At 41.9% G+C, this 123,291-nt stretch overlaps 1 protein-coding gene and 1 pseudogene across 1 annotated transcript; both read left to right on the plus strand.

Annotated features, from left to right (window-relative positions):
* The first annotated feature begins 35,989 nt into the window (after window positions 1-35,989).
* On the plus strand, window positions 35,990-37,695 carry LOC118010802 (annotated as a pseudogene).
* Window positions 37,696-58,022: 20,327 nt separating this feature from the next.
* Window positions 58,023-100,125, plus strand: LUZP4 (leucine zipper protein 4). Its single transcript, XM_035005496.1, is given in 11 exon segments — window positions 58,023-58,283; window positions 83,870-83,974; window positions 85,680-86,015; window positions 86,017-86,187; window positions 86,262-86,583; window positions 86,672-86,856; window positions 87,144-87,232; window positions 92,870-92,951; window positions 94,214-94,266; window positions 98,745-98,865; window positions 100,024-100,125. Coding segments are annotated over 11 exon segments (1,827 nt in total).
* The last annotated feature ends 23,166 nt before the right edge of the window (window positions 100,126-123,291 follow it).

The raw sequence follows: 123,291 nt of genomic DNA on the forward strand, positions 1-123,291 counted from the left end.
AAATAACAAGAAGAAGAAGATTTAAAATAGTGCTTACTAAAAAAATAAAATAAAATAGTGTTTACTGTTTACCAGGGACTGTTGTAATTGCTTTGCATATACTAAGTCATTCAATCCTCATAACAACCCTGTAAAATAAGTACTATTATTCTTCCATTTTATAGATGAGGAAAAATAGTATATAGTTCACATAGGATTGTTCTAAGAATAAATAAGATCACATATGAGCTATTACTTTGTGCCAAGAAACTATTCTCTGCAAGGAATTGTATAGCATTAGGTACTCAATAAATGTTAATCTCTTTATTATACCCTTGCCCCTCTCATAAAAGAAAACTAAATAATAAGAAATATACAAATAGAGGAAGAAGTCAAGGGAAAAATCAGTTAATTTCTTGATAATTGTGCACAAAAAGAGATTTGACATATTGCATGAATTTTTTTGCATCAGTCTACACTAGAGAATATTTTACAGTGATTATCACTTCGATGTTATTTCTGATCTGGATATGTTGGTAATTGGTTAAATCACAGTCAATACTCAGCATTATCCAAGCCAAACTTAGAAAACGAATGTTGATAAATCACCAAGACTACATGACATATATCAAAGAGTACAGAAGGAAAACAAGGGGTTTTGAACAAAACATGCACCCTCTATTAAATAAAGTGCTGGCAAATGACAAAGGTTATTTGTATTCAAAAGAACTCTAAAGGGGACTTTTGAAATTCCAGGCCAGTTTATAATCACGGCTATCCCAAGCAAATAGTTAGATACCCAACATCTCTAAATAACATAAAGGAGGAAAAGCACAGTCCAAAACTCCAAATTCTTCTATTAGGAGAGCAAGATTATTGGAATAGACTACACGATGTTCTTACCAGTCTGTAAATAAATCAAAAGTGAGATATGTTTTATCTCAGGCTCTAGAGCAAGTCAACGAACCAGGGGAATAAATAGATCAAACTATAGTGTGAACTTTTTTTTTTCCGTCCTGGTTAGAATCCAGGAAAGAGCCATGGGAGTCTCTGCAGTTTGTTCCCTTAAAACATCAGCTCAATTAAATGCTAAATTCAGGGAGGGAGGTGGCTGGCTGTCTGGTTCAGTCCATAGAGCATGCTACTCTTGATCTCAGGGTCGTGAGTTCAAGCCCGTGTTGCGCATAGAGCTTACTTAAAATAAATAAATAAATTCAGGTGGGTGGGGGGGCGCCTGGGTGGCTCAGTGGGTTGGGTGTCTGTCTTCGGCTCAGGTCATGATCCCAGGGTCCTGGGATCAAGCCCCTCATCAGGCTCCCTGCTCAGCCAGGAGCCTGCTTCTCCCTCTCTCGCTCCCCCTGCTGTGTTCCCTCTCTAGCTGTCTCTCTCTCTGTGTCAAATAAATAAATAAAATCTTAAAAAAAAAAAATTTAGGGGGAAAAATAAGAAATGGTGGGTATATCAAAATATATATCAGAAACCCTAAAAAAACTATTTTTTAAATCAACTAGGATATATATATATATATTTTTAAAGATTTTATTTTTAAGTAATCTCTATACCTAATGTGGGGCTCGAACTTATAGCCCCAAGATCAAGAGTCACGTGCTCTACTGACTAAGCCAGCCAGGTGCCCCTGCAAAAGCTATTAATATACCCCATGCTGAACTATTTCACAGCTGTTGCTAGAATGAGATGTGCAGTTCTGCTCACTCCAATCTCAGCACAACTCCTGAATTAGAGAAAACCCTGAGAAGTACACCTAAAATGATTAAAGAAACTCACTTGGCCTTCCTCTCTCTAGTAACTTGATCTTCAGTCCCTTCCAAAATCCCTGTTCTGGTATGGGACCTTCAGCGGACTATACATTAACTTATTTTATCATAATTTATAGCACACTATTGACAACATCCCTGATCCTCCTATGCCTGTCTGTCTTCGCTTCTACCCTTGCAGATAAACCCCTTGCATTGCTTTAACCAGTCTTAACAAACTCACTAATCGCAAAGTTAATATTTATTAACTCAGAAGAAATTATCACTGATGTATCAACTGTATCAACGATCACTGTTACTTAAAAGAAGCTATTACGTACCTAGTTTTCAGTGCTGACATCAGCAAGCACTATTACAGTCTATCTTGGTTAGAATCCCTGCTATGACACTTACAAGATATGAGATAGGCAAGTCTTACCTCTCAAAGTTTCGATTCCTCATCTATAGATCAGAAATCATAACACTATTAGCTATTTCATAGGATTGTACTGAGGATTACATGAGATAATTATATAAAACACCTACCATATTATAAAGGTTACTATTATCTCTTTTCTAGGTTCACTTTGTCAATAGAACACTGAGCTGAGTGAACCATGAATTATCAGCGTGGCACTTCTTAAATTCTTTTGTATTACTGTGCCACTTCTTAAATTCTTTTGTATTACTGTGCCAACATTTTCCTCTGTGTTGCTGTTGAGGTTCCATCCTTGTTAACTCCTCCCACACGTCCGCCTCTCCTAACTTTTGTGTTATCACTATGAGCCCATCACCTGATTCAAATTCCTGTTTAATGTCTCTAATGCAATTCCAGATTTTGACCTCTGTGTTTCTAGTATGTTAACCTGATATCATGAAATCCATTTAAATATCTGTTCCAAATCCTCCATAAAAATATATCTTAAAATAGGGCACCGGGCTGGCTCAGTGAGTAGAGCATGTGACTCTTGATCTTGATCCTGGGGTCCTGAGTTCGAGCCCCACCTTGGGGGTAGAGTTTACTTAAAAACAAAACAAAAGGGGCGCCTGGGTGGCTCAGTCGTTAAGCGTCTGCCTTTGGCTCGGGTCATGATTCCAGGGTCCTGGGATCGAGCTCCGCTTGGCAGGGAGCCTGCTTCTCCCTCTCCCTCTGCCTGCTGCTTCCCCTGCTTGTACACTCTGTGTCAAATAAATAAATAAAATCTTTAAAAAAAATAGAATAGAAGGGTGTAATGAAATGATGAAGAATCAAGTTGGGCATCTACCAAAGTCTAATTATAGCTGTTCGCCTTAAAATTTGGTTCAAATCTTCATTAGTACATGTAGCATTTAATGCATGTGAAGTATGCCTGGTTTACAGGTTTATGTTTTTTGTTTCTCTCTCTCAATAAAATAAACATATGACGTAGATCTCCTGGGACTGCGACTGAGGTTTCACCTGGTGGCAGTGTACTCAAATTATGAGTATTTTGTTGTTGTTGTTTGGGTTTTTTTTTTTGTTTTATTTGTTTTTGGCTTGATAATAAAATTCCTTTTAAAGACTGTATCTATAAACCTAAAGCTCCAGGGGCCCCTGGCTGGCTTGGTTGGTGGAGCATGTGACACTTGACCTCAGGATTGTGAGTTCGAGCACCACACTGGGTATAGAGATTACTTGAAGAAAAATAAAAGTCTTATAAACCTAAAGCTCTAAAGTGGTAACTGGGTCACACATGACTCTAAAATCCAGTTTTTCCTCTCTATGTGGCAACAAGACTATTTCTTCTTGACTACAGTCATAATCATGACCCCAATTAGCCTATTTGCAGGTTGTCAGAAGGAAGGGTCAGAGCTGTGTTCCATAAACAAGGGAGTGTGTGATCAATTGTTGCAGGATATTTTAAATGTGTTTTGTTTTGGTGAGGAGGTCAGAAATGTCACTTTTCACTTACCTTATAGGTTTAGGTTGGGCATTGTTAACCCTTAAGAGCTATTTATTTCTGCTTAAGTACTTTATCTACAATTATGATATGATTCCACAAAGTAAGAGAAAATATATTGGCTGTGATGACCTCATGTTTTACACTTCCTGGCTTTAACACGTGCAGTTAATGTAGGAAACTAACATGCTTTCCCACTCTTTTGTGGTTTTAAAAGTCTCTTTATTGAAATAGCTAGACATAGTCATTCATTAATGGAGTAGATAATTCTAAGGTACTAATTACTAAACAACTAGGTTATCCTTGATGACTTAATCGACTTCTTCCATTTTGTACATCCTAAATACTCCTTAATAAAATCTTCCCCTTAAATACCTCTACCTAGATTAAAATCTTTTTCTCCAGGACACATACATAGAGTACCAGAGGACTTTAAAATTTTCTTAATTGGCAATGGCTTCTCCTACTGGCCATAAGCAATAGGCTTTTGTTTTGTTTTGTTTTTATTTTTTATTTTTTTTTTAAGATTTTATTTATTTATTTGACAGAGAGACACAGCGAGAGAGGGAACACAAGCAGGGGGAGTGGGAGAGGGAGAAGCAGGCTTCCCGCCAAGCAGGAGCTTGATGCGAGGCTCGATCCCAGGACCCTGGGATCATGACCTGAGCCGAAAGCAGATGCTTAACGACTGAGCCACCCAGGCGCCCCTTGTTTTGTTTTTAAAAGATTTATGGATTTATTTGAGAGAGAGAGAGTGAGCACATGTGCTTGACTGCAAGTGGGGACAGGAGTTAGAGGGAGAGAATCTCAAGCGGACTCCCTCCCTGTTGAGCACAGAGCCCTGAGCACAGAGCCCAACCCAGGGCTCGATCTCATAACCCCAAGATCATGACCTGAGATGAAACCAAGAGTCAGACGCTTAAACCGATTGAGCCACCCAGGCACCCCAAGCAATAGCTTTTTGATAGGTTGGCAAAACTAAAGACATGAACGCACCATACTGTCTGACTAGTAACATCATCTCTACCACGAAAACCTTAATTCAAGTCACTATTTTCTCTGGACTACTACAGTAGCCTACTAACTGGCCTTTCCACTTCTACTCCTCTACAGCTTAATAATTATGTGGCCTTGGGCAAGCACCTTAGCCTCTTTGTGCCTCTTTTGTCTCATCTGAAAAATAGGTATGGTAATCCTACCTACCTTACAGGGATATTGTGAGGGTTCGAATTATTTAATATACGTAGAGCACCTAGAAGAGTATCTAGCACATGGTAAGTACTCAAAGAACATTTGCTAGTATAATTGTCATTATCATTAACATACTCTGCTTGCTAGTACTATCTAGTAAATTATCTCTTTTAATTACACAAGAGTCCTGTGGAGTGGGCATTATCATTATCCCCATTTTGTAAGTGAGGAAACTGGTTCCGAGAAATTAAGGAACTTATCCAAGGTCTCAGTTGAAATACGGCAAAGTAAAAATTTGAACAGAAGCGTGGTTGACTCCTAACCGTAGGCTTTTAACCACTGTAACTTCTGGCAGTAATATATCTGGATTAGTGTCCTTTCTTAGTCCAAAAAATCTTGGCTGCTTAACTCCTTCCAAGTTATCTCCATATAACAGTGATTACCAGTTGTTAAGTACTGCCTGGTTAACTTACATAAAATCATTAAGTTTATTCATTAACAACTTCCATCGTGTTTTAAATCAACTACTTTCTTATATGGACTTATAGTGACTGTTTTCTTTTTTGAAATACCATAAACCCAAGATTATCACATGGCCTTTTTAAAGGTTTTGTTGTTATTATTATTATTATTATTGTGAAAATTTACCCATAGCCACAGTTCACAAAGACAACCAAAGGTGTATATTTGGTGATAATATTTTTATAGATTTGTTTCCAGGTTTTCCTGTGGCATAAATTTTTATTTTATTTATTAGTTATGATATATACAAATATTTATAATAATTTATTTTAGAAATTCATATAAGATTTTTTTCTTTATTATTACATACTCTTTATAGATATTACTTTCAAAGTTTACTTATTTATTTATTTAAGCAATCTCCACATCCAACGTGGGGCTCAAACTCATAACCCTGAGATCAAGAGCTGCTTGCTCTTCTGACTGATCCAGCCAGAGATTGATCCTCTTTACAGATATTATAACTATATACTGCATATTATCTATTTCTCTATATTACATAACCATGTATTACTTGATCTGTACATCTGTTATTGCATATTTAGGTTCTTACCAATAATCCTTTATTATGCATAACCTTGCTTTTAAGATTATTATTAATAAAGCACTTTTCTTATTTATTGTTTCCTTACCCTAAATTTCAAGAAACTCAGTTACTCAATTGTAGGGTAAAAATATTTTAAGTCTCTTAATAAATGTTGCCAAGTTCTTTCCCAAAAGGTTTGAACCTATTGACATTGTCAGTGGCAACATAAGTAAGAATATTTTCCCAGTATTGGGAATGTTCAGTCTTTAAGTATCTTTACTATATTATATATGGCAAAAAAAAAAAAGAGTGTGGTTCTTATGCTTTAGGCCAACATAGCTTAAAGGGACCAGATTTATTGTCTTATCTGAAATAATCAAAAACTCGGACAAAGTATATGAAACTATAGTTTTCAAGACACTGAATATCAGTCAACAAAAACAGTAATCCATGAGGTAGGAGACACAAATGAAATGAGACCTGCAAATGCTCAATTTTATTGCTCTGAGAGAATTTCCAGAAACTTCCTCAACTGGAATAAAGAATATCTATGAAACACCTACAACTAATAAACTTGATGATGAAAGACTGCTTTCTCTCTAAGATCAAGAAGAAGACAAGGAGGTCCACTCTCACCAACTCATTGAACATTGTACTAAAGTTTCCAGACACAGTAAGAAGGCAATGAAAGAAGGAAAGAAAGAGAGAAAGAAAGAAAGAAAGAAAGAAAGAAAGAAAGAAAGAAAGAAAGAAAAGAAAGAAAGAAAGAAAGAAAGAAAGAAAGAAAGAAAGAAAGAAAGAAAGGAAAAAAAGCAAGAAAGCAAGCAAGAAAGAAAGAGAGAGAGAAAGAGAGAAAGGAAGGAGAGATCAAAGGGGGAAAGGAAGATAAGAGGGTAGGGGGCATGGGGAGAGGGAAGAAAGGAGGGAGGGAGGGAGTGAGGGTGAGAGGGAGAGATTGAGGCAAGAGGAAGGGAGTGAGGGTGAGAGGGAGAGTTTGAGGCAGGCAAGCATCTAGATTGGAAAGGAGTCTTTATTCACAGATGATATGATCATCCATGCAGAAAATCCAATGGAATCTACAAAAGAGCTACAAAAACGAATAAATGAGTTTGACACAGTTGCAGAATAGAAAATCTGACAAAGATGTGAAATACCTGTACACTGAAAGCTACAAACCATTGCTAAAAGAGATGAAGTAAGTCATAAATGGAGATGATATATAGATAGATAGATAGATATAGAGAGATAGATATCATCTTCAAGGGTAGGAAGACAATATTTTTATGATGTCAGTTCTCCCCAAAGCCTCAGAAGGCATTTTTGTAGAAAATGGCAAGCTAATTGTCAAATTCATATGAAAATGCAAAGGATCTAGAATAGTGAACACAATTTGCAAAAAGAAGAACAAAGTCGGAAGACTAAGAATACCAAAATTCAAGACGAAGCTACACTAATCAAAACAGTGAGGTACTGGTTTAAAAATATAGAAATAGGGGCACCTGGGTGGCACCTGGAAGCGTCTGCCTTCGGCTCAAGTCATGATCTCAGGGTCCTGGGATTGAGCCCAACTTCGGACTCCCTGCTCAGCAGGGAGTCTGCTTCTCCCTGTCACTCTCCTTCTATGCTTTCCTTTTCTGTCTCTCAAATAAATAAATAAAATCTTTAAAAAATAAAAATAAGGGGCGCCTGGGTGGCTCAGTTGGTTAAGCGACTGCCTTCGGCTCCGGTCGTGATCCTGGGGTCCTGGGATCGAGCCCCGCATCAGGCTCCCTGCTCGGCGGGAAGCCTGCTTCTCCCTCTCCCACTCCCCCTACTTGTGTTCCCCCTCACGCTGTCTCTCTCTCTCTCTCTCTCTGTCAATTAAATAAATAAATAAAATCTTTTAAAAATAAAAATAGAGAAATTGATTAATGGCACAGAATAGGAAGTCCAGAAATAAACCCATACATATGGACAAATGACATTTGACAGAGGTATAAAGGCAAATAAGGGGCGCCTGGGTGGCTTAGTCGGTTAAGCGTCCGACTCTTGATTTCAGCTCAGGTTATGATCTCAGGGTCATGAGACTGAGCCCTGTGTCTGGCTCCACACTCAGCAGAGAGTCTGCTCTAGATTCTTTCTCTCTCCCTCTACCCCTCCGCCCCACCTGCTCACATTCTCAAGCGCGCGCGCTCTATCTCTCTGTAAAACAAATAAATCTTTTTTAAAAAGTAAAAATAGGGGCGCCTGGGTGGCTCAGTCGTTAAGCGTCTGCCTTCGGCTAGGGTCATGATCCCAGGGTCCTGGGATCGAGCCCCACATCAGGCTCCCTGCTCAGCAGGAAGCCTGCTTCTCCCTCTCCCACTCCCCCTGCTTGTGTCCCCTCTCTTGCTGTGTCTCTCTCTGTCAAATAAATAAATCAAATCTTTAAAAAAATAAAAAATAAAAAAATAAAAAGTAAAAATAAAGGCAAATAAGTGGAAAAAAGATAGTTACAACAAATGCTGCTAGCACAATTAAATATTCATATGCAAAAAGGACAAACATAGATCCATACCTCACATCACATGCAAACACAAACCAACAGTGCATCATAGACTTAAACGTAAAACATAAAACCTAAAATAAAACATAGGAGGAAATATTTGTGGCCTTGATTTTAGGCAAAGATTTCTTAAATATGACACTAATAACACAATCCATAAAAAATTGACAGATTTGACTTTATCAAAATTACAAATATCTGCTCTTTGAAAGACAAAAATTCTTGTTAAGGGAATGAAAAGGCAAAGGACAGAATGAGAGATTGTTATATTCACTATGTTAATCATGAGTGATGGTTGCATGCGTGTATACCATATGTCCAAACTTATCAAACTGTACACTTTCAATATGTGTAGTTCATTGTATGTCAATAATACCTCTATAAAAAGGTTAAAATTGGTCAATATTCATTGTAAAATGAACATGGAAAAGATTGTTTAAGATTAAAAGCTCAGTAAAATAAAAATACAAAAAATAGTAAAATGTTTTAATAGCATTTAATAGAAAATTGATCGAAGAATTAAACTGGGTTAGTTGAATTCACTCTTAATATGCTTTCTCAACAAAAACAGTCAGTGAAATGTAATTCTGAATCAAATGTTTGTACCTATAAGCAAGAAATCAACATGTTCAGGGCACCTGGGCTGGCTCAGTCGGTGGAGCATGCAACTCTTTTTTTTTTTTTTTTTAAAGATTTTTATTTATTTATTTGACAGAGAGAGACACAGCGAGAGAGGGAACACAAGCAGGGGGAGTGGGAGACAGAGAAGCAGGCTTCCCGCAGAGCAGGGAGCCCGATGCCAGACTCGATCCCAGGACCCTGGAACCATGACCTGAGCCGAAGGCAGACGCTTAACGACTGAGCCACCCAGGTGCCCCGGAGCATGCAATTCTTGATCTCAGGGTTGTGAGTTGAAGCCCCATGTTGGGCATGGAGCCTACTTAAAAAGAAAGAAAGAAAGAAATCAACATGCTCTTAGAGTTCAAATATATACTGTATCAAAATGGGTCAAAATATTAGAATACAAATGGCCTAGACCCAATTGGGACAATTGAAGTAATATTGAATCATATCCCATTGATGAATTTATAAGGTAGTTGAAGAAATAAGACTTGCACATAATACACAGTTAAATAATAGTTAAATTATCTATATGGTATATGTTTCCATTTATAATTGTAATGGGAAATCAAAGAACTAAGAAAGTTAAGGAAATCTTCATGGCAGGGCTGGAATTTTATTTGAGCCTCAAAGGACAATGGGACAGACAGAGCAGATAGAATATGACACCTCAGGAAGTGACAGAGACAGAAATGAACATGTAATATTTTAGGGACAGTATGCAGCATGGCCTGACCAGAGAATAGGGGGCATGTTAGAAGGAATGAAAGATAAGCTTGCACAGGTAGGATGGAACTGGACTATAAAAGGTCTTCCTGTCAGAAAGAAATGTTTTGATTGGATTCATGAGGCAGATCTCTCCAAGAGGACATGATATCGTTATACTTGATGAGTTTAAGCAGGGAAAAACTGGAGTGGAAGAGATTCACTGTTATGGAAGACTAAGGTAGTAGTATTAGAAATGTTTAGGAGACAAATTTAAGAGATTTTATAGGAGGGCTCAACAAGACTTGGAGGCAGATTAGACATTTATTTCCACCACATCATTAGTTCTATTCCTTGTTTCCTTGATATTTGATTGATATCTAGTGGGGTTTTTTTAAAGATTTTATTTATTTATTTGACAGAGAGAGAGCACAAGCAGCGGGAGTGGCAGGCAAGGGAAAAAGAGAAACCAGTCCAACATGGGGCTGGATCCCAGGACCCCGAGATCATGACCTGAGACAAAGGCAGATGCTTACCTGACTGAGCCACCTAGGTGCCCCCCCATCTCCTGGACTATTACAGCATGCTCCTAACTAGTCTCTCTCCTTCTGGTCTTGCCTCTCTCTGGTCCTTTCTATTCTCCACACTGCTGCCAGAGTGACTTAAAAAAATGGTCACTTACCAGCTCCCCTATTGCTTACAGAAGAAAGTTCAGCGGCCTTAGCATAGCATACAGGGCCTTTCATGATTTGGCTCCTGCCTATTTCTCCAGTTTCATCTCTCATCCCTATTTCTCCAGTTTCATCTCTCATCCCTATCTCTCCAGGTTCATCTCTCATCCCCCACTTGCTTTGTACTTTATGCTCTAGTCTAGTCATACTAAATTACTTACATTTCCCACCACATACCATGCTATTCCTCTTGACTGAAATGAACTCCCCAAACTCTTTCCTCTGGGTAACTCCTACTCATCTTTCAGGATTCAGTTTAGGCATCGCTTTTCCACAAAGCCTTTCTTTAACTTCTCATCACCTGGCTTCCCTCCAGTTCACTTTGTTCTCAGAACACTCTGGGCTTATCTCTATTATATTAGTTGTTACAATATATTATCACCTTTTTGTCTTGTTACCTCCCCCTCAGATGTGAACTCCTAAAAGGCAGGGACCATGTCAAATCCATATTTGTGTTCTGGCACATAGATGCTCAAAAATATTTGTTCTATGAATAGAGGAATGCAAAGGTGACTATCACAGAAGTCTCATGATCAACACCTTATATTTGGCTCTTGGCTACCACTTAAAAGAGTCTGATTCCACCCCCTTTTGAGGTATACATATAGGCCTGTGAGAATTGAAATAATTTAATCCTAACATCTGCAATAGAATGATCCTTTTTTTTTTTTTTTTTTTTTTTAGACTCACATTCTGAACTTGCCTCTTTCCATGTCACCGTTAGGATCGTCTCTCTATCCTTGCATTCACCACAAAGCAGCCATGTTTCAAAGTTTTGTTACTTGCAATCCTAAATCCCTTTCAGGTTTACCATTCCACCTGAATACACTAACAACTAATTTCACTCAATGTGACTCAATGTGACTGTTCCCCCCTGATTTCTGGGAGCCTCAGACTCCGGCCTTGTGAGCAACTAAATTCCACTGCTTACTGCCCTATGGCCAAATCCAAGAAAGGTTTTCTGGCTCATAAATTTTCCCTGCTGTTTGTAGTAGAGGGCACAGAGCCTGGGTGTCATAACAGAAAGTGCTAATCTGTACACCGGGTGTACTGAAGCATGTAAAGCCAATTCATAACATTCTATGACACTTTTATGAGCTTAAAAGCATCTTGCCAGACCTATTCAAATTGTACGCATGTGGGAGAATAGTGCTCATAGCTATTTTTAGAGTTTTAGATCATCTTTTACAAATATGCCAAGGTACCCTCGTTAGAGGGTAGTCTGTTAGAGATCAAAAATGTTTCCAAAGACATGTGCCAAGGTTCCAACTCATTCTGATGTGGCAGGGCTGATTACAGAAGGCTGATTCTTATTGTGGGTTAAGAGGATGGACAGCAGGTCTACCACCTTTCTAATAAGAGGCAAAGCAGATTGTTAATCGGCTGACTCTGGAGAGAGGATCAGTAGGTGACAGGGAGCAGCAGTTCTTGCAAATAGCTGGCAGTGGGAAATCTCAGGAGCTGTGGGAGAGAGGAACTGGAGTTACTGAGAAGTCTGTGTGCCACCTTTAATGCAAATACTATATATTGCTACCCCTCTTCAGGATATGCGTTTATCTACTGTCATCTCATCCTATTCCCTCTTTCTTTCTTATCTGTGACCTCTGGCCATCCATTCCCTGTAATTCATTCCTGCCCTAAAAGGTTTTAGTTAAAAACAAAATCACAGTCAATAATGTGACACATCTACTAAAATTGGTGACACAATTGTGTACAGTTTCAATAGAAGTACATAAATCAGGTTAAAGGAGATAATATCTTCACTCTCTTAAAAGTTTTTTTAATTTTTATTTTATTTTATTTTTTAAAGATTTTATTTATTTATTTGTCAGAAAGAGAGAGAGAGCTCAAGCAGGGGAAGCTACAGGTAGAGGGAGAAGCAGGCTTCCCGCAGAGCAGGGAGCCTGATGTGGGACTCGATCCCAGGACCCTGGGATCATGACCTGAACCGAAGGCAGCCCCTTAACTGACTGAGCCACACAGGTGTCCTCTACTTTTTTTTTTAAAGATTAGAAAAGATTAATTTTGAGTTGCTCAAGAGAGGAAAAGATTAATTTTGTGCTGCTCAAGAAGGCAGACCTTAAACTATGGATGAAAGCTATAACAGATAAGTGTTCAAAATGAGGAAGATTTTTTTTTTAAAGATTTTATTTATTTATTTGACAGAGAGAGACAGCGAGAGAGGGAACACAAGCAGGGGGAGTGGGACTTTTTTTTTTTTTTTTTTTTGAGAATGAGGGACAGAGAGCACGAGAGGGAAGAGGGCAGAGGGAGAAGCAGACTCCCCGCTGAGCAGGGAGCCCGATGCGGGACTTGGGGGAGTGGGAGAGGAAGAAGCAGGCTTCCCGCGGAGCAGGGAGCCCGTTGCGGGGCTCGATGCGGGGCTCGATGCGGGGCTCGATGCGGGGCTCGATGCGGGGCTCGATCCCAGGACCCTGGGATCATGACCTGAGCTGAAGGCAGACGCTTAACGACTGAGCCACCCAGGCGCCCCCATGAGGAAGATTTTTAAAAAAACAATTAGACATAGGGACGCCTGGGTGGCTCAGTCAGTTAAGCCTCTGACTCTTGGTTTCAGCTCAGGTCATGATCTCAGGGTCGTGGTATCCAGCCCCAAGTTGGGCTCCATGCTTGGTGGGCAGTCAGCTTGGGATTCTCTCTGTCCCTTTCCCTCTGCCCGTCCCCCTGCTTGTGCTCTCTCTCTATCTCTCAAATAAATAAATAAACAAAATCTTAAAAAAAAAAAAAAAACAATTAGACTCTTGCACATCAGTGTATTCTCCACCTCGGGAAGTGTTCATATAGAGAGGATACAGGGCTGTCTTTAAAGCATGATGGAAGGGCGCCTAGGTGGCTCAGTCGTTAGGCATCTGCCTTTGGCTCAGGCTGTGATCCCAGGGTCCTGGGATCGAGCCCCGCGTCGGGCTCCTGCCCAGCAGGAAGCCTGCTTCTCCCTCTCCCACTCCCCCTGCTTGTGTTCCCTCTCTTGCTGTGTCTCTCTCTGTCAAATAAATAAGTAAAATCTTTAAAAAATAAATAAATAAATCATGATGGAGTAGGGCTTTTACATTGAGTGGGAAGTTGAACAAAGTGATTTCTTGAATCCCTTCTAGCTCATACATTTGATGAGTTTATGCAAAAAGCTTCAAACTAGTAAGAATATGCCATGGCCTCCAAAGTTGGTCATTCTGATTTCTTTGATCTTTCCTTTATTTAACATTTGCTTGTGAGCAACTACTATGTACTGAACTGCTGTGTTAGTTCGTAGAGATACAATGACCATTAGGCAACGATGTTCCTGTCTTCATGGATTGTATAGTGTAGTGAGAGAAAAGGGTAGAGGTATAATTATAGAATGTTAAGTGCTCTGGTGAGGGAAAGATAGGGTGCTAAGGGAACATAAAGTAGGTGCACCTAACTGGATTTGGGAGTCAGGAAATGTTTTTTGGAAGAGATAATATCTAAGCTGAGAACTCAACAATTGGCTGGAGTTAACAAGGCAAAGAAACAGAGAAGCGCTTGTGCAAAGAGCAGGTGGCAAGAGATAGCATGCCCATTCAAGGAAATGAAGGCAGTTCAAAAATGGCTAGAGCAGAAGTGCCAGGAGACCCAAAGTGAGACTGAAATGGTATATGGGGTCCAAGTCTCTCTGGGCCATAGATCCTAATAAAGACTTTTGTATTTTATCCGGAAGGCAATGTGGAACCATTGAAGGGTTTTAAGAAGGAAAATAAGATGGTCAAATTTTCGGTATACAAAAAAACATCTTTTAGTGCACAGAAAATATTGGAAAGGAGGCAAGACTTAAGCCTGGAGACCAATTACAAAAGACTTCCTTCAGTAGCTCAGAAGAAAGACAACATTGCTTAGACCAGTGAAAGGGTATTGAAGATGAAAAGAAATAAATTATTTGAGAAATAATTATGTTATCATTGATAGGAGTTGGTGATAGATTAGATAAAAGGGTTAAGGAGGGGCAGAAATCGGGACCCTGAGATCAATGACCTGAGCTGAAATCAAAAGTCCAGGCTTAACCAACTGAGCCACCCTGGTGCCCCCTTCCTTTTATTTTTAATTGTATCATACAACTTCAATTTAAAAGATTATTATTATGGGGATGCTTGGGTGGCTTGGTTGAGCATTGGACTCTTGGTGGTGGGACTGAGCCCGGCATCGGGCTCCTTGCTTGGTGGGCAGGGATCTGCTTGAAGATTCACTCCTTCTGTCCCTCCCCCCACTCACAGGGTGCAAGCACACTCTCTCTCATTCTCTCAATAAAATAAACAAATAAGGACACCTGGGTGGCTCAGTCAGTTAAGGTTAAGCATCTGCTTTCAGCTCAGGTCATGATCCCAGGGTCTTGGGATGGAGCTGGGCATTGGGCTCCCTGCTGAGCCTGCTTCTCTCTCTGCCTGCCACTCCCCCTGTTTGTGCTCTCTCTGACAAATTTATTTGTCAGCACAAGCAGGGGGAGCAGCAGAGGGAGAGGAAAAGCAGACTCCCCGCTGAGCAAGGAGTCCGATGTGGGACTCTATCACCAGACCCTTGGATCATGACCTGAGCTGAAGGCAGATGCTCAACCGACTGAGCCACCCAGGCGCCCCAATAAATAAATCTTCAATAAAAGATTGTTATTATGAAGACTGTAAACAATGTATTTCCTAATATGCTCAATTTTGAATTTTCAGCATTAATCTTTTTTTTTTTTTAAAGATTTTATTTATTTATTTGACAGAGAGAGAGACAGAGAGAGATACAGCAAGAGAGGGAACACAAGCAGGGGGAATGGGAGAGGGAGAAGCAGGCTTCCTATGGAGCAGGGAGCCCGATGTGGGGCTCGGTCCCAGGACCCTGAGATCATGACCTGAGCCGAAGGCAGACACTTAACGACTGAGCCACCCAGGCGCCCCTCAGCATTAATCTTAATACAATATTAGAATTTTAAAAATAAAATTTTTACTAATATTTTTGGTTCAGATGAAATCAATCACAGTTATGGGAATACAGAGAATGTTGAATTCCTTACAAAGTGTTGAGGCCACTGGCAATCTCATGCAAAGGAGGATAAAAGCCAGGGTCAGTGGTGTCTAGCCATGACTGTAAGTTATTTTAGACTAGGATGATAAGGTGATGATGCAGAGTCAAGAACAACAAGGCATCGTGATAATGACAGCTACTATTCCTAGACCCTCAGTATGTTTCAGGCTTTACGCTTGTAACATAGTTATCCCTTTTAAAACTAACAACGACAGTGGGGTAGGTATGCGCCAAAATCCACATTTTATGGATTTGTTATTTAATCAACAAATATTAACTGAGTAATAATAATGTACCAGGCCCTAGGGATATCATAGTAAACAAGACTCTTGTCCTCATGGAGCTTAGGACCTAGTGGCCATACGCCACTTAACTGAGTCTTAGAAAGGTTGTATAAGTAGCTCAAGATCAGTCTGTGTGGCTCCACATATTTACCTTCTACTTCATATTAATGATGGCTGTGAGGTAGTAATCAGAAAGCACTTAATAGTCACAGGAAGCATTGTGCTGGAGATCAAAGCCAGGCCTTCAGCCTTGCTTCCTCTCTACCCTGGGAGTGGAGCCTGCTTAAGGGTCTTCCCTCTTCTTCTACTCCTCCCCCCTTCTCTCTCCCTCTCTAAAAAATAAATAAAATTGGGGCGCCTGAGTGGCTCAGTCTGCTAAGTGTCTGCCTTCTGCTTGGGTCATGATCTCAGGGCCCTGGGATGGAGCCCCGTGTCTGGCTCCCTGCTTAGCAGGGAGTCTGCTTCTCTGTTTCCACTTGTGCTCTCTCTCTGTCTCAAATAAATAAATAAAATAATATATTTATTATTTTAAATAAATAACATTAGAAATTAATTAATTAAATTCATAATTTAAATAAATAAAATTAAAATTAAATAATTTTAATAAAATTAAAAATTAATTAATTAATTAATTAAAATGAAAGGAAGATGCACCAACCAAAACCAAGAATGCATGCTACAGAATTTAGTAAAAAAACAAAACAAAACAAAAACCTGTCACTAATATCAAAACTGGTGAAGTACAAGTTTGGTTTCAGCTACTGTGTATATACTAGACAGTGCTCATATCCTTATAGAACAAAAGCAGAACATTTGGAAACAGTGATGATGTGAAACAAACTAGGGAAAGATGGATTTGGCACATTGCTTTGTCAGCCCTGAGGCAGGGAATTGGTCTGTTTACCAGCTGTCTGCCTATTTTCCTAATGTATCTGTTGGGCATTTGCTATAGAGATAAAAACAAACAAAAGTCTTGCCAATATAGGTGAGATTCTGAACAAGTGGCCTAAATAAAGGTAATTGGTATCGTAAGACAAAGAATAATGTTGTATAACACTTTGCTGAATTATGTATATTTAATGGCTTAATCTCCAAAAAGAGACATAGAGCAGTTTACAGAAATGGATTTAAATTTCTGTAGGCCTAATAGTAATAAAAATTTAGAAAAAAAATTTAGTCTAAGGGTAAAAATAATTAAATGACTAGAATGAGGGAAACAAAGTTTTGACAGCACCTTGGTTAACTCAACATCATAGATGAGATTTAGAACACTACTAAAGAAGCAAAATTGTAATACATGAATATAAATTTATGTAAATATTTGAGAAATATTTGATGATACATAAAAATGTCTAATTATTGCATAAGAAGGAGAGAACCAACCCTATTTTGCCCCAAACTCATTCTATAACATTTAATTAAAAGAGATTTTAGAAAGCAAAATACGTGTTATTGTAAAAATAATTGCATAATGATATTTCCCTCAATATATCAAACCTTTTCCTAGTAGAATAGGCTTCATAAGTGTATCAACTAAATTACATAATAAATCCCTATCAAAGGAGATCCTCCCAAGAAGGTAAATAGATTTTAAATTCATTGTTTTAGGGCATGTTTAGCAACAACCACAAAAATACAACAACAAGAATGCATGCAGGATTACACTTACCAAATGAAAGGTTATAGGCAGAAATAATTCTCCCCAAGATTTGGTGCATGTCCTTGTGAAGGAGACACACTAAGCAAATCTCTCTTTTTCTTATCTGCTGGTCCAACCCTAAACACGGGCCTTATTGTCAAAGCCAAATAACATTTAGGAAATTATCTTGTGTCTTCACTGTAAGGTCTTTCACAAAGATAAAATACAGACTGAGGCAGAGGGCAGAAGAGAATGAGACAAAAATGTGTAGCTGAAATGCTGTCAGAAAATCTCTAATAAATTAAGGCAAAATCCCATTTGTTTGTGACAGAACCAGTTCTGGAAGTCTACAGATACCTGAAATGTATTAAAAAACCATTTTCCTATCCATCTGATTTGGCAGTGGAGTGCCTCTTAGTGTCCATGGTAACTCCCATAGAGTGGTTTGGAAATTCATCATTAAAGGCTTGTACATTAAAATATAATGGGTCAGCAACAGTACGTAGGCAATGTTCAGTGTCTGAGCTTCAAAACAAGTTTAAACCGTTCAAAAGCTTTAGGAACATATTACCAGAGAAATCCACATGTAAAAACTAGCCAATTTGTGATCCACAGCAGTATGATTTTTCAAGTATTACAAAATATATAGTTTGTGGTTATAGTGTAGAAAGGGTAAAAACATGAGAATATTTGAAAATCTAAAGTAGTCTCACAAAATATAAGTTGTATATATAAGTTGTAATCATAGAAGTGTTAATAAATGAATATGAGAACTTCTATTGATGTCTTCAATTGGCTTTTTTGTTTTGTGTTCTTTATTTTATTTTTTTTTAAGATTTTATTTATTTATTTGACAGAGAAAGACACAGCGAGAGAGGGAACACAAACGGGGAGTGGGAGAGGGAGAAGCAGACTCCCTGCCGAGCAGGGAGCCCGATGCGGGACTCGATCCTGGGACTCCAGGATCATGACCTGAGCCGAAGGCAGTCGCTTAACCAACTGAGCCACCCAGGCGCCCCTTGTGTTCTTTATTTTAGAGGAATATAAAGTGGCTGTATTCTTTTAAAACTTTTTATTTTTTTTAAAGTGATCTGTACGCCCAAGGTGGAGCTTGAACTCACCACCCCGAGATCAAGAGTTGCATGCTTTACCGACTGAACCAGCCAGTCACCCCTAAAGTGGCTGTATTTTTAACTTCAAAACTTCTAACATTTTTGGTTATCCTTTCAGCATTAAGAAGCTAACCAAATTGAGGTAAGGCAAAATTTAGTGGGTTGAGGGGCACCTAAGTGGCTCAGTTGGTTAAGTATCTGCCCTGGGCTCAGGTCAGGATCCCAGGGTCCTGGGATTGAGCCCCGCATCGGGCTCCCTGCTCAGTGGGGGGGGCTGCTTCTCCCTCTCCCTCTGCCCTTCCTCCCCTCCCTGCTTGTGTTCTCTCTCTCTCTCAAGTAAATGGATAAGTCATAAAAAAAAAAAAAAAAAATGTAGTGGGTGGAAACTAAAGAAATCTGTCTCGGTTCCCACTTATAATCCTTCCTTGACAGGTTTCATATTACAATTTGAGAAATTGGGTAAATGCATGGAAATACTTCATTGGCCTGCTTGAAAGCAACTGAACTTTACTTGGCCTGTTAATCAGTGAGTGAAGTCAGTGAGATGTGACTAATCCCAGAAGAACAGCTTTTGACTATACTTTAATGTGGGGAAGACCTGGCAGAAACTTGGGATGTATTCGGCTAAAATTAAGAATATAAAAATGTTGGGCGCCTGGGTGGCTCAGATGGTTAGGCGTCTGCCTTCGGCTCAGGCCATGATCCCAGGGTCCTGGGATCGAGCCTCGCATCAGGCTCTCTGCTCTGCAGGAAGCCTGCTTCTCCCTCTCCCACTCCCCCTGCTTGTGTTCCCTCTCTCGCTGTGTCTCTCTCTGTTAAATAAATAAATAAAATCTTTAAAAAAAAAAGAATATAAAAGTGTTAATCTTTTAGTGGTTTGAAATGCATTATATATATTTTTTTTAAATAGATCTCTCCATGTGAATTGTACTCAGTCAACAAAACTATAGGCTCCAGATACAATATACCTCCAGAATTTTTAGATGAGGTCAGGAATGTTATGGTTTGAGTGGAAAAATTAAAAGATCAAAACCGAATGGATAAAATGAATCACCTGGGGGGCACCTGGGTGGCTCAGTTGTTAAGCATCTGCCTTCAGCTCAGGTCATGGTCCCAGGGTCCCAGGGTCCTGGGATCGAGCCCCACATCGGGCTCCCTGCTCCGCGGGAAGCCTGCTTCTCCCTCTCCCACTCCCCCTGCTTGTGTTCCCTCTCTCACTGTGTCTCTCTCTGTCAAATAAATAAATAAAATCTTTAAAAAAAATTAATCACCTGGGAAAATATTTTCAGGAAAATAACCCATGTAAGAGGTGATTTCTGAGTATGTTGACAATGAGACTAGTGGTTTTTTAAGTCAGAAGCACCCCCTTTATTTTTTTTAAGTTTGTTTATTTATTTGTTTGTTTGTTTATTTATCTATCAGAGAGGGAGAGAGCACAACCAGCGGAGCAACAGGCAGAGGGAGAAGCAGGCTCCCCACTGAGCAAGGAGCCTGATGCGGGACTCGATCCTAGGACCCTAGGATCATGACCTAAGCCGAAGGCAGACGCTCAACCAACTGAGCCACCCAGGAATGCCAGAAGTACCCCCACTTAAAAGAAGGTGTAGATTTAAAATATAACAGGGATGCCTCGGTGACTCAGTTGGTTGAGCATCTTGATTTCAGCTCAGGTCATGATCTCAGGGTCATTATGTTAGGGAACCTGGACTGGATCGCCGGACAGAAGAACGAAGCAGCACTCGGATATCTTGGAAGATAGGAGGTTTATTTAACGCCAGCAGGCTCAGAGGAGAGTGGTCTCCAAAGGTCTGAGCCCCGAGCACAAACAAAAGGGGCAATTTATACACTTCTACTTCCGCATACTGGGCACTTTTGGCACGTGCTCGAAGCTGGGCAGTGAGAAGAACCCGGAAGAGCCCCGGGGCAAGGACTGGGACTCTCGCTGGCTCGGTGGGCCATCTTAGGACACAGATTTTCCTTATCATTCTCCCCTTTGATGGCCCTTTAAACACCTAGTTTAGAGGGCATCATTCTGTTTGACTCTGAGGGTTGACTGCAAGGCTTGGGGCGAACACGGACTTAATCATAAACTTAACAGCACACCAGGTAGCAGAAGACCAGGACTGACTGGAAAACCATGGTGAAATATGCTCAGGAGTATCTACTCCTGAGCAGAGGGCCAGTAAAAGTGGGATCTATGACCTTAGGTAGAAGCCTCTGGGGGAAAGTCCAGTCAGGAGGGGCAATCGTGTAGAGTGCAACTCCCAAGATGAGGGAAATCATGCCAATGAGAGCCAGTGACCACGGTGAGCAGGTGTCCATCAGTCAGTGGGGTCTCATTGAAGGTGAAGCCAGAGTGGGTTCGTGAAGTCTGGCTGGACTCTCCACTGGCACAGCTCCTCATCCGAATGATGAGCTTTCTTCTTTCTTCCAATCTCTGACCCCAACTGAGTCCCCTGTCTGGAAGGAGTGTACCTGAGATCCAAGGAGATTGGGGCCCTCTCAATGGTGTACTTTTGTAATTTATTTACGGTGGCCCCCAGGGCCTGAAGCTGCTCCTTTATCCCTTTATCTCCAACCTGATGCAAGTTTCCTGGAAGGCTTCCCAAGCATGGGGTAGGCTGTCCATATATTAATTCAAATGGGGAGAAACCTGATGTCCCGGGTGTGCAGCGAGCACGCAGGAGAGCTAGGGGTAGCAGATCCGGCCATGGGAGGTTAGTCTCCTGACAAAACTTTGCTAAGGTTCCCTTGAGGGTGCGATTCATTCTCTCTACTTTTCTGAACTTTGGGGCCAGTAAGGGGTGTGGATCTCCAGGTGATGTTGAGAGATTTGGTCAAGACCTGTTCAATGTCTGCCACAAATGCGGGTCCATTGTCACTATGGATTGTTAATGGCAGGCCGAACTGGGACACGATCTCCCGCAAGAGGACTTTAGCTACTTCCCAGGTTTGCTCTGTCCTGGTCGGGAAGGCTTTGACCCACCCAGAGTATGTGCATACTATTACTAGGAGATATCTGAACCCCCCCATTCGGCTGCACATCTGTGAAGTCTACCTCTAGATCTTCGAAGGGGGTTGCTCCCATCCTCTGGACACCTGGCGGGGACCGTGGTGCAGACTGAGCATTATTTTTAGCACACATTATGCACCGTTCACTCGTTGCCCTGCACAGTGCTGGCAGCTGACTGATGTAGTAGTGCTTCTTGAGAAGGGCCTCTAATGCAGTTTTCCCCAGATGAGTGAGTCAGTGGTGCTCCTTGACCAGATGCTCTCCAGTTGCTGTTGGAACAAAGATGCGCCCATCTGGCATCATCCACCATCCCTTTTCAGTCAGGGTGGCTCCCTCAGCCATGGCCCATTCCTTTTCCTTTTTAGTGTAACTTGGTGGAAGGACTTCTTCCAGGGGTGTCAGGGCCATGGTGAGGGAAGGGGCTCTGTCCATGTCCTCACTGGCTGTGGTCTTGGCTGCCTTATCTGCCAGATGATTTCCCTGCACTATGGGGTCATCTCCTTTCTGGTGTCCCTTACAGTGCAGGATTGCTACTTCCTCTGGAAGCCAGATGGCTTCGAGGAGTCTCAGTATCTCCTCCTTGTTTTTGATAGCCTTTTATGCAGCGGTTAGGAGGCCCCTTTCCTTGTAGATGGCCCCATGTATGTGCACAGTAGCAAAGACGTGCCGAGAGTCAGTATAGATGTTGACTCACTTGCCTTCACTGAGGGTGAGGGCTCGGACTAAGGCATATAGTTCAGCCAGTTGAGCTGACCATCCAGCTGGTAATGCCTTAGCTTCTAGGACTTCAGTGGTTGTGGTTACTGCATAACCCACTTTCCGGGCACCCTCTTGTTGGTAACTGCTGCCATCGCTGGACAGCGTGAGCTCTGGACTCTTTATGGCTTGAGCCCGCAGATTTGGGCGGCTCGCGTAGACTTCATCAGTCACCTCGGAGCAGTCATGGTCCAGTTCCCCCTCTTCCATGGGGAATGTTGAGAGATTTAATGTCCTTACTGTTTCGAGTGTGAGCCATGGGTTTTCACAGAGGAGCCCTTGGTATTGTGCTAGCTGAGAGTTGGAAAGGAAGCTGTGTCCCTGTGCGTTCATGAGGGACACAACTGCATGAGGGAACTTGACGTTAAGTTCTTGCCCCAATGTAAGTTTGTCCACCTCCTTATTGAGTAGGACTGTGGCTGCCAGCACCCTGAGGCATGATGGCCATCCCGCTGCCATGGGGTCCAGCTTCTTTGACAGGTAAACAACTGGCCGTTGCCAAGGCCCAACAGTCTGGGTGAGTACCCTGAGCACTATTTTTTCCTTTTCATGCACAAAGAGATTGAAGGGTTTTTCTACATCTGGTAGGCCCAGGGCTGGAGCCAACCCCAGAGCGGTCTTAATCTCTGTGAAAGTGGCTTCTGCTTCCTCAGTCCAGGTAGGGGGTTCTCAATCTGGTCCCCCTAAGAGATCATAAAGGGATCTTGCTATTGCCCAGAACCCATGGATCCAAATGCAGCAGAATCCTGCAGCCCCCAGGAATTCTCATAGGCCCCTTTTTGTCTGGGGCTGTGGCAGGGAGATAATGGTCCTTTTCCTCTCTGGCCCTAGTTCTCTTTTCCCTTGGGTGAGGAGAAAACCAAGGTATCGGACTTGTTGACAGATTTGTGCCTTAGGAGGGCCTTGGTGCCTCTTGTGCAGTCTTCTTGTGTGTCACTGGCGAGGAGGAGGTCATCCACATACCGGAGGAGGGTGCATCATGTGGCCTCTCTTGGGAAGCTGGCAAGGTCCACAGCCAGCACTTCCCCAAAGAGGGTTGGTGAGTTTTTAAACCCCTGTGGGAGGCGCATCCAAGTCAGTTGCATCTGGTGCCCTGTATCAGGTTCAAACCATTCAAAGACAAACAGTGGCTGGCTCTGGGGAGCTAAGCGGAGGCAGAAGACATCCTTCAAATCTAGGCAAGTGAACCATCTGGCCGACCCTGGGATTTGGCTGAGGAGGGTGTATGGATTCGGGACCACTGGATACAGAGAGATGGTCACCTTGTTGATGGCCCACAGGTCTTGAACTGGTCAGTATCCCCCTCCTGGCTTCTTGACTGGCAGGAGTTGGGTATTCCAGGCCAAATGGAACTTGACTAGAATACCTGCTTCTTTGAGTTTGGTCAGATGTTCTTTGATGCTGATCTTAGCTTCTTGTGGAAGCGGGTATTGCCTTTGCCTCTGAAGTTGGGCTCCTGGGATCAGTTCAACAAAGATAGGGGCCCAATTCTGGGCTAGTCCAGGTGGGTTGTTTTCAGCCCATACTGAAGGGAAGGTGAGTCTGAACTCCAGTGGGCTGCTCAGTTGGGCCTGGGCACAGAACAGCCTCCATTCTTCTTCCCTTGGTGTGGTAATTGCTAGTATTTAGAGATCCCATCTCCTCTTGCCTTGGGTTCAATTGGAGGCTAGTGTGTCCAGTGGGCTCAAAGGTTATCTGAGCCCTAAGCTTGGAGAGTATGTCTCGGCCCAGGACAGGGATTGGGCAATCAGGCAGATAAAGGAATTCATGTCGGACCTTGTGGCCCCTGAGTTCGCACTGGCGAGCCTGGTGAAAGGGCTGTTGTATCGCCCGCGCTCTGGTGGCCCCAAGGATGGTTGCAGTCCTTTTGCTGAAAGGGGCCACTGGGGAGGTGACAACAGAGTGCTCGGCTCCAGTATCAACCAAAAAGTCACTGGTTGGCCCCCCACCTTCATTCTGACCATGGGCTCATGGGGGCCAAGGAGGAAAGAGCCCGGTCCCCCTCAGTCTGAGTCCATTCCCGCAGGCCTATGAAGTCCTCCTATCGGGGTTCTTCCTTGTAGCAGCTGGGCTTTTGAGCCTTTCCCCAGTTGGGACATTCATTTCTCTGATGCCCTTTCTCTTTACAGTAGGCACATTGATCCCTTGCCAAGGGGGTTCTGGGCTTCCCCCCTTTCGGTGGTTGGGGTTTCCCCATCTTTGTGTTGTCCTTTTCTTTCAGGGCAGCGGCGAGAAGCCTGACTTTCTTTTTCATCTTTTTGTTGGCTTACCGTCAGCTGCAACCTCCCTGTTCATGTAGACCTTATTGGCAATCTCTATTAGTTGGGTGATGTTCATCCTGGGAAAACCCTCTAGTTTCTGAAGTTTTTTTCTGATGTCTGGGGTGGCCTGAGCCATGAAGGAGGTGTTTACCAGCTGTTGGCTTTCCTGTGCCTCGGAGTCAAATGGAGTGTATATCCTGTAAGCTTCACATAGTCTTTCGTAGTAGTCCTCGGGGGACTCCCCTGGTTGTTGAGTGACCGAGGATACCTTAGGCATGTTCATGGGTTTCTTAGCTCCTACCAGATTCCTCAGAGGAGGGCCTCCTGGTATCGGCAGATGTGGGCCTATCCCTCAGTTGTGATGAAGTCCCATGCTGGGCGCTCTTCGGGTGTGGCTGTATTAGCCCAGGCAGCAGAGTCAATGACTCCCACTGGTGCGTGCTCTTCCAGGTACTGCCGTGCACCTTTCATTATTCTCCTCCTTTCCTCTCTGTTAAACAGGGTGCGGAGTAACTGTTGGCTGTCTTCCCAGGTTGGCCAATGAGTCTGGAAGAGGGATTAACTACCGGTTTCTCCATTTACTTGACTTTTCCCTCTTACTTGAGATAACTGTTTGTTAGGCTTTTCTCTTACTCTTGGTAAGACAGGAGAAAATATGGTCCCCAACAATGTAGTCCTTGGAGGACTGCCAGAGGAAGGATTATCTAAACTATTTCTTCTGCTTCTTCTAAACCATTATTTATTGATGGCCTTACTTGAACTGCTTGATTTGAGTAAGCTGCTCCATTCGTTGACGTAGTAGTACTCGTAGTGATTTCATCCACCTGTTCCATATCAAGTTGTTTTACTATCTCTTCAGCTTCCACAGCCTGTCCTGGGGAATTGGATCTCCCCCTGAAGGCAGGCTATCATCAATCTTTGAGCATTTCCTCTTTGCCCTAGCAGTACGTTGTGTTTGGATTTCTGGAGCTGAAGGGCCAGGTGTAGATGGTCTTGGGGGTATGTACGGTGGGGGCAGGATAGGTTCATCCTCAGGATCTCCAGCTAGGATATGTGGAGATAGGGGCTTTTGCTGATTTTCTTTAGGTCGCTTGGATAAGGCGATTAAGACCCTGGCCTGTCCCTGCCTATTGCAAGCGAATCGCCCCCAAGGGGGAAGGGTCTGAGCAATTCTTAGCCAGGAGTCAATGTACAGAAACTGGTCAGGGTGTCCTGGTTCTCCTGTTACGACTCGCCATACTCGACAAATCGTTGGAGTATCCAATGTCCTGTCTGAAGGCCACCTGACATCAAAGGTGGGCCATTCCAATTCACATAGGGTTCTCAATTTGCCCGGGTTCATCTTCACTCCATAGTCTCCCAAAAACCCCTTCTTGAAATTTTTGATCATGGTGTCTAGAACCATAGGTTTACTCTGCCCTGACCCCATGGTGATGTCCCCGTGTGTGGTGACACTGAGACAGACAAAAGGGGGGAGTGCCTGCTGAGATGAGGAGACCAATCAGATGCCTGTCTGGCCGTGTTCCGAAGGAGCTTAGGTGAGCCTTAGCCGTAGTGGTCTCAGTGTTGTGACTTACAATCGGAAACTATTCCGATGCCCCCATAGATTGTATACCATTCACCACAGAATCACAGACAGGCCCACTCAGACTCTGTAGGCTTCTGGGGACCTTAAGGGTGCCTGCCTATGGAGTCACAGAATCAGTCCTCTTGAGCAAGCCAGGTCGGACTGCACATTCACTCACATATTCACACTCCAGAAGTTATTACATTCCCTCCCTGGGAATCCCTACCTGTGATACCTCTAAGAGGTCTCTGGGAGGTGATCAGGCTCCCCTTCCACCCCAGTAGGGGTGGGCCTGTCTGGGTCCTGGGGCACCAGGCCTAACCGGAATCTGACGTCGGGACCAGGTCCTCACCTGCCAAGTCTCATTGAGTCCTGTGGGAACAGTGGAGCGGGGCTGGCCCGAGGAGACCAGGGCAGGAGACTGCCGAAAATTAGGCAGGGCGCTCCTTCTCTGTTACGATGCCTCATTCCGTCACCACCCCACTGTTGCCCCCAAACCCATGGCAACAATGGGCCAGCGTGGTTGGGTTTCCTCGTCAGGGAACCAAATGTTAACAGAACCTGGACTGAATCACCCGACGGAAGAACCAAGCGACACTCGGATATCTTGGAAGATAGGAGGTTTATTTAACGCCGACAGGCTCAGAGGAGAGTGGTCTCCAAAGGTCTGAGCCCTGAGCACAAACAAAGGGGGCAATTTATACACTTCTACTTCCATATACTTGGCACTTTTGGCGCATGAGCGAAGCTGGGCAGGGAGAAGAACCTGGAAGAGCCCCGGGGCAAGGACTGGGACTCTCTCGCTGGCTCGGTGGGCCATCTTAGGACACAGATTTTCCTTACCAATTAGACATCTGAGCCCCACATCGAGCACCACGCTCAGTGGGGAGTATGCTTCTCTCCCTCTCTCTCTCCCTCACCCTCTGCCCCTCCCCCTGCTCCTTCTCTCTTTCTAATATAAATAAATAAATCTTTTTAAAATATTAAAATACAGGTTCCTGGGTGGCTCAGTCAGTTAGGCGTCTGCCTTCGGCTCAGGCCATGATGCTAGGGTCCTGGGATCGAGCCCCGCATCGAACTCCTAGCTCAGTGGGGAGCCTGCTTCTCCTTCTCCCTCAGCCTGCCGCTCCCCCTGCTTGTGCTCTCTCTCTCTCTGTTAAATAAATTAATTAAATTAAATCTTTTAAAAATTAATTAATTAATTAAAATAAAATATAACAATGAACTATAATCAAGGCCATGTAAACACATCTTTCATGAGGAAAACTGAAATGGAAAAAAAGTTTTGATGATTGATAAAGAGATATAATAAAGTAAGGGACTCAGAGTATAGCAATTTGTCCATTTCTCCAGTGCCAGAGGATTCGATTTTTCTTTACAGCTCTATTCCTATAAAAGCAAAGGATGCATCTGATTATTATAACTGGATTACACTAGCCATTAAGATAATTCAGTCCTTTATGCTTCCTTTATACCAAAAGAGACTTTTATCTACCATATATTTCACTGTGAACCTTACCTCTCAAGCCCCTGATAAGTAGCTTCTGTCATGCACTGTGACTCTCCCTTCTTCCCCCACCATGTATAGACATGCTGTAAGACACAGCCTAAGCAGCCAGCTAGACTCTTTCTGTGCCATCTTATGTAAAACATGATATCTTGAATTCATGCTCTGCTGGTTTTTTTCTAAATTTAAAAATTATTATTATTTTTATTAACATATAATGTATTATCTGTTTCAGGGGTACAGGTCTGTGGTTCATCAGTCTGATGCTCTGCTGTTGAGAATGGACTTCTATTAGCCCCATTCAAGAAAAATATTCCTTATTTTCAAAAAGTATTGAAGAAATTAAAAGTATCTTACATTGGTACAGCCATTATGAAAGCAGTGAGGAAGTTCCTCAAAAACTAAAAAGTAGAACGACCATATGATCCAGCAATCCCCTGACTTAATATACAAAGGAAATGAGGGGCACCTGGGTGGCTCAGTTGGTTGAGCGTCCAGCTCTTGGTTTTGGCTCAGGTCATGATCTTAGGGTCCTGGGAGTGAGCCCCCACATCAGGCTCTGAGCTCAGCAGGGAGTCTGCTTGAGGATTCTCCCACTCCCCTTTTGCTCCTCCCATCCCCCCCACCCTGCTCATGCTCTCTCTCTCATAAATAAATAAATAAATCTTGTTTTTTGTTTTTTGTTTTTTTTTTAAAGATTTGATTTATTTATTTGAGAGAGAGAGAGAGAATGAGAGACAAAGAGCACGAGAGGGAAGAGGGCAGAGGGGGAAGCAGACCCCCCGCTGAGCAGGGAGCCCGACGCAGGACTCGATCCCAGGACTCCAGGATCATGACCTGAGCCGAAGGCAGTCGCTTAACCAACTGAGCCACCCAGGCGCCCTAAATCTTGTTTTTTTAAAAAAGGAAATGAAATCACCATCTAGATATCTACACACCCATGTTCACTGAAGAAATAGTCACAATAGCCAAGACATGGAAAGAACCTAAATGTCTGTCAATGGATGAATACATAAAGAAAATGTGAGAAAATAATGTCAACAATAAAATATGTCAACCATAAAAAAGGAAATTCTGACATTTGTGAAAACATGGATGAACATGCAGGACATTATGCTAAGTGAAATAAGGGACACAGAAAGACAAATACTGTATGATCTTACTTATATGTGGAATTCTAAAAAATTGAACTCATAGAACCAGAGATTAGAACAGTGGTTGTCAGAGTCTGGGCACTGAGGGCTATAGGAAGCTCTTAGTCAAAGGGTACAAATTTCCAGTTATAAGATGAATAATCAAGATCTAATGTACAGTATGGTGACTATAGTTAACAATATTACATTGTATCCTGGAAATTTGATAAGCATATAGATCTTAAATAAGTATTCTTACCATACAGACAAAAAAAAAAAAGATAACCATATGAGGTGATGGATGTATCAATTAACATCATTGTGGTAATCATATGTATATTTATATTCAATCGTCGTGTTGTATAGCTTTTAAAAAATCACATTGTACAACCTAAATACACACAATTTTTGTCAATCATACCTCAGTAAAGCTAGAAAAAATAAAATAAGTAAATGGAGCTTACACTTTATGAAAAATCAGGTGTATCCTGATTTCAGAAGACTTAATGACATATATATATATATGAAATCAAGACCCTGAGATCAAGAACCACATGCTCCACGGACTGAGCCAGCCAGGCTCCCCCTCAGTGACATATATAAACAATGACACCAAAAACAGAAATTAAGGAATGAATAAATTATTTAAAGTCTTTTTCTGGGGTGCCTGGGTGGCATAGTCTGTTAAGCATCTGACTCTTGGTTTCTGCTCAGGTAGTGATCTCAGGGTCCTGAGATTGAGCCCCTAGTCCGGGTCCAGGCTCAGTGTGGGGTCTGCTTAAGATATTCCAAATTCAAACACTTTGCACTATCCTGTTCCAAATTATCATCATCTCTCACCTGGATTATTGCAATAGCATGCCACTAATCTCCTTGTTTTCTGCCTCCGTTCTTGCCCCCTACGATCTTTTCTCAACACAGCAGCACATCATATTTAAAACATAAGTCAAATCCCCACCTCAGTCTTCTGTTCAAGACCCTACGAATGGTTCCCCATCTTAGTCACATAAAACAAAAATGTTATGGTGGCTCCTTCATAGCCATACACAACCCCCCACTTACTACTCCACATTCTCCCACACAAACTGAAGTAACGTAGTGAAGCCTAGCAGAATATATCACCCCAAAATATGCCTCTTTTTGACATAAGAATTATTTTGACCTGATTATTTTGAGAAAAAGCAGACACTGGAGAATCTCTAAAAACAGAGTAGAAGTTACCCTTTTGTAAGGGAAATTTACATTTACAAAGGAAATCTCCATTTGCAAGGGTGTCTTCTTCTCTGTACCAGGAAGTGAAGAATGACTAAATCACAAGAGAATCTAGTAGGGGAGAAGGCTCTCACTCAAATCTGCATAAACCTTTGTTTACTGGCTTTTTCTGGGGTAACCTCTCATAACTGGTTTCCCCCCACCCCAACATCTTTCTTTTGTCTTTAGCTGACAATGGTATTTAAGGTGGTGACTTGAGCCATTTTAAGGAGTTATTCAGTTTTTCTGGGTATATCCATGTGTACATGAAGTATACATGTTGATAAAGTTCTGTTTGTTTTTCTCATGTTTATCTGTCTTTCATTGTAGGAGATTTCTGTCAAGAACTTAAAAGGGTGAAGAAAAAATTATGTTTGCTCCCCCTACAGTAGCTGTGAATAATCCACCAGTTTTTAGGGAAAAGGGGAAGCCTGTTGGAAGTCTTAGCAGGTGAGAGGAGTTGCTAATATTTTGCTATGTGCTAGTGACAATATCCTCATTTACGAGCTGGGAAGGATTGTTATCAGAGCATGTGCCCAAATAGCATTATACCTGCTCCACAGAACAATGAGTCACAAAAGTTAAGCAATTAGCTACATCTGAAAAGCAAGCATTGACTATTACCCAAACCAAAGAATAAGCCCAAGGGACCTTAAAGCTAAATACAAAAGCTGGAGTTGAAGGTGTTGATTTAATATTTTTTAAGGGCATTGCAGTTCCTTTATGTTTTGCTTATTTCCGTGTTCTGAAATATGAAAACCAGAAGATGCTGCATCTTTTAAAAACATGAGTTTGGTACACAAGCCTGCAATTATGGCAAACCCTTTTTGTATTAAAAATGAGAACAAATGGTGAATGTTACTTAACAAAAGTACTTGAACATGAATAGATTTTCAGTGGAATGTTTAATGAAAGAAAGAAGATAATTGTGATTATTATTCTGTGGTATTTTGTATAATGGTAGAGAGACTACAAAATGTTCTATTCACTTGCAGAAGGTTCTTAACAAACAAAGAGCTCATGTATTGCTAAGAAAACTTCAGAGTTTTTAATTATGCCTAAGTATATAGCTAGTAATGCTTCAGTGAAAGTAGATAATTTATCTGAATATCTGAATGCAGGGGAGCAACAAACAGGATTCAGGCCAGAAAATGAAGCAGTCATTAATGAGGGGTGTAGATCTCTTACAGAATGCATTATTTTATCCAAAAAACATAAGGTATTTGATATCACAGTAAAAAAATATGGCAGAATTGAAAAATGTTTTCCCTATTAAAAAAAATATGTTTCTTTGAATTTTGGGGGAACGAAATTTTTAAAATACAATGTCTCAAAGGTGGTTTCAGGGATAGATACTAAATTATGAAGCCTGAACCAAAATGCTCAGGAAATAGGATGTCTTGACCAAATCAATTTTCTGATAAAAATGCAGCTAAATTTATTTTTGTTCAAGTTTTTGCTGAATAAAAATACTCTAAAGACTATTGCTTCTCTTTGTTGAATTAGTAAAACCAAATTCAGTTGAATTATATTAATAAAAAGCAAAAAGAGCTTTTTCCATGTTTGAACATAAGGTACATTTTTGGATTATCATTTTGAACAACAATCGCTCTCCAGTAGTCTAGATACAGAAGGTGAATTTGTGTGTTTTTCTACCTGCGTTGTTAACAAATGGAAATAAAAATCTCTGATAACAGGTTTGTTGTGATGTTTCATTTTTTACTCCAACTGGAAGACAGTAAAATATCCTGATTAATCCATTGGAAGTTGTCCTTAAGCAGATAAAGGGAATGTAAGATTTTCCACATATAAAGTGGACTGACTGAAAAGAGTTTGAATATTTGATATTTAGACATTTTTATCCTTTTTCTCACTTTCCAAACTCAGCTTTGTGCATTTTCTGCATGCAGCTATGACAGAAGCTATGTGCCTGGCCCCAACTCTGGTTGTTGGTGCAGGTCAGGCTACATGCCGAGCGCTAAACAATCCACCAGCTGTGTATCAGAGTGTGTGAGCACAAGGGGGTCTGCCACAAACTATTCTTATTCATTGCATGGGAAAGATGAGGGTCCAAAAGAAAAAGGGAATCACACATTTTTCTGGGCTCTACTCTAGGAAGGACCTCAATTACATCTCTTCTCTCTGTCTGAGCTTAAATAATGGAACTCACGAACCTGCAAACCTAATGAGAAAAAAAGGCTGGGGGTGGGGGAGGAGAGGCACCATGTCCAACGTAGTGGAAAGAGAAAAGAAGCAAAGATAATAAGAGCTTTAAACAGATGAGAACATGGGAAGCATGTTGCTTGTGGAAAACCTTATCAGGACTTTGTGAATTGATCCAGCAAATGTAATTATGAAAAGTATATTTTTAATGTTGCAGAATAAAATACAAGGGATAAGAAAAACAACAAGCTTAGTTGATTGTTTGCCCAATTTCATTTTTTGGATACATTTCCTTCAACCTCCCATTTATTTGAGGGTAGGTATTTCAAAATGGTAGCAGAATTATCTCCAATTTAAACTTCTTAACTAAGTTTCTAAATTTTAAGATGCTCTAGGTGTGTCTAGGTGTGTCTTGACAATTAAAAAATAAAAATATAATATCCCACCACCTTCCTCTGCCATGGTTTCCCTGATTGGCAATATAATGTGACTCAGAAAACTAATCTCTAGTTTTCCTCTGCCAACTCCTAGCTGAGTGTTGCAAAACGAAAAACTAACCTCACTTGAGCTAGGTGTCTTGATCTCTAAAATAACAGGGTTGGACTGAACCAGGGTTGGCCTGCACACATGGACCATGGAGTGACTTCCAGAACTGATAGGGTTTTGAAATATAGGTGAGGTTCAGTGGGGTGGAATCCGGAGCCAACAACCAAGAGTATTCTTGAGAGGTCTTTGGTGTAAAATGGTGGCTTATTAAAGCACGGGGACAGGGACTGTGGGCACAAAGAGCTGCTGCCCCGGGGTTGTGAGGGGTGGCTGGTTATATACTATGGGGTTGGGGGAGGGAAGGAAAAGGGAGGTTTCAAAAGGATTTTCATATGTTAAAGAAGATTCACAGGATACCAGAGGCCTGGCTATTGTCAAGTTAAGGTTGTTTTTCCCTCTAACAAGGCACTGACATTAGGATAGTTGGGAGCTTCTTGGAGGAACATTACGTTCTGCCCGTTTCAAATATATACATTCAACATTACATTCTGCCCGCTATCTGTCAATAGCTGCAGGTTACAAGGACATTTAATTGTATCTACATTTCCTTCTGGAAGCTAGGTTACTGATAGAAATGCTTTGTTCTTGGGGCGCCTGGGTGGCTCAGTTGGTTGGGCGACTGCCTTCGGCTCAGGTCATGATCCTGGAGTCCTGGGATCGAGTCCCGCATCAGGCTCCCTGCTCGGCGGGGAGTCTGCTTCTCCCTCTGACCCTCCCCCCTCTCATGTGCTCTCTGTCTCTCTCATTCTCTCTGTCTCAAATAAATAAATAAAATCTTTAAAAAAAAAAAAAGAAATGCTTTGTTCTTATAGATTGCTAAGACTGGTAAACTGAGGGAGACTCATGTCTTGTAGGATTGTGATCTCTGTAAGTTTAACTATTTTTTTTTCCTTTCCTTAGCTTTAGGGCAGCCAGGAGTGCCTGAGGAATGTCACATATATCCCATGGGGGGGGCGCGTCGTGGGGTGTCAGCTTCTGCTTTGTCCTCAGCTTGCCTTCTGTTCCCTCATCAGAACGACTGACAATTACCTTTACATCATTATAATACTAAAATCTGCACCCAAGGAGGAACACACGCTTCATTTACATAACATGCAATGTATGCATAGGCATGTTTCCTTAAGGTACATGCATGACCTTATGCCCACCTCTACATATGATGATGACGATCCTATTTTTTCAGGTAAGCTCTACACCCAATGTGCGGCTTGAACTTATGACCCCAAGATCAAGAGTTGCATGCTCTACCAACTGAGCCAGCCAGATGCCCCCCAGGATCACTTTTTAAAAAATATTCATCCTGGGGCACCTGGGGTGGCTCGGTTGGTTAAGCATTTGCCTTCAGCTCGGGTCATGATCCTGGGATTGAGCCCCACATTGGGTTCCCTGTTCCATGGGGAGTCTCCCTCTCCCTCTGCCCCTTCCCCCTGCTCATTCTCTCTCTCTCTGTCTCAAATAAATATATAAAATCTTTTCTTTTTTTTAAGATTTTATTTATTTATTTGACAGAGAGAGAGACAGCGAGAGAGGGAATACAAGCAGGGGGAATGGGAGAGGGAGAAGCAGGCTTCCTGCTGAGCAGGGAGCCTGTTGCAAGGCTCAATCCTAGGACCCTGGGATCATGACCTGAGCCGAAGGCAGATGCTTAATGACTGAGCCACCCAGGTGCCCCTAAATAAAATCTTAAAAAAAAAAAAAAAAATTCATCCTAACCCTAAATAAAAAGAACCTATCCACCCTTGCTTAGGAAGTCACAGCTTTGCAAGTTATTCCCTGAGATCTCCTTATTTGCTGCAAATAAAGTTTCCTTTGTGCTACAACTCACCTGGTGTAATATCTGTGACTCATCAAAGAGTGAAGTCAACCTTAGTTCAGTTACACTAGCAAAAGGGCATTTTTGAGGTCACATGCTAAGAAAGTTTTATACTCTTGGGGCACCTGGGTGGTGCAGTAGGTTAAGCATTGGACTCTTGACTTTGGCTCAGGTCCTGATCTCAGGGTCATGAGATCCAGCCCTGAGTAGGCTCCATCCAAGCTCAGCGCACTCTGCTTAAGACTCTCTCCCTTTCCCTCTGTCCCTCCCCACATATGCGTGCATTTGTGTGCTGCCTGTGTGCGCTCTCTCTCTCTCAAATAAATAGTCTTTAAAAAGAAAAGAAAGCTTCATATTCTTCAGGGCACCTGGATGGCTTAGTCAGTTAAGCCTCTGCCTTCGGCTCAGGTCGTGATCCTAGGGTCCTGGGATCCAGTCTGGAATCCGGCTCCCTGCTTCTCCCTCTGCCTCCCACCCCCACTTGCGCAAGTGTGCTCTCTCTCTCTCACAAAAATAAAATCTTAAAAAAAAAAGGAAAAAAAGAAAGCTTTATACTCTCCTGTTGTGATAACCTAGTTATTATCATGGGATATATTTTTTTAGTGTCTCAGTATAAAAGCCATTATGACATCTAAAGGCAAGTTGATGCTTTACGTCACTTGAATTCCAGAGTTTAAAAGTAAACACTCCTTTACATTCATAAAAATGAGTAATGTCAAAAGGAATTAATTGAATAAATTATTTTTTCTAACCTGAGATTGAAGATAATAAAAGTAACACATCTGATCGAAATAATGGTAACTTTATTAAATTGTCTTCAAGATTTTAATGAATTTTTAAATAAAGACAAACAACTTATACTGGGGCACCTGGGTGGCTCAGTCGTTAAGAGTCTGCCCTTGGCTCAGGTCATGATCCCAGGGCCCTGGAATCGAGCCCCACATCGGGCTCCCTGCTCGGCAGGAAGCCTGCTTCTCCCTCTCCCACTCCCCTGGCTTGTGTTCCCTCTCTCGCTGTGTCTCTCTCTGTCAAATAAATAAATAAAATCTTTAAAGAAAAAAAAGAAGAGAAAAAGAAAAACAACTTATAAATAGCTCCCTAGGGAGTATCATTCTCTAAAATTTAAACTTTAACAAATAAATAAAAAATAGAAATTAAACTTAAATTTTTTTTTACTTTTTAATTGAAGTATACTTGACATATTATATTAGTTTCAGAAGTACAACATAGTGATTTGACAATTATGCACATTATGATATGTATACCATCATAAGTATAGTTACCATCTGTCACCACCCATTTATTAAAATATTATTTTTTTAAAATTTTATTTATTTATTTGAGAGAGGGTGGGGAGGGGCAGAGGAAGAAGGAGAGACTCTCAAGCAGACTCTGCACTTAACATGGAGCTGGTGGGGGTGGGGGAGGGCAGCCTCTTGACAGCTCAGTGGGTCCCAGCCCAGATGCGGAGGACTAAGGACTATTGAAAGCACAGAGTTCAAACCCTGGACCCTCTACACCCAAGAGCCCCATGCAGGTGCCACAGGATGGAGAGGAGTTTGCCAGCCAACCCTGGGACCACGGCCTCCTGTCAGCAAGATGGGGACTTTTTAGTTCCTGTCCCTGGTCCCATGGGGGCCCCCCAGTGATCTCCTGCTGCTGGCAGGGCTCAGCCCTATACTTCGAGGGGCTCCATGTGGCCCTGCATCCCCAACCAGGCCAGCACACAGCCCTCTTTCAGCTGGAGGATGAGTGTTTCCCAAGCCTGCCCTCCCTGGCTCTTAGCTATGCGACGAGGCAGCGTCCCCTGTCCCGGGCCATAGGGGCTGTGGCCTCCAGGCCTGTGATACAGCAAGGACCTATTTGACGCAGCTTTAGTGAGGACTCCCTCCCAGACAGGCCAGCTCGGATAGAGTGGCCCAGGGCTAGGAAGTGGAGTGGCAGTCAACCCAGAGGTTTGGAGCCCATGGGGCCGTCAAGAGAAGACCAGTCTGGACCAGGAGCCTCAGGTGTGCCCACATGTGCCCTCCCTCGAACAGGTAGTGATCCCGTATTGCTGAAAACCCCAGCTCTGCCGGGGTCCATTGCTAACAGCCTCAGGGCCTCTGATGGGCAGCTTTATGCCAAGGCACCCACCAAGCCACCTTGAACACCCTCAGTGATGCTCCAGGATGATGTGGATGCCTCCTAACAAACGGTGCGCCCAGCGCCCAAGGAACACCCCCTGGCCATGGCGGCCCAGAAGCAGAGGCCCCATGGTGGGAAGTTGATGAGGAAGAGGAGAAAGAGAACCGAAATTTTGCAAGACCCCAGGCTGCGGTCTCTTTCTGACCCCCTAACAAGCCCTCTTGCCTGCTGGGCCCCCAGAATCGGCCCCCAGAAGCCAAAGGCCTGTTCCTGGCCCACCATCCTGGGAGCGCCGCCCTCTACCTATTATTAGTGGGCTGCCGGACTACAGTCCTTCTAGGAGGGAACCAAGGCTCAGCGGGGTGCCAAGGGGGTCGCCTCTGGCCTGGAGCTGTTCACACTTCCCCAGGGGCATTGCTTGAGGTTGGAACTTCTGGAGAGACACGAGGTGCTGGCGCTGGCCTTGCTGGGCTGCGCGCCGCCGCTGGAGGAGCGCGGGGCCCCCCTGAGGTGGATGGTGGAGCTGGTGCTGGCGTCGCAGCCAGGGGCAGCAGGGGATCCGCCCGGACTGGCCGCAGACAAGGGCGCCCTGCTCAGGTCCCAGGGGTCCCAGCTGGATCGCACGTGGCGCCAGCTCCAAAGGAGACGCACAGAGGCTGCGCTGGCCTCCGAGCCGGAAGTGAAGCTGCTGATGTGGGTGCTCAACGAGGGTGGCTGACCCTGCGCCCCGGGCGAGGTGGCACTGCCACACGTGGCACCCACGGTGCTCCTGCTGGGGAGCGGGGAACTCTGGGGGCCACGAGAGGAGGCCAGCGAGCAGCTGCTGCACAACCAGCACCCGGCACGTCAGATGGCCCTGCATTTGCCCGAGTTCCACGAGGCGGCAGCCAGGCTCCGGAGAGAGAGAGGCTGCTCTGGGGAAGCCGCGGCGTGGGGGCGCCACAGGCTGCATCTCTTGAGAAGTTCCAGCGCAGCCTCAGCGTCCTTTCGCAGCGCCTGGAGCCGGATGATTGAAAGCACAGGCCCCCTTTTTCACACTGGGACACCCAGGCTTTGGCAAACCCCGGCTGACACCAAGGAAGTCGCCCCGAGCCGCTCACACAGCCAGTCACGGGGGGGGGGGGGGGGGGACCCACATTCTGTCTCACAAAATGGAGGGGCAGATTTGCAAAAACCCATCCTGCTCCCTAAAAATGTACATGGATCATAGGGTAAGGGACAGCCTCCTCCCCCACACTAGAAGATCCAGGTGTCCGGAGGCTCTGGATGCCCTATCCCACCCCCTCACCCCACACAAGTATCCTACAAATGGTGACTCTAAGGCTTCTAATGAAAAGGGAACTTACTCGGGGCGCCTGGGTGGCTCAGTTGTTGAACGTCTGCCTTCGGCTCAGGTCATGATCTCAGGGTCCTGGGATCGAGTCCCGCATCGGGCTCCCTGCTCGGCGGGAGTCCTGCTTCTCCCCCTCCCACTCCTCCTGCTTGTTCCCGCTCTTGCTGTCTCTCTCTCTCTCCTGTCAATTAAATAAATAAATAAAATCTTTAAAAAAAAAAGAAAAGAAAAGAGAACTTACAGATCTCTTACTCAGAAGCCAGAGTTCAAATGCTTTTTTAAAGTCTGTGTGACTTCTAGGGACACCTGTGTGGCTCAGGTGTTGGGCGTCTGCCTTCTGCTTGGGTCGTGATCCCAGGGTTCTGGAATCGAGCCCCGCATCGGGCTCCCTGCTCAGCGGGAAGCCTGCTTCTCCCTCTCCCACTCCCCCTGCCTGTGTTCCCTCTCTTGCTGTGTATCTTTCTGTCAAATAAATAAATAAAATATTAAAAAACAAAAAACAAAAAACAGTTTCTGTGACTTCTGGCAAATGGCTCAACCTCTCTGTGCCTACCTTCAACATAAAAGTAAGGCTGTGGGAGCGCCTGGGTGGCTCAGTCAGTTGAGCGTGGGTCTCTTGATTTGGCTGAGATCATGATCTCGGGGTCCTGAGACCCAGCCCTGCCTGGGGCTCCCCGCTCAGCAGGGAGTCCACTTGAGATTCTTTCCCTCTGCCCCTCCTTTCCCTCGAGTGCCTGAGTGCGTGAGTGCGCACTCTCTCTCTCTCAAATAAATAAATAAATCATTAAAAAAAAAAAGTGAGGCTGTGTTCTTTCTAGGGGTTCTCATGGGGATTAAAGCTCAGTATTTAAATATCATGGGTGGAGAATGCCTGGCCCAGAGTAGGTGCTCAACACTTCCTTTTCTCAGTAAAAGCTGTGGTGAACATGAAAAAAAAAAAAAGAGAGAGAGAATCTTTCTTTTTCTAACTGTTTTAAGTTTTCAACCATGGAAGAAATTCATTGGTAAATTATATTTTTAAATATCTTCTAAGAATAATAGAAATGTTTGAATACTAATTAGTAGGAAATAATTTTTTTATTTTTTTTAATTTTTATTATGTTAATCACCATACATCATTAGTTTTAGATGTAGTGTTCCATGATTCATTGTTTGTGTATAACACCCAGTGCTCCATGCAGAATGTGCCCTCTTTAATACCCATCACCAGGCTAACCCATCCTCCCACCCCCCCCTCCCCTCTAGAACCCTCAGTTTGTTTTTCGGAAATAATGTTTTTTAATTTATTTATTTGAGATAGCACAAGAAAGCACGAGCAGGGGCTTGGGCAGAGGGAGAGAGAGAATCTTTTTTTTTTTTTAATTTTAATTTTTTTTTTTAAATTCCAGACTCGCTGGCCTGGAATCACAACCAGAGCTGAAGGCAGAAGCTCAACCAACTGAGCCACGCAGGTGCCCCAAGAAATACTTTTTATTGCATTTCTTTTATACGCTAGACAATATGCCATATATTTTACATGTATTTTCTAGTGTGAAAGATGGCTCACTTGTAAAGGATTTATATCAGATAACAATAAAAATTTTTACAGTTAAACAAAATAAATTTTAGGGGTGCCTGTGTGGCTCAGCCTTCTGCTTGGGTCGTGATCCCGGGGTCCTGGGATTGAGCCCCACATCAGGCTCCCTGCTCCATGGGAAGCCTGCTTCTCGCACTCCCCCTGCTTGTGTTCCCTCTCTCACTGTGTCTCTCTCTGTTAAATAAATAAATAAAATCTTTAAAAATAAATAAATTTTAAAATTAGATATGCAAAAAATACTCCATCTTTAAATGAACTACTGAAAGCTGCATACCAGTAAAGAATCTTGCAGTTCAGACGCCTGGGTGGCTCAGTCGTTGGGCGTCTGCCTTCAGCTCAGGTCATGATCCCAGAGTCCCGGGATCGAGTCCCGCATTGGGGTCCCTGCTCGGTGGGAAGCCTGCTTCTCCCTCTCCCGCTCCCCCTGCTTGTGTTCCTGCTCTCGCTAGGTCTCTCTCTGTCAAATAAATAAATAAAAAATCTTAAAAAAAAAAAAAGAATCTTGCAGTTCTATTACATACCAGTATAAAAAAAACAATGCCGTTAATAATTCTTTTGCCAAAGTCATTAATGTAAAATAATTCTAGGACACCTGGGTGGCTCAGTCGGTTGGGTGTCTGCCTTTGGCTCAGGTCTCAGTCCCAGGCTTCTGGGCTTGAGTCCTGCATCGGGCTCCCTGCTCAGCGGGGAGTCTGCTTCTCCCTCTGCCCACAGCTCCCCCTGCTTGTGCTCATTCTCTAACAAATAAATAAATAAACCCTTAAAAAAAGTAAAAATAAAAATAAAGGGGCTGATTAACAAATGGCCAAGAAGCACAGAAAATGCTCGACATCACTAATCCTCATAGAAATGCAAATCAAAACCACAATGAGATATCATCTCACACCCATTAGGATTGCTACTATTATAAAAAAGAACAGGTATTGGTAAGGTTGTGGAGAAATTAGAAACTTTATGCACCATTGGCAGGAAATATGGTGCAATTGCTGTGGAAAACAATGGAGTTTCTGCAAAGAATTAGAAATAGAACGACCATATGAACTAGCAATCCTACTTCTGGGTATATATCCAAAAGAATTAAAAATGATGTCTCAAAGAAATATTTGCATGCCCATGTTCCTAGCAGCATGATTTGTAAGAGCCAAGAGGTGAAAGCAACCCAAATCTCAGTCAATGGATAAATGGATTTTAAAAATGTAGTATGTACATGCAATGGAATATCATTCTGTCTTAAATAGAAAGGAAATCCAGCCACATGCTACAACATGGATGAAACGTAAGGACATTATACTAAGGGAAATAAACCAATCACAAAAAGACAAATACTGTGTGATTCCACTTATATGAGTCAAATTCATAGAGACAGAAAGTGGAATGGTGATAACCATGGAAGGGGAGAGGGAAAAGAGGAGTCTTTACATAGGCATAGTGTTTCAGATTTCCAATGTGAAAAACTTACACGGAGATGGAGATTTTTTTGCACAACAATGTGAATATACTTAACACTACTGAACTGTGTACTTAAAAATGATTAAGATGGTAAATTTTATGTTAAATATTTTTTACTAGATAGTTTACATTTCTAAATCAATTAATGTTTTTACAACCTTCTCTTTTATTAAAAAAGTGAAACATAAGATGATCTCTAAAATCTTATTGTTTTTCTATATAAAGAATATGCCATTATGTCAATCTTTAAACAATTATTCTACTTAAGAAGAAAAGCATTGCACATTTAAATTGATGAGTATATTCCCTGAAAACATATAAACAGAATAATATTGCCTTTTTAGAAGGTAAACAGGGTGCCTGTGTGCCTCAGTTGGTTAAGCGACTGCCTTCGGTTCAGGTCATGATCCCGGGGTCCTGCTATCAAGTACCACATCGGACTCCCCCTGATCTGTGGGGGGTCTGCTTCTCCCTCTCCCCCTGCCTGCCACTCCCCCAGCTTGTGCTCTCTCTCAGTCAAATGAATAAATAAAATCTTAAAAAAAAAAAAGGTAAACAAGGTAAAATTGATAAAGATCTGATGATTTGGTAGGAGAACAGTTGTGATTTTCAATTTGGGTATTGTATAAAGTCTATGTAATAAGGGTAAAAATTAGTTCAAATCCAAATAATTTCTAATGTGTATCAGAAAAATCACAGATTATTCATCTTTTCACCACTTCACAGATAAACTGGTGTTTATGTAAGAAGGGAATACTGAAGGAAGTGGATAAGGAATAGCAAACATAACATATTAGTTTCCAGCGTTTTAGAGGCAATTAAATGAATATAAGAGGACTCCAGTAATATGATAGACCAAATGTCAATATCCATAACATTTAGAGAGCTCCTCAGTCAAAAAATTATAAATATCCCCATTGAAAAACAGGCATGGCACATGAAATGTACTTTGCAAAGAAGTAGCAAATAAGCAGTAGACATGAACTAAAAAATCAGCCTCAATAGCAATTAAAAGATAAAATATGATTTTTTTCTTTTTTTTTTTTTTAAGTAGGCCCCATGCCCAATGTGGTGCTTGAGCTCACAACCCTGAGATCAAGAGTCCCATGCTTTACCGAATGAGCCAGCCAGGTGCCTCAAAAATAAAATATTATTTTAATGCAAATATTATTTCAGCTTTGTCTGTCATGTTGACAGAAATTTGTTGTAAAATTCTTACTCATGGGGCACATGAAAAAGTATATATATGAGAGAAGTGTATTACATATAATTGTTTAAAACCATCCCTTCTATCACCCAATGATATCTAATTTTTTTTAGCACTTGCTAACATTTAACATTCCATGCACATATTATATTTTTGTTGTAAAATAGATAATGCTGGGGCACTTGGATGGCTCAGTCGGTTAAGGATCTGCCTTAGGCTCAGGTCATGATCCCAGGGTCAGGCTCCAGCCCCGAGTGTGGCTCAGTCAGTTAAGGGGTTGACTTGATTTAGGGTCAGGTCCCATGGTCCTGCTCCAACTGTGGGGGGAGGGGGAGTGCTTAGTTGAGATTCTCTCTGCTTCTCCCTCTGCCCCTCCCCTACTCATGCTCACTCATGTTCTCTCTCTCAAATAAATAAATAAAATCTTTTTTAATTCTTTTTTTTTAAATATTTTATTTATTTATTGACACAGAGAGAGAGAGAGAGAGAGCACACAAGCAGGGGGAGTGGCAGACAGAGGGAGAAGGAGAAGCAGGCTTCCCAGGAAGCAGGAAGCCCAACTCGGGGCTGGAGCCTGACCCTGGGATCATGACCTGAGCCTAAGGCAGATCCTTAACCGGCTGAGCCATCCAAGTGCCCCAGCATTATCTATTTTACAACAAAAATATAATATGTGCATGGAATGTTAAATGTTAGCAAGTGCTAAAAAAAATTAGATATCATTGGGTGATAGAAGGGATGGTTTTAAGCAATTATATGTAATACACTTCTCTCATATATATACTTTTTCATTTTTAAAATGTATATGATAATATTCCTTTAGGAAATCAGAAAAGCTGAGTTATTTTTAGATGCCCATTTACCATATGAAGTCCTTATTACCAAAGCCCTTCTATATCTTTAAAAAAAAAAACCCTAGGTATGTTAAGATATAATTCACAAACCTTACAATTAATTCATCTAAAGTGTACATTATATTGATTATTGAAAGTGTGGTCTTGGTCTCCCAACTATTATTTTTGAATTGTCTATTTCTCACTTCAATTTTGACAGGCTTTGTTTTCATGTATTCGGGGGCTCTGTTGTTACAAGCATATGTTTCTTTACACCTTTACACCATAATACCATTTTTCACAATTCACCATCATTTTTATGATTTTGTACCTGTCTCTCTCCCTACTGTGTCTCAGCTATCTTTGCACGACAGAATCTACTCAAGTACAAGGGACATAACAATAGTCAGTAAATGTTAAATGAATGAATGAATGAATCCCTTGTTTTGTATTTAGCCTCAAAGACATTCCTGCCATGCTTAATATTTTGACTTCAAGATAGTGATACACAACATTCTCAAAGGCAGTTCCAAAAAGTGCAACTGACATTTGAAAATGTCAAGCTGAATTTGGATAACATCCCCCTTCCCAATTTCCTTTGCAAATTTCAGTATATGTTATATTCAACTTTATTGTGTGAAAAAATCAGCAAAGCTGCAAAGGGTGAGTTCTGTACCTTTGTAACTTTTACTTGTACATATTTACAACACTTATATATAAATTATTTCATTTCTCTTGTATTTTATTTTATTATTTTATTTTTTTATTTTTTTAAATATTTTATGTATTTGTCAGAGAAATAGAGAAAGAACACAAGCAGGGGGAGCGGCAAGCAGAGGGAGAAGCAGGCTCCCTGCTGAGCAAGGAGCCTGACCTTGGGATGACCTGAGTCAAAGGCAGACGTTTAACCAACTGAGCCACCCAGGTGTCTAGTCTGTCTCTTGTATTTTAGAGTTTAAATTTCCCCACCATTAATGCTTTCGTGGGATGTTAGAAAAAGAAACTGGAACAGAAACAAACAAACAAACAATAGGGTATTATATGTTTTCCTCAATTATTTCTATTCTATTTGCAATCTTCCATTAACCTGGTTTATAACCTAGCATAGCAGGAAATAACAGATTATTTACTTTCTAGGAAAATACTCATGGAGCAATCTTGAAAAATGTGAACAAAAGCTTCAATAAAAGTTCCGAGTTTACTGTAAAAATTCTATTATTTTTTTTAAAAGTTAATTAATCCGCTCCTTAATATGATTGTATACTCATACTGCTAAATACTTGGAAATGTATTTGGCTACCTCTTACACAGCAAAAAAGAGTACTTAAAAGAAAGTGTTTTTAAAATAGTCTAACAATATAATTAGTAATCATGTTAGAAATATTAACCTTTAACAAAAGTCTCAGAGGGGCGCCTGGCTGGCTCAGTCAGTAGAGCATGCAACTCTTTTTTTTTTTTTTTTAAAGATTTTATTTACTTATTTGACAGAGAGAGTTAGCGAGAGCAGGAACACAAGCGGGGGAGTGGGAGAGGGAGAAGCAGGCTTCCTGCCAAGCAGGGAGCCCGATGCGGGGCTCAATTCCAGGACCCTGGGATCATGACCTGAGCCGAAGGCAGATGCTTAACAACTGAGCCACCCAGGCGCCCCGAGCATGCAACTCTTGATCTCAGGGTTGTGAGTTCAAGGCTACACTGGGCATAGAGCTTACTTAAAAAAAATAAACAATTTTAAAAGAGAAAGTCCTCTCAGAAATCTTATATTTGAAACATATGTACATGATAAAATATAATAAAGATATATAATAATTGTACATGTAACTATATAATAATCATATGCACCTAATAATTATATATATATATAAATAACTATATATATTATATAGAGAGATATACCTATTGTCAGGGAGGAAAAATTTTCTCTGTCCTTCAAGGTCCTTGTAGCTGGAGTAAGAATTAAACTGACATGAAACAGATTAACAGGAAAAAATCAAATTTTGTTTTGTAAGTACAGGAAATCCATACAAATATGAAATTCCAAAGACAGTCAGGCAATATGAGATTTATATGACATCCTGAGCTGAGGTGAGGGGTAGGGGTCTGGAGATAGAAAGGGGAAGAAGACCTTAGTAGGAAGGTGAGAGAAGATGTTTGGAAAACAAAGGGTGCTCCTTTATGCAAATAAGTGTCTTAAGTAAAGAGGAATCTCTTTTAATAGCTCCCTTCCTGGTACAGGCTCTCCTTTCCAATGTAAATTTAGTCAGTTGAGGGGGTGGTAAAGAGCTTTTCCTTAATCTGCTGGCTTTTGATTGCTTTTAACTCAGAATAATCTTCATACCAAAGTACCACATTTTTGGTTGGCCTGCCCCTTGGCCCCTACACTATATATACATATATATGTACATATAGTACACACACACACATATGTATGTATGTATGTATATTTTTAACCACCCTTTTAACTACATAAAACATTTAAATTCATAAAAATTATTACACAGAAAATAAAGCTAGAAAGAAATATACAAAATGTTTAGAGTGATTTTTTAATATTTGATTATTTTTCTTTTCTTTCCTTTTTTGTGTTTTCCAAATTGTGTACAAATATATGAATGAAACTGATAATTTAAATGAACAATTTTTTTTAAGATTTTATTTTTTTAAGTAATTTCTACACTCAACGTGGGGCTTGAACTCACAACCCTGAGATCAAGAGTCTCATGCTCTACCAACTGAGCCAGCCAGGTGCCCTTAAATGAACAATTTTTAAACTTTGTTTTTTTTTCAAAAAGAAGAAACTTAAGTTTGCCTTAAATATTTCTGGAACATAAATTCATTTACTCAAGGATCAACTAATTACCTACAAAACAATAAATTACACTCTGTTCAAAAAGCTATAATCTAGGGGTGCCTGGGTGGCTCAGTCGGTTAAGCATCTGCCTTCAGCTCAGGTCATGATCTCAGGGTCCTGGGATGGAGCCCCACATTGGGGCTCCCTGCTCAGCAGGGAGCCTGCTTCTCCCTCTCCCTCTGCCTGTCGCTCCCCTGCTTATGCTCTCTCTCTCTGTCAAATAAATAAATAAAACCTTAAAAAAAAAAAGATATAATCTAGTGTTAAAAAGGGATTGACAGAGGACTACCGCCATTTCATCCTCAAACTTCTAATTGATTTAAGTTCTTCTTTCTGGATTATCTCTAACTTATACAAAAGACCCGGCGGGCAAAGCATCCCATGATGGGAAGCAGAACTACCCCCTCAAGCAATAAGGACAGCCCTGAGACAGCAAGACCCCAGCCATGATTGACCCCAATACAACGACTGACCTGACCTTTACTGCCCACCTGCATGTACCCACCAACCTTTGTCCCACATTTTCTTTATATAAACCTAGAAGTATTTTCAGCACTTAGGAGACAGTCTTTGAGAGATTAGTCCACTATCTTCCCAGTGTTGGCCTCTCTGAAATAAATGCCTTTCTTGCTTCACCACCACTTGTCTTTCTGCCTCTGGATTTTGTCAGTGGTAAGTGGCCAAAGTCAATCTGTTTAGGGTCCCCAAAGCCAGGTGCTCTTGCACCCCTGTGTCCTGGCTACAAGATAACCAATCCAAAACAGAGTCACTGATGCTGAGCCCCATGTCAGCAAACCAAAACTTAATACTTAATCTAATTGCAGTTTCAGCTTCTCCTGAGAATGTAATTTTTTTTTTTTTCCTCAGAGAGAGAGAGCGAGAGAGCACAAGCAGGAGGAGCGGCAGGCAGAGGGAGAAGCAGGCTCCCTGCTGAGCAAGGAGCCCAATTTGGGACTCGATCCCAGGACCCTGGGAACATGGCCCAAACTGAAGGCAGACACTTAACCAACTGAGCCACCCAGGGGTCCCTGGAAATGTAACCTTTAACCAATCAATCTGGAATTACTTGGTCAGTGGCTAGTGAATAAATCTGCCTGATAGAACCTTTCTATCACTCTTTGGAAGGCAACCTTGCCTGAAACAATGCACTCTTTGCTGATAACTTCCATTTCTTTTCCCCTTTCTGCCTTTAGAAACCTTTCTTTTTCTACAGCTCTTCAGAGCTCCTTTCTCTTTGCTAGATGGGATACTGCCTGATTCATGAGTTGTTGAATAAAGCCAATTGTATCTTTTAATTTACTTAATTGAATTTTGTTGTTTAACAGATTTGGTGGCAGTGCAGGGCTGAAGGAGACTTCCAACAGCTTCAGGGACAATGAGAATCACGGGTATGGTACCCAAAAACCCTTTTGAGTACTCTTTCTTGCTATTTCTGAGGGCCATGGGTAAGTTCCTCTAAGTTCTGAGCTCATCTCTCTTTGCATGGAGCTCCTAATCTAAGTGACTTTCCACAGTTCCTCATTTGATTGGAATCCCTCCCTGAATTCTCTCTCCCCACTCTCCCAAATTTCATGCTGGGAACTGATGATGGTTACCAGATTGGATCCTGAGTTGAACTGGGCCCTTTGTAAAACTTGGATTTAGTCCAGAATCAGACTCGGTCCAACTTAAAAACCAGAATGGATTTGGATCCAGACTGGGTTTAATTTAAACTGGACAAGGTCCAGTGAGAGGCCTAAGGTGAATAACATTTTTTTTTTTTTTTTTAAGTAAAGGCTATTGCTAATGGGAATCTTGGAGGCAAAGAGAAAAAAAAAGCCACAAAATTGGTGAACCTGGGTGGAGCACTTAGAAGCTGACAGAGTATTTGTGTGCCACCTAGCTTGAAGACTCCTATGTTAGGATAAGTTGATTACAAAACAGGTTAGATGGACACTAGGTCACCTGCCAACCTCAAAAGAATTTCCGTACAACAAGGTACATCGTAAAATACCATAAAATCCCCAACCCAGTGGCACATCCCTCTTGGGTGTTAGTTGGGCTCCAGGAGACCCAAAAGCTTAGTCAAAAAAATGAGATTGCTGAAAGAGTTAAGTACACCACCTTCCAGCATGCCTCCCGAAGGCCATGAGCATAGTTCTTAGACATAAAATATATCCAAGAGCTATGGTTCCAGAAGCTATAGATATCTACAAAAATGGCAAAATGGGGCGCCTGGGTGGCTCAGTTGGTTAAGCATCTGCCTTCAACTCTGGTCATGATCCCAGGGTCCTGGGATCAAGCTTTGTGTTGGGCTTCTGCTCCGCGGGGAGCCTGCTTCTCCCTCTCCCTCTGCCTCCTGCTCTCCCTGCTTGTGCTCTCTCTGTCAGAGAAATAAATAAAATCTTTAAAAAAAAAAAGAAAAAAGGCAAAATTATGCTAAGCTTTTGTGTCCTGAGAACTGGGCTTGGTAACTGTGCAGTTGAAGGCTCTAAAATCCGGCTAGACAGAAATGTGCGCTATACCCCATTTGTGGCTAGATATGACCAGACCAAAATGTAGGTTAAATTCTACTTGTGGCTAGGTTCCTACCTAACTGCTGCCAGCCTTTAAGAGAATTACAATGGCCATTTTGAGGAATGTTCGAATTAGGTAAGTTCGTTTTTAAAAGTGCACTTAAAAGCATGGGTTTCCAAGTCAAACAAATGGAATGCGAAACCTATTTTAATTGGCATACAGAAACCTCCAAAGTGCTTCAAAATTCCAAAATACCTATAATGAAAGTTCTGTTGTGAAAGGCTACTGAAAAATTAAAAATATCAGAGGTACCTAAAAAAATAGACCGTAAGACTGATATAACCCCTACCACTTCCCTCTATCTTCCTTTATCTGAGTACTTACTCAAGTAATCCTCTGTCTCAATAGCTTTTTTCACTTTGAAAAGGCTCTTAAACAGTTTTACCTTTTACAGTAAGACCACCTAAGGCTACAGATCCTGTTCAACTATCTTTTACTCCTTGGTCAAAGGCCAAACCAAGGGCCATATTTAAAAATTTCCAAAACCCACAGAAAACCCTCAAAAATTTTTGTAAATGTAATACCTCCTAAGATTAATAGATTGATAAAATGGCAGAAACTAGGATGAGAGGCCACTGGTCTGACCAAGCATTATGAGCACTAAGCACTTTGCTCTTTGGGAAAGGACTTTGGGACAAGACTATAAACAAAATCCACCAAATTAGTGGCCTTACAGACAATCCCAAATCTATGCTCCAAGAAGGGACCTCATATGGGCCCCTCCCAGAGTTGATGAAACTCTGAGACATTTTCTAGTAAAATGCTACATAATTCCCTTAAACAAAATAAGGGAAAACTAAAAATGAATGAAAAACCTTGGTGAATTCTAGTAGATACTGGAGCTTCACTCTACTTTAAACCCTACTTGGAGCTTATAGATGGGATCCTGGGGAAGCTAACTAAAGCTGGCTAAGGGTGAGAATTCTTATCAGACTTGACTCTCCCAAATCTCAATAGAGAAAGGAAAACAAAATATCTTTTGCGTGCTCTTTCTAAATGTCTCTTGAATCCAAGGGGTTGTTAAATACTGCCAGAAGTATTTACTGTTCGTCTCAGCTGAAAACTGATGAGCTATATAAAGAGATTTTTTTTTAGCAGTTGGCTAAATTGCAAGCTGATATTCAAAATCTGATAGGAATTTTTTTAGGCCCTCTCCCCTAAACTACAATAAAACTATATACCCAGGCAGGGGGTGGGGAGTGGAATCTTCTAAAGCCTTTGTGGAAGGATTCCTAGAGCTCTTAAAAATAGGAAAACTAACCCAAATGTTTTTGGTCTTTTTTTTTGTTTCAAATTCATATGTTCTAAGATAATCTTCAGTGAATAAAAGCTAGTTTAAATTTGTTGGTTTAATTAAAATAGACATGCCGAGGCACCTGGGTGTCTCAGTCGGTTGAGCATCTGCCTTCGGCTCAGGTCATGATCCCGGAGTCCTGGAATTGAGCCCCGTGTCTGGCTCCCTGCTCAGTGGGGAGTCTGCTTCTCCCTCTCCCTCTGTACCCGCCCCCCTACCCCACTCATGCTCTCACTCTTGCTCACTCTCTGTCTCAAATTAACAAATAAAATCTTAAAAAAAAAAAAAATAGACATGTCCAGGGGCACCTGGCTGGCTCAGTTGGTGGAGCGTGTGACTCTTGATTTTGGGGTTGTGAGTTCAAGCCTCACACTGGGTGTGGAGATTACTTAAAAATAAATAAAATCTTTAGAAAAAAATAGACATGTCTGTGCAGTTATCAACGTAGAATGAATGTAATATAGACATACAACTTTTATTCTACTTGGGTTTACTAATCTATAAAGTAAATGTTTTCTGTGTTACAAAATTAGTCAGCCAGAAAAATAACGTGGGATAATGCGTAACTTTGTCTAATGTCTAATACAGTTTTCATAAGTAATCTAAACATAATTTTAAGAACAAATGCTTTACATAGATGTAAATGGGATAAGAGTTTCTAGGTGAATTTTCAAACAAATAGTTTCCAAAACCTTTTGGTTACCCAAAAACTTAGTTTTGGTAAGTTAAGTTAAATGATGAATTAAGGCAAGTTTATTGAATATCTAGATCATCTCCAAATAAAATAAAATACTGAAACATCACTAAAAATAGGTTTATCCACGTTTGGCTGCTTTTACAAAGGAACTAATGATATTTGGGTCCGTTAATAAACATGTCTTGTGTCATACTGAAAACTTTACTATGAGAAAGCATATGTTTTGGAAAATTGCAAAAGTATTTCTATATTTGCCAAGCCATAGAATGCTAGCGTAAGAGACAGTCCACAATTGTTCACTTCTTAATTTTCAGTAGAAAATAAAGTTCTTAAAGATTAAAAATTCTAATATAATTAGAGTAATTAAAGCTACTAGAAATTATAAGGGAAACATCTCTGTGTGCAAGGAAAGTAGAATCTATATTTTCAGTAAGAAAAAGCATAAGGAATGGAGATGCATTTTGTTGAAGGAAAAGAAATTAATTTTGTCCTAAACCGAAGCTGGCTATTTCAGAATGGGAAAGAGTAAAAACAAGACAAAATCCGAATGTAAAAAAGAAATTCATACAGGGGCGCCTGGTTGGCTCAGTCAGTAGGGCATCCTATTCTTGATCTCAGGGTTGTGAGTTTAAACCCCACATTGGGTGTAGTGATTACCTATATGTGTGTATGTGTATTTATTTATTTATTTATTTATTTATTTATTTATTTATTTATTTAAAATAGATTTTAAAAAAAGAAATTCAGGGCACCTCGGCTCAGGTCATGACCCCAGGGTCCGGGGATCAAGTCCCGCATTGGGTTCCCTGCTCCGTGGGGAGCCTGCTTCTCCCTTTCCCTCTGCTTCTCCCCCTGCTTGTGCTCTCTTTCTCTCTATCAAATGAATAAATAAAATCTTAAAAAAAAAAAAATTCAGTGGCGCCTGGGTGGCTCAGTCAGTTAAGAGTCTGCCTTCGGCTCCAGTCATGATCCCAGGGTTCTGGGATCGAGTCCCACATCGGGCTCCCTGCTCAGTGGGGAGTCTGCTTCTCCCTCTCCCTCTATCCCTCCCCCTGCTCGTGCCCCCTCTCTCTCTCTCAAATAAATAAAAAAAAGAAAAAGAAAATCAGAGAAAGCTTATGGGAAAAAAATCTTGGTAGGGGAAAGGTGCAAGATGGCAGCAAAGGAAGACCCTGAACACACTTCGTCCCACAAACACACCAAATACCTACATATAGAACAATTCCTTCTGAAGAAGAACTGAGGGTTGATTGAATAGCTTCTGCACAACAAGGGATATAGGGACCACACAAAGAATGGCAGGATAGATGGAGACACAGTAACACAAAAATCTCTCTCCAGATGCTGTGAACTGTAGTGGAGAATGATAGCACTGAGGGATCCATGTGCAAATTCACATGTTCTAGGGCACAGAAAAAAAGCTGCAGTTTAAAGGGCAACTAGATTACAAGTAAACTAACCTTAGAGTGTCCTCCAAATAGCAAAGAAACTCCTGGAACTCTCTCTGGGGTCAGATGTACTCTTGAGCATGATTGTTTACATTCCACCTCTTTCTTTCTTTTTTTAATTTTCTAATTTTTATTTTTAAGTAATCTCTATACCTAACATGGGACTTGAACCTACATCCCCAAATCAAGAGTCACATGCTCTACCAACTGAGCCAGCCAGCCTCTCCATCTATCTTTTTTCCTTAAAGATTTTATTTATTTATTTCTTCTTATTTTTTAAAGATTTTACTTATTTATTTGAAAGAGAGTGCACGTGCACGTATTCGAGCAGGGTGAGGGGCAGAGGGAGAAGCAGACTCCCTGCTGAGCAGGGAGCCTGATGCAGGGCTTGAATCCAGGACCCTGAGATGATGACCCAAGCCGATGACAGACGCTCAACTGACTGAGCCACCCAGGCACCCCGCCCTATCTATCTTAATAGCAAAAATGGGAGTAGGATCTGGGCACTGTAGATGACCTGCCACCTCAGTAAGCATTTGCCCCTAGCCCACACCAGCCCCAGCCATTTCCCTAATGTGGCTCCCACACCAGTACCTGCCTGAGTTCCAGTCATCCCGCTCAAGTGACCCAGGTGAGTTGAAAACTGAGACACTCCTAAACTGTGCTTGCTACAGCTCCAGCTGTCCCACCAAAGTGGCGCAAATGCAAAGCAACCAGAGACACCGTAGGCCCTCACCTACTTCAGCTCCAGCTGACATTCCAAAGTAACCTCTGCACCCAAAGATCACTCACCCATGCCCACTTCTGCTCCAGGCTCCTCGCCAAAGGAGCCCCAATGTGGAGTGCCTTGGGACCTTCAGCCTGCATACTCCAGCTTCAGCCAAAGCCACCAGACACATGCAGTCTACACAAGGATGTTCCTACCCAAGGCTACTCCTTCAAGACTGGGAGAGGTAGCTGTTTGGCCTCATTGATAGAAAAAAACCCAAAAAGTCAAAAAAATGAGAGAGAGAAATACAGTCCAAATGAAACCAGAAGACAAAACATCAGTAGAAGAACTATAAGAAATGGAGATAAGCAATCTACCTGACGAAGAGGTCTAAGTGATGGTCATAAAGATGCTCATTGAACTCGACAGAAGAGTGGATGAACTCAGTGAGAACTTCAGCATAGAGATAGGTAAAACAAGCAAACAAACAAAATTGAAGAATACAATAACTGAAAAATACACTAAAGGGAATCAACAGCAGATAAGAAGATGCAGAAAAATGGATCAGTTATCTGGAAGACAGGGTAGTGGAAAGCACACAAGCTGAACAGCTAAAAGAGAAAATAATTTGAAAATGTGGCTAAGTTAAGGGACCTCAAAGACAACATTAAGCATACTAACATTCTCCTTATAGGAGTCCCAGAAGGAGAAGAGAGAAAGGGGCAGAGAACTTATTTGAAAAAATAATAGTTGAAAACTCCCCTAACATGGGGAATGAAACACATCCAGGTCCAAGAAGCACAGAATGCCCCAAATAAAATGAACTCAAGGAGGTCCACACCAAGATACATAATAATTAAAAATTTAAACATTAAAGATAAAGAGAGAAACTTAAAAGCAGCAAGACAAATTAGCTATGTCCAAGGGAAATGCCATAAGGCTATCAGCTGATTTTAGGGATATTTTTAATTTTATTTTATTGTTATTATTTTTTTAAACATTTATTTATTTATTTGAGAGAGAGAGAGAAAGAGAGGAGGGAGGGGCAGAGGGAGAGAGAGAATCTCTAGCGGACGCCTCACTGAGCATGCAGCCAGACCCAGGGCTCGATCTCATGAGCCAAATGACCTGAGATCATGACCTGATCCAAAATGAAGTGTTATGTGCTTAATCAACTGAGCCACCCAGGCACCCCCATTTCATTGTTTTTTTTGTTTGTTTTTTGTTTGTTTTTTTAAAGATTTATTTATTTATTTGACACAGAGAGAGAGACTGCAAGAGAGGGAACACAAGCAGTGGGAGTGGGAGAGGGAGAAGCAGGCTTCCCACTGAGCAGGGAGCCAGATGTGGGGCTGGATCCCAGGACCCTGGGATCATGACCTGAGCCAAAGGCAGACGCTTAATGACTGAGCCACCCAGGTGCCCCTATTTCATTGTTTTTTTAAGGTAAGCTCTATGTCTAATGTGGGGCTTTAACTCATGACCCTGAGTTCAAGAGTCACGTGCTCTACTGGCTGAGTCAGCCAGGCTCCCCTATCAACTGATTTTTCAAAAAAGATTCTTTATTTGGGGGTGAGAGAGAGAGAGGGCACTAGTGGAGGGAGAGGGAGAGGGGAAGCAGACTCTGCTGAGCAGGGAGCCCAACATGGGGCCCTATCCCAGGACCCTGAGATCATGACCTGAGCCGAAAGCAGATGCTTAACTGACTGAGCCACCCAGGTACCCCTAAGCTCATTTTTAGCAGAAACTTTACAGGAGAGGGGTGCCTGGGTTGGCTCAGTTGGTTAAGCATCTGCCTTCGGCTCAGGTCATGATCTCAGGGTCCTGAGATAGAGCCCTGTGTTGGGCTCCCTGCTCAGCGGGAAGCCTGCTTCTACCTCTTGTCCCCATTCCTGCTATCTCTGTCACTATCTCTGTCTCTCTCCCTCAAATAAATAAATAAAACCTTAAGAAAAAAGAAAAAAAGAAACTTTACAGGCCAGAAAGAAGTCGCAGGAGATATTCAAAGTGCTGAAAGGAAAAAACCTGCAAGCAAGAATATTTTACCTGGCAAGGTTATCATTCAGAATTGAAGGAGAGAGAGTTTCCCATACAAACAAAAGTTAAAGAAGTTCATCACCACTAAACCAGCCCTATAAAAATGTTAAAAACTTCTTAAAGTGGAGTGGTGCCTGGGTGGCTCAGTTGGTGAAATGTCTGTCTTTAGCTCAGGTCACCATCCCAGAGTCCTGGGATTGAGTCCCACTTCGGTCTTCTTGCTCAGCAGGGAGTCTGTTTCTCCCTCTGCCTGCCGCTCCCCGTTTGTGCTCACTCTCTCTCTGACAAATAAATAAATAAAATCTTTTTAAAAAAGATTTTATTTATTTATTTTAGAAAGAGAGAGTGCACGTGAGTTGGGGGGAGGGACAGAGTGAGAGGAAGAGAGACAATCCTAAGCAGACTTGCAGAAGCCAGTGCAGGAATGGATCCCATGACCCACGAGATCATTACCTGAGCCGAAATCGTGAGTTGGATGTTTAACCAACTGAGCCACACAGGCACCCCAGAATCCAGAAATTCTTGTCTTTTTATGGCAAAGTAGTTATTTACATAAATTCAGTAAGACTCTGTTCTCCTGGGGTACCTGGGTGGCTCAGTCGGTTAAGCCTTTGACTCACGTCATGATCTCAGGGTCCTGACATCTCGCCCAGCATTAGGCTCCCTGCTCAGTGGGGAGTCTGCTTCTCCCTCTCCCTCTGTTTCACGCCCCCCCCCCCAAGCTTTTGCTTAATCTCTCAAATAAAAAAAAAAATATTAAAAAAAAAAAAGAATCTGTTCTTGTAAAGGACACAATTAAAAACATCGGTTATATTACCGAGGCTTTGACTGAAATGTCATATTTGTTTTGAAATGTCATATTTGACAGAGATGTGTGCAGACTCAAATATGAATAGCAAGTTCTAAAAAACTACGTTTCACTTTATGAAGCCAATGTGCCTTTTGGATAAATCAGCCTGGTACTTTGCTTCAGCAAAGCAGCCTTAAAAAGAGCTTAGGGGTGCCTGTGTGGCTTAGTTGGTTAAGCATCTGACTCTTGATTTCAGCTCAGGTCATGATCCCAGGGTCCTAGGATCGAGTCCCACGTTGGACTCCTTGCTCAGCAGGGAGTCTACTTGGGGTTCTCTCTCTCTCTCTCTCTCTCCTTTTGCCCCTCCTCCTACTCTCTCCATCTGTAAAATAGATAAATCTTTTTTTTTAAAGATTTTATTTTAAAAATAAAAATAAAAAAATAAAGATTTTATTTATTTATTTTTAAGAGAGAGAGGGCAGAAACAGGGGAAGCTTCAGGCAGAGGGAGAAGCAGGCTCCCTGCTGAGCAAGGACTTGATCCTAGGACCCTGGGATCATGACCTGAGCTGAAGGCAGACATTTAACCATCTGAGCCACCCAGGCATCCCAGATAAATCAATCTTTTAAAAAAAAAAAGAGCATATATGGTCAATCAGTATTCTTGTTGCATTTATGTGAATAATCATAGCAAATTTAGCATAAACAAATTATCTTTGATAAAAAAGGGGCAGCTTAATTATAGAAAGAGAAATTATGTTAGCACTTTTTAAATATTAGATTCTAATCCTATTAATTGCCTTAAGGTTTTTTTATATACCTATAACTGGACTGGGTTCTGAATTCTTCTGGTTTCCTCAAATATCTGGCTACAACTTTTCAAACTAATATTTCCAATTTTCTCCCACCCTTCCAGTTTAGAATCACTCCAGGCAAAGACTACCCTTGAATCTCCTTGTAAAGGACTAGACCAGGTCTTCCTCACTAACCAGATGGCAGCTAAATTTCAGGGACCTGAACCTTGGATATGTATTTCACAGCTAAAGAAGTCTCCACCTGATATCTACCCCTCCACACCAGTTGAAATCTTCAAAATCAAATTGGGTAGAAAAAGAAGTAGCTGACTTCAAGGTAGACTGCTTCCTCCCAAGACTCTGGATCAAGACTTCATACTTTAACTAAACATGAAACCCTTTCTTTTTCTCTTACTTTCCTTTACTCTGTCATCGGCCTGAAAAGATAATGGCATCATCTGTATCTCCTAGGCAATTGCTAAGGAGGGCAATCCAACCTCCAAACACTGTTGGACTTGCAAAAACTGCTTCAGTTTTCTTTAGAACAAACTCAGCCATCTCACTATTGTGTCATACTGCCTCACCTGGAGGTCCATTTCCCTATCCCTGGTTAACAATTCCAAACCCAGGGGCACCTGGGTGGCTCAGTCATTAAGCAATTGCCTTCTGCTCAGGTCATGATCCCAGGGTCCTGGGATCGAGCCCCAAATTGGGCTCCCTGCTCAGCGGAAGCCTGCTTCTCCCTCTCCCACTCCCCCTGCTTGTGTTCCCTCTCTTACTGTCTCTCTGTCAAATAAATAAATAAAATCTTTAAAAAAAATCAAACAAACAAAAAACAACCCCAAACCCAGGGAAGCTTTAGTCTAGGCTCTACGCAATGAAAGGGAAACAAGGGTGCCTGGGTGACTCAGACGGTTAAGTGTTGGCCTTTGGCTCAGGTCATGTTCTCAGGGTCCTGGTTCTCAGGGTCCAGAACCACATCAGGTTCCCGGCTCAGTGGGGGATCTGCTTCTCCCTCTCCATCTCCCTCTGCCTGCTCGTGCTCTCTGTCTCTCTCTCTCAAATAAATAAATAAAATCTTAAAAAAAAAAAAGAAAGGGAAACAAAGCAGGGGTAACCAGAATAAAACCACCTGTGTGGTCTATAGACCTTACATTTTCTTACTCATATGGCTGTACCAGAGGCCCTTGTGAATTAAAATTAGCTCCCTTTGACAGATCCCCACTTCCCTGTTGAGGAATAAAGGTAAATAAGGCTATGATCAGGAACATCTCCTTGATTCTTGAAAATGTTACAGAATCTGTTGCTAATGCAACAGCAATGTGACAAAAATCCTTGGGCTCTCTGGCCCAAATTCTTTTTTTTTTTTGACAGAGAGAGAGAGACAGCGAGAGAGGGAACACAAGCAGGGGGAGTGGGAGAGGGAGAAGCAGGCTTCCCTGCTGAGCAAGGAGCCCCATGCGGGGCTCGATCCCAGGACCCTGGGATCATGACCCGAGCCGAAGGCAGACACTGAATGGCTGAGCCACCCAGGCGCCCCTCTGGCCCAAATTCTTGATTGTAGGACAGCCCTTGATTATGTTTTAGCTGAACAAGGACGTGTCTGTGCTGTAGCCAATACCACATGCTGCACCTGGATTAACACTTCTGGGGAAGTTGAAACTTAGTTATTTAAGGTCACTGAGCAAAGCACTTGGCTTAAAAAGGTGACTCCTTCAATGGGGTCTTTCTTTGACTTATTTGATTTTAATTGGCTTGGGCCTCGGAGACTATGGCTTTGAAGTGCACTCCAGACATCAGTAATTATCCTGATTGTAATAATCATAGTAATCTCCCTGGTGTGCTGTGTTCTCTCAAACGTTTTAAATGCACGTTTGCAGCTGCTAACCACCAAAAAAAGGATGTCCCTAAAACTGGAATACCAGAAAAGGGTGAAGGAAATGACCAACTGCAAAATTGTGAGCCTGAAGTTGTGACCTGTGTCAGCAAAATTGTTGTGACCTCTGAGTACCACACCAAGAATCAACAGAAAGTAACAGAACTTGAGAGGTTGCTGAAAGTGGCACTAATGCCTTAAAATTTGGTCACATCTCTCAGCTTAGCTGAGAGTTTGATCAAAGGCGCCGGGGATTGTTAAGAAAGAGACAACCAAAATGGAGTCACTAATGCTATGTCCCACGTCACCAAATTGAGACTTAATACCTAATCTAATTGCGGTTTCAGACTCTTCCAGGAACATAATCGTTAACCAGTTGACCTGGAATTACTTAGTCAGCACTAGTGTGGAAATACGCCTTTAGACCCCTTCCTTAGGAAAGCAAACTTGCCTGAAACAATGCCTTCTTTGCTAATAAACTTCCTTTTCTGAATTAAAAACCTCTCCTTTCCTATAGTTCTTTGGAGGTCCTTTCTATCTGCTAGGTGGGGTTCTTCCCAATTCATGAATCAATAAATAATGCCAATTCGATCTTTAAATTTACTTGGTTGAATTTTGTTGTTTAACACAAGTAATAGGAATCATTGTATTCCCCAAAATATCTGTTAAGAGCATTATAACAGGGGTGCCTGGCTGGCTCATTCGGAAGAGCATGCAATTCTTGGTCTCAGGGTTGTGAGTTCGAGCCCTATGTTGGGTGTAGAGATTACTTAAAAAAAAAAAAAATTTTTTTTTTTAAACCATTATGATAGAACTCTTTCCTTAAAGCACTTAACTTTTAAATCAAAATAACTTGCTATGGTATTTTGCCAGAGAAATCTGCCAAGGAAAGAACAGTTAAGCATATGTAAATTTTTAAAAATCTTATTTATTTATTAGAGAGAGATGGAGAGAGAGAGTCCGTGCGTGAGCACACTGAGCTGGGAGGGAGGGAGAAGCAGGCTCCCCACTCAGCAGGGAGCCCAAAGCAGGACTCCATCCCAGAACCCTGGGACCATGACTTGAGCCGAAGGTACACACTCAACTCACTGAGCCACCTAGGCACCCCAAGTACATGTAAATTAATACCTAATTTTGCACTAGAATATCATAGTGCTTAATTTCCATTCTAGGTACATAAAATCTATGTTGGTCTCACTTCTCTACATGGGAATGATTATCTATTTTTTCTTTTATTATAATTCCTACCTATTATTTTGGAAACATGGGATGCCTGGGTGGCTCACTGGGTTAAGTGTTTGCCTTTAGCTCAGGGTATGATCCTGGGGTGTCCTGGGATTGAGCCCCACATTGGGCTCCCTGCTCAGCAGGGAGTCTGCTTCTCCCTCTCCCGACTGCTCATGATCTTTCTCTCTCTCTCTCTGCCTCTCTCTCTCTCAAATAAATAAAATCTTAAAAAAGAAAAATAAAAAAAGAAACCTGCTAGACTGATAGCGGTCTCTAAATCATATGACTGTACTCATTGGCCAAAGAAGTCACCAGGTGTTTGTTTTTCTGTAGCCTCAGATTTAGAAGGAACCTCAGAGGTCACTGAATGTAACCCATTGAAGTAGCCAGTAATTTAGTTCCTGCTTCAGGGCTTCCAGTGTCAATACCTCAGTTCAAGGCAGTTTATCTCATTGCTGTAGTTTTGTCCAATTATTGTAGTTTAACTATTGGAATGTCTCCATATAGTACAGAAATCAATTTTCCTGTAACTTGAGCTAGTGCTGCCCTCTAGCGCTGCACAAAATAACAAATTCACTCCCTCTTCCCAGGATTTTTTTTTTTTAAAACAATTTCGGTCCCCTGAGATTTCCACAGGCTTAAACATCTACAATTTCTGCAATAATGCCTCCCAGGACATGATTTAAATCTCCTCGCAAATTTAGTTGATTTCCCTTGTTTCAATCCGGTTTGTCAGTTAGTATATGGTGGCCAATACTAAAGCAAAACTCAATGTGTTTCTTCTCTTATACTGGATGTTCTATTCATACCCATAGTAACAGGGTTCTTCGTTGAATGGGACTAACTCTGGTTGCCTTATGAATGGAAGGAATTTATTGAAAGTCGCTTGGGTAGCTCAAGAAATAGCTACAGACTCTAGAGAATCAGGCTCAAGAAAAAGGACAGGAACCAAGAATGACTAGAAATTCAGAATCGTGGGGTGCCTGGGTGGCTTAGTTGGTTAAGCAACTGCCTTTGGCTTGGGTCGTGATCCCAGAGTCCTGGGATCGAGTCCCGCATCAGGCTCCCTGCTCAGCGGGGAGTCTGCTTCTCCCTCTCCCTCTGCCTCCTGTTCTGCCTGCTTGTGTGCTCTCTCTCTCTGTCAAATAAATAAATTAGAAAATCTTTACAAAAAAAAAAAAGAAATTCAGAATTGTCTCTAAAATCATACCTCAAAATTAATCTGATGAGCCCACCAGTGCCATATGCTGATGCTGGAATCATACCACTACCATTGTTGGCCCTAGGGACTGGCTGTTGTGGCCAGAATGAAATCTGTGTTGTACAAATACCAGCTTCCATGCAGGCCAAGTCTAGGTCATATGTTTTTGCTCAGTTTCTTGGAAATTTTCTTGGTTTGTAATGGGAGACAGGCTCTGCCTCTCAATAAGATTCTAATGGTGAGATGTTCACAAAAATAGGAAAGGACATCATTTGCCGAGCAGCTGACTAATGTTTTAAAAGCCTCATTTTAGCTTCTGTGTGGTGACGAGACCAAGAGCCATGGCAGAACTACGAAGACTGGTTAGGAAGCTATGTCAATAATCAGGGTAAGAAATGATGTTGGCATGAATCAAGATGGTAATGGTGGAGGTGGAGAGAAGTGGTGAGATTCTGGATATATTTTGAAGGTAGAGCTCACAGCATTTGCTGATGGAGTGGATATAGGGTGTGATAGTCAAAAATGACTTGAAATGCTTGGTCCTGAGCAAATAGAGACTAGAGTGGCCATTCAAACCATAAAACAGACTCTTAACTAATAGAGCAAAAACTGAGGGTTGCTGGAGGGGAGGCAGGAGGGGGGGGTTGGGTTAGATGGGGGATGGGGATTAAGGAGGGCACTTGTTGTGATGAGCACTTGTTGTATGTAAGTGATGAATCATGGAATTCTACACCTGAAATGATTATTGCAGTGCATGTTAACCAATTGGAATTTAAATAACTAAAAAAAAGAAAAGAATGGAATTGCCATTTATTGAAATGGGGCAGAAAGTGGCAAGAGCAGGTTTTGTGAGGGAAGATAAGAATTTGGTCTTGAAAAATTAAGTTTGTGATGACCGTTGTATATCTGAGTAGATATGTTGAGTAGGTATATCAGTCATACAAACTTTTGGTGTAGAGGTCTGAACTAGAGACTCAAGGGAAACATCTGTATAGCTGCTTTTGAAAACCATGAGACTGGATGAGATCACAAGGCAGTATACATAAATACAGAAACTGAGTATGGATTGGGCTCTCGTTCCAGTGTTTAAAGCAGTGGGTCTCAAACTGTGGTCCCTAGACCAGTAACATCACCGTCACGTGGAAACTTGTTAGAAATATACACTTTTCTTCCCTATTCCTGACCTACTGAATCAGAATCTCCGGGGGTGGAGCCCAGCTAACGGCGTTTTAATAGGCGTTTTAATAAGGTGACTCGAACGAACGTATGCTACCGTTTGAGCACCAGTGGTTTAGAGGACAGGGAGGGGCTAGAAAAGAAAACAGAAAGGGAGCAGCCAGTAAGGTACAAGGAAACCCAGGAAAGAAAGGTGTCTTAGTGATGTAGATTTGGAATGTAGGTGAGGTTTGGTAGGGTGAGGTCCGGAGCCGATGGCCAAGAAAGAATTCTTAAGACGTCTTTGGTGCAAAATGGTGGTTTTATTAAAGCACGGGGACAGGACCTGCTGGCAGAAGGAGCTGCACTGGGGTTGTGAGGAGCTATTAATTACATACTATGCAGATGGGGGAGGTAAGGAAAAAGGGAGGTGTCCAAAAGGACTTTCATATGCTAAAGAAGACCCTCAGGATACTGGAGACCTGGCTATTATCAAGCTAAGGTTGTTTTTCCCTCTAGCAAAATATTAACATTAAGATAGTTGGAAGTTTCCTGGAGGAATGTCCCACATATCCCACCCAGAGTGTGTTTTGGGGGTGTGGGGGGGAGGTTGCTTGTGCTTTGTCCTCAGCTAGACTTCTGCTCCTTCATCATTAAGAGTCAAGAGAAGAAAACATATCAAGGAGGAAAAAGTAATCAATTCTATCAAATCCTGTGGGTGTATCAAATAAATTAACCAGTTCGTCTTTTGGGAGGATAAACTATACTTCACACTCTTGACCTTCACTTGATTCTTCTAATAAATCCTCCTTTTCATTTAACCTAGTTGGAGTAGACTTCTGTTATTTCCAACCAAAAGATCCTTCACTAGAAAATACCCAATTGTTCTACAATTGATTTAGAGAAACAACATTCTGAACTGTACATTAATCTTTATGTAGCAGGGGAACTCTGTTTGAACCTAAGCCTATTTGAAGATTTATTTATTTATTTGTTTGTTTGTTTGACAGAGAGAGAGAGAGGGAACACAAGCAGGGGGAGTGGGAGAGGGAGAAGCAGGCTTCCGCTAAGCAGGGAGCCCGATGCAGGACTCGATCCCAGGACCTGATCCCAGGACCTGATCCCAGGACCCCAGGATCATGACCTGAGCCAAAGGCAGACGCTTAACAACTGCGCCATCCAGGGGCCCCAAACCTAAGCCTATTTGAATGAAGGCAAAGAATTCTTCCTAAGAAAAAGTTACGTAAGGCCAAACTCATTAAATAACAAAATGTTGTCAGAGGAGAGAAGCAATTTTATGCAAAGCAATGTTATAAGAGCTCTCTCTTGCTCGCTCGCTCTCTCTCTCAAAGTTATCTCCTGGCCCGATTTCTACTAGACTCAATTCTGAAATCTAAGGAGGAAGGGGGCTGCGAATTCAAAAACACAACAAAACAAACCCCAAATTAACAACAACAAAAATGTTCCAGTGAAACTCTTTAGGACATTGGAATCTAGAAGCATCACTTTGGTGTCCCTCTAATAGAAGTGACCCAGAAGGAGAGACAGAAGTTCTCTACGTCAGCATGTGGCTTTTGACTTCTTAGGAGCTCCAATTCCTTATTTGTAGCAGGGGCTGATGGAGCTTAAAGTATATGGTGGTACCAAAAAAAGGAGTCCAGAGGAAGGTAAAAGGAAAGGAATAGCAGGTTCGGTATGGCAGCTCACTGGATTGTTTGTGATTACATTTATGAAAGACCCCCCCACCACAACTCACTGAGGAAATATTAGGGGAAACATATTTCAGGGAGCTGGGTATACTACAAGATTACAGGGAAACAGAAATTATTGAAATTTGAGTTATTACTATTAATGTACTACTACGGATAGCCACAGACTAAAGATGAGGCTTGGGAGAACTTGTGTGATACATAGGAAATTTTTCATGTATTAAGATTCACCTTTTTAGTACATTTTTTCCCCTCCTATTCAAGACTATTTTTTTTTTTTAAAGATTTTGTTTATTTATTTGACAGAGAGAGAGAGACAGTGAGAGAGGGAACACAAGCAGGGGGAGCGGTTGAGAGAGAAGCAGGCTTCCCGCGGAGCAGGGAGCCCGATGTGGGGCTCGATGTGGGGCTCGATCTCAGGACCCTGGGATCATGACCTGAGCCGAAGGCAGATGCTTAACCATCTGAGCCACCCAGGCGCCCCTCAAGACTATTCTTCTAATTGCACTCTTAATTTCATCTTTTCTGTCATGTGTCCAGTGATTATTTCCTATTCTCTTTATTTTTAATGCCTCTTTCCCATAGCCTGTAAGTATGTTTAATTAAATCTTTTCCATTAAAAAAGCTCACTGTATAGGTACTTGGCCAACTCAGTTGGTAGAGCATGTGACTCTTGATCTTGGGGTCATGAGTTCAAGCCCCAAATTTGGAGTAGGGATTATTAAAAAAAAAAATCCAAAACCCCACTGTAGTCTACCTTGTGAAAGTAGTGGTTAAAAGCATGAATTCTAGAGCCAGACTGCCTGAGGTTGAAAACTCTACTGTTGACTAGTTTTTTGTCCCTGGGCAAATTTTAATGCTCTGTGCCTTCATTTCCTTACATGTATAAAGGAAATAATACTAGTTCTTACTTATGGGTTTATTGTGAGTATTAAGTGAATGGATATTTGTAAAACTCTTAGAACAGTGCCCAGCAGATGGTAAATGTTGTATGTGTTGATTAAATAAAAATTAACTAATTGATCAAGCCTCAACTTACGGCCTGTTAAAAGTCTGCTAAAGGTTAGAAAAACAACCAACCAACTCTTAATTACTAAATTTAAGGAATTCTGCAGTTCTTTTTTTTTTTTTTTAAGATTTATTTATTTATTTGACAGAGAGAGACACAGCGAGAGAGGGAACACAAGCAGGGTGGAGTGGGAGAGGGAGAAGCAGGCTTCCCGCAGAGCAGGGAGCAGATATGGGGCTCGATCCCAGGACCCTGAGATCATGACCTGAGCTGAAGGCAGCCACCTAACTGACTGAGCCACCCAGGCGCCCCGGAATTCTGCAGTTCTTAGCTAACTTGATCGTTCAGCAATACTTGCTTTGGGGGACCACTAAGTTCCTCTTAGAACTTTCCCTTTATTTCCTGGATGCTTCTTTCCTGGTTCTTCCCATAGCTCTCTGATATTTTCTACTCAATTTCCTTTGTAATTTCCCTGGGATTCTGTCTTTGGTCCTCTTCCCTTCTTACTCTACAATTCAATAAATCTGATATTTAAAAAAATGCTCCAAACCCACTGCATAAAAGTCCCTCCATAATCTATTCTCTGCTGATCTCTTCAGATTCATCTTTCAGTACCGCACCACATGAAATGGCTTGAACTTTTTTTTTTTTTTTTTTTTATTCATGAGAGATAGAGAGAGAGGCAGAGGCAGAGGGAGAAGCAGGCTCCCCGCGGAGCAGGGAGCCCGATGCGGGACTCCATCCCAGGACCCTGGGATCATGACCTGAGCCGAAGGCAGTCGCTTAACCGACTGAGCCACCCAGGCGTCCTGGCTTGAACTTTTCAAAGTGCTGGTAGGGCTGCTTCCCCCAAGAGGAAATCCCATTCCCACCCTTAAAATTACTCCCTAATTTTTCAAGTCTTAAATGAATTTTTTCTTGATACAGTAGGTGATTTTCTCCTGTAAGTCTCATATATATTTTATAGATAACAATATCATCAGAGCCTAACACAGTGAACAGCTCAGTATTTACTGACAGACTGAATTATAGCATCTAAATTAATATTTTACATGTATTTATTGTCTTCACCAACTGTATATGCCTTGAGAAAAAGATTTATTAATCATTAGGTTCCTTGTGCTAAGTAATGACTTAAAAACAACAAATAGTTAAATAATTTACATTTACAATCTCTTCAGATGTTTATGTTGTGATTTCTGTAACAACTTAAGTTTTCAGCTCTCAAAATTTATTAATTTGATTTTTATTTCCTCTGAAGAACCAGGGATACCCAGGAGTCTTCTAACATTTAAAAATAATGTATACTGAGCAGTGTTAAGGTGGTAAGAGGAATGATTATATTTTTTTCTTAAGAAATGTCATGGGGGCGCCTGGGTGGCTCAGTTGGTTAAGCGACTGCCTTCGGCTCAGGTCATGATCCTGGAGTCCCAGGATCGAGTCCCGCATCGGGCTCCCTGCTCGGCAGGGAGCCCGCTTCTCCCTCTGACCCTCCCCCCTCTCATGTGCTCTCTCTCTCTCTCTCATTCTCTCTCTCAAATAAATAAATAAATAAAATCTTAAAAAAAAAAAGAAAAGAAATGTCATGGACACATCTTTAGGGAAGTCCTCAAAAAGTATGTGGTGCTGCAAGCTTGTGGGTGGGCCCTAACTGCTAGATTTGTGGTAGATATTCAAATTTGAGGGAAGTAGAGAACCAGTCTATCACGTCAAGAACATAAGGTTCTACTCACCAAGGATGCCAACAGCAAAGAGGACAAATGTTTTTTTCTTTGTTATGAAAGGAGAGGGTCAAGAAGTCACAAAAGAAAAAAAAGTTGCAACTGAGTGAGCGGCAGATGCACAGAAGAGGCAGTTTCTAGAAAGCGCGGGAAAAAAATGGGCGGGTCTTTTTTTTTTTTTTTTGATGATCCAAGTTTCTGATAGGATGTCTGCGGAGGGGTAACTGCTAAGCTCCTCCCCCTGAGCCTCAGCAACAGTGAAGGGAAAGACTGTGATTGGGTGAAAAGTTTAGCCGGAACCCTAAGGAGCAGTGAGGGGGCGCAATACACCAGCTTAGCTCAGAGCGGGTGCGGCTACGCTGAGGAGATGGCTTCGCTTTCCAGCCCAACACTTTCTGGAAAGGTGGTGACAGAACCTAACAATGGGGGAAAGATGACCTATCTAGATATGTCTCTAGGTATGTAGACCCCAGACTCCAGCCCCAACTAGTTTGGGTTACTGGCTTTGAATAGTAGACCTTGGCTTGGGGCAGGCTGGAGGAGGCCCCATGAGGCATATGCTCCTGGGTGGCGAGGCTTGCGCTCTGTGCGCCGCTCCTGCCCCAACGTGGATAAAGCCCAGGCCAGCTTAGCTCCTGCCCTTCCTTTCTCCTCCCATTTTCCTATGACTCCTCTTGGGCGGGAAACTGGCGAAAGCTGACAGAAATTGCGTGAGACGTAAGGGTTGCTGAAGGTTCAGGCTGAGGGAAATAAAAAGCCAGCATTCTCCATATATTTTATTCTCCTAAGGATTGATAGCAAGCCACCCACCCACTTCACATGAGGCTCCTCGAAATCAGTCTTTGAATCTGAGAGCCTGTCACAAATGACTACTTTCCAGGGGCTAGTTTTCAAAGACTGAAAGCGAGCAGGAAGACTGGGCAAAGGGGTGGTTTATTTGCTTGCTTGCTTGTTGATTGGTGCTATACACTCTAGACCAACTTTCTTCTCCACTGGCACCTTCTAATCTCTTAACCTCAGACCTCTTCAGGACTATCACCCACTTTGGAAATGGGGAAGGGGAGGGGAAAAGGGAGGGCCGACTTCATAAATGAGCGAGAGGGAGCAGAACAAGGAGGCTGACTTTAAAAATGGCAGGAGATGGGGTGGAGTGGGGATGGGGGGCAGACGAGCAGGGAAAGAGAAAGCTTCAACAGTGGGGAAAAGAGCTGAAAAGCAAGGGCAGCTTTAGAAATGAGAAGGGGAGGAGCAAGGAGGGCTGAACCTCGAATGGGAAGAGCAGTGCAAAGAGATTTCACTTTGAGTTGAGTGTTGGAGAGCAGAGCAGGGAGGGTCGAACTTAGAAATGGCGGCAGGGCTGGTTGGGGTGGGTAGGAGGGGAGATGCAGGGGTAAGAGTGGGAAGCAGGGAGGGAAGCAGGGGAAGGAGAGTGTGCCATAAAAATGAGGTGAGTAAGGACAGGGAGGACATACTTTATTATGAGAAGGGAGAGCCATGAGGGTGGAGAAGAGCAGGAGAGGCAAATAATTAGACACGGGAGGAGCAGAGCAGATGGAGGTATTTAGAGATGAATGGGAAAGAGTAGAAGAAGAGGGAGGCAGACTTCCAAAAATAAGAGGGAAAGCAGAGCAAGCAGAGTGGACCTTAGTGGGGAGGGAGGAGTAAGGAAAGCTGACATTAGAAGTGGGGTTGAAGAGGAGCAAGGGCAAAAGACCTTAGAAATGGAAGGAGTAGAGTAGGGATGGAAGACCCTAGAAGTGGGAGGCTGCAGAGCATTGAGGGTGGAACTTTGAAATGGAAGGGCACAGAACAGGGAAAGTTGACCTTATAAGTGGGGAGGGAGGGGGGACTTCAGAAATGAGGAGGAAGGAGCAGGGTTTGAGATGTGAAATATGAGACAGGGAGCAGCTGTGAGGGCAATCAGTAGAAATGGAAAGAGGGAGGAACCGGAAGAGTGGACCTTAGGAATGAGAGTGAATGAGCAAATAGGGAGGGCAGTCCTCAGAAAGGAGCTGAGAAGTGCTGCCAGGGAGGATCTTATAAGCGGCAGGGAGCAGGCAGAGTGGATCTTACAAATGTGGTCTGAGGGAGTGGACTGCTGAAATGAAAGAGGATTATTTGCCTTTTTATTGTTGTAATAGTTTTATATATATATATTGCAGATGCTGGACCTTTCTCAGGTATACAATTTACAAATACTTTCTTCTGTATTGTGGGATGGCTTTTTACTTTCTTGATAGTGTCCTTTGATGCACAAGAGTTTTTCATTTTGATGAAGTACAATTGATTTTTTTCTTTTGTTGTTCATGATTTGGTATTCTATCTAAGACATTATGAAGATTTACCCCTATGTTTACTTCTAAGAGTTTTCTAGTTTTGGCTTTTACATTTATATCTCTGATCCATTTGAGTTAATTTTTTGCAAATGGTGTGAGTTAAGATCCAACTTCATTCTTTTGTAGGTGGATATCCAGTTGTTCCAACATCATTTGTTAAAAAAAGACTATTGTTTCCGCTATTGAATGGTCTTGGTAGAACTGCATTCTTTTTTTTTTTTTTTAAGATTTTATTTATTTATTTGAGACAGAGAGAATGAGAAAGAGAGAGAGCACATGAGAGGGGGGAGGGTCAGAGGGAGAAGCAGGCTCCCCGCCAAGCAGGGAGCCCGATGCGGGACTCGATCCCGGGACTCCAGGATCATGACCTGAGCCGAAGGCAGTCGCTTAACCGACTGAGCCACCCAGGCGCCTCTAGAACTGCATTCTTAACTTCATTTTTGGATAGTTCATTGCTAGTATATAGAAATAGGATTTATTTTTGTGTGTGGACCTTCTAGCTCACAACCTTGCCAAGCTTGTTTATTAGCTCTAACTTGTGTGTGTGTGTGTGTGTGTGTGTGTGTGTATCTTTAAGACTTCCTTTTTATAAGATCATGGCATCTGAGAATATAGATATTTTCACTTTTTTCTTTCAAATCTGGTTGCTTTTTCTTTTTCTTTTTTTTTTTCTGGACTAATTCTCTTGGCTAGAATTTCCAGTGAAACGTTAAATAGATGTGGTAAGAGTGGACATCCTTGACTTGTTTCTGATCTTAGGGGGAAGGCTTTTGTCTTCCCCATGAATCATTATTTTAGCTGTGGGTTTTTCCTAGATGCTTTTTATTTTATTTTATTTTTTATTTTTATTCTTTAAAGATTTTATTTGACAGAGAGAGAGGGAACACAAGCAGGGAAGTGGGAGAGGGAGAAGCAGGCTTCCTGCAGAGCAGGGAGCCTGATGCGGGGCTCGATCCCAGGACCCTGGGATCATGACCTGAGCTGAAGGCAGACGCCTAATGACTGAGCCACCCAGGCACCCCTTCCTAGATGCTTTTTATAAGGTTGAGGAAGTTGCCTACTTCAGGGTATGTTACCTCTGAGGGGGAATGGCCCTGAATAGTACCTAAGACATTTTCTTGTTTTTTTTCTTTAATGTGTTTTTCACAATCTATTTCACCATGGGTATCAATAGGTTTTACTCTTCTGGATTCCAGACTGTTACTTGCCCTTCACCCAGGCTCCAACATGAGTTCTGAAATATTTCGTGGCATTAAAGTGACTTTTATTTTATTTTATTTTATTTTATTTATTTATTTTTTTAAAGATTTTATTTATTTGAGAGAGAGAGCACATGGGGGGGGGAGGGTCAGAGGGAGAAGCAGACTCCCCGCTGAGCAGGGAGCCCGATGCGGGACTCGATCCAGGGACTCCAGGATCATGACCTGAGCCGAAGGCAGTCGCTCAACCAACTGAGCCACCCAGGCGCCCTAAAGTGACTTTTAAAAAGTAATATTTGGTCACTGGGCAGGACTGGGACTAAGGTGAGGCAAGTGAGGCACTTGCCAAGGGTGCAAAAATTTTTTTTAAAGATTTTATTTATTTATTTGATAGAGAGACAGCGAGAGAGGGAACACAAGCAGGGGGAGTGGGAGAGGGAGAAGCAGACTCCCTGCTGATCAGGGAGCCCGATTCAGGTCTCGATCCCAGGACCCTGGGACCATGACTTGAGCCAAAGGCAGACACTTAACATCTGAGCCACCCAGGTGCCCCAAGGGTGCAAAATTTAAGCAGGCAATAAAAATTCAATGATTGAGGGGCACCTGGGTGGCTCAGTGGGAAAGCATCCAACTCTTGGTTTCGGCTCAGCTCATGACCTCATGGGTCGTGAGATTGAGCCCCAAGTACGGGGAGTCTGCTTGAAGATTCTTTCCCTCTGCCCTTCCCCCTGCTCTTGCTTTCTCTCTCTCTAAAGTAAATAAGTAAATCATTAAAAAAAATTGATGATCAAGATAATTTTTTTTTTTTTTAAGATTTTATTTACTTGACAGAGAGAGACACAGCGAGAGAGGGAACACAAGCAGGGGGAGTGGGAGAGGGAGAAGCAGGCTCCCCGTGGAGCAGGGAGCCCGATGCGGGGCTCGATCCCAGGACCATGGGATCATGACCTGAGCCGAAGGCACCCCAGAGATAATTTTTTTTTAAGTAGGCTCTACACCCAATGTGGAGCCCAATGTGGGGCTTGAACTCACAAACCCGAGGAGTGTCTGGGTGGCTCAGTTGTTTAAGCGTCTGCCTTCAGCTCAGGTCATGATCCTGGAGTCCTGGGATCAAGCCCTCCATCGGGCTCTCTGCTCAGTGGAGAGCCTGCTTCTCCTTCTGCCCCTTACCCTGCTTGTTATCTCTCTCTCTCTCTCAAATAAATAAATAAAATCTTAAAAAAAAAAAAAAGAGTAGAATAATACTAAAAAAAAAAAAAAGGAACTCACAACCCCAAGATCAAGACCTGAGCTGAGATCAAGAGTTGGTTGCTTAGGGGCGCCTGGGTGGCTCAGTTGTTAAGCGTCTGCCTTTGGCTCGGGTCGTGATCCCAGGGTCCTGGGATCGAACCCCACATCGGGCTCCCTGCTCAGCGGTTAGCCTGCTTCTCCCTCTTACTCTGTCGTTCCCCCTGCTTGTACTCTCTCACTCTGTCTCTCAAATAAATAAATAAAATCTTAAAAAAAAATTAAAAAAAGAAGACACCTTCTTCATAACCTCATAGACTATGCTGAAAAGGTCGTTCCACACCTTACTTAGGTCCAAAAGCCATTTGTTTTCTCTTCTCTGTGGACAGGCTGAGCAGCAATTGGATTTCATCTCTAAATCGTAGCTGATAAGATCTGTGATTTCTAGATGTATACTGTATATTCTTGTGCAATTTCATTACAATGCAAGAAATCAAATGGTGGTCTCTGGAATTATGAAGTCCGGAGTTAAAATTGTGTATAATTTCACTTAAAAAAACAAAAACAAAAACCTGCAATATATTCCAAGGGTGCAAATAACGGAAACTTTAAAAAAGTAATTAAGTTTTTTCTTTTTTTTTTTAGATTTTATTTATTCATTTGAGAGAGAGAGAGAGAGACAGAGCAGGGGGAGAGGTAGAGGGAAAGGGAGAAGCAGGCTCCCCGCTGAGCAGGGAGCCTGATGTGGGACTTTATCCCAGGACTTGAAGATCATCTCCTGAGCTGAAGGCAGATGCTTAATCATCTGACCTACCCAGGTGCCCTGAAAGTAATTAAGTTTCTAAATAAGTTTGTAAATGACCATTATATTTAAAAAATCAAGACTTGTGTTTCTCAGTTTTTTTCTGCTGTGTAACCATCTATTAACCTTGGCCCACTTAACACACACCTGTATATTTAGAGGGGAAAAAAAATAGAAGAATTAAGTACTTTTTACAGGCCACATGTGTACGTATGAGAAAATTGTTTAGTGTCAGCAACTACTAAATGCCAATTCAGTTCAATTATTTATTAAACATTCACTATTATCTAAGAATTCCTATGAAACAGAAAGACTTCTTACACTACAGGGTTTTTTCTTCAATTTTATTTTATTTATTTATTTATTTATTTATTTATTTATTTATTTTATTAAAGACTATTTATTTATTTGACACAGAGAGAGATAGCAAGAGCAGGAACACAAGCAAGGGGAGTGGGAGAGGGAGAAGCAGGCCTCCCATTGAGCAGGGAGCCCGATCCGGGGCTCAATCCCAGGCCCCCAGGATCATGACCTGAGCCGAAGGCAGACACCCAACGACTGAGCCACCCAGGTGCCCCTTTTCTTCAATTTTATAATCTTCTTAATAGAATTTTAGAGCTGGAAGGGCACTATACGCTCTTGTCTCTATAGTCAAATAAAGAACCATTTAGAAAAAGAATTAAAAGAATGTCACTGTTAAATTTATTGACACTTTCACTTGGCTATACCTGAGGTTTTGTTTGTTTTTGTTTTTTTGTTTTTTTAGTCTCATCGTACATTTTTTTTTTAAAGATTTTATTTATTTTTTTGACAGAAAGAGACACAGCTAAAGAGGGAACACAAGCAGGGGGAGTGGGAGAGGGAGAAGCAGGCTCCCCACTGAGTCAGGAGCCCGATGCGGGGCTCGATCCCAGGACCCTGGGATCATGACCCCAGCTGAAGGCAGACGCTTAACAACTGAGCCACCCAGGTGCCTCTCATGGTACATTTTTATGTTGGGGCATAGATGCCTTTTCTAATACCATTTTCTCAATTATATTTCAATTTGAACATTTGTTAATTTAATATGAAATACTTAGGAATTTGTACTAGGTTTATTTGCTTATGAAATTGTACTAGGTTTATTTCTAGAAAATCCAGCATAGAATGGATGTTTAAGATTATAAAACTAAAATATATTTCTTTTCTCCATTTTGAATCTGAAGCACTTTCAAGATTAAAATTTCCTACTCGACTTTCATCACAGTTTGTATCTTAGATACTGATGTTTGTATGTTGCAATAGTTTAGACAGGTACTATGTCATACAGGCTTGTCCTGCGGTGACACCATATCGGTGTTCTAAGTGCGAAGAGAAATGGAATAGTCAGCATTTGGCGAGAGGTGAGATAAAAGATCTATATTATATAAAGCTTTTCTACTTGATTGGGAGCCATGCACAGCTGGACTTGGAATATACCAAACACATTTGCTTTTAAAGATGTAATGTTATATTTATTTATTTATTTATTTTTTAATTTTAATTTTTTTTTTTAAAGATTTTATTTATTTATTTGACAGTGAGAGAGGGAACACAAGCAGGGGGAGTGGGAGAGGGAGAAGCAGGCTTCCCGCGGAGCAGGGAGCCCGATGCGGGGCTCGATCCCAGGACCCTGGGATCATGACCCGAGCCGAAGGCAGACACTTAACGACTGAGCCACCCAGGCGCCCCAAAGATGTAATGTTATATTTAAATATGCCTAGCATTCACCTTTTCTTTGATTACCCTCCTTTTGTAGTCTAGGCAGCTTTACATTTTTTGCTAAAACAAGTTTCCTTTAAAATGTGGACTTAGTTTCTAAAGACAGTCAAATGAAATTAAAATTATTGGATCACAGAAAAGATGCAGTTTCCTTTCAAATAGCTGTGCAGTGATAATATCAATTCTCTATTTTTTTTTAAGTTTTTATTTATTTAAGTAATCTCTATTCCCATTGTGGGGCTCAAACTCATGATCCTGAGATCAAGAGTCACGCACTCCTCAGACTGAGCCATCCAGAGGCCCCTCTCTCTATTATTTAAAAAGCACTGGGGCCTCTGGGTGGCTCAGTAGGTGAAGCGTCTGCCTTCAGCTCAGGTCATGATCTCAGGGTCTTGGGATCAAGTCCCGCATTGGGCTCCTTGCTCAGCGGGGAGCCTGCTTTTCCCTCTCCCTCTGCCTGCTACTCCCCCTGCTTGTGCTCGCTCTCTCTGTCTCATAAATAAATAAAATCTTAAAAAAAAAACCTAAAAAATAAAAAGCATTGATCAATTTCCTGATTTCAGATAATACCTCGCATATTGCCAAGAACATAGAATGCTCTCAGTAAGTGCTTATTATTTGATAGTTTGAGATGGCACTGCTAGAGATAGTATGGGGTTCTCCCCTCACCCTCATCTATAACCCCCACTACTTATGCCTTAGCTCCTGTCCCTTACTGTACATTGAGATACTGACACCCAAGGCTTTTCTTTTTTTTTTTTTTTTTTAAGATTTTATTTATTTTTTTACAGGGAGAGAGACAGCGACAGAGGGAACACAAGCAGGGGGAGTGGGAGAGGGAGAAGCAGGCCTCCCGCCGAGCAGGGAGCCCGAAGCGGGGCTCGATCCCAGAATCCTGGGGTTATGACCTGAGCCGAAGGCAGACACTTAACAACTGAGCCACCCAGGCACCCCTCCTTTTTATTCAAAAAAAGTTTATTTATTTACTTTAGAGAGAGAGAGAAAGAAAGAGCATGAGTGGGGAGGAGGGACAGAGGGAGAGAGAGAGAGAGAATTTTCAGCAGACTCCCTGCTGAGCGCAGAACCGGACACTGGGCTTCATCCTGGGCTCCATCCCACAACCCTGAGATCATGACCTGAGCCAAAGTCGGATGCTTAACTGACTGAGCCACCCAGGTGTCCTGACACTCAAGGCTTTTCATCATCTACCTTGTCAGTCTAACCTTTCCCCTAGAACTCTCCAGCACTAATCTTCCATTCTAGCCAAGCTGATCTTCTCCCTGAACACACTGTATTAATTCGTGGCTCCAAGCCTTTTCTTGTGTTGCTTCTCTTTCTTCAAGTGCCGGGATCTTTCCCCTCATTCACATCCTACCCATCTTACCCAGCTCCGCCACAAAGATGTTGCAGCTGTTCCAGTATTCAGTAGTTTGTCTTTTCTCTGCAGTCTTGGCGTAGTTCGTCTCTGCATTATTCAGTTGGTACTTAATCATATACAGGCAGTTCCCAGCTGTCAAAGTGGTGTTGTGCTCCAGTACCTCATTTGTATGACAGCTGTTGGATGCAGGAAGAATTTCCCTGTCGAAACAATATTATAAAGGGTGAGTAGGATTCTAGGGCAGTGCACAAAAGTCCATTCAGTGATATTTGGATTGCAACAACTGTTTATAATAATATGTTACACAATAATGTATTTCAGGGTCAAACAGAGAATTCTAGGAAGACCTCTCCCTTACTATAGTTCTAAGAATATCTCTTTATGGGTTCCTCTTCCTTCCCCATACAGCCTCATTTCCTTGGTGACTTGAGGAGTTATCTTGGGTGACTGGTGGTTCAGGGAGAATAGTGTGAACTCTGGGGAAAGAGCTTTGTGCTTACAAGTGGATGAGTAGAAGAGAGTGGGTCTGTGGATGCCCGTCCCATTGCACCTGAGGTGAATGGGGAGAGGACTTTTTGTTTCTCTTTTACCTTTCCCCCTGGCACCACCTTCGTATAAACTTTGATCTCTTCATGCTTGGACTATTGCCGTCCCTCTGCCTACCCCGAAATAATTAGTTTTCCTTTTTGTAATCTGACTTTATTCTACAATTTACTGCTGATCATAAATTGCTATTTCCCCAAACCATCAGTTTTATAATCTCACTCATATGCTCTTTGACGTTTCTTTGTTTGCTCACAGCAGTTGCTGACAATTTGGGTTAAACATCAGAGTTCCTTGGAGGACTTTAAAAAACAAATACTTGAGTCCCACTCCAGGCCTACTGAATCATAATCTTGCATAGGGACTCTGTATTTTAAAATAAATGTCTTCAGGTGATTCTGATGCACAGTCAGGGTACAGAACTACCTGACCTATAGGATACAGATAATGTTGAAAAATCTTAGCACTGGGGTGCCTGGGTGGCTCACCCCAAAATAAAATCTTTTATTTATTTATTTGACAGAGAGAGAGACAGTGAGAGAGGGAACACAAGCAGGGGAGCGGGAGAGGGAGAAGCAGGCTTCCCACTGAGCAGGGAGCCCGATGCGGGGCTTGATCCCAGGATCCCAGGATCATGACCTGAGCCGAAGGCAGACACTTTATGACTGAGCCACTCAGGTGCCCCCCAAAATAAATAAAATCTTAAAAAAAAAAAAAGAAAAATCTTAGGATGACTAAAAACCCTTTGTGTTGAGGAGATCTGTGTTCTAATCCCAGTTCTGCCGTCAGCTAACCTTGGGTGCACCACTACTCCTCTCTGGGCTGTAGTTTTCTCATTTGTAAAATAAGGGATCAGTGTTTTTCTGCTCAGGTGTTTCCATTCCAGATTCAGGGTGATTCTAGGCTTCTTTTCACCTTTATATTTTAGTGAATGCTATATTTTCGTCTTATTTCAGGAAAGCTAATTTAGGAGGCAGTTTTATTTTGTTTTGTTTTGTTTTGTTTTTAGTAGGCAGTTTATTTTATTCTTTTTTAAATATTTATTTATTTGTTTTTGAGAGAAAGAGAGCACAAGCAGGAGGAGGGCCAGAGGGAGAAGCAGACTCCTCGCTGAGCAGGGAGCCTGATGTGGGGCTCAATCCCCGGACCCTGATATCATGACCTGAGCCAAAGGCAGACACTTAACATACTGAGCCACCCAGGTGCCTTAGGAGGCAGTTTATTTATTTATTTATTTTAAAGATTTTATTTATTTATTTGAGAGAAAGAGAATGAGAGAGAGAGAACACATGAGAGGGGATAGGGTCAGAGGGTGAAACAGACTCCCTGCCGAGCAGGGAGCCCGATGTGGGACTCGATCCAGGGACTCCAGGATCATGACCTGAGCCGAAGGCAGTCGCTTAACCAACTGGGCCACCCAGGCGCCCCTTAGGAGGCAGTTTAAATGAAACATACATGTGGGTGATTATTTTTAAGTCCAAAACATACTGATGACATCCTTTTCAGCTTTTAAACAGAGTTTCAATTACCTGTGTTATAGACTGTCAGGTCTGACTATATAGACTGCCCTGCTGTCTATGTCCGTTTTGTTTATTTTCCTGCATTCTACTTTGCTGTGCTTATCTTCCCTTGCACAAGTGAGCCCTCTGACATGAAATTTAACTGCGGGAAAATATAACAAAAATGGAAAAATACCAAAGACAAAATTGAATTTCCCATTAGTTAAGTGAATTTTATATAGCAGGTGTGGGAGTCATTAAATCTGAACCCGTAATACAGGGATGCTTATATTTTAAAGATTTATTTATTTAGTTTAGAGAGGTGGGGGGGAGAGAGAGAGAGAGAAAACGTGAGTGTGGGGAGGGGCAGAGGGAGAGAATCTTTAAGCAGACTCCCCGCTGACAGTGGAGCCCAAGGGACGTGGGGCTTGATCTCAGGACCCATGAGATCATACCCTGAGCTGAAACCAAGAGTTGGATGCTTAACCAACTGAGCCACCCAGGAGCCCCAGGGCTGCTGATATTTTAAAGAAAAGCCAGTACTATCACTTATGAGGCTAAATTGGATGAAATCAGTGACTATTTTTATGAAAATGTAAATGTCAGTACATTTAGGGTGATAAACAGAGTAAGGCTAAATAAGTGGGAAAATAATGTATTTTTCACCCAGAGAGTCTCCTTTTGGTAGATTTGGATGGATATCATAGTCTATTTCTACCATCTCTCTTCTAGAATAATTACTGTAAGTCAAAATACCTTGATGCTATTGGCCAAGTAGCAGGTATGAAACCTTTATCTATTTGTTGAATGTGAACAATGACAGTCAATCTCTGTAAAGCCGGGGGACAGGTCAAAGTGAGTGCTCGAATACTGTATTAGCAGTGGCCTTATACTACTTGAGTGCTAAACTTGACTTTGTGTAATTAATTGGAAACAGAATTGAAAGGAAAATGCTATTTTATTAAGAATATCACATTCAAATGTAGGGTCACTAGCCTGGGTGCTGCTCTCCTTATTCTTGGGATAGCTGACCTTTTTTTTTTTCTTTTTTTTAAATTTTATTTATTTATTTGAGAGAGAGAGAATGCACAAGCAGGGGGAGGGGCAGAAGGAGGGAGTAGCAGACTCCCTGCTGAGCAGGGAGCCCAACACCAGCTCCGACTCCAACTCCAACTCTGACTCAGGACTCCATCCCAGGAGCCTGGGATCATGACCTGAGTGGAAGGCAGACACTTAACTGACTGAGCCACCCAGGCGCCCCAGGGATAGCTGAGCTCTTGAAGGAGGAAGTGTAATGTAGTGGCAAGAATCTTTGACTTAGAATCTGTCCTGGCTTCTTAACATATTAATCTTTTGCCCTCAAGAAAGTCAGGTAAGGGGGTGCCTGGGTGGCTCAGTTGGTGAAGCATCTGCCTTCAGCTCAGGTCATGATCCCAGGGTCCTGGGATTGAGTCCCGCATCGGGCTCCCTGCTCCATGGGGGTGGCCTGCTTCTCCTTCTCCCTCTGCCTGCCACTCTCCCTGCTTGTGCTCTATCTCTCTCTCTATCAAGTAAATAAATAAAATCTTAAAAAAAAAAGAAAGTCGTGTAAGTCTGTTTCCTTCTTTAAAAAGTGAGGATGGGGCGCCTGGGTGGATCAGTCATTAAGCGTCTACCTTCGGCTCAGGGTCCTGGAGTCGAGCCCCCCATCGGGCTCCCTGCTTAGCGGGAAGCCTGCTTCTCCCTCTCCCACTCCTCCCTGCTTGTGTTCCCTCTCTTGCTGGCTCTCTCTCAGTCAAAAAATAAATAAAATCTTTAAAAAAAAAAGAAAGTGAGGCTAATCTCTGCTGCCCTTTAAGAGTGGGGGTGCACTATCTGACATACATGAGACCCTCGATAAGCGTTTGTTCATTTATTGTCTCATTTACTGAGTGTCACATGTATGCCAGGTACTGTGTCAAGAGATTTTATATGGAAGTGCTTTGTAAACTTTAAAGTACTACCCAATTTCAAGGTGTTATTATGGATCCACAGGGTTTATCCATTCAGCCATCCCTGGAATAAAGCATTGGGTTGATGTTTCTCAACTGTAGCTGTAGTACTGCTTGAGCGCAAGACTTTTTCCATCTTATTTAATCCTCATGTGATTCTAAGATGGAGCTTGCCTTATTTTTGGTGACTCAGAAGTCAGGAAAAATGTAATCACTGAAAATTGTCCGTGAGGGCCACAAGACAGACTGGTCCTGGAGCACTCCCTCATGGCCTCAGGGCCTTGTGAAACCACTGACTCAGGGAGAAGCTTGCTCTTCACTTTCTCCTCTCTGAGGCTTTGCTCTCCTATTTAGGAAGTCACCCATCTCACTGTGTCCCTGCAAGCCTGGTTGGCCATTGTTTCAGGGCTGACGAGGGGGAGGGGTTGGAGATTAAAAAAATCTTTGGTGCATCAGCACCCAGCAGCACCCCAGCTAGTGATCCTCCATTTGAATGTGATATTCTTATTAAAATAGCATTTTCTTTTCAATTCTGTTTCAAATTAATTATACAAAGTGGTGTCCTGCAAGATTTTTTTTTTTTTAATTAATATATAATGTATTCTTTGTTACAGGGGTATAGGTCTGTGATTCATCAGTCTTACACAATTCACAGTGCTCACCATAGCACATACCCTCCCCAGTGCCTGTCACCCAGCCACCCCATCCCTCCCACCGCCACTCCAGCAACCCTCAGTTTGTGTCCTGAGATTAAGAGTCTCTTAGGCTTGTCTCCCTCTCTGGTTTCATCTTGTTTCATTTTCCCCTCCCTTCCCCTATGATCCTCTGTCTTGTTTGTCAAATTCCTCATATCAGTGAGATCATATGATAATTTTCTTTCTCTGATTGACTTATTTAGCTTAGCATAATATCCTCTAATTCCATCCATGTCGTTGTAAATGGCAAGATTTCATTTTTTGATGGCTGCATAATATTCCATTGTATATATATATACCACATCTTCTTTATCCATTCATCTCTTGATGGACATCTAGGCCCTTTCTATAGTTTGGTTATTGTGGACATTGTTGCTATCAACATTGGGGTGCAGGTGCCCCTTCGGATCACTACATTTGTATCTTTGGGGTAAATACCCAGTAGTGCAATTGCTGGGTCATAGGGTAGCTCTATTTTCAACTTTTTTTTTTTTTAAAGATTTTATTTATTCATTTGAGACACAGAGATACATAGAGAGAGAGAGCATGAGCAGGGAGAGAGGCAGAGGGAGAGGGAGAAGCAGGCTCCCTGCTGAGCCAGGAGCCCGATGTGGGGCTTGATCCCAGGACCCTGGGATCATGACCTGAGCTGAAGGCAGACGCTTAACCATCTGAGCCACCCAGGCGCCCCTATTTTCAACTTTTTGAGGAGCCTCCATACTGTTTTCCGGAGTGGCTGCACCAGCTTGCATTCCCACCAACAGTGTAGGAGGGTTCCCCCTTCTCCGCATCCTTGCCAACATCTGTCATTTCCTGACTTGTTAATTTTAGCCCTTCTGACTGGTGTGAGGTGGTATCTCATTCAGGTTTTGATTTGTATTTCCCTGATGCCCAGTGATGTTGAGCACTTTTTCATGTGTCTGTTGGCCATTTGGATGCCTTCTTTGCAGAAATGTCTGTTCATGTCTTCTGCCCATTTCTTGATTGGATTATTTGTTCTCTGGGTGTTGAGTTTGATAAGTTCTTTATTGACTTTGGATACTAGCCATTTATCTGTCATTTGCAAATATCTTCTCCCATTCTGTCAGTTGTCTTTTGGTTTTGTTGACTGTTTCCTTTGCTGTGCAAAAGCTTTTTATCTTGATGAGGTCCCAATAGTTCATTTTTGCCATTGCTTCCCTTACCTTTGGTGATGTTTCTAGGAAGAAGTTGCTGTGGCTGAGGTCAAAGAGGTTGCTGCCTGTGTTCTCCTCTAGGATTTTGATGGATTCCTGCCTCACATTGAGGTCTTTCATCCATTTTGAGTCTATTTTTGTGTGTGGTGTAAGGAAATGGTCCAGTTTCATTCTTCTGCATGTGGCTGTCTAATTTTCCCAACACCATTTGTTGAAGAGACTGTCTGTTTCCCATTGGACATTCTTTGTTGCTTTGTCGAAGATTACTTGACCATAGAGTTGAGGGTCCATTTCTGGGCTCTCTATTCTTTTCCATTGATCTATGTGTCTGTTTTTGTGCCAGTACTATACTGTCTTGATGATGACCGCTTTGTAATAGAGCTTGAAGTCCGGAATTGTGATGCCCCCAGCTTTGTTTTTCTTTTTCAACATTCCTCTGGCTATTCGGGGTCTTTCCTGGTTCCATACAAATTTTAGGATTATTTGTTCCATTTCTTTGAAAAAAGTGGATGGTATTTTGATAGAGATTGCATTAAATGTGTAGATTGCTCTAGGTAGCATACACATTTTCACAATATTTGTTCTTCCAATCCATGAGCATGGAATGTTTTTCCATTTCTTTGTGTCTTCCTCAATTTCTTTCATGAGTATTCTATAGTTTTCTGAGTACGGATTCTTTGCCTCTTTGGTTAGATTTATTCCTAGGTATCTTATGGTTTTGGGTGCAATTGCAAATAGGATCGACTCCTTCATTTCTCTTTCTTCTGTCTCGTTGTTGGTGTATATAAATGCAACTGAATTTTGTGCATTGATTTTATATCCTGCCACTTTGCTGAATTCCTGTATGAGTTCTAGCAGTTTTGGGGTGGAGTCTTTTGGGTTTTCCACATAAAAGTATCATATCATCTGCAAAGAGTGAGAGTTTGACTTCTTTGCCAATTTGGATGCCTCTTATTTCTTTTTCTTGTCTGATTGCTGTGGCTAGGATTTCTAGTACTATGTTGAATAGCAGTGGTGATAGTGGACATCCCTGCCATGTTCCTGACCTTAGGGGGAAAGCTCTCAGTTTTTCCCCATTGAGAATGATACTCGCTGTGGGTTTTTCATAGATGGCTTTTATGCTATCAATGTATGTACCCTCTGTCCCTACACTCTGAAGAGCTTTGATCAAGGAAGGATGCTGTACTTTGTCAAATGCTTTCTCTGCATCTATTGAGAGTATCATACGGTTCTTGTTCTTTCTTTTATTAATGTATTGTATCACATTGATTGATTCGTGGATGTTGAACCAACCTTGCAGCCCAGGAATAAATCTCACTTGGTCATGGTGAATAATCCTTTTAATGTACTGTTGGATCCTATTGGTTAGTATTTTGGTGAGAATTTTTGCATCCATATTCATCAGGGATATTGGTCTGTAGTTCTCCTTTTTGATGGAGTCTTTGTCTGGTTTTGGGATCAAGGTAATGCTGGCCTCATAAAATGAGCTTGGAAGTTTTCCTTCCATTTCTATTTTTTGGAACAGTGTCAGAAGAATAGGTATTAATTCTTCTTTAAATGTTTGGTAGTATTTCCTGGGAAGTCGTCTGGCCCTGGGCTCTTGTTTGTTGGGAGGTTTTTGATTACTGCTTCAATTTCCTTACTGGTTATGGGTCTGTTCAGGTTTTTTATTTCTTCCTGGTTCAGTTTTGATAGTTTATACATCTCTAGGAATGCATCCATTTCTTCCAGATTGTCTAATTTGCTGGCATGTGGTTCCTCCTAATATGTTCTTATAATTGTTTGTATTTCTTTGTTGTTCCTTGTGATCTCTCCTCTTTCATTCATGATTTTATTTATTTGCGTCATTTCTCTTTTCTTTCTGTTAAGTCTGGCCAGGGGTTTATCAATCGTATTAATTCTTTCAAAGAACCAGCTCCTAGTTTCGTTGATCTGTTCTACTGTTCTTTTGGTTTCTATTTCATTGATTTCTGCTCTGCTCTTTATTATTTCTCTTCTCCTGCTGGGTTTAGGCTTTATTTGCTGTTCTTTCTCCAGCTCCTTTAGGTGTAGGGTGAGGTTGTGTATTTGAGAACTTTCCTATTTCTTGAGAAAGGCTTGTATTGCTATATACTTTCATCTTAGGACCACCTTTGCTGCATCCCAAAGATTTTGAACCGTTGTGTTTTCATTTTCATTTGTTTCCATGAATTTTTTAAATTCTTCTTTAATTTGCTGGTTGACCCATTCATTCTTTAGTAGGATGCTCTTTAGCCTCCATTGATTTGAGCTGTTTCCAACTTTCCTCTTGTGATTGAGTAGTTTTAGTTCTCAAAGCACTGTGGTCCAAAAATATGCAGGGAATGATCCCAATCTTTTTGTACCTGTTGAGACCTGATTTGTGACCTAGGATGTGATCTATTCTGGAGAATGTTCCATGGGCACTAGAGAAGAATGTGTATTCTGTTGCTTTGGGATGGAATGTTCTGAATATATCTGTGAAGTCCATCTGGTCCAGTGTGTCATTTAAAGCCTTTATTTCCTTGTTGATCTTTTGTTTAGATGATCTGTCCATTTCAGTGAGGGGGATGTTAAAATCCTCTACTATTATTGTATTGTTGTCGATGTGTTTCTTTGATTTTGTTATTAATTGGCTTATATAATTGGCTGCTCCCATGTTAGGGACATAGATATTTACAATTGTTAGATCTTCTTGTTGGATAGACCCTTTAAGTATGATATAGTGCCTTTACTCATCTCTTATTACAGTCTTTGGTTTAAAATCTAATTTGTCTGATATAAGGATTGCCACCCCAGCTTTCTTTTGATGTCCATTAGCATGGTAAATGGTTTTCCACCCCCTCACTTTAAATCAGGAGGTGCTGTCTTTGGGTCTAAAATGAGTCTCTTGCAGGCAGCATAACGATGGGGCTTGTTTTTTTTTATCCAATCTGATACCCTGTGTCTGCATTGTTTGATCTTTGTTATGGTTTTACAAGTTCATTATTATTATACTGTTATCATTTTTCAGGGCTACTAATTTTTACAATGTTCTGAAATATGATGAGGTAGAATATAGATTATTCACTTGAGACACGTTGTAATTTGGCTTTTTCTATTGTCTTTGTTTTTCATGTGTTTCTAATACAGATGACATTATAATCCTTAAAAAGTTAGAAAGTAAAAACACTGAACCAAAAAAGAATGGAACACAGAACCGTACAAAAAAGAACCCAATTTCAAGACAGCGAGCAAAGGCTCATAGGCATCGCCAGCAAAGAGGTAAAGTATACTAAAAATCAAGCGTTGCAAAGAATCTGAAATATTTGTGAATAACTAGGTAAGCAAATTCTCAAACTTGGAATGTATTCTAAAGTTTCATTATGTTCCTAGTTTTATTTTTCTTGGAAATGTAGGCATATAGGTTTGGTAAGAATTTATGCCATGACAAATGAAAACAATTTTTAAAATTTATATGTGTTTCTTCCATAAGGGAGAGCAGGATGAGAATGATAAATATTTTATACCTGGTCACAAGCCTGCCTGGTTGGTCCAATTCCACCTTTAAGAAGCAATACAGGAGGGGTAAGAGCATGGTTAATAATCTGAGCACCATGGCATCCACATTCTGAAAAATCAAATGGTGTATGGCAGAGTACAGAACATGAAGAAAGCCTTTTTTGTATTTCTAATCCTATCGGTCAGTGCAGTCTGCATATTTTAATAAGAATGTGCTGTAGACTGCCATTGTAGAGAAGCCTTCCCAACAATTAAGGCTCTCCGTGGTTTAGTTAACAGGCTGCGATCATCTTGACAGTGTGCATACTACTCCAAGTCCCTGCCAGTTGCCCACCCAGCTTCATTATAGTCCTTGTTCGAATCCTTCAGTGGCTTAGCAGGTTCTGAGAAATGGAGGGATGGTGGTTATTATAGGAACAAAGCTGCTAAGAATGGTGAGGTGACCTATTCTCATGTTTCTTTTTTAAAAATTTATTTTAGAGAGAGAGCATGCATTCAGGGAGGAGCAGAGGGAGAGGGACAAGCAGAGTCTGTGCTGAGCACAGAGCCCAGTGTGGGGCTTCAGCCCACAACCCTGAGACCATGACCTGAGCCAAAACCAAGAGTGAGATGCTTAACCGACTGAGCCACCCAGGCGCCCCATCCCATTCTCGTGTTTCTAACTAAACATAAAATTGATCTTTGTGAGCCTTTTGGAGATCCATCTTCTTTGTTTCTTAAACTATCTTTACACCCAAAGCAAAGCAGACAACTGAGGGAAATAGTTACATGATTAATACAAAGCAGACAGTTTTTCTCCATCTCTCCTTTTTCTAGTAGATAGATGATATGCCCCAACTTTGTTGGCATATAAAAACAAATTTGAAGTATTGTATACAAAGAAGACTACTATATTAAGGTATGCAAATAGAAACAGTATGGCAAAGACTTTCCTAGAATTCGGTGAGACTCTCAGATGATATCAAACTAATGAAATGTCAAGTTTTGCAAAACCCAAGGCATAGCGTCAAAACAGTGAGATCACAGATAATATTTCTGAGAGATACGTTGAATTTACTGACTGAAAATACAGAAAATAATTATTTTTTCAAAGGATTCTCAAGATTCAGAAAGAACACTGAGAAAGGAAATGATACAAAACCATACCAAGAACACTCTGGATTCAAGCCCAGACAAAGCTCTTTAAACAAGCAGCCTATAAATAAGCAGGTAAATAAACACTGAGAATTAACCAACATAAAAGGCCCTAAATTTAATATAATTCTTAATATTAAGGATTATTTTAAATTCCATTGATTGAGCAGAGATTGTTTCTTAGTATTCTCTCCTGGTGCCTTGAACAGTTAGTTCTGAAAACTGTTTAGTCTATAAAAATAGGGGCAATGAAATTTTTTTTTTAATTGCCCATAGAAATTGCTTTGACAAAATATCATTATATTTGTTTTTGCAAAATTGTGGTTCTTTGCAGGAGAAGTGCAATGAAAATTCTAAGCCCCAAGCAGAGAAGAGAGGAAGCCAGGCGGAGGGGAACCAGCATCAACTGGAAGGATCTCAAGGCCAATCATCAGAAAATCAACACCATTCAGAGAGAGCTTATGGCCAGTCGGAGAGTTCTTGTAGCCAGTCAGAGAGTTCTCATGGCCAGTCGGAAAGATCTCATGGCCAGTCAGAAAGATCTCATGGCCAGTCAGAGAGTTCTCGTGGCCAGTCAGAGAGATCTCGAGGCCAATCCGAGAGATCTCGTGGCCAGTCACAGAGTTCTAGTGGCCAGTTGGAGAGCTCTCCAGGCCAATCCGAGAGATCTTGTGGCCAGTCAGTGAGATCTCCAGACCAATCGGAGAGATCTTGTGGCCAGTCCGAGAGTTCTAGTAGCCAGTCCGAGAGTTCTCCTAGCCAGTCCGAGAGTTCTTGTAGCCAGTCCGAGAGTTCTTGTAGCCAGTCCGAGAGTTCTTCTAGCAGTTCGGAGAGTTCTCGTGGTCGGTCGGAGAGATCCCGTGGCTGGTCAGAGAGAGCCCGTGGCCGGTCGGAGAGAGCCCGTGGCCGGTCGGAGAGATCCCGAGGCCGGTCGGAGAGATCCCGTGGTCAGTCGGAGAGATCCCGAGGCCGGTCGGAGAGATCCCGAGGCCGGTCAGAGAGATCCCGAGGCCAGTCGGAGAGATCCCGAGGCCGGTCGGAGAGATCTGGAGGCTGGTCGGAGAGATCACGTGGCCAGTTGGAGAGATCACATGGCCAGTCGGAGAGATCTCATGGCCAACCAGCCAGATCTCATGGTCAACTAGAGAGATCTCGTGGCCAACCAGAGAGATCTCGTGGCCAACCAGAGAGATCTCGTGGCCAACCAGAGAGATCTCATGGCCAACCAGAGAGATCTCGTGGCCAATTAGAGAGAGCTCATGACCGGTCAGAGAGAGCTCATGCCCAAACAGAAAGATCTCGTGGCTACAGAGAGAGATCTCGTAGCTACAGAGAGAGATCTCGTGGCTACACAGAGAGATCTCGTGGCTACACAGAGAGATCTCATGGCTACACAGAGAGATATCATGGCTACACAGAGAGATATCATGGCTACACAGAGAGATCTCGTGGCTACACAGAGAGATCTCGTGGCTACACAGAAAGATCTCATAGCCAATTCGAGAGATCCTGTGGCCACACAGAAAGATTTCGTAGCCAATTCGAGAGATCTCGTGGCCACACTGAGAGATCTCATGGTCACTCAGAGAGATCTCATGTTCTATCAGGGAGATCTCATGTCCTATCAGGGATATCTTATGTCCTATCAGCAAGATCTCATGTCCCACCAGAGAGATCTTATGTTCCATCAGGGAGATCTCATATCCTTTCAGGGAGATCTTATGTCCTATCAGAGAGATCTTATGTCCCATCAGGGAGATCGCATATCCTATTAGGGAGATCACACGTCCTATCAGAGAGATCTCATGGCCAATCAGGGAAATATCGAAGACATTCTCCAGTGGAAAGATTCAAAACGTCACCCAAAATTGAGTCTGATTTTGACAGGTAAAAACATAGTAAATACTTAATCGTTAGTACAATGTGTTGAGTAATGTGGAAATGTAAGTGCATGCTTCTTTTATATATCTATATTTTAGTGGCTAAATATGTTTTTGTAACAGACATTGTATTGAGACTAAGATATTAATAGAATGGAGGTAACATATACGTGGCATCAATTTTCTTTCAGCTTGCTGACTACCTCTCGTATCATCCAGTTTTGCAGTGGGCCCTCGTTAAGTTGCTTCATCTATGTTGGCTTTCCCTGGCAGAGCCCCACTTACTCAGCCTCTCCTACTGAGCTTCCCCACAATAAAAATACATTGACTTGGTGTCCCATTCCCTTTGAAACTTCCAACTTGCTAGGCCAGCTAATCTAACAACAAAGTATGCTAGATTTGATAATATGTAATCTCTGATAATGAATTTCTGTGCTTCCTTCCTCTGTCTCCTTCCTAAAGAGTATTCAGAGGCTCAGCACACAAATGATAGTTGTATCTTGGGGCAGCTGACCTTTTCTGCTTTCCTCCAATCAGACCCTGTAGGAGAGCATGTTATTCTATGCATAGATGCAACGTGAACCTTCTAAATATATTTTAAATATATTGTGTATATTTACTGTTGCCTTATAAAACTGTTAGGCTGGGTCTGTCTGCCCCAGCGGGGGGGGGGGGGCACAGTAATTTAATAGTATTGCAAATTGGTTGAGTTTTAAAATCCACAGGACATTTTTATTGTGATTAACTAGGTAATTGAGTAAAAGTTTATTTTTATTTTTATTTTTTTAAAGATTTTATTTATTTGAGAGAGAGAGAATGAGAGAGAGCACATGAGAGGGGGGAGGGTCAGAGGGAGAAGCAGACCCCCTGCCGAGCAGGGAGCCCGATGCAGGACTCGATCCAGGGACTCCAGGATCATGACCTGAGCCGAAGGCAGTTGCTTAACCAACTGAGCCATCCAGGCGCCCTGAGTTAAAGTTTATTTTTAGTTCAAAGTTCTCAGTAATTGCTTTCAGTTTGCATTGCTTATAAATGCCTAGTCAAATATTTTAGCACATATTAACAACTGCACAGAATTGCTAGTTTCAGCTAAAAAATTATTTCCAAAATGTATGTGTGGGTTATTGTGTATATAGACAATGTCTGATGTAGGCACCATTTTAATGCTAAAGGCCCCATCCTTCTTATATTAACAGTATACAAATAATTTGCTATAAAAAAATTAAAATTTAACATTGTGATGACAATATTTCTGCATTTCTCAGGGATTTTCACGTTTTACTTCATTTTATACAGTAATTTTTGTTTGTCAAGTGGCATAACACTTCCACTGAGGTCAAATGCCATATTTCTGATGTTTTACATTTTAAAATGTAATGAACAATTCTGTTCAGTTTTTTCTCCTTTATCTTCTATTATTATCATTTTTTTTTTTTGTAGTCTCAGTACAAATAAGTAGTACTTGCTTGGTTAAGGTTGAAGTTATCAAATGCTGAACTCTTATAAAAGAATAAAATAATGCATAAAGTACAGAAAATTAATATACTTTTGTAACTGATCCCTTGGAGATGAATTCTTCTACTTCGTAATTTTCCATTCTAATGCCATATATAAGTTGACGAGTTAGATGTAATAATACTCTTCAGACCTGGAGTTGGCTTCTCCACCAAGTATAAAATGAAGACTTCAGTAATTTCATGCCCTCACACAAAATCTTCCCCTCAGACCAGCTTCACCAGGAGATAAAGACAAACCAGAAGTTCTAAGTACATTTCTGCCCTAAACAAGCCACCAATGTAGAAGCCCAGTGTGGTCTAAATAAAAGACAAGTAGTTGGGGGCGCCTGGGTGGCTCAGTCATTAAGCGACTGCCTTCGGCTTGGGTCATGATCCCAGGGTCCTGGGATGGAGCCCCACATCGGGCTCCCTGCTCAGCGGGAAGCCTGCTTCTCCCACCCCCCCTGCTTGTGTTCCCTCTCTCGCTGTGTCTCTCTCTGTCAAATAAATAAATAAAATCTTAAAAAAAAAAAAAAAGACAAGTAGTTGTACGAATATCTGGAATATAGAATGACAGCATATTCAGAATATTATTTATTTATGGAGATTTACAATAACTTTTTGCAATTTTGAAAAACCAATATGATTCTCAAAAACTCTAAACAGAATTTATTTATTTATAAATATATTCATTTATTTATATGTTCCACACCTCCAGAATACCCGATTTCAGCTTTTGCTCCTTTTTCCTGACATGGTAATGATATCCAGAGACAGAGACCTTCCTTGGCCACGAAAGTGATGTGTAAATAGAGAAGCCAACCAGAACAAAAACTGTCTTTTGTACTCTCCACTAAGTAATTTACATGAAATGAATGGCAAAGTGCACATATCTTTACATCAGCTGGGCTATCCACCTGATGAAAGCTTTTCTAAACACAGATAATAGCTTCAGAGGAAATGAGGTACTTAGTTTTGGAGTGCTTGCCATTTAAACTCCAATTATAGAGTGACAACTGACATCTTATTACCACTCCAGCATTCCAAGTAATTCTTGCAACAGAGTCAAACCTGATTATAATCGACAAATCAGATCTTTGGATCTAAAATCCCTAATTTACTATGTATCACTCTAAAAACAGATGTCTTTTCAGAGTGATTGATTTCCTTATTTTTATTCCCAAATTCTTCACTATTCCCTAGCTCCATTTGGTACCCAATTGTTAGTATTTTTCTTATTTCTTGAAAGAAGATGGCAGTGAGAATCTGGTCTATGTTTTTTTTTTTTTTTTTTTTTTTTCTTTTAAGATTTTATTTATTTATTTGACAGAGAGAGAGACAGCGAGAGAGGAACACAAGCAGGGGGAGTTAGAGAGGGAGAAGCAGGTTTCCCGCAGAGCAGGGAACCCGATGTGGGGCTGGATCCCAGGATCCTGGGATCATGACCTGAGCTGAAGGCAGATGCTTAACCACTGAGCCACCCAGGCACCCCTGGTCTGTTTTTTTTTTTTTTTTAAATGAAAGGCCCCTAATGGAGTATAAGTATCATGAGTGAGTGGAGACAATATAAGAATATGAAGATATGGCTTTGTGTCCCAACTCTGTCACTAAGTATATTGAGCACATTACTTACTATTTCTGGATCTCAATCTCTTAATATGTGAAAGGAGAAATTTGGACTATGTGACTAAGGATCTATGTTAACTGGTAACATCTTAAGAGTTCATGAATTTTACCTTTTTATTTTAAAAAATTGTAAAAAGCAACAGGAAATTTACCATCTTAATTGCTTTTAAGCGTATGCTTGAGTGACGTTAAGTATAGTCACAATGTTGTGAAACAAATCTGCAGAGCTTCTTCATCTCACAAAACAGAAACTCTACACCCATTAAATAATAACTTCCCATTTTCCCTCCACCCCCAACCTCTGGTAACTGCCATTTTCCTTGCTGTTTCTGTGAATTTGACAGCTTTAGATACCTCCTGTAAGTGGAATCACGTAGTATTTGTTTTTTTGTGACTGGCTTATTTTACCTAGCATAATATTCTCAAGGTTCATCCATGTTGTAGCATGTGACAGGATTTACTTCCTTTTAAAGGTTGAAAGATATTCCATTGTGTGTCTATACCACACTTTATTTATCCATCAATGGACATTTGGGTTGCTTCTACCTCTTCAAATAAGCTCTCTCCCCCCTTCACCCTTCTGGGATTCTCATAATGCATATATTGGCCCACTTGATAATGTACCATAAATCCCTTAGGCTCTCTTCATTTTTCTTCATTCGTTTTTGTTTTTGCTCTTCCAAATCAATGATTTCAAATGACCTGTATTCCAGTTTGCTGATTCTTTTTTCTGCCTAATCCAATCTTCTGTTGAACCCCTCTAACGAATTTTTCATTTCGGTTATTGTATTTTTCAGCTCCAGAGTTTGTTTGGTTATTTTTTATAGTCTCTGTCTCCTGGCTGATATTCTTATTTTGTTCATGTATCATTTTCCTGATTTCTTTTAGTCGTGTATCTGTGTTCTCTTTTAACTTATTGAGGATCTTTATGATTATTATTTTAAATTCTTTGTCAGGTAGTTCATAAATCTGCATTTCTTCAAGGCTGATTTCTGCAGTTTTAATTTGGTCCTTTGATTGGACCAGGTTTCTGTTTCTTTGTATGTCTTATACTTTTTGCTGGGATTTAGGCATTTGGTTTTTGTTTTTTTTTTTTAAGATTTTATTTATTTATTTGACAGAGAAAGAGAGAGCACAAGCAGGGAGAGCGGCAGGCAGAGGGAGAGGGAGAAGCAGGCTGCCCGCTGAGCAAGGAGCCTGAAGTGGGACTTGATCCCAGGACCTCGGAATCATGACCTGAGTCAAAGGCAGATGCTTAACCAACTGAGCCACCCAGGCGCTCCAAGGGATTTGGGCATTTGAAACAACAAACACCTTTCCCAGTCTTTGCATACTGGCTTTATGCAGGGGAAGACCACAAATCTACTGTCTGGGAGCTCTAGCACCTTTCAGACCTTTTATAATCTTGCGCCCCTTGGCATTTGCCTACAGAACCGCAGCTCTAACGTGCTGCTTGCCTCTGTTTTCAATAGCTTCCAGACTCTGGGACCGGTCCCATGAATGCTCCGAGTCTGGTGAGACAAAAACCAGCCCCTCAGGCAGCCCCCAGAGAAACCAGAACATTGCAGACATGGTCCACTCTTTAGTTTCCATCCCAAGGGAGGAGCCCTAGTATGGGACTTCCTCCCGGTTGCTCTTTGCTTGCAGCATAGGGGAAGAGACACAAATGGGTACACTAACTGTCGCGGATATTCCTACCCCATTCACTGGAATCCCTTCTTGGTTTTACAATGGCCTGGGTGCTATAGCTTCTCAGCTGGTCTCTGGAGTTCTCATAGAGGTATTCTAGTCTATATATTGCTTTTAATTCAGTGTTATCTCTCAGGCAAGGAGGACCCATAGCTTCCTAGTCTGCCATTGTCTTAGTCTGCTTGGGCTGCCATGACAAAATACCTCAAACTGGGTAGTTTAAATGACAGGAGTCTATTTCTTACAGTTCTGAAGGCTGGAAGTCTGACATCAGGGTGCCAGCATGGCTGGGGTCTGGTGAGGGCTTTCTTCCTGTCTTGTATACAGCCACCTTCTCTCTGTGTTCTAACATGGTGGAGAGACAGCAAACTCTGATCTCTTCCCCTTCTTATAAGGACACTAATCCCATCATGGGGCCCTGGCTTCATGACTTCATCTAAACTTAATTACCTACCAAAGGACCCCTGTTCCAGATACCATCACATTGGGGGTTTGGGCTTCAACTTAGGAATTTTGAGGAAACAAAGCATTGAGTCTCTAAGTGCCATCTTGCTGACATCACTCCTGAAAAAAATTAAACAAAAATAGTCACCCAAATGCCTGATTAACTTCTGATCTTTGTTATGCATGCGGTAAGTAATAATTCACACTGAAGCTGAAAATCACTTACCAAAACACTCTTCTGTATTTTAATTGCATCCAGCATTCTGTCTTAGCTCAGATGTTGAAATATGGGTAATAAAATAATATTGCTTGGAAACATGCGTTTTACATAATTTCTTACAAAATAAAAGGTTGCTTTTTAAAGTTTCAACATTTATGATTTGTATCAGGCTTTTAATAATGAAAAGAAGGAATGAATACTTCCAGAAGCAGATGCGGCAAAGACATGATCAAATGAACAAGAATCGAAGGGTAAGTACTAGGGCCTTCAGTTTTCTAGCAGAGAGTCTATGGAGTTTTTTTATATCATTTTCATTTGAAAAGGCTTTTCTTTTTGAAGCCATTTTCCTTCTAGTAATTAGTTTTGGCATCTGCATGTACTGATGATTACTAATACTTTCTTTTTTTAAAGATTTTATTTATTTATTTGCGAGAGAGAATGAGAGACAGAGAGCACGAGAGGGAGGAGGGTCAGAGGCAGAAGCAGACCCCCCGCCGAGCAGGGAGCCCGATGCGGGACTCGATCCCGGGACTCCGGGATCATGACCTGAGCCGAAGGCAGTCGCTTAACCGACTGAGCCACCCAGGCGCCCCTACTAATACTTTCTTAAAACCTTTTTACCAACAGTGTAGGAAGAAGTCCTGTATGTCACACATGTCAACATGAGTCAAGTGTTTCTAGCCTTGTAGTACAGTTGCTTACAAAAGGTTCCTACTTCCATTACCCTCATCCTGTATTACATTATTTAGCCTCTAAGTGGGCATTAGACACAAGGGAGATAAGATGATACAAATAAAACTTTTTTTTAATTTTAGAGATATTTATTTATTTATTTGACCGAGAAAGAGAACGAGAGAGCACAAGCAGGGGGAGTGGGAGAGGGAGAAGCAGGCTTCCTGCGGAGCAGGGAGCCCGATATGACATGGGGCTCGATCCCAGGACCATGGGGTCATGACCTGAGCTGAAGGCAGATGCTTAACAGACTAAGCCACCCAGGCGCCCCACAAAAATAGCTTATTAGTAGTAGTATTTTTTTTAAGTAGGCTCCATACCCAACATGGGGCTTGAACTCAAGACCTTGAGGCCAGCCAGGTACCCCAGTAGCATGTATTATTTTATTTTTTATTTTTTAATTTTTTTTAAGATTTTATTTATTTATTTGACAGAGAGAGACACAGCGAGAGAGGGAACACAAGCAGGGGGAGTGGGAGAGGGAGAAGCAGGCTTCCTGCAGAGCAGGGAGCCTGATGCGGGGCTCGATCCCAGGACCCTGGGATCATGACCTGAGCCAAAGGCAGACGCTTAACGACTGAGCCACCCAGGTGCCCCATGGTTTTGACATTCTTGCATCAGTGAATAGGGGAGAAAAATCTGAAATTGAACGGTAGACCAAGGATCAAGCAAAGATAATATTGTTACTGGAAATGTTAGTCAATTGAAGATGTAGAAAATAAGCACCTTGTGCTGAGTACGGAAGCATTTTGCATGATTTGTTTCAACTTTTCCCATTTAGATGTCACCAGAAAATGACGGCAGCCTCCGTGAAAATGATCGAAGACATGAAAGGTAATTGTCGATAGACATCTGTACAATTAAATTTAATTATTCTTGGGGGAAAAAATAAAACAAAAACAAATAAAAGTAACTTACCCCGGGGGCCTCTAGAATCTGATTCTGAACAATCCATAACAATTTCTGTTAATGATACTAATATAGAACCAGGAAATTCATGAGTAGAACTGCCTGGTTTGATTTTTTGTTTATGTTTGAGATTTCCGTGTGTCATTTTGCTATGGTGAGTATAAGTGTCCTGATGTTGTATCCTTTCTACTTAAAGCACGCAGGAATTGTCACCCTGAAGAATTCGGGGCCATGAAGATTTTTCTTCATTTTCAGTCTTAAGAGTAAAACCCTCTGCTCTTTATAATATATATCAGACATACTAAGTAAATTTCAGTGTTCCAAATGATCTTAGATTTAAGCATGGAGGACTTTGTCAGGTGAAATTATCAGGAGCATTTGTGTACCCTTTCAGAGCTGTTAGACTCCCTTCAAAGTGGGTCTAACCAAGGGCATCTGTGGAAGTGTTGAAAGAGCTGTAGACATAGGAGCAGATTAATTATGATCGATTGCATTTACTGAGTGCCTATTATGTGCTAGGCACTGTGCTAAGCACTTTTACATTTTATTTATTTACAAAAATAAAAAATAAAATAATACATGCTACTGGGGTACCTGGCTGGCCTCAAGGTCTTGAGTTCAAGCCCCTCCCCACAGAGGGAGAGGGAGAAACAGGCTCCCCACTGAGCAGGGAGCAAGGACCCCGGGATCATGACCTGAGCCGAAGGCAGACGCTTAACCGACTGAGCCACCCAGGCGCCCCTATTTATTTTTTTTTTGAGAGAGAGAGTGAGAAAGAAAGCATGAGTAGAGGGTGGGGCAGAGGGAGAGGGTAAGAAGCAGACTCCCTGCCGAGCGCAGAGCCCTAGGCGGGGCGGGGTGGGGGGGGGCCTCAATCCCACTACCAGAGATCATGACCGGAGTGGAAATCAAGAGTCAGATGCTCAACCAACTGAGCCACCCAGGAGCCCCTCTACTCTTCTATCGTGTCTCTCCACTAGGACAAGTAAAGACGAGGTTAAAAATTTTAAAAGCCTAGCATATTAGTTTTCTATTGCTGCTTAAACAAATTACCACAAACCACTTAAAACAGCACTCCTTTATTATCTCAGAGTCCTATAGCTCAGATGTCCAGGTGCACTGGGCTGGTTTTCTACCTAGAGCCTCATGGAACTGAAATCAAGTTGCTGGCCCTGGGCTGTACTCTTATCTGGAGGCTCTGGGGAAGAATTCGCTTCCAAGCTCATTTTAGTTGTTGGAAAAATTCAGTTCCTGGAGGTTGTGGGAATGAGGTTTCTGTTTCCTTGCTGGCTGTCAGCCAGGGGTCACCCTGCTTCTAGAGGTAGCCTGAATTCCCTTTCTTGCAGGGCCCCTCTACCCTCAAACCAACAACAACATGTCATGTCATTCTCATTCTTTGTTGTTTTTTTGAAGATCTTATTTATTTATTTATTTGAGAGAGAGGGAGAGAGACAGCAAGCACAAGCAGGGGGGAAAGGGGAGAGGGAGAGGGAGAAGCAGACTCCCTACTGAGCAGGGAACCTGACGTGGGGCTCAATCCCAGGACCCTGAGATCATGGCCTGAGCTGACGTTTAACCGATGGAGCCACCCAGGCGCCCTGTCTGTTTTCTTTTTTTTTAAGATTTTAATTTTTTTTTTAAGTAATCTCTACACCCAACATGGGGCTCAAACTCACACCCAAGATCAAGAGGCACATGCTCAGGCGCCTGGGTGGCTCAGTTGGTTAAGCGACTGCCTTCGGCTCAGGTCATGATCCTGGAGTCCCGGGATCGAGTCCCGCATCCGGCTCCCTGCTCGGCGAGGAGCCTGCTTCTCCCTCTAACCCTCCCCTGTCTCATGCTCTCTCTCTCTATCTCATTCTCTCTCTCAAATAAATAAATAAAATCTTAAAAAAAAAAAAAAAGAGTCACATGCTCTACCAAATGAGCCAGCCAGGTGCCCCTCCTTCTCTTTGAATCACTCTGACTTCTTCTTTTGCCCCCTCTTTTACTTTTATCACATGATTGGATTAGGCCAGCCCAGATAAACCAGGATAATCTCCCTCTTTTAAACTCAATTGACTCGTAACTTTATTACATCTACAAGGTCTCTTTTGCCATGGATGTGGTATCTCATCATATTCACAGTTCTGAGGTGACACTTTGGGGGCTATTTTTGGAATTCTGCCTACCACATCTAGAATGTTACAGTTACCTGCTTTTCAAATTAATAATGTAATATATTGTGTTCAATAAATCAAAAAAACATGTGCACGTTCTATGGAATGTTGTCAAAGAAAAGGAAAGAGAGAGTAGAACTAAAAGTTAATTAGCAAACCAATATTTATTTAATTACTCAGAGCACTCTTTTTGCCAAATCAAACATGGGTTTTGGTCCAGTTGGGTCCTCATAGGAACAGTATTTATAACCAGAAAAAAAGCAACAGTGAAAACAATACCTGACTTGTTTAAAACCGCTGACTACAGCAACTTAACTAACAATATCAAGATAACCGGACAGCTGTTAGGCTTTTATTGTTCTCTACCTCTTATAGAGTATGACTACATGCTATGGTCTGAATGTTTGTGTGTCCCCCAAATTCATATGTTGAAATCCTGATGCCCCATGTGATGGCATTAGGAGTAGGGCCTTTGGGAGGTGATTAGGTCATAAGAGTGGAGCCAATGTGGCTTAGTGTTTTTATCAAAGAGACCCCACAGAGCTCCCTGGTCCCTTGTACCACGTGAGACCATAGCTAGAAGTTGGCGATCTATAATCCAGAAGAGGGCATTTTTCAGAACCTGATCAGGCCGGCACCTTGATCTTAGACTTCCCAGCCTCCAAAACTGAGAAATAAATGTTTGTTGTTTATAAGTCACCCAGTCTATTTACTTAAAGCAGCCCAAACAGATGAAGACACGACATGTGGTCCACATTTTCCCTTAAACTATTTAGCCATCCATTAAAAAAAAATCTTCTGTGCTGTTTATTTTCATGAAGAGCTGTTACAATAAGACAGAGCAAGAACCAGACCCACCATCAGCCATTCAGGAAGCCCTAGGTAGAGGATACCCTTGCAACATGGCAGAATGAAAATTTTTGGATAGCCAAGCTGCTTTTTCTATTAATTTCTATGTATCCACATGTGCTGGCTACTTTTTTAATAACAACTGTATTGAGATATAATTTTCAGGCCATAAAGTTCACCCACTTACAATATACAATTCAATGGCTTGTAGTATATTAACAGAGTTATGTCACCATCACCATAATCCTATTTTACAACATTTTTATTATCCCCAGAAGAAACTCCTTTGTTTTTTTTTTTGAGGCACTTCATCATCATTTTTTTTTTTTTTTTTTAGATTTTATTCATTTATTTGAGAGAGAGAGCACACAAGCAGGGGCAGAGTGAGAGGGAGAAGCAAACTCCCCTGCTGAGCAGGGAGCCCAACGTGGGGCTCGATCCCAGGACCCTGGGATCATGACCCCAGCTAAAGGCAGATGCTTAACCGACTGAGCCATCCAGGAGCCTCCAAAAGAAACTCCTTGTACCCATTAGTAGTCACTCCCCATTAACTCCTTTCCCTCCCTCCCGCTAAGCCCAAGGCAATTACTAAGGCATTTTCTTTATATATGGAAGCTCTGGCTACTTTTGTTCCAAATGCTTATAGGAATAATCATACTGACATAATAGTAAAACTGTTTTGGCATTTAAGTAGTAGCAAAACTCATCTAGTGGTTTTGAAGTAACAATATAAAAAAGGCTAGATTAAGGCAGGCAGGTGATCCTCTTGGATGCTATGCAAACAGTCCTAGATTCAATACTTGGAATCTTTTTTAAAAAAGATTTATTTATTTATTTATTTGAGAGAGGTGGGGGAGGGGTAGAGGGAGAGGGAGAGAGAATCTCAAGCTGACTCCCCACTGAGCATGGAGCCTGACGTGGGGCTCCATCCCAGGACCCTGAGATCATGACCTGAGCCAAAATCAAGAGTCAGCTGCTTAACTGATTGAGCCACCCAGGTGTCCTGGAATCTTTTTTTTTTTTTTAAGATTTATTTATTTATTTGAGAGAGAGAGAAAGTGGTGGAGGGGCAGAGGGAGAGGGAGTCTTAAGCAGACTCTGAGCTGAGCATGGTGCCCGACACGGGGCTTGATCTCACAACCCTGAGATCATGACCCTGAGATCTCAACCTGAGCCGAAACCAGAAGTCAGATGCTTAACCTACTGCACCACCCAGGAGCCCTAATACTGCAATCTTAATACTAAAAGGAACTTTGAAGATTCTTGAGTATACCTTCTTCATTATATAGCTGGTGAAAGAAAGATCTAGAGAGGCTAAACTGAATGGCCCAAAGTTGCTCCTCTAATTAGTGCCTGTGAAATATGTTTTTATTAAATATTACATTTAATTGACAGATACGTGAAACATGGGGTTAAAGCTTTACTCCTAACAAGTAAAAAAACAACAACCAAGAGTTCTCAGCAGGAGCCCAGAGGAAAATACCTGAAACTCAACTTTCAAGCAGTTGGTAATCAGGTAAATGTAATAGAATTGCACCATAAGCTTGCCCATGAAATGTTCAAGAATCCATGTCTATTTTAAGTATATACAAGGGTTACCTTTTATGTATAGGAAAAAAAAGTAGTTAACCAAAGCCTTTCTGGAGCCCTTTAATACACAAGAAATTTCTTCCCTGTATTTCACCTTTGTGAAAGACACAGAGGTCAAGAAAATAAACTGACCTCAATTACTCATTTTTTAAAAGTGAACTTCAAGTCAGTCATGGATTTATTTCAATCTACTGTGCATTTACACCTGTAGTGGTCTTAAAGCTCAACATGGTTCTCACCTGCCAAGGAGACACTCTATTTACCAGACTGTGTACTAAAGAAAGCAAAAACAAAAACAAAAATAAAAAAACTAATGTATTTTTACAGATTTTCACAGCAGGGGTTGAAATCAAAAGAATGATCTGCCAAACTTCAGTTAGTAACAGGTTAAATTAACCAGGGCACCCTGTTCCATCCGTATTCTGATTAATTGTGTTCCACATAAAAGCATATGACCCAGACGTGGGAAATAGGCAATTTATAGTATTGGAGAGATGACTGTGCTTCTGAGCAGTACCAGTCTGGCTTCTGATTTGGGTTTTGGGGTGGTGGTAAAAGGCAATTTCTTGAAGATGGAGAGAGAAGCTTAGGCTCAGTGCCAGTCTATATAAGGAAGAGACTGGAAGTTAAGTCTTGGGAGATCTTTGAGGTATTCCAGCTGGTTATATAGACTAATAATACCAACTGGAAGTCACTTAGCCCTAGGGGTGTCTTCACAAGGCAGATGACCAAATTCCTGGGCATAGTTGAGGCATTTAATCTCCACTGCACAGAAGTAAGCCTGCCCCTCATCCCACTTACTCTGTGGGTAATTGTATGCTTTCTTCGCTGCCTCTTCAATTAAAGCCCTTTGAGGACACTGTTTAGCCTGTAAGAACCCAAGAGGTGGTTATACCATAGATCAGGCAAATTCCTTCATGCTTTCAGGGTCACAGAAAGGAGCTCTATGCAGTCTCTTCAAACTCATGGTCTTTCTCTGGTCACTCCCAGTCTTCTCCTGCTGTCCCATCTACTTCAATAACCAAGTTCCATGAGTACTTTTTAACGTTACCCACTGAAGTCATAGTCTCTCTTTCCTTCACAGACTAAGCTTTCACTCAATGAAAGATTCTCCAGGCTGAAAGCGAAGAAAATACGAGAATCATTAGTTGTCAGTTCTGAAGACCAAAAAGTCCTTTCATCTTAAAGGTTTGCTGTTAACAGGGATATTGTAGTGAATTAATGCTAGAGCCTAGATGTATTCTTTCAGTATTTAACTTTTTGCTGCTCTTGTTAATGTATTTTTTTCCTAAGTAAGCTTTAGTGTGAATAATCTGTCAAAAGTGTTTACATAAAAGAAAAAATGTTTACTTTGCATAAAATAACAGGAAGATAAGTAAGAAGTAGGAAAGGTGATTTGGAAGGAGAGATGTTAGGAAGACAGCTATGTTTTCAGAATGATGTGTCTTTTCAACATTAGAGAATTTGTTTCTTTGGTTTGATTTGTTCTTTGAGCTCTAGAGCCCACATATGAATCCTAAGTAGACTGTCTTTCAACAGCAGAGCAAAATTATTGCTAAGTATCTTTTGTGATGAAATAGTCTCTGCCTCAAAAGTTAGTAAGATTGAATTCTACTCTTTATTAAAAGGACACATTTGTATCCAAGCCTTTTCATTTTTTTTCTAGGAAATTATGCTTTTGCTTTCGACCTGAACTTGTAAGAATTTCAAATTGTTCTACTGTCATTTTCCATGAATTCATTAAGTTAATAAAGTTTAAATACAAACGTGACTTTTTTCCTTTCCATTGATACTTGGGGTCCAAAGTAATAATGATCCCTTTGCAGACAGATTATCAAAGTGTAATTTGGATGTCACCTGTTGTCCAGCTAAGCCTGTTGTTACAGTACACTAAAAATACGGTTTTATAATTACTTGGGTACTTCCCTGTAAGACTGGTGGTTTTTAGCCTAATTTAATAAATTCTGTCCTCACATTTAATAGTTATTTGTGTGAGGAAAATGAAATACAGTATAGAAATACAGGAATAGCTGGATTCTAGTCTGGCTCATTTATACCATTGTTTTCTGAACACATTGTTTTCTGAACCACTTGAATTAACAAGTGGTAAAGGCTCTCCTACTAATAATATCATGTTGAAAAACAAAGCAATCACGAGTTTGACCTAAGGTCTGTATACTTTGCTGTAGCTTTGCTGCCAAGTCCTAATATTGTATATAAAGAATGACAGTGTGCATGAAGCTTCAGAATGTAATTTGTAGCAAGTGATTTGGGGAAAAAATGTTTCTTCAGATCACAAAAACAATACATGTTCACTGAAGAAATTTTAGAAAACACAAAATACCTGGGCGCCTGGGTGGCTCAGTTGTTAATCGTCTGCCTTTGGCTCAGGTCATGATCCCAGGGTCCTGGGATGGAGCCCCACATCGGGTTCCCTGCTCGGCGGGAAGCCTGCTTCTCCCTCTCCCACTCTCCCTGCTTGTGTTCCCTCTCTCGCTGTCTCTCTCTCTGTCAAATAAATAAATAAAATCTTTAAAAAAAAAAAGAAAACACAAAATACCCCCCCCCCAAAAAAATCGTATCCATAACAACTGTGATATCTACCTCCATATTAATTTTCTGGACACTAAGATTTCCTCAGTAACAAAGCTTTCTTTCCACAGTATGCACCCAGTTCCCGACTGCCAGCCATTTAGGCTGCATCTAGTTTGAATTTTTGTAAATTAAATTTGTGATGAGCATCCGTGTAGCTCTCGCTAGATAAAATAGTACTTATTTAGAATGATACACATATTGAGAAAGTACTATTATACAGAATAGGAAAGGCTTGCTTTCTCACACCTTCATCAACAGAGAATGTGGGCTAGATATACTCTTTTCAATGTCTTGCTTGCTGATGGATAATGTTGAGTAAAGAGAAACAGCGTAAGTCAGTGAACCTCGTAATATTGTCCAAGTTCCAGATGGTCTCTTTTCTATATTAAACAGTAGCCTTACAACTCACACATCTCTCCCTCTCTACCTTGAATAGTGTTAGAAGTATAGGAGTGTAGACAACCAGTTTGGTCAATACCAAGAGAGAGACATTCTAGCTCTTTGTCAGTACACGAATCAAGAAACAGGCTGACTGAATTTTCCAAGTTTGCCTCACTTGGCACCCATCATAGCATTAACTTTTTTTTTAGACTTTTTATTTATTTATTTGAGAGAGAGAGGGAGAGAGAACAAGCAGGGGGAGTGGCAGGAAGAGGGAGAGGGAGAAGCAGGCTCCCCACTGAGCAGGGAGCACAATGCTACACTCGCCCCCAAGACTCCAGGATCATGACCTGAGCCAAAGGCAGACGCTTAACTGACTGAGCCACCCAGGCATCCCCATATACCATTCATTTTTGAAGTGAGGTCCTCAGACCAGTGTCATCAGCATCACTTGGGACAGTGCAAACTCTCCAGGCTCACCCCAGCCCTACTGAATCTGAAACTCCGGGTGTGGGCCCCAGCAGTCTGTGTGGTGCAAACTACAGTATGAGACTGTACACTATCCAGCTACTCGGTGGCAACGAAAAGTCCCACTCAAGACCAGGTAGGAATTGTAGGGCCTACCCCATCTCCCTGTCTTCTGTTTCAACCTTCCTGCTTATTACTTTTTACAGACGTCAGGTACCTGCACTCTCTCCCTTCCTCTCCATTTGTGCTCTAATACTCTCTCCAGGGGATGAGAGTGGATGTTGGGGGACCCTCTGCTTGTCTGCATCTGTGGTCCTCTCTCAATGCAGCCACCCTCTGATCTTAGGTTTCCTAGAGATAGGGCCTGGGATGTACCAATGGATCCCACTCTATTTATTGGTTGGGGTGGTGGTGGTCATGGAACTTAACATGGCAGAGCTGGCGCTTGAACCCAAATCTCTCAAGTCCCAGAGCCCATACTCTTAGTATGCATGCCTTTGCTTCGATCATGCCCCTTTCTAGGATGTTCTTTTGCTCCTTTTCTGACTTTGGATACTGCCTGTCCTTCAAGCTGCAGCTCTGCTATGTTACATGGGTTAAATGCAGGAAAACACTACAAAGTTGTCTGTATGCGATTTGGCCCCTTTGTGATTTGATGCCTGCCTTTGCTCTTTTCTCTTCTTTCCTTCCAATTTTCTTTGCCCACATGCCTTTCCAGCCACACTAGCTTCCTGGTTATGCCTCTAATGCAGTAGGATGCTCCTGCCTCAGAGCATTTGCACTGGCCTTTCCATCAGCCTAGGATGCTTTCCCCCTAGAAGACTCTTCCTCCAGACATTTGCACGGCTCCCTCCCTCTGATCATTCAGGTTTCTGTTCAAGTATCACTTCTCAGGAGAAGTAGGAGACCTAAATTTCGTCTGGTCCCAGGAATTCAGCTAGGTAGGGATCAAACCATTCTGAACACCTACGAACTCAACAGGAGATCGAAGAAAAGAATAGCAGCAACTCTCTGAACAGAAAAGCGACCACTTTCTGGAAGGTAGGACGTGTGGAGAAGTGAATCCGAGGCAGTATTTGGGAGGATAGATGGCGGGGGAGTGGGCCACGGAGCACAAAATCAGAACTTTTAGAAGTATGCTCTGCTGAGGGGCTTTGCTCCAGTGGCTAAGCAGGGGATGGAACCCTCGCTGGGACAGTGTGGTCTCAGGACCCTTGGGGTCACAGGAAGACCTGGGGTGCCTGAGTGCGGCAGAGCTCCCAGGTACCAGAGTAGGGAAGCCGGCTGCAGAGACGGAGCCGAGGAGTGGGCTCTCAGCTCGGGGTTGCCATAAACCATGATCCTTGGCACAGTCGGGCCACTGCTCCTCCAGCAGGGACCCAACAAGAGGCAGATCTGGGGAGACTCACCTTCCTCCCCCGGGAGGAGCCGTGCGGGAGGGCACCGCAGGGATCTGCTGGGTTTGGAGACTCCACACGGGGTCGGGTGCCAGAGACAGAAACGTTCAGTCACAGGCCGGGTGACCATGGAGTGCGGCCAGAGACTGGGGAGACGGGAGTGACTGACTGCTTTTCTCTGGGGCTCACTGAGGAGTGGGGCCCTGAATTCTTGGCTCCTCCGAGGAGGAGATTGGGAGGCCACCATTTTCACTCTCGTCCTCCAAAGCTGTATGGAAAGCTTGCAGGGAACAAAAGCTCCCAAGAGCAAACCTGAGCAGAGACTTAGCCCAGACCTGGCAAGGGTCCTCCCCCAGAAGATCAGCAAGAACAGCCAGCCAAGACCAAGTTTACTGATCAATGAGAACGGCAGAACTCCAGCACTAGGGGAATACAGCACATAGAACTCATGGCTTTTTTCCCCATGATTTTTTAGTCTTTTGAAGTTAATTTTTTAACTTTTCTTTATTTTTTTCCTTTTCTACTTTTTTTGAATTTTTCTTTTTCCCTTTTTCAATCAACATCTTATCAATCCTTTTTTTTTAAATCTTTTTTATTTTTCATTTTTAGAGTAATATTCTATCCCTTCATTGTAGTTAACCTTATTTTTGGTATATATATAAGTTGTTCTCTCTTTAAAATTTTGGGATACAATTTCTTCTAACAGACCAAAATATACCCTAAATCTCTAGTGTATGGCTTTCTTTTAGTCTCCTGCCTGACCACATTCTGCCCCCCCTTTTTTTGGTTCTTTTAAAATTTCTCTTCTTTCTTTTTTTCAACCATCTTCTTGTCTTATCAATTCCTTTTGTAAAATCTTTTATAATTCCATCTTTACAGTCATATTCCTTCCCTTCATCATATTTACCCTATTTTTCTACATATATAAGTTTTTCTTTCTTTAAAATTTTGGGAGGCAGTTTCTTCTAACAGACCAAAATATGTCCAAAATCTAGTGTGTGGCACTGATCTATTCACCAGCCTGATCATATTTGGTCATATTCTTTTTTTCTTTTTCTTTCTTTCTTTCCCTTTCTTTTCCCCCTGGTTTTGGTCTCTTCTGATTTGTTTAGTGTATATTTTTCTGGGGTCGTTGTTACCCTTTTAGGATTTTGTTCTCTCATTCATCTAGTCTCCTCTGAACAAAATGACAAGATGAAAAAACTCACCTCAAAAAAAAGAACAAGCAGCAATACCGACTGCCAGGGACCTAATGAATACGGACATTAGTAAGATGTCAGAACTAGAGTTCAGAATGATGATTATAAAGATACTACCTGGGCTTGAAAAAAGCACAGAAGTTATTAGAGAAACCCTTTCTGGAGAAATAAAGGAACTGAAATCTAACCAAGTCAAAATCAAAAAGGCTATTAATGAGGTGCAATAAAAAATGGAGGCTCTAACTGCTAGGATAAATGAGGCAGAAGAGAAAATTAGTGATATAGAAGACCAAATGATGGAAAATAAAGAAGCTGAGAAAAAGAGATAAACAACTACTGGATCACGAGGACAGAATTCGAGAGATAAGTGATACCATAAGACAAAACAATATTAGAATAATTCGGACCCAGAAGAAGAAGAAAAAGAGGAGCAGAAGGTATATTGGAGCAAATTATAGCAGGGAACTTCCCTAATTTGGGGGAGGAAACAGGCATCAAAATCCAGGAGGCACAGAGAACCCCCCTCAAAATCAATAAAAATAGGTCAACACCCTGACATCTAATAGTAATACTTACAAGTCTCAAAGACAAAGAGAAAAATCCTGAAAGCAGCTTGGGACAAGAGGTCTGTAACCTACAATGGTAGAAACTTTAGATTGGCAGCAGACCTATCTACAGAGACCGGGCAGGCCAGAAAGGACTGGCATGATATATTCAGAGCACTAAACGAGAAAAATATGCAGCCAAGAATATTTTTTTTTATTTAAAGATTTTTATTTATTTATTTGAGAGACAGAGAATGAGAGAGAGCACATGAGAGCGGGGAGGGTCAGAGGGAGAAGCAGACTCCCTGCCGAGGAGGGAGCCCGATGCGGGACTCGATCCAGGGACTCCAGGATCATGACCTGAGCCAAAGGCAGTCGCTTAACCAACTGAGCCACCCAGGCACCCTGCAGCCAAGAATATTATATCCAGGTAGGCTGTCATTGAAAATGAAAGGAGAGATCAAAAGCTTCCAGGACAAATAAAAACTAAAAGAATTTGCGAACACCAAACCAGCCCTACAAGAAATACTAAAAGGGGTCCTCTAAGAAAAGAGAGAGCCTAAAAGAAACATAGACCAGAAAGGAACACAGACAATATACAGTAACAGTCACCTTACAGGCCATACAATGGCACTAAATTCATATCTTTCAATAGTTACCCTGAATGTAAATGGGCTAAATGCCCCAATCAAAAGACACAGGCTATCAGATTGGATAAAAAAACAAGCTCCATCTTTATGCTGCCTGCAAGAGACTCATTATAGACCCAAAGACAACACCTCATTTAATGTGAGGGGGTGGAAAACCATTTACCATGTTAATGGACATCAAAAGAAAGCTGGGGTGGCAATCCTTATATCAGGCAAATTAGATTTTAAACCAAAGACTACAATAACAGATGAGGAAGGACACTATATCATACTTAAAGAGTCTATCCGACAAGAAGATCTAACAATTGTAAATATCTATGCCCCTAACATGGGAGCAGCCAATTATATAAGCCAATTAATAACAAAATCAAAGAAACAAGGGTGCCTGGGTGGCTCAGTTGGTTAAGCAACTGCCTTCAGCTCAGGTCATGATCCTGGAGTCCCGGGATCGAGTCCCGCATCAGGCTCCCTGCTCAGCAGGGAGTCTGCTTCTCCCTCTGACCCTAACCCCTCTCATGTGCTCTCTCTCATTCTCTGTCTTAAATAAATAAATAAAATCTTAAAAAAAAAAAAAATCAAAGAAACACATTGACAACAATACAATAATAGTAGGGGACTTTAACACCCCCCCTCACTGAAATGGACAGATCATCTAAACAAAAGATCAACAAGGAAATAAAGGCTTTAAATGACACACTGGACCAGATGGACTTCACAGATATATTCAGAACATTCCATCCCAAAGCAACAGAATACACATTCTTCTCTAGTGCCCATGGAACATTCTCCAGAATAGATCACATCCTAGGTCACAAATCAGGTCTCAACTGGTACCAAAAGATTGGGATCATTCCCTGCATATTTTTGGACCACAGTGCTTTGAGAACTAGAACTCAATCACAAGAGGAAAGTTGGAAACAGCTGAGATCAATGGAGGCTAAAGAGCATCCTACTAAAGAATGAATGGGTCAACCAGCAAATTAAAGAAGAATTTAAAAAATTCATGGAAACAAATGAAAACACAACTGTTTGAAATCTTTGGGATACAGCAAAGGTGGTCCTAAGACGAAAGTATATAGCAATACAAGCCTTTCTCAAGAAACAGGAAAGTTCTCAAATACACAACCTCACCCTACACCTAAAGGAGCTGGAGAAAGAACAGCAAATAAAGCCTAAACCCAGCAGGAGAAGAGAAATAATAAAGAGCAGAGCAGAAATCAATGAAATAGAAACCAAAAGAACAGTAGAACAGATCAACGAAACTAGGAGCTGGTTCTTTGAAAGAATTAATATGATTGATAAACCCCTGGCCAGACTTAACAGAAAGAAAAGAGAAATGACGCAAATAAATAAAATCATGAATGAAAGAGGAGAGATCACAAGGAACAACAAAGAAATACAAACAATTATAAGAACATATTAGGAGGAACCACATGCCAGCAAATTAGACAATCTGGAAGAAATGGATGCATTCCTAGAGATGTATAAACTATCAAAACTGAACCAGGAAGAAATAAAAAACCTGAACAGACCCATAACCAGTAAGGAAATTGAAGCAGTAATCAAAAACCTCCCAACAAACAAGAGCCCAGGGCCAGACGACTTCCCAGGGAAATACTACCAAACATTTAAAGAAGAATTAATACCTATTCTTCTGACACTGTTCCAAAAAATAGAAATGGAAGGAAAACTTCCAAGCTCATTTTATGAGGCCAGCATTACCTTGATCCCAAAACCAGACAAAGACTCCATCAAAAAGGAGAACTACAGACCAATATCCCTGATGAATATGGATGCAAAAATTCTCACCAAAATACTAACCAATAGGATCCAACAGTACATTAAAAGGATTATTCACCATGACCAAGTGAGATTTATTCCTGGGCTGCAAGGTTGGTTCAACATCCACGAATCAATCAATGTGATACAATACATTAATAAAAGAAAGAACAAGAACCGTATGATACTCTCAATAGATGCAGAGAAAGCATTTGACAAAGTACAGCATCCTTCCTTGATCAAAGCTCTTCAGAGTGTAGGGACAGAGGGTACATACATTGATAGCATAAAAGCCATCTATGAAAAACCCACAGCGAGTATCATTCTCAATGGGGAAAAACTGAGAGCTTTCCCCCTAAGGTCAGGAACATGGCAGGGATGTCCACTATCACCACTGCTATTCAACATAGTACTAGAAATCCTAGCCACAGCAATCAGACAAGAAAAAGAAATAAGAGGCATCCAAATTGGCAAAGAAGTCAAACTCTCACTCTTTGCAGATGATATGATACTTTTATGTGGAAAACCCAAAAGACTCCACCCCAAAACTGCTAGAACTCATACAGGAATTCAGCAAAGTGGCAGGATATAAAATCAATGCACAAAATTCAGTTGCATTTATATACACCAACAACGAGACAGAAGAAAGAGAAATGAAGGAGTCGATCCTATTTGCAATTGCACCCAAAACCATAAGATACCTAGGAATAAATCTAACCAAAGAGGCAAAGAATCCGTACTCAGAAAACTATAGAATACTCATGAAAGAAATTGAGGAAGACACAAAGAAATGGAAAAACATTCCATGCTCATGGATTGGAAGAACAAATATTGTGAAAATGTGTATGCTACCTAGAGCAATCTACACATTTAATGCAATCTCTATCAAAATACCATCCACTTTTTTCAAAGAAATGGAACAAATAATCCTAAAATTTGTATGGAACCAGGAAAGACCCCGAATAGCCAGAGGAATGTTGAAAAAGAAAAACAAAGCTGGGGGCATCACAATTCCGGACTTCAAGCTCTATTACAAAGCGGTCATCATCAAGACAGTATAGTACTGGCACAAAAACAGACACATAGATCAATGGAAAAGAATAGAGAGCCCAGAAATGGACCCTCAACTCTATGGTCAAGTAATCTTCGACAAAGCAACAAAGAATGTCCAATGGGAAACAGACAGTCTCTTCAACAAATGGTGTTGGGAAAATTAGACAGCCACATGCAGAAGAATGAAACTGGACCATTTCCTTACACCACACACAAAAATAGACTCAAAATGGATGAAAGACCTCAATGTGAGGCAGGAATCCATCAAAATCCTAGAGGAGAACACAGGCAGCAACCTCTTTGACCTCAGCCGCAGCAACTTCTTCCTAGAAACATTGCCAAAGGCAAGGGAAGCAAGGGCAAAAATGAACTATTGGGACCTCATCAAGATAAAAAGCTTTTGCACAGCAAAGGAAACAGTCAACAAAACCAAAAGACAACTGACAGAATGGGAGAAGATATTTGCAAATGGCATATCAGATAAAGGGCTAGTATCCAAAGTCTATAAAGAACTTATCAAACTCAACACCCAGAGAACAAATAATCCAATCAAGAAATGGGCAGAAGACATGAACAGACATTTCTGCAAAGAAGACATCCAAATGGCCAACAGACACATGAGAAAGTGCTCAACATCACTGGGCATCAGGGAAATACAAATGAAAACCTGAATGAGATACCACCTCACACCAGTCAGAATGGCTAAAATTAACAAGTCAGGAAACGACAGATGTTGGCAAGGATGCGGAGAAAGGGGAATCCTTCTACACTGTTGGTGGGAATGCAAGCTGGTGCAGCCACTCGGGAAAACAGTACGGAGGTTCCTCAAAAAGTTGAAAATAGAGCTACCCTACGACCCAGCAATTGCACTACTGGGTATTTACCCCAAAGATACAAATGTAGTGATCCGAAGGGGCACCTGCACCCCAATGTTGATAGCAATAATGTCCAGAATAGCCAAACTATGGAAAGAGCCAAGGTGTCCATTAAGAGATGAATGGATAAAGATCTGGTATATATACACAATGGAATATTATGCAGCCCTCAAAAAACACCCCAAAACCTTGCCATTTGCAATGACGTGGATGGAACTAGAGGGTATTATGCTAAGCAAAATAAGTCAATCAGAGAAAGACAAGTATCATATGATCTCACTGATATGAGGAATTCTTAATCTCAGGAAACAAACTGAGGGTTGCTGGAGTGGTGGGGGGTAGGAGGGATGGGGTGGTTGGGGAATGGACACTGGGGAGGGTATGTGCTATGGTGAGCGCTGTGAATTGTGTAAGACTGATGAATTACAGACCTGTACCTCTGAAAAAAATAACACATGTTTAAAAAAAAAAAAGAAGATAGTAGGAAGGGATAAATGAAGGGGGTGAAATCAGAGAGGGAGACGAACCATGAGAGACTATGGACTCTGAGAAACAAACTGAGGGTTTTAGTTGGGAGGGGGGTGGGGGGATGGCTTAGCCCGGTGATTAAGGAGGGCACGTACTGCATGGAGCCCTGGGTGTTATACACAAACAATGAATCACGGAACACTACATCAAAAACTAATGATGTAATGTGTGATGACTAACATAACATAATAAAATTAAATTAAAAAGAAAAAAACACAAATATCACTTCTCAGCCACTCCTCTCCTGTCACCTGTCATGCAACTCATGTTCGTTCATTCATTTGTTTTTTGGTTTGGAACCTGGTGCCAAACCATTCGTAGACAACCTGCTTCTGGGTCAGGGGTTTTGTACGGAGTAGAGCAGCTCCCTCACGATCTATTGAAAGTCAGCTGTCAACACGACGGTTTGTAAAAAAACAAAACAAAAACCAAAAAAACAAAGACAAATATCACTTTTACCACCTCAGAGACTGTCCATGAGCACCCTACCTAAAATAGTACTGCAATCACTCTGTTCCCTTATCATGTTTTCTTTTTCTTTACAGCATTTTTAAAAAGATTTATTTTATTTTATTTTATTTGTCAGAGGGAGAGAGAGCACAAGCAGGGGGAGGGGTAGAGGGAGAGGGAGAAGCAGACTCCATGCTCAGCAGGGAGCCCTACAACAAGATGGGATCCCAGGACCCTGGGATCATGACCTAAGCCGAAGACAGACGCTTAATAGACTGAGCCACCCAGGTGCCCCTTTTTTTACAGCATTTATCATTCTATAATATTTGGTGCTATCTTCATTTGTTGGTTGTTGCCCCTGCCCTTGAATGTAAGCATTAGGAGGGCAGGGACGTCCTTGATTTTTTTTCTTCACTGTTTTAGTCTCCAGTGAATAACAAAGTGCCTAGTATACAGAAGGTGCTAATCAATAGTTGTTGACTGAAGTTCAGAGTGTTATCAAAAAAAAAAAAGCATTAAACAAAGATTGGGGAAAAGGCACCATCATGCGTTAGAATTTGGGAACTATAGGAAATTGGTGTTTTCCCACACTTACCTTCCCGGACTTCACACATTTTCGGAAATGATCACATTTTACTTATATGAGAAAAAAATAAATCCGTTTGTGAGTGAAATAAGAAGCCATAAAAGTATTTAAGTTGCTTTTTGAATTGGGCACCTGGTTGTGTGGGTTTTTGTTTGCTGCAGGTCGGGAAGAAAGAGTTCCTTGTTATGCCAGCAGATGGCAGCATTCAACTTCTAAATAGAGCCTTCTACTAACCTGCAAACCCCGGTTTAAAGAACAAAAAGGAAGGAGGAAGGAAGGGGAAGGGGTGAGGAGGGGAGGGGAAGGGGAGGGGAGGGAAGAAGAAAGATACTTTCTGGTTAAACAAGTTGTGGAGTGTTGGGATACTTCAGAAAATGGACATTTGTTTGAAGCTAAAAAACAGCCTCAAAGCAGTTTCCCAGCTTAATTCAGACGGATGATCTTCAGGCTATTTATCTATTTTCTGATGAAACATTTTATTTTTTTTAATTTTTAAAAAATATTTTATTTATTTATTTGACAGAGAGAGACACAGCGAGAGAGCGAACACAAGCAGGGGGAGTGGGAGAGGGAGAAGCAGGCTTCCCGCAGAGCAGGGAGCCCGATGCGGGGCTCGATCCCAGGACCCTGGGATCATGACCTGAGCCGAAGGCAGACGCTTAACGACTGAGCCCCCCAGGTGCCCCAAAACATTTTATTTTGAAATAACTAGATGCACATGCAGTCGTTAGAGGCAGTACAGACCCCACATGCCCTGGACCCAGTTTCCCTGGTGGTACCATCTGCAGAACTAGAACCCCGACCCAGATCAACTGGCCTTTTTAATGATCAGAAATACGTGCTCACACCCAGCAGATTTCAGTTACAGTCAATGCCACGAAACGTGCAGGTACAATCTGTTAAATTCTTTAAAGGCTAATTTCCTCAAAGTCCCCTCTCACTGACCCCAAAATATTTGGCTAAACTTAACATGCGAGTGAGATTTACTTCTTTGCTAATGCATGAATGGAACAATAATAAAATTTCCCTCGGTTTCATTTTGTTCGCGATATCCTCAAAATAATTTCAGGGGCGCCTGGGTGGCTCAGTCAGTTCAAGCGTCTGCCTTTGGCTCAGGTCATGATCCCGGGGTCCTGGGATCAAGCCCACGTGTAGGGCTCCCTGCTTGGCGGGGAGCCTGCTTCTCCCTCTCCCTCTCCCTCTCCCTCATCCCCTGCTTGTGCTCTCTTTTGCTCTCTCAAATAGATAAAATCTTAAAAAAAAATAATTTCAGAAATTGTGCCCATCGACAATTCAGGAGGATACTGCTTTGATGACCTGTATAAGCTTCTATTAAGACACAGCCAAGTCACCATGAGCGGGGAGACTCCGAGGCCCCCTCCAGCATCCCAAACTCCTGGTCCGAATGACGCCCTCCCAATGCCCTGGGCTGGTGCTGACAAGGAGGCAGACGCAATCTTAGGCTATTTAAACACCGAATCCTGAAAGTCCACTAGTAAAGAGGAATGGTGGCATAATTTTGCACTTCCCAGAGCCACACTGGACAGGTGTGGTAGTGAAGAAAAACCTTCTGTGGTAGCTGCCTTCAGAGAGTAACCTCTGAACCCTTCCTTACTCACTCCCCCTTCCCCATGGCTCTAACTATGGCTTCCCCAAATCACATTCCTTGCCAGATAACTGAGGTACAGGAAACACTTGTCTTCTTTTAAAATTAGTTATCCCAAGAGGAATTCAAATAGTCGCAGAATGTGAATGTTATAAAGTCACGAAATCTGGGTTTTTGCTTTTGTTTTTTTTTCTTTCTTAGAGAAAGAAGTGACTAAGGGCTTGTACAACTTTCCCATGATCCTGTAGCCAGTTAGCGGCAGAGCTCAGAGCTAAGCAAGGCCTAGGTCCTCTACCTGCAGCCCAGTGTAGCTTTATGTTTGTGTTTTACTGTATCATACTGCTTTTCTTTAAGAATATATACCTTGCCATCTAGGGCACCTGGGTGGCTCAGTCGGTTAAGCATATGCCTTCGGCTCAGGTCATGATCCCAGGGTCCTGGGATTGAGTCCCCTGCCGGGCTCCCTGCTAAGCAGGGAGCCTGCTTCTCTCTCTGCCCCTACCCCCTGCTCATTTCCTCTCTCTCTCTCTCAAAAATAAATAAATAAAAATACTTAATAAAAAAAGAATATATACCTTGCCATCTAGGACTTGCTTTAACATATTCTGGCAATAAATAAACAAGGCAAATATATGTAATTTGTAAATAAGTAAAGTGCATGAATATTCTATAATAAAAAGGTTTTTTAAAGATTTTATTTTTATTTATTTAGAGAGAGTGCACATACTTGAGCGGGGGGGCGAGGAGCAAAGGGAGAGGGAGAGAGAGAATCTCAAGCAGACTCTGTTGAGTGCGGACCCCAACTCGGGGCTCAATCTTACAACCCTGAGATCCTGACCTGAGTCAAATCAAGAGTCAGATGCTTAACCGACTGAGCCACCCAGGTGCCCCTATAATAAAAAGGTTTTTTTTTTTTAAAAGAATATACCTTATTATACCTTAGTTTGGATAAGTGTAGTAGATATTCTCTTGTTTTTTTTTTTTAAGATTTTATTTATTTATTTGAGAGAGAGAATAAGAGAGAGCACATGAGAGGGGGGAGGGTCAGAGGGAGAAGCAGACTCCCTGCCGAACAGGGAGCCCGATGCGGGACTCGATCTAGGGACTCCAGGATCATGACCTGAGCCGAAGGCAGTCGCTTAACCAACTGAGCCACCCAGGCGCCCTAGATATTCTCTTATTAAAGCACATCCAGACTGGAGAACTGAACAAGGAATATAAGAAAAAGAAGAGTGGGAAATGGCGAGATTGAGGATGAGGACAAACTTCTTCCAGTTACTTCCTTATCTAGTCTTGGTTCTTAACTGAACCAGTTATGTGATCTTAGACAAGTCACTTCTCTTCTAGAAGCTTCACTTTCTTCATCTGGTGAGGTCTTTAGAAAAGATGGTCTTTTAGGCCCCTAGAAGCAATACATTCCTTGGCTTCCTACAAAACCTGAAATATTTAAATTCCTCTTTGAATTTTCTGAAAAAAGATGCCAAAGGAAGCCTCAGATCAGAAGAAGCCCCATGGTCCTGTCCTTATCATTTCATTTTTTTTTTTTAGATTTATTGATTTGAGAGAGAGAGGGAGAGAGAGCACAAGCAAGAAGGGCAGGGAGAGAGAGAGAGAGAGAGAATCTCAAGCAGACTATGTGCCCAGCATGGCGCCCGACGCTGATCCTTCCACCCTGAGATCATGACCTAAGCCGAAACCAAGAGTCCAGAGCTCAACCAACTGTGCTGCCCAGGCACCCTTGGCCATATCATTCCTTACAGCTAAGCAGCCCTACAGCCCCTAGTTCCTCAGAAGGCCTAAGGCCACCTGTTCTGGAATGGGACTGAAGTCTTTGGCAAGAAGACATACTCACTGTTGAGGTCTCCCCATGACCTGGGGGTACCCAAGGAACATGGCTATGTGCCCCTCCCCTGGCTACCCTCAGCTTCCATTGGACTATAAGAGCAGAGGCTGGGGTAGACCAACGTTTAATCCCATCTCTGGCACTTCCTAGGTGTGTGTGATCTTGGTTAGTTTATTCCTAGTTCTCAATCTCCCCATAGATAAAATTGTTGTGAGAAGCAAGATAATAAATGTGAGTAGGAAGGCAGACAGAGAGGTGATGGAAGGATACATTTGAAATATTATTAGACTTCAGGGTTTACCCTTCAGGGTTCACCCCCTTTCCATTCAAGTTGCTAGTCATGGCCCAGGTGGTGGCATGAGCCTGTCAGAAGGCATGAGCCGTGGCATCTTCCTGACTTTAGAGGAACAAAGTTTTCAGCACTGGTGAGCTAGAGCCAGCTCTAAACGGCTCTTTGTTTTCTTCCTTGAGGTGAAATTAATATAGAATTAACCATTTTATTTTATTTTTATTTTTTTTAGAGAGAGCACAGGTGTGCAGTGCAAGTGGGGGGAGGGGCAGAGAGAGAGAACCTTTTTTTTTTTAGATTTTATTTATTTATTTATTTATTTGACAGAGAGAGACACACAGTGAGAGAAGGAACACAAGCAGGGGGAGTGGGAGAGGGAGAAGCAGGCTTCCCGCAGAGCAGGGAGCCCGATGCGGGGCTCGATCCCAGGACCCTGGGATCATGACCTGAGCCGAAGGCAGATGCTTAATGACTGAGCCGCCCAGGTGCCCTGAGAATCTTAAAATCTTAAGCAGGCTCCACACCCAGTGCAGAGCCCAATGTGGGGCTCGATCTCATGACTCTAGGATCATGACCTGAGCTGAAATCCAGAGTCCAACGCTTAATGACTGAGCCACCTAGGCGCCCCCAGAATGAACCATTTTAAAGTGAACAATTCAGTGACATACATCTAGTGCCAAAACATTTTCATCACTCCAAAATAAAACCCCATAGCCATTAAGCAGTTGCCACCCCACCCCACCCCATGCACCCTCCCCCTCGCTCTGGCAACCACCAATCTGCTTTCTGTTTCTTTGGACTTACCTATTCTGGATATTTCGTAGAAATGGAATCATGCGACCTTTGTCTCTTCCTTCTCTCACTTAACATCATGTTTTCAAGATTAATCCATCTTGTAGCATATATCAGTACTTCATTCCTTTTTATGGCTGAATAATACACACCACACACCACATTTTGTTTGTCCATTCATCAGCTGATGGATATTTGAGTGGTTTCCACTTTTGAGTTATTATGAATAATGCTACCATGAACATTCCCATACAGTGTGTGTGTGTGAACATGTTTTCAATGCTCTTGGGTATGTACCTAGGAGCAGAATTGCTGGGTCATGTGATAACTCTGTGTTATCAGGGTTGGAAAAAAATGCCTATAATCAGCTTTCAAGAGCCAGCTGGAAATAAGCACATGAAAAGATGTGCCACATCATTAGCCAGCTGGGAAACGCAAACCCAAACCACAATGAGATACCACTTCACACCCACTAGGATGGGTATAATAAAAAAGACACAGGGGGCGCCTGGGTGGCTCAGTCGGTTAAGCATCCAGCATCCGACTCTTGGTCTATGTTCAGGTCTTGATCTCAGGATGGGGGAGCCTACTAAAACAACAACAACAACAACAACAACAACAACAACAACAACAAAAAACCCCAACAAGTGTTGATGAGAATGTGGAGAAATGGGAGCGCTCATACTTTGCTGGTGGGATTATAAAATGGTGCAGATGCTTCATAAAACAGTCTGGCAGTTCCTCAAATGGTTAAACCTGGAGCTTGTGCATTTGTGCATGTTTCCTGGTCATGGGATGGGGGCAGTGGTCAGGGTCTGAATAGAAAAGCTAGAGAGACTTCTCCCTTCACCAGGGGTGGGATAGGCATTAAAAACATGCCCATTCGATGAATATATGGAGATGACATTCATCTCTTTGATGTCATATCCTCCAACCCTACCACCACCTCTCATTTCCCCAAATGACAGCATCCTATTGCAATAGGAATTCTTCTCTCCTAAACGACTGGTACAGAAAAGGGCACTTGTGGTTTTCCTTTTTTTGTGATAACTGATTTTTTTTTTTTTTTGGAAGAGCGAGCAGAAGCTTACCACGCAATTCACATTATGTATTTTCCTGCTTCTGGATCTTATTCCCACTGTCCTACCTATGCAAATGACACTCTCATTCCTTTCATCCTGTGTAGATCCTTCCCACCCTGTGAGAGCCAGGCCAAATCCCACTCCCACCCTCCTTGTAAAGTCTTCTCTCAATCAAACTCAGGATGCAAGTGCCCCGTGACTCTTTAGCAGAACTCCTCAGTATCATAATACTCTTAACTAAATGCCATAAAATGCTGTTGTATTTTAACCTAATACAGTTAAATACATCATTTTTTGGTCTATGTAATGCCACCGTATGCTAGAGAAACTGGCAGGGGCAAATAGTTGAAGAAATATTGAAGGTGGGTAAATTTAAGATGGAGCAAATGTGAATTAAATTTTTACAATGTTGCTTGGAATTGTTTGATTTTAGTTGGAGCACTAATGCTTTGGCCACCTTTGGGTGGCCAAATAAGGGGGATGAGAAATTGGCAGGTTTGGGTTCTGGTCCTAGCTTTAGTTGCTAACTAGGTATGTAATCTTTGAGTGACCCTAACCCTCCCTAATGATCAATTGGAAAGTGGGGATGGTATACCTATTAATAAAGAGTTTCTGTAGATTCTATACTTCTTCACTTTCACTTCCTTAGTTCAGGCTCTCATCATCCTTAGCCCAGGCCCTTGCTATTCCAAACAGTCTGTGGCCAAGCAGCATTATGTTAGACATGCAGAATCTCAGGCTCCACTCCACACCTACTAAAACAGAATTTGTATGTTAACCAGATCATTAGGTGACCCGTATGTCCGTCAAAACCTGAGAAGCAGTGGCCTTACGTTCATTGTAGTCTCTTAGCTGGTCTCCCTGTCTCCACTCTGGCCCCTTCCAATCTTTCCTCTACATAGTGCCTAGAAAGTGCTTTTCAGTGGGCCAAAAAGATATTATTACTTCCTTATTTAAAATCCCTCCGGGGCGCCTGGGTGGCTCACTCATTAAGCGTCTGCCTTCGGCTAGGGTCATGGTCCTAGGGTCCTGGGATTGAGCCCCGCATCGGGCTCCCTGCTCGGCGGGAAGCCTGCTTCTCCCTAACCACTCCCCCTGCTTGTGTTCCTGCTCTCACTATCTCTCTCTCTGTCAAATAAATAAATAAAATCCTTAAAATAAATAAATAAATAAATAAATAAATAAATAAATAAATAAATAAATAAATAAATAATAAAATCCCCTCGGGGCGTGGGGGTGGGGTGCCTGGGTGGCTCGGTTGGTTAAGTATCTGCCTTCAGCTCGGGTCATGATCTTGGGGTCATGCGTCATGCGTCAAGCTCACTGCTCGGTGGGGAGTCGGCTTCTCCCTCTGCCCCTCCCCTGCTGGTGCTCTCTCCCAAATCAATAAATAAAATCTTAAAAAAAACTTAAAAATCCTTTAAAAAATAAAAAAAAAATAAAATCCCTCAGGGGCTCTCTATGATAAAATAGCAATATGGAAAGAGCGTAGGCACAGTTTCTAGAATGTGGCATGCTGTTTTATGCCTCTAAGCTACTATGTTGCTTTCTCTTTGGGAGAGTATTTACCCATCTTCATTTCCTTGTAATCTTTCAATATTCAGCTCAAGTGTAGCCCCATCAGGGAAGCTTTTTCTGTCCCTCCTGTATTTAGGCCCCTACGCTAAACAGACTTTTTCAAAGGCATGGGCCCTCGTTTATTATGGTGATGTGTATACTTGTCTGTGTCCCTTTCCCAGCTGTGAACTCTCCCCCCACTGTGTTATGTGTGGGGATTCTGTGGGGAACAGGACAAAGTCTCAACCCTCTTGAAGCTTACAGAGCAGGTAGGGAAAGGAGACAATAAACAACTCTAAAATTAAATTGGGAGGGGCGCCTAGGTGGCTCAGTCAGTTAAGCATCCAACTCCTGATTTCGGCTCAGGTCCTGAGATCGAGTCCCTCGTGGGGCTCCATGCTCAGCGCGAGTCTGCTTGAGCTTCTCTCCCTCCCTCCCTCTTACTCTGCCCCTCCCTCTGCTCTCTCTCTCTTCTCTAAATGAAAAAGTAAAATCTTAAAAAAATTAAATTACAGGGCGCCCAGGGGCGCCTGGGTGGCTCAGTTGGTTAAGCGACTGCCTTCGGCTCAGGTCATGATCCTGGAGTCCCGGGATCGAGTCCCACATCAGGCTCCCTGCTGAGCAGGGAGTCTGCTTCTCCCTCTAACCCTCCCCCCTCTCATGCTCTCTCTATCTCATTCTCTCTCTCAAATAAATAAATAAAATCTTAAAAAAAATTAAATTACATTGTGCTAAGTCCTATGATGGATACAAGCAGGCTATGGTAAGAGTAGGGGGGAAGCAAAGTCTTCCCTGAAAAAGTGACATTCACATTGAGGTGGAAAGGCTGAGTAGGTGTTAACCTTATTCGTAATGCCGAAGCCTAGCATAATGCCTGGCCCATAGTAGGGTGCGTTAAATACTTACTGAATGAATGCGGGGTGGGAGGGGGGGTTGGTTAAAAGGTTCTTGTGAGGATCCCCTGTGGTAACATCTGCAAAAACTCTTGGGAGAGTAAAAAGTGCAACAAAATGCAACTTTATTACAGATTCTGTCTTCAGAGGATGGGAAGCTGAATTTGCTCTTTTACTGGAGGGAGCCTTGGGAACCTTCTACAGAGCAGGCAAGTTCTGCCCTAGCCAAGTGTATTCAGGCACACAGTCTACTCCCCAAACATAATTTTCTCATTCTGTTTGGATTGTCAACATGGCCTTCAATAAGATAGAGGAGGGAGCAGACACATGGCTTGTGTGGGTGTAGTTTTGGATGAAGTCCTGTGGCCGGAAAGCATCCAGCTCTGGTGCATTGACTTGAAGATCAAACTGGATGACCTTCAAGGGAGGATGGGGGCGGAGGATGCTAAGGGTGGTGGGAAGTGGGGAAGGTGGTTAAGAAGAGTAGTCATGGTGTTTGGGCCCCTCAATAGGATCACATTCTGTGTTTAAGTGTTTGAGTTCCTTTCCTTTACCTCCCTGACTTATGGCGGTCCAAGTATTTCCCATTTCCAGCAAGACCAGAAGAGAACTAACATAAATTTAGCATCTGCTGCGTGAAAGACGCTATAGAATGTGCTTTTAAAATATGTAGAACACAGGCTCCTGAGACAGTCCATCTAGACTTAAACCATATAGCCTTAGAATGCACTCTTTCTCTGAATCTAGTTTCCCGCTCAGTGATGGGGATGATATCTCGTAGAGTTGTGAAAAGGACTCGGGTGAGTATTAGATACAATATTTACCAAGTATCGATACTCAGTGAATGAGTGTTGCCATGGCAGCTATTACTTGCTGGTTGATTCCTGAATTGAGTCAAGGTCAGGGTCAGGACTTTCCTCCATGCACAGGTTTCTACGTCTTCCCTTACAGGCTGGTTGCTTAGGTCCATAGGAATAATAATATAGGAGTAGGCTGTCTTGGTCACTCCCAGTGATCACCAACAGTGCTGTCATCATGGAGTCGAGGCACATAATTTAGTGAAGTGAGATTGTACTGGCTCCTTAAGACCTTTGCTGGTTAATTAACGAATGAATTGAATCTTCAACGAATACTGAGTACCTACTACATGCTAAGTCCTCAGAATTAAAGAATAAGATAGTCTGGGGCCTAGTTCAACAGGTGCTTCTCAAAGATTAAGATGGGCTCTTTTGGGAGGTCTTATAGAGGACCATAGCTTTAGCCTCAAGGATCTCAATCTTGGGGGACCAAAAAGAGATATAAATAGAAAGAACGCTATGTAAGCCCTTGTATTCCAGCGCACAATGAACGTAGTGATCTAAGCTAGTTTGACACGGACCTTGGCTCTACTCAGGAAATACAAATAGAAACTGAAAATAAATTGCTTCTAAGGAGTGGGAATGGGAAGAGAGACTTGCTTTCCATCACAAATTCTTCAGCATGCCTTGATTTGTTACTGCGTGCATATAGTATTTGACCTTACTTTGATGAAGTTCAGAACAAAATTAATAAAATATGAAACTGACTCTCAAACATGAGAGCCTAACACTTTCTATTTCCATTTTGACCAGCCATTTGATACAACTAGGGTTTGGGATGAGATAAGGCTTGGGAAAGGGGACATACAATGGAAAAAAGATATTTATTGGGCAGGCTGCTTGACAATGTTTTATTTAAGCTCGAAAGGTTGTTTCTTTGTTCTTATGGCCAAAATATTTTCACATCAAAATAGCCGAATCAAACAACCTACTTAGTGTATTTACCCTAATGCCAACATTTTACATCTAATACAGTATCCTTACCTATCTCTAGTACCTATGGAAAATATATTGCCAAGTTGTACATGTATTGTGTGCTTTCTGGTCCCAGCTATTCCTCCTGAGTTGGATGGCACTAGGCAAATTCCTTTCCTCCTCTGGATCTTAAGCCCATCTGTTCATGAGGGTGTGGATTATATAAGTAATTTTCACAGTTGCAAACTTGAGTTTCTGTGGGAACTGATCAGGGGCCTCACAGGACTTTATGAGGGTGAAAAGGAGCAGAATTGGCAGGAACTGAGAACATCCACCTTTGCCTCAACCAGAGCAGCTAAATCCTGCTTCCATCTTTTATTTATTGCTCTTTCGAATAAGGTTTCTACTGAAATAAGGGTTTTATTTATATAAAGTATTTTTCTTTTCTTTTCTTTTTTTTTTAGAGGGAGAGAGAGAGAGCCTGTGAGTGGGGAGGGGCAGAGGGAGAAAGAGAGAGAATCCCAACCTCCCTCCACAGAGTGTGGAGCCCAATGCGGGGCTTGATCTCAGGACTCTGAGATCATGACCTGAGCCGAAATCAAGCGTAGGACACTCAACCAACTGAGCCATCCAGACGCCCCTATAAAGTATTTTTCTAATCACTGAAGTAGATATCTAAAGTAGATACCCATTTCCACACTACAGTTCTATGGTTTTAAAAGAACGCTATAACTAGTCAACTATTGAAAGCAATGGTGTATTTCCAAAGGAGAATAGCTTAAAAATCACTTTGACATCATTATCTCATTTGCTACCCAGAATAACTCTATGAGGGTTAAAGAAGGAGAGACCAAGCAAAGAGGAATTCTTGGGGCACCAGGCTGGCTGTCAGTGGAGCATGGGGCTCTCGATCTGGGGGTCGTGAGTTCTAGCCCCACGTTGGGTGTAGAGCTTACTTAAAAAAAGAAACAAAAGGGCACCTGGGTGGCTCAGATGGTTAAGCATCTGCCTTCTGCTCAGGTCATGATCTCCAGGTCCTGGGATCGAGTCCCACGTCAGACTCCCAGCTCAGCCAAGAGTCTGCTTCTCCCTCTCCTTCTGCCTCTCCCCCGCTTCTGCTTTCTCTGTCTCTCTCCCTCTCAAATGAATAAATAAAATCTTTAAAAAAAAAAAAAAAAGGAAAAAAAAAGAGAAGAGGAACTCCTTACCTCAGCATCTGCAGCTGGAGAATGGAAGAACGATGACGAACCCAGGTCTTCTGAGGTTGATTGCTTATCCAGTCCCCACTGCACTCTACCACAACACTTCTCAAAATCTGGTTCTAGTACAAAACTATGAAAAGTCCCTCAGAAGCAATGTTGGGCACTGTAGACACTGAAGTCTGAAAGTTCTTTAGTGCCCTGGGAAGTTCAATCCGCTCAATTCCCATAGACCACAATTATCAGTACCCAGCCAGAGTTGTTTATTTTTTTATTTCATTTTTTTAAAGATTTTATTTATTTATTTATTTGACAGAGAGAGAGAGAGCGGCAAGAGAGGGAACACAAGCAGGGGGAGTGGGAGAGGGAGAAGCAGGCTTCCCGCCGAGCAAGGAGCCTGATGCGGGGCTCAGTCCCAGGACTCTGGGACCATGACCTGAGCCGAAGGCAGACGCTTAATGACTGAGCCACCCCAGGCGCCCCCAGAGTTGTTGTTTATGTATCTTTCCCTCCCTGCTCCTACTTTTAGTCCCCTTTCGATCACACCTGCCTACTTAAGCAGAAGAATCTAGCTTCTCCCTCATGTGAATTTCATAAACTAAGTTTGTCTTCCTCATTTAAGAATTGTATTTGGGCTCCTTATTTGATCACGTTTTAAAGTCTTGACCTTTCAGTGTAATAAAGTTTATACTCCAATGATTTGAAATTCACATTTCCATACCATTGAGGCGGCCATACTAACTATTCTAAGGAACGTTGGAAGAGAAAGTTAGACATCTTAAGAAGCTATCATAGAGTACCAGTGAGTTCACT

The sequence above is a fragment of the Mirounga leonina genome, unplaced genomic scaffold (genome assembly GCF_011800145.1).
Source record: "Mirounga leonina isolate KUSES-001 unplaced genomic scaffold, KU_Mleo_1.0 Mir_101664, whole genome shotgun sequence".
In the NCBI taxonomy this organism is placed as follows: domain Eukaryota; kingdom Metazoa; phylum Chordata; class Mammalia; order Carnivora; family Phocidae; genus Mirounga; species Mirounga leonina.